General features: G+C 43.9%; 8 protein-coding genes and 1 non-coding gene across 12 annotated transcripts; 3 read left to right on the top strand and 6 right to left on the bottom strand.

Moving 5' to 3' along the window:
- The first annotated feature begins 7971 nt into the window (after positions 1 to 7971).
- UBE2A (ubiquitin conjugating enzyme E2 A) lies at positions 7972 to 19991 on the top strand. The gene is made up of 6 exons (XM_067548161.1): positions 7972 to 8313; positions 8641 to 8721; positions 9320 to 9345; positions 15104 to 15193; positions 16741 to 16829; positions 17432 to 19991. The coding sequence occupies exons 1-6, from the start codon at positions 8270 to 8272 to the stop codon at positions 17558 to 17560; spliced, it is 459 nt and encodes a 152-aa protein (XP_067404262.1). The 5' UTR covers positions 7972 to 8269; the 3' UTR covers positions 17561 to 19991.
- Positions 19992 to 22718: 2727 nt separating this feature from the next.
- On the bottom strand, positions 22719 to 35786 carry NKRF (NFKB repressing factor). Its single transcript, XM_067548160.1, has 3 exons — positions 35281 to 35786; positions 26007 to 26143; positions 22719 to 24785 (listed from the first exon to the last, which is right to left on the bottom strand). The coding sequence occupies exons 1-3, from the start codon at positions 35562 to 35564 to the stop codon at positions 22801 to 22803; spliced, it is 2406 nt and encodes an 801-aa protein (XP_067404261.1). The 5' UTR covers positions 35565 to 35786; the 3' UTR covers positions 22719 to 22800.
- A 4078-nt stretch (positions 35787 to 39864) lies between these two features.
- On the bottom strand, positions 39865 to 87855 carry SEPTIN6 (septin 6). 4 transcript variants are annotated; one of them, XM_067548165.1, is made up of 11 exons: positions 87545 to 87850; positions 78704 to 78818; positions 62538 to 62733; positions 60909 to 61095; positions 60450 to 60611; positions 52057 to 52153; positions 51588 to 51756; positions 50157 to 50289; positions 48907 to 49097; positions 46591 to 46633; positions 43478 to 43998 (listed from the first exon to the last, which is right to left on the bottom strand). In XM_067548165.1, exons 1-10 carry the CDS (start codon positions 87572 to 87574, stop codon positions 46630 to 46632), a joined length of 1284 nt encoding a protein of 427 aa, XP_067404266.1. In that variant the 5' UTR covers positions 87575 to 87850; the 3' UTR covers positions 43478 to 43998; positions 46591 to 46629. The 4 variants fall into 4 exon arrangements, with proteins under 4 accessions (XP_067404265.1, XP_067404266.1, XP_067404264.1 ...); XM_067548164.1 differs by lacking the exons at positions 43478 to 43998; positions 46591 to 46633 and adding an exon at positions 39865 to 40870; XM_067548163.1 differs by lacking the exon at positions 46591 to 46633 and having other exon boundaries at positions 87548 to 87855.
- Positions 87856 to 98433: 10578 nt separating this feature from the next.
- SOWAHD (sosondowah ankyrin repeat domain family member D) lies at positions 98434 to 101930 on the top strand. The gene is made up of 3 exons (XM_067549675.1): positions 98434 to 98481; positions 99938 to 100185; positions 100668 to 101930. Exons 1-3 carry the CDS (start codon positions 98434 to 98436, stop codon positions 101896 to 101898), a joined length of 1527 nt encoding a protein of 508 aa, XP_067405776.1. The 3' UTR covers positions 101899 to 101930.
- A 5901-nt stretch (positions 101931 to 107831) lies between these two features.
- RPL39 (ribosomal protein L39) lies at positions 107832 to 111201 on the bottom strand. Its single transcript, XM_067548166.1, has 3 exons — positions 111061 to 111201; positions 109984 to 110087; positions 107832 to 108273 (listed from the first exon to the last, which is right to left on the bottom strand). The coding sequence occupies exons 1-3, from the start codon at positions 111061 to 111063 to the stop codon at positions 108225 to 108227; spliced, it is 156 nt and encodes a 51-aa protein (XP_067404267.1). The 5' UTR covers positions 111064 to 111201; the 3' UTR covers positions 107832 to 108224.
- On the bottom strand, positions 108848 to 108979 carry LOC137154259 (small nucleolar RNA SNORA69). Its single transcript, XR_010920179.1, has one exon. It is a non-coding gene; the product is annotated as a small nucleolar RNA SNORA69 (small nucleolar RNA).
- A 3472-nt stretch (positions 111202 to 114673) lies between the features above and the next one.
- UPF3B (UPF3B regulator of nonsense mediated mRNA decay) lies at positions 114674 to 123989 on the bottom strand. Its single transcript, XM_067548168.1, is given in 12 exon segments — positions 114674 to 115841; positions 116844 to 117010; positions 117013 to 117155; positions 118046 to 118206; positions 118349 to 118366; positions 118721 to 118909; positions 119755 to 119798; positions 120388 to 120498; positions 121131 to 121229; positions 123059 to 123165; positions 123321 to 123427; positions 123801 to 123989. Coding segments are annotated over 12 exon segments (1422 nt in total). The 5' UTR covers positions 123930 to 123989; the 3' UTR covers positions 114674 to 115694.
- A 390-nt stretch (positions 123990 to 124379) lies between these two features.
- NDUFA1 (NADH:ubiquinone oxidoreductase subunit A1) lies at positions 124380 to 126365 on the top strand. The gene is made up of 3 exons (XM_067548169.1): positions 124380 to 124572; positions 125041 to 125130; positions 126224 to 126365. The coding sequence occupies exons 1-3, from the start codon at positions 124471 to 124473 to the stop codon at positions 126242 to 126244; spliced, it is 213 nt and encodes a 70-aa protein (XP_067404270.1). The 5' UTR covers positions 124380 to 124470; the 3' UTR covers positions 126245 to 126365.
- A 152-nt stretch (positions 126366 to 126517) lies between these two features.
- On the bottom strand, positions 126518 to 134430 carry LOC137153108 (putative defense protein 3). The gene is made up of 5 exons (XM_067548170.1): positions 134052 to 134430; positions 132327 to 132439; positions 131272 to 131387; positions 130572 to 130636; positions 126518 to 127571 (listed from the first exon to the last, which is right to left on the bottom strand). The coding sequence occupies exons 1-5, from the start codon at positions 134257 to 134259 to the stop codon at positions 127471 to 127473; spliced, it is 603 nt and encodes a 200-aa protein (XP_067404271.1). The 5' UTR covers positions 134260 to 134430; the 3' UTR covers positions 126518 to 127470.
- Positions 134431 to 141995: the final 7565 nt, after the last annotated feature.

The raw sequence follows: 141995 nt of genomic DNA on the forward strand, positions 1-141995 counted from the left end.
TTGTATGCTGAACTGGCGTGACATATAATGGGGCGTTTACATGTTGTGACATGCCCCAAGAAGGGAGCACTACATGATGTGTATGAGAGGGGGGACAGACATAAGCATATATTGACAGCAGCTCGCTAGCAGAACGCACAGTATATTAAAGGGGTTGCTCTGACCTAGTAGCACAGCATGTGCATTTGGGGGTTCTCTGGCATGCATTGGCATAGCACATATAGGGAAGGATGCTGCAGCTTCTCTGTTCTATGTTTGTAAAAAAGGAGATTTTCAAAGGCACTGTTAGGCAACCGATTCCGGTTACTTTCATTGGGAAATGGGCACGTGACTCCCTTGGGTGCTTTTGAAAATCCTAAAACTGTCTTGCATAGGAGCAGTTTAACCCAGATTTTAATGTTTGTAAACTACAAGAAGTGTATACTTTAGTGCTGAGAATCACTTTCTCATTTAACACCTTCCCCTGACTATGTCAGTTTCCCCCTCTGTAAAATGGGAATTATGCTACTTGCCTGTCTTCTTCACAGGGGTATTGTGAAGTTAATTAATATTAGTAAAGCACAAAGAAGTTAAGATTAAAAAAGAGATTGGCTATTCATATGGCTATCGAAAACATCCAGTTATCATATTGGAAGCAATATTAAACCTTGTATTTCAGGTTTTAAGCCAATATCGAACTATTAGAGATCAGGATGAGACCTAGGTGGGGAAGGCGGAGCAGATTATCCCATATATGTTTACTGCAGGGTTCTTACGCTATCCTTTGAAGCATACGGTTCTGGCCACTGTCAGAGACAAGATCTTGGATTAGATGGACTGGTGATCAGATCCAGTATGACAATTTCTATGTTTCCTATGAGCCCCAAGTAACAGGCTCTATATACTGCATATGCAAAATGTTCAAGAATCAAAGGGAAATAGTATTTAATTAAAAATGTTAGAAATCCTTATGATGGCTCTAAATGCTATGAAATTAAGATACTGAAATGACAAACTAAGGATATTGAAGCCTGTTTTCTCTGAGGACTGTTGTTTGATTCCAATGTTTACAGAATCTATTTTAGATCCAGAAAATATATACCACTGAAGCAAAATGAAATTACATGCTTGAAAAATAAGGTCCTGACCCTGCAAAGAGCTCCACATCGATGCAAGTGTCTGTTCACACTGAGCTTATTGAATCCTTAGGCCCCAAACCTGCAAGCTGCTCTATGTGGAACCCCATTGAAGTGTGGGGCCTTAATAATTACTGTCAACTCTTTTTATTTTGATTGCCATTCAAGTGTAGAACTGAAATATGTGACATACCAATGTACCATCCTTATAATGTTATCACAGGAAAGCTACCGAAAATCAAATAAACTATAGGGGAAAGTATAACTATTGGCTAGCTTATCTTATCGCAAAAAAGCTAAGTGGGTTTCTTAAGTCACTGTAAAAAGAGCCAAAGCTCATCCACCAATTCAGGTGTTTCTTTTGCATATGGTGGTTACACAATGTCTATCTTCTGTCCCAGAAAATGGCTTTTTGCTTATAAAGACCTAATTTATAAATCCCTGTGAATGTTATTCGTATTTCCAAGCTTGATGTTAGGAAATTGAATCTCCTATTCTATTGTCAAAAACTTTTATTGGGTTTTAAAAGCAAATAGTATATAAACAAGTACAAATAAACCCAGAAAAAAGTTGTAACTACCCACACATTTATTCCAATATGGACAAACCTGCTGTGAGCAACAGAAATTCTGAACACACACAATAGAACAAGCAGTTCTTGGCACTGCCAGTACAACATATTCCCCAAGATATAACTGCAGTGCAAACTGCTGTGTAGTAATGTACGAACAAAACATACAGCAGTACAGTGCAGAGAAAATAAGTCTGAGTTGTCAGGTGAAAATTTAAATTAGTGATTGGCTAGAAAAATCAAGGTATGAAAAGACTTTATAATTTATCCGTTTCACACACATTCTATTCCTCCCCATTGTGGAAATGTTTTCCCATAAGTACTACCTATTGTATAAACTCCTAATTGACATTCTAAATATGGAGCTATTGTAGAATTGAATAATAAACTTCCATGTGGACTCAAGCAAAAGTCAAATCTCTGAGAATCTGGAAATACTAATGAGCCACATCCTGTGAAGAAGAGTGAAGTCAGATGGGAGTCAAGGGGACTCAGCACCTGAAGCAGTTGAGCCCAAACTGTGTGTCAAGAAATGTGACTTATTAAAAGTATCTACTAGGTTAGCTTAGCAGTTTTTACACTTTTTAGTGTTACCAAACAAGATTACTCTAGAAGGAAATGACTTTTCATACATTGTCTCTATTGCTTCAGCTGTTTATCTTTATTGATTGTGATAATTTCTACTGTTATAAATTTGGGAAACACTCAGATACTATTATGATGGGAGTGTATAAGTAACTGTATAGACAGATCCCATTTCTAATGTCAAGAGAACATAATACAATTACATAGATTTTATGTCAAAATGGATTAATAAAAGACCAAATTCATAGTTTGTTTTACTAGGGTGCAAATTCACTAAAATCAATGGAGCCGCACTTGTTTATTCTGGGTCTAAATTTGACCCAAAATGCCAAATTTGGTCCAACTGAAAAAAATTTGGAGCCAAAACCGTTTCCCGCCTGAGTCAATGACAAATAGTTCCATTCAGCTCAGTCTAGGGCTTTTCCCACATCCAGAGAGAGAGAGACGTTGATTACTTGCAGTTGAACTGAGTGTATGAAATGGAGTAGAGTCCCTTTCTGGCATTTATCAGGAGCTGATCTGTTTCTGACAATACAAGCTTGGTAAGGATATGCAAGACCAGACCAAGAGCCAGAAGAGATTATTTAGAGCTAATCATAAGAATGCCTGAAAACATGTAATGAAGGGCTGGGTCTCTGTGTTCCATATCCCTGTTTTTACTTCTATGAACAGTAAATAATGTCTCTTCTCATATACCATTTACCTGACCTATTTTGTGGCTTTTCCTCAGCCACCTCCACACATAGACAAACTAGAATTTGGAACATGTATAAAAAAAGACAGGGCCTGGGCTATTGTAGGCCACAGTAGCAGCAGAATGACTTTCCTGGCTTTTACTTTCAGTGGCAATAGGCAGCTCTGCTTTCTTCCTTATCTTCCTCAGAAAACTCTTTTTGGACTGGAGGAGGCAGCACGCCCACACACACACACACCTGTCAGCCTCCCTGAAGAGTTGAATGGGATTATGGTCCAGCTGTCTAGCAAACACCATTCACATACGAGGAATGGGTGAGGGACTAAAGGTACCCTTCAAATTCCTTTTACTTGCAAGTATTAGATAGTAGATGAAAGCCTGTGCTGTCACATGCGTATGACAGTTGGTACCATCCGTACCCTGTATCTAATTCATTTTCCCTTAGTGTTCTTCTTTTAGTCTCTTTGGGGCCAGTGAGCATGGCTTTCTTTCTTGGCATTGTGTGTGGTCAAAGAAGCTTAGAGTGGTACTGGTGTACCAGCAGGTATGAGAACTGTTTTCACTTGTGCCCAATTCTGTGTGGCTTGGAATCAGATTATTTCAGTATCTGGGGCAAGCCTTCCTTCATACCAGTATGCCTGTGTACTATATCATTGAAACATGCTCACCAAACACCCCAGAAGTAAACGTGCTAGCACAATCCAAAGTGTATTTCTGAACAGGAAATCATATAGAGCAGCAGCAAAGCCACACAGGTAGGTAGTATTTTGGGGCTTTTGTTTCCACGCACTGTGTTGTAGCAAGCAGTGTTGAAGTTTGTACATATTTCCCAAAGTTTATGCAAAAAACTACTCCCTTGGTGGAGGCACCCCCTCCCCCTTTGTTACCCCACATAGCCGTTGTTCCTATCTTTTCTGATCAACTGTCATATGCGAATTACCACAGAATCGTTGGACTACAACAGTCCATCTGGTTCTCAAAGGGCCTAGTGATGATTGGACCTGGTGATATGCTAAGCAAAAAGCTCTCAACCATGCACGTAGCTGTTTCCATCACTTCACACTGACTCAAATAGACATTCCAGGCATCTGAGTGACACACATACAGAGTGACAATCCTGGGAAATTTGTGTTGATTTGTACAGGTGACAAATGAGGGGCATTTGCTGCATGAGGGGCTATGCATGTTTGGGGTGATTGTGTGTGCTGGTTGCGTTGTGGTGTGGGTGGTTTTGAAGAACTGTAGCAGCTGGGCCAAGTAATCCACCATCTGTGCAGTCTCCCACATACAACCAATGAAACTGTTGCATACAAATTGGCTGTAGAGTAAAGTGATTGGTTGAGTTACCTCTGCTATCACAAAGGCTAGGGCTCGGACATGGCACAGATGCATGCCTTACTGCAGCTGTACATTGCACGGGTATAATTCATTAAGTCAAAATGGCTGAGAACTTAAAAATTGATTGTAACAGACTGCAAAATCCAGTGACCATTCAAGCTGGTGAGATTCTGGACAAAAATAGTCTCAATTTATGCTTCTTCTGTTACTTCACAATGAATGTATAGACATCATAGGCTTCAAAGCGATACACAGAGTGAGATTCCTGGAATCTTATTATATAGATGACATTAAACACTTCCAAATACCCCGTACAAGCTACAAAATGATTGTGAATTTTTTTGTGGTGTTGGTTTTTTGTTTTGTTTTGTTTTATTTTTAATGAGGCAAGCACATCATAGACTTTGCCCAACGAAGGGCCACCTTGGCAATTTGCTAGGAGTCCAAGGGACTCACCACATTTATATAAATTGAGCAGATTGCAGCCACACTTCTCTGCAGTGCATATATGGGGCTCTTGAAATCTACAAGCCCCAACATACCATGCACTGTTCTGATCCAGAGGCCATTCAGATCAAAATGGAAGGTGGCACACACTGAGACTTGCAGTCTCCTTAGTATGCCTAGAATATCCCTCTGGTTATAAAAAGTTCAGCAAACAGCCCTTATCATTCTATTTACTCTTCTCTCTCTCTCTCCCTATAGAAGTAACAATTTGTTTTCAGTACATCTTTCCTATTCATCTCTACCATGCATGGCAGCAGAGGAGCACTTTATCAATACAGTTATTGTTGTTATTCCACCTCATGTATTTTCAATGAGCATGGGTCAGTTCATCCCACTAATAGAGATGTATTTATAAAGTCAGGCATTAGCGTAGGGAGCAGTTGTTCTATGTTCCTTTCCACACCCTAAAGGCAGATAAGAAACTCACTGCTCTATCACAAAATGGGCTTAATCTGCAGCAAGAGAGATTTAGGTTAGACATTAAGAAAAACTTTCTAATTATAAGGGTAGTTGAGCTATGGAATAGGCTTCCAAGGGAGATCATGAATCCCCGTCATTGAATGCTTTTAAAAACAAGTTGGACGAATACCTGTCAGGGATGGTCTAGGTCAGGGGTGGGCAAACTTTTTGGCCTGAGGGCCACATCTGCATATAGAAATTGTATGGCGGACCATACAGAGAGGCGGGGAGGAAGGGAAGGGGGTGTGCGGGGGAAGTGGCTGCCATGCGGCGCTGCTTGGGGCCAGGAGTGGCTCCAGTCAGGGCGCCGCTGGGCCAACATGGTGGGAGGGGGAGCAGCTGCCGCTGTGCCGCACAGCTTGTTCCGCAACTTTTTCATGGACCACTGGTTGAGCTGGAGGACCTGATGAAAAGCTCACACGTGGCCCACGAGCCGTAGTTTGCCCACCCCTGGTCTGAATTTTCTTGGTCCCGCCACAGCGCAGGGGTCTGGAACTGATGACTTCTCGAGATCCCTCCCAGCCCTACATTTCTGTGATTCTATGAAAATTACAAGAAACCACTCTTGCCATTTTGAAAGATGAATAAGATCCCTGGACCCCTATAACTAGGTGAAAAAAAATCCTATAAACAATTAAGAAGCCCACTGGTGCTCATATAACCAGGTAAGAAACCTCTTGGACCCAATAAGTTAAGAAGCCATCCTGTCTCTAAGGACTGACTTTCTGTACGCAAATAAGAAGCCACCCATCCCCTTTGTAGAGTTAAGAAGTCTGATACATAATAAGCAGGATAAAACCTCCTTCTGTCCCATAACTCCTTCATTATCCTCCCCCCAAGCACATTTAATCCCCCCTTAACAGAAGGGATGAAATATTGGGGTCAGACAGTGCCATTGCAGTAGGAGACGTATTTCATAACAATAGGGATGGAATGTTGGGATCAGACAATTCAGTGACAGTTGGAACCTGGCAGATGGACCGTCATCAGAATGTTGCGCTCCTGAAATCTTGACCCAAGAGGCAGGAGGAATCTGATTGGCTTGGACAGTATTAGGAAATTCCACTCAACCAATGGGATTGCAGATGGGCCAACAGGAAATTTTAAGGGGCCCTTGTTTTCTATTGCGAAAAAACAAGGGTTGTGGTGGAGTCTCCATCACAGACAACTTTTAAATCACAATTGGATGTTTTTCTAAAAGATCTGCTCTAGGAATTATTTTGGGGGTGTTCTATGGCCTGTGTTATATGGGATGTCAGACAATTTCCCTTCTGACTTGGGAATCTATAAATGACACACCAGATAGTTCTCTCCCATATGCAGCACAGAGCACTTCTTTGATGAGGAACAACAGTAACTAGTAGAAGCCGGGAGTGAATACTAAAAACTGGCAGTAGAAGACGGGTGGATCACTGCATAATTGCCCTGATCTGTACACTCCCCCTGGAAGCTCTGACATAGGCCACTGTAGGTGACAGGACATGGAGCAAGATAGATCATGGTCTGACCTAATAGGCCGCTCTTATGTTCTGTGTTGCAGGAGGTCCTGATGATTAATAGAAGTGATTCTCAGTGTTTTTCTTGACAAGGAATAGTTTAGCTCCAGGGACAAGGACTCCGTGGTGGTAGTGTTCGTGTGTGTGTATGGGGAAAATAAGCTGTCAGGGGAACAGCAGTGGTTCCTGGGTATTTCACTCTAACAGAGACATAAAATAGAAAAGAGTGAAAGAAAAAATATTTAGTCCTGGCAAATGGCAGACAAGTGAGCACTAAGAAAGAATGAGGGACCAACACAGAGAAATGAGGTTTCCCAGATGCAAACCGTTCTGCCAAAAACCAAAGGGAGACAAGAATGTGTCAAAACATGTATAAGACAGCAATTTTTCTGTGGCAAAAGTAATTGCAGTTTTCAAAGAAATACTAGCAGTAGACAACAGTCACACCTCACCTGCAAAGTAGCAACATCTTCCGAAAGGACATCACCAGTAGCGTGGGCTTTCCTTTCAGCTGTCCAGCACTACCGCACAGCTACTTTGCATCCAGCAGTGTAACTATCTAGTGATTTGTTTACAGTGACTTAGGTGTAAGATGACTGCCCCATTGGATAACTGATTTTAAGGTGGAGCATAAGGAAATAAGAGGAATAGTGAGACAGGCAAATCATTATACAAACAGAAAATCGTTTAGAGTGACTCCCAGAATATGGTGTTATGCATAAGGATCAGATTCTTCTATGACACACGCTCACTAGACTCACACAAATGGAACAAAAGGGAGCGAACACTCGTGTCTGTACAATGACTACTTCTGCCTCTCTGATTCAGCAAAGGCTGGCACTTTTCAAGTAACCAGTGCCTGGGATTCCTAGGCGAAGACCCCTCCTTGCGCCTCCTGATCAGGCCATGCCCCGCACCCCCTTTCTTGTTATCCCTGTAAGTAACTGCAGATTTCCCCCTCGGCAAATTAGGAAGCCCCGACGCTGTTTTTGCCCCGCGGCACGGGGAGATCCGCCTGTGCTTCCCCCACTCCAAGCAAACGAGGACCCCGCTGCCCTATTCCCCGCCCAGCAGGCAGAGCTCCCCCCCAGTAACTGCAGGGGAGGATCCGGGGTTGGAGATTTCCCCCGCCCCGGCTCATCAACACGTCCCGCTCCCCTGCCTCCGTGTCAGTGGTACAGTCCAGTTTACCAATACCGCCTCGCTCTCCCACCTCTCCGCCGTAGTGGTAGAGTCTGATTAGGCTCAGCCGCGTCCGGCTCCTCCCCCTTTCCGCGGCGGCAGTGGTGAGTGGTATCGCCCGGCAGCAGCTGAGGTAGGAGGAGTAGCTGCTGCCTCAGCCTCCCCCGCGTCCCTGGCACAGTGGTAGAGGCCGGTTTCGCTTGTCGCCAGCCCCCGCCGCCTCAGTCGGAGCCAGCCGCTGCCTGCTGCCGGGGTGTCTCTGGGCGCATCGTCCCTCCCTCCTTGGGCTAGTGTATGAGTGGTTTGTAACCCTGCGCTCGCCATGTCCACTCCGGCCCGGAGGCGCCTCATGCGGGACTTCAAGAGGTAACGAGCCCGGTGGCTAAGGGGCCCGCGCCTCTACCGGGAAAGGAGGGGGCAGCCTAACATGGCGGCGGGATAGGGAGCGCTACGCTGATTGCGTAACGCAGGGCCACGCTGTCTGGCTGCGGCTTACGCGGCTTGCCCGTGACAGTCGAGCTACCCGCCGGCTTACGGCAGTTGCGCAGCTCGCCGGGGGAGTTACTCGCTGCCTACGCTACTTGCGCCCTTCTCGGAGGGGAAGGCTCTCCGGGGGCGCGCGCGCGCGCGGGCGGGGCAGGGCTGGGCTGGTGACGGGGCGTCCCACGGCAGCTCTGTGTCTCTGCCCCGCAGGTTGCAGGAGGATCCCCCGGCCGGGGTGAGCGGGGCCCCGTCCGAGAACAACATCATGGTGTGGAACGCGGTCATCTTCGGGTGAGGCCGGGCAGGGGAGCTGGCGGGGGGAGACTCTCGTGCCGCCCCCGGGGCGGATGGGGGGCGGAGGTGGAGGTCGAGTGGGTGTAGCGGGGACTCGCACAGCCGGGAGGGGGGATGGCCCCCGCCAGCTGCCCAGACTTTCCCATGCAGGGCAGCCTACGCCAAAAGGGAGTTCTAGCGTCTAGGGGCACCTGTGCCCTGCGGATGTCCAGACCGCCTCCTGCACATAGCCATGGGGTCCCGTACCCAGAGGAGCCCCCCCACCTTGTGAATGTTAAATTGGGGCCTGTGATCCCTTCCCCAATAGCCGTAAGAAAAGGGTACCCTTTCCTACATGCACACATCCCCTGTTCAGGTCTAGGCACCCTTTGGGAATACAAATGGGGAGGGTGCCGGTCCGCTTCTCCCCGTAGTATTGAAAAGCTTTGCACCCATACACGTTTCCCCCTGGCCCTGGTACAGATATAGAAGTAGGGTGTCCATATAGGGCACTTTTGTCTGTAAGTTTGTGAAAAACTTTAAACCCTGTTTCTGTGGTGGGGAGGGACCAAAATCAAGCTGTGTGTGGTGGAATGACTTTTTATTTATTTTCCAGGCCTGAGGGGACCCCTTTTGAAGATGGTAAGTATGGTTAAAATCCTGTTCTTGTCTATTCTTAATATCTGTGTGTGCGTGTAAAGGGTTACACTACAAAAGTTTGACACGGTCTCAAGATGTTATTCTCCTGGGTCCTTCCAACAGGTCTAGACTAAATATTCTACTCTCCTAATGAAAATTCTGTCAGGAGAACATATCATTAGTTGAGATCCACCTGGCAGATCCGAGAGCAGAACGTTGCTCTTAAAATTGATATTTAGTTTTGTTTAACCCCTGATCCTTAGAACATTCCCTCCTTCCCTTCCTGGTTCTAAATTTACAAAAAAGCTAAGACTTTCACTGCACAAAAACAAATGCAGATCAACATGCAGTCTTTAGTTGAATTTTGTCCTTAATCTAGTCATACCACTTTTAGAATCTGTTAGCCATTTCTATCATAACCCTGGATTATTTTTTCAGGTGACTTTCATGCTTGAAATATAAATAGTCAAGCCAGGTATTTAAATAGAATGACATCCAATATGTACCCTCTTCAGCCAAACTGTGGGGCACATCCCCGTAGGGCTGCACAGAAGAACGTGCACCAGCCTACATGGGGAGGGAGCATCACCCCACCCCGCTCTGCCCTGAGCTTTGCTCTGGACCCTGTCCCCAACTGTGGCCCTGCTCCCAGCTGGGAGGAAGGGCGGGGAAGTGGGGGCGCAGACAGCGGTAAGGGGAGCACAGGGTACAAAGGGGTAAAGTTTTGGGGATCACTGTTCTAAGCTATAGGGTGTTTAGGAAAATTCAAACTTGTGTATATCAATATTTCACAGGCTCTTCATCACAATGTCTTTAATAGAGGAAGTGATCTTTAATATCCCATGACATGCAAAAGCTAAGTTCTGCTCATAAAAGGCTACTCTGCCCTTTGCTTTAAATTTCCTTGCTTTAGTCAACTTAAAAGGACACCAACTTGAAATTTAGTCAGTTTTGGGAGTTAAAGGTAGGTTCAGATAATAAACTTATCCCTAAGAACCTCTGCCAATTTCTGTGGCTTTACTATCTCTAAAAATGTTTTCACTCACTGATACTGTATGAAAGACCGGCACACACCAGTGGAAACTCACTAGACATGAAATGCTGTCAAGTAAGCAAACTGAAAACAGTGGTACACTCTTTAACAGTACCATCAGTGCAGGACTCTACTCTTGGGTCTAATGCTGAAAGCCTATGGTGAACTCTAGCTCTTAATGCTTCTGAGGAGCACCTGCAGGCTGTGTTAAAGCATGCTCAGTAAGGCAAAGCTTCAACTTCCAGTAACTTCAGACCCAAGGGCATTTCAGCCACTTCCTTTTTGTTCTTGGTCTGCCAAGAAGTTCACCACAAGAGCTGCCTCAGTTTTAATTTAATGCAACACCAGCTTATATTGTGCCTTATTTTGAAGACTGGGGTTGAGTGGGTTCTGGCATTACTTGGGACTGGTGCTCATTCACTGTGTGCTTTTAAGTGTCTTGCTGATATTCCAGCACTTTATAAGCTCTGCTAAAGCTCCCAGCCTTGGCAAGTTCTCTTCACCTTGATGCCTGCTGGATTGTTCCTTGGACCGACAGTCCTGGGGAAGGTACTCTGGCACTGGTGCCCACTGGGTTTCCCATCTCGTAGTTGAATGATAAGTAACAGCATTTTTAACTTTTCCTGACCATAGCCTATGGGAACTCTTTTTTTCTTTTCTTGGACAGAGCAGAATATATTTACTTCCTACAGCACAGCATCTCCCCACCTAGCATAATTTAGAAGTGTTGGTGCTGATAACTCCAGGTACTACTAGGGTAGCTTAGTGGTGCCTTTAGTCTGTTCTCTGCTTCTCATTAAGGCCAGCATACTGGTGTTTAGTTTCATACACCCATTCTGGCTTAGTGAGACCTGACTCCAAGTATGCTTTCTACTGTAATACTGGACTGTTAATGGTGTGGCAGCTCATTGCAGCACCTCTTTACCAGCAGCAGATAGTGATACATGAGGCCTCAAACCAATCTGAAGATCTTTGCCTTGGCTGGAGTACAAGTGATGCTCTAGGAATAGCTCACAATCATTGGCACTCAAATGGAGCCTTGACACATCATGGTTATTAATTTCCTTGGGCCTCATAGCCTCTGGGAGACCAATGTTTTATTAGATAGTTCTTAAACCCAACTTCTGAGGGGCCCCGTCTGACCAAATCCTCTGGGATGTCTTTTTATGTTCTTTGTAGGACCCATCACCTGCTTCATTCTAAATGTTTTATTTTTGCTTCCCAGGTTTCACAATCTTTTTGTTGTTGTTTGTACATGGTGAGGTAATATATGTACTAATGGGTCAAAAATAGAATTCTGAAGTCTATAGATGTCAGTAAATTTGTCAAATGTTCTGCAGTTCCGAGTAAGCAACTCCACACTATGTGGAGTGGAATAGCAAACCAAATTGTTAGGCTACGTTCTGTAATGTCTCAAATTACAGTGAATGGAGTTATGGAGTTGGTTATCAACAGTATGGGAGTTGGAGTCTTTGATCTTATGACTACAAGTAGCTTCATAGTTTCCCTGGGATGCTTCCATTAGTCTTTGGTCCCCTGTGAAACTGTTCATTTTAGGGATTTTTTTTTTTAATCTATGAGTACATTGCAGCCTCTTTGACCAGGGGACAGGTTACACGGAGGATTTCACATCCAGGGAATGCGTTTTTTCCCAGAGGACAGTTGTTGCTATTACCCAGAATGCTGTCCTTAATTAAGTGCCACAAGAGCCCTAGGGTGAAATACTGCTTCCATTGAAGTCAGTGGGAGTTTTATTATTGACTTCAGTGAAAGGATTTCATTGCCATTATCCATAGGAGGAAAGAGGTGGGAGCATAGTTTCTGGTTTTGTCCTGTGATATAATTATTGGCAAAGAGACCCTGGTCTGGATCTCCTGTGTCTAGAGACTTTTCAGGACAGTGCCTGGTCCCACACCTGCAGACCTTGATCTCCCCTTGCTTGTGAGAGAAGGGAACAGAAAGGAGGATCATCTTGTGATAGATTCTTACAACTGGTGTCTGGGTCATGGAGTACATGTAGATTAGAACTCTCCATTGGGGGACATTAAAGGTGGTGGTCTTCCTCACTAAACTACAGACCCTGGTAATAGCAGGAAAAAATTGCTTGAGCCGGGGACATCTGTTTTCTGGGGAGGGAAGTGTTTAACTCTATGCTTGAGCCTTGCAACAAAAGCCTTTGGCCATGCTTAGGAGAGACAAATGGTTCATCTTGCGCTGGTTCAGAGGGGTACAGTTCTCAACTGTACTACAGCTACCATCAGACTGTCTGGCTAGGAGTGATTACTCAGAACCAGGCCACCTTATTCTGTTCAAATTTAAGCTGCTCCCCCTGAAATTTTGGCTCCTGTCTAGAGGAAGCTTTATAGGCATGAAGTTTCCAACTATATGACCTTCAAGAGGCCAGGATGACCTATTTATAAATAGACAAGATTTCAAGTGTGCAAGTAGGCCCATGTAGACTAGTTTACTTCGCATAAGAGGTGCCTAACATAAAGAAGGTAGTGTCCTGAGTAATTTAACCCCTTGATGTCCATCATAGGGACACCATTTGTGGTGATTGTACCCAGTTTTCAGCCAGATGCTTATCCACTTAAAATTTTTGGGCAGCAAACAAATCAATACAAAGTGTAGCTTGTGGTAGAGTTGCCAATCCAGCTGGATTCTCCTGCTTAAACTTCATATCAAGAGTGTGAGGAATGGAACACAACTTAAAAACCATTGTGTGTTGATGTTGCCATTTAACAAGGTCTGACTTCTACTTGTGGACAAAACTGAGACTTCATTACTTTCCTTTCCTAGGATGAGCAAGATGACTAAGTTTACAGCTAGAGATGGTTATTGGTGGGATTGATTCCATAATGACATGTCAGTTTCTAAGATGATCTTTTAGGATTGAATCTGTAACTTGCCTCCCTCATTTTGAGGGGAGGAGATTCTGGATCAGGGGTATAGACTCCCAGTGATTGTAAAAATGTATAATTCCATACATTAAAAATACATAATATATTAGCAGGAATGCCATATTAACATCTGAGCTTCAGTGCCTTCATAAATGGCTTTGGAAACAATGAAGCTTCTTTTCATAGACAGCTTGTATACAGAAAGTGCCATATTAGGAAATTAGGCCTTCCATCATTACACTCGAAGGTTCTGACGTTTCTGTGAACTTGCCATCTCTATGCTAGAAACATAGTTTGCCACTGCACACAACTAATACTGCCATTTCGGACTTCCTTCTTTTATAGGAACAAAGTACAGACATCCTACCATGCTGGTCCTTGCTGACCTCTGACAGGAGGGAAAGGAGCTGACAAACAAAATACTCCTTGACTCTCCTTTAATGCTTTCTACCAGGGAAGGCTTGAAGATTTTCAGAACAGCTAACGTTTGGCTAAAGACAGTCTTCTCTCTTAGCAAATACCATTTAAATGTGTATAGTTAATACTAACGATAACCAGTATTAACCTTATAATTAATTACAGTAGAGACGTGAATTCTAATATACAAGATATCTGATTTTTGGCTCTCTAGGCTTCAGTTAGGTTGCCATTGGTCTGGGAAGAATACACGTTAGAAGAAAAGTAAAATTGCAGTCAGTTTGCAACTTGGCAATGCTAACTTGACACTGATTAGAAGATACAAGGATATCTCTGTTACAGGAGACCTCCATGTTGTGAAGAGAATCTTTTTAGCTTCATATGTTGTTTGCTGTTAACCTCTAAATAAGGTACACAATGTCTGGCTTTATTTGAACCATACTTTTTTGATTGGTAGATCAAGGACAGTGCTGTAAAAAGGCTCAGTGTATTTACTTCTAAGTGAGTGAAGTTTCTAGAGTTCATCACTCGGTCCCATTTAAATTTTTGCTAGCAGTAGCGATACATGGGACTCTGCTTGTACGCAGCTTAGTTGACACACTTTTTCCCCCAGGTCATCAGAGCTTTAGGAGGACTAAAATAGCCTGTATCAGCAGAAGCTATGTTAAGGTTATTGGGCTCAAAGGATTTAACCATCTCAATTCTTGTGGCTCATGTTAACATATTTCTTAAGGGGCACAAGTTTTGGTAGTCTCAAGCCATGTGGAGTGGCAGATAATTGAATCCCCAAAACTTCTTCAAATTGTCCGATTTATAGAATCCATAGTAATCTGCCTTGAGGAACCAGTGTTGCAGAAAGGTTCTGCACAGCTTGATGTACAAGGGAAGTCTCAAATGCATGAGGCTCCTAGAAATTTGATCTCTTAAAAATACTAGTGGAAGCATCAAGCTTCAAAACAAATTAAGTCCAATTATGTATTGTTTGGAATGGAACACTAGAATCTGTATTAGAGGGGAAAACAAGGTTCTGTACTTGCAGATCTGTTTTCTATGCATTTGGATGTTTGAGGTATTAAGTGAACTGTATCTTTGGGAGGAGGATACTGAGGATGGACTTATTTCCTCATCTAAAATTTCTGAATAGGACAATTCTGCATTAAAAAATACAGTGGTGAATATTATTCTTTCATTGGGAGAAACTGCTTGAAGTCTGAGGCATTGTTGTCTAGGATTTAGAACAGAGGAATGGGGGAGTTGAACAGCTTGGATTCTGTTCCCAACTTTGTGTGTGATGTTGGGATGACACATTGGACCGCTCTATGCCTAATGTATAAATGGAGGATACTTGCCCATCCCTTGTGAAACATATGGATGCCCTTGAACATAAGGTTATTTTCTCTTTCAACTCCAGGAACTTTCAAACTTACGATAGAATTCACAGAAGAATATCCAAATAAGCCACCTACTGTTAGATTTGTCTCTAAAATGTTTCATCCAAATGGTAAGTACCCATATAAGAGGCGATTGCTTTGTGGTTTGTGGCTTATTACAGCACTTAGAGCAAAGGAATACTACTTGCTGATTAGACAGTGCAGTCTTTTTATAGATCTTTGTTTTTATGTAACTAGTGAGCTAGCTCTCTGCCTGGGGGGGGGCGAGAGGGTGGGACTCCCTTTGCTTCAAAACCCTTATGGAGCAGTGTTTACGTGAATCCCTTAGAAATACAGTAGCCAGATAAGATGGGAGCCTGTTTAACATCTTTTGCTCAGAGAATTCTTCTGGCTCGAGGACAAAAAGGCCTTCCACTCAGAGGTGGGGAGGGAAGGCAATCCTGTTCAGTCTGGTTAACTGAATTAACAGTAGTGAGTGGAATCTTATGTGAACATTGTTCTTGTTTTAAAAACAAAAATGCTTGAGGTAACAGCATTCCATTTTATGATGTTGCTACTTATAATCAGATGCAAAATAATCTTTGTAAATACAGGCATAACAATAGAACTCTTAAAGTTTACATTTGTCACTTTTAAGCTTTATTTGATCTTGTTTTCCCTCTTCTCTGTGAAACATACATCTCTATCTTCAGTACCATGGTGGCTTAAATATCAGACACAATGCTCTTACAGTATTTTGTGCAGTTCTCTCTCTCTCTCTCTCAATGTACACACACACCATAGCTGCTTTACACTGCATTCAGAAATGTGGCTTATACAATCAACTTTCCTTTCTAAAGCTAGCTAGATCCTTTTTTTTCTGTCTCAGTGGCTGCCTTTAGGAGTGGATATTTCAATTCCGTGTCAGATTGCATTCCTTGAAATCTCTGATACCATGCTTGCTTCTAGCTGTAGCTGCTGACTAACAATATATGGCATTGTGGCCTGTATAACTCCCTTAATTCCAAAGGCTTTTCATTAAACACTTGCTGGGTACATGTATAAAAGTAGAACTACCATAAAACTTTCATATTTAGTTGCTAAGCATGTATGGATCAAATGCGCTATTAACTGGGGGTTGGGAGTTCCTTAAATTAGTGAGTGGAAAGACCATCTTAAATAAACCCTTGCTTCTCCATTCCTTGTTTAATTAGTAGAGTCACCTGCATGAAAACAATTGTTGCTTCAAAGTAAACTTGTTCCTGTTACTTAATCCTTGCTTGAAATAGCATCCTTTCATAGCCCCTAGTTGTGAGGTCACAAAGAAGCAAGTATTTTTTGAGGGATAAGCAGAAGTGTATAAACATTACATAATTTCTAGGCAACTCTCCTTAGCAACAAGTGTGACTTGGGGAGGAGTGGGTGGGAGGGGCTTATTTTTTTGTTGGTAACAGATCTGTCATTCACTCTGTAAGGCTTGTGATTGTCACTAATTTGCCTAAGGTATGTTTTATTATCTAGGCTTCTGAAGATTGAGTAAAGCTGCCAAAAATTTGGTGTGGCACTTGTCTGGTGTGTTTTTTTTTGTTTGTTTTTTTGTTTTTTTCAAACTCTATACTCAGTGCTATCACATCTTATATTTTTGTTATACAACCATCCTTTTTAACTCCTCTTCTAGTCTACGCAGATGGTAGTATATGTCTGGATATTCTTCAGAATCGTTGGAGTCCAACCTACGATGTGTCCTCCATCTTAACATCCATACAGGTAAAATGACATTCCCAGCACTTATTGTAATCTTATACTTTCATGTAAAGTTGCTGTGACAAATTTCAGTTAGTGGTAAAAATCTAGTTCTGAGCTAAGTAGAAAGTGTCCACAAAACATTATCATTCTGCTTTATTTTTGTTAAGAACAAACAGCAAACTTGAGAATCATTAGACTGCTTATCAATTACAGAGTCTTTTGGTAGAGGGCAGGTGGGGAGAGAGTTAAGTACCCAATGACAGTTACATTCATCAGGTCTTATACCAGCTGCTTGGATATTTTGATTTAATTGGGGCATTTATTCTTCTAGGCTATTAATAGTAAGACCAGTAGAGACAAAGCTATTAGACTTAAAACCTATCCGAATAGTGTCATGGTAATAGAACACTAGTTATATATTTTTAAACTTCACATATGAAAGAGGAATTGCTATCTGTGATAACAAATAACCCAGAAAACACTGCAGTACTTTGTGGTTACACTGCTTGAGTACAGTGAGTGGGAGGAACACTTGACACAATTTTTTTAACTAATTACTGCAAAAAAGTTTTCAAATGTTAAACTGACAGGATTTTTTTTTTTTTTTTTGGTCTATTGAATAGTCTCTACTGGATGAGCCGAATCCCAACAGTCCAGCAAACAGCCAGGCAGCTCAACTATATCAAGAGAATAAGCGGGAATATGAAAAACGGGTTTCTGCAATAGTAGAACAGAGTTGGCGTGATTGTTGACGCAGGATGATGCAAATGAACACTCTGGTGATGAGGAAAATATATATGAAGTGTCTGAGTCATCTTCCTCCTAGCATCATTGCATTTACTTTGACCACAAAATAGCTATTGTGCTGTTGCCACCCTCCCTTGCTGAAGCTTCCCTTCCTTGGACATCAGAAAGCACCCATTTTGAAGTCAAATGTACTGTACTTGGGTTACTTGCAAAAGAATTACTGATGCTGAATTTATTTTCTTGTGGTTCCTCTTCTCCAGTCTTAGGGCAGTATTGTGCATTTCTGTAGTGTACACTAAGCTTTTAATTGTACTTGTGTTATACACAGTGATGCTTATGTGTAGCTGGATAAAAGGGATACCTTTTTTAACTGATATTACTAAAGTGCTGATCTGTCCAGGCTGGTCACTTACCTCTACTGTTGGTTTTAGACCCCACTGCATGAAGAACTAACTTCTTTCTTTTCCCTGGATTGTCAGCTGTTTACCAATAGAAGGAAATACTAGATCTAGAAAACATAACTGAGTTCAGTGCAACTAATCCAATAGTGAAAATGTGGGTTGCTGGTTATTTCTGCACTTCATGTGCAAGATAACGTCTGATTACTGTTATGGTACTTACTAGTTAGGGTGACATGCAAAGTACCTCTTTTTTTATTTACAAAAATAGGGTTTTAAAGGATATGCCTATGAGGATAGTGATGACATAGGTTACTGTAGTCCTCTCAGGGAGGCACTGAATGGACCTACCCAGGTTGAGCTGTTGTACGTAAGTTCAAAATCTTGTTGACTTCAGTATTTTGAGTAAAAAAAAAAAAAAAAAAAAAAAAAAATTTGACAGGAAAAAACAAAATGCTTCACAGTTAAGATCACGTGCATTAGTAATGATTTTCTGTATGCAGCAGTTAAAACATCTCCACAGCACAACTGTGTTTTGGAAAGTGAGGAAGAATTGTAAGATAGTCACTTGAGGCTGTGCAGTTCCTGCTCTTTGTAAATTAGTGGTGGGGTTTGTGTGAACAACAGCTATGGGCTTTTTCGTTTCCACCCAATTGAATGAAACTATCTTTCCAACATTGAAAAGATGTAAGTCCAAACTGACTCTTTTGCAAGGCTGTTTATACTGTTGAAGGCAGTAGTATCTTTTTAAGCAGCAGTGTGGGATGAGACCTATAACTGGTGTCCACTGTCCAAGTGTCTTATGTGCACCTTGATCTGTTAGTTGAGAAGTATAACTTTGCACAAGTAACCCATGTAAGAAACTGTACATTTTTCAAAACTTGTAAATAAAAGTGTAACCTTATATCCTTATTGTATAAAGAGGCAAAAGCTGTACAACTGTGCCTATTTTAAAAGGGTAGCAGAAGCCAACTTTTAGGGGCTTGGTTCCATCGAGATGCTATTTTGTTGTTTAAAGGTGTTTTTAGCATTCAGTTATGCTGAGCATACATAAGTGGTTATGTGAGTGTCACAGCTGCTGTTAGTGCACTGCATTTCAAGTACCCATGAAACAAGTTCCTGGAAAGTAACCACCTTTGTTTGTGCTGTGGGCATGCTCATCCTGGAAAACTTTTATTTGACCAACTTCTGTGGGTGAAAGAGACAAGCTTTCAAAGAGCTCTTCTGGAAGTTTGTTATCCAGGCCTATCTAATCTTGCCTTAACTGTTCATGCTTGTGTAATCAAATATGCAAATCAGGAAGAGTAGGTCAGAGTGGCATAATAGTCTACATTTCAATTCTGTATTAAAAAGTAAGAGTTGAGGACTATCTGTAGTGAAAATGACCAGTTTAAACTAGTGCACAAGCAAGGTGGATATGTACTGCAGTTTCAAGCTTTAAATTGATGGCTAGTCTTAAGATAAACTACTACAAATCCCTCTGAGCATGTATTTTGGTTTAACTAAACCATTACAAATGTCCTCTAGACAATCACTCACTATATTTAAATAATCCAACAGCAGCAAGGAGTTTAGGCATTGTGTACTGGCATTTATTTCACTAAGTGTGAGTACACTTCTTGCTTCATCCCCCCCATGGAATTATCTGCAGGGGACAGTAGTTTCTCTAATACATCCAGTAAAAAGTGAGGGCTGCAAGCAGTTAAGATTTGCTTTGTACTAGTACGATGCTTTAAATGTTAAGGCAGGAAAAATAATGCTAGAGGCTCTTAAAGGAGAATGGTTTAAGGTCTCTCTCAGCATTGTACACAAAACGGAGCTTGTATGTTAGAGGGCAGCTGATGCAATAACTACACTGACAGCATGAAATCTTCCTATTTAAAAGAAATTGAGAAAGGGCCTTGAGGGAAGAATTTAGGCTGTTTTTTATGCTTTCGTGCAATAGTTGCTTGGATACCCACTCGAGGTATTGTTATGAACCTTAGAGGCAGGTGCTAACAAAAAATCTCAACAATCAGATGAACTTTATCATTTTGCTTCTCTGCAATGATGAATGGCTGTGTGGTCTACTTTACAGAAGGTCCCACAGTAGTATTTCCTTCTTTCATGGATAATATCCCTAGTCACATCAGTAAGTTGTCTAGCAGTATTTACTACATAACTCAGTGAGCTATACTGACATGCAGTTTATCATGTCAGACTCCCTAGAGGACACAATGTACCTAAAAATAATTTTTATGTACGTACACTAGTGTAACGTACCAGCTGTTCATATCTAAAATAATAGGTCTTGTGGTTGGCATCTCAGATGTCCATTTACATGGCATCAGCAAGCTCTTCTATATGTAAAAAGGAACTCACAGTAGAGAGTAGCAGGGTAAGTGCATGCACACACTTTTTTTTTTAAGCCACTGACTTTTTCCAACTCTATTTTGTATTGATAAAGACAGACTGATTAGGTCATTCCCTTGAAAAAGGAAAGGGTGGAGGTACTGTTAATCTGCAAGTCATTTTTCATATAGTTTCTTAAATTCATTTTATATCCCCAGAGTTTCCATCACCTAACCATCAGCTAGGCTCTCTCTAGAATAGTTACTGACTACAAGGCAAATACCATCTCCTGCAACCTTACTAACGCCACAACAGAATTTTATTCACATATCAGGCTCATGTAACTCATCAGAAATACCCTGTTCAGTGAATGCTGTAACAAAACTACTCTTCACTGAATTTCTATGCCAAATTCAAGATTCCAGGCCATGTATAGCTCCAGTCTCATCTACCTTTCTGCTCAAATATTATGCTTTAGCAGTAGGAAGTACCTTAATGTTGCTACAGGTCCCTCTTACCTTTCTACCTGAACTGCCCCCCTCCCCCCCCATGCAACTTTTCTCAACTCCAAAAGTACACACACAATTTGACTACTGCATGTAAATGCCTTTGTGAAAACACTATTCCATTTAGCCAGATTCCTCTACCTTCCAGGAACAGGGCTGCTCACTAGTAACTGCAGTTCTTCAAGTGTTGCCCCTGCTATGCTCCCCCAAGTTACTGTGCCTTGGGAACCTGCTGGAAAAACAGTGACTGTTGGAGGATATGCACTAATAATTGAAATGTTATAAAATGCCATGCTGACCACAAACCTTTTATTACCTTTTGCCAAATCCCTAAGTCCTTAAAAGTAGAATTCAGAGGGAGAGGCGACAAGGTGCAGGTAGCATGAATCTAAAGAGAGAACACGCTCACAGAACCACTGCCAAGTTGCCATTCCTCCTTGGAGGGGACCTAGCTAGCAGAACAAGTCCTAGGAAGATGGGCTGAGATGTGCTAATGAAAACAAGGACTACCCATGGGGTATTTGTTCATTCCCAAGTGAATGCTACTCACCTGTAACTGAAGTTCTTCAAGGTGAGCCTCTATGTTCACACCTGTGGGATTCAAACCGCCTGTGCCATAAACCACCAGGATCTTCTGCTGTGCCAGCTGGGACCACTCCCCCTCTCCTCAAAGCCAAGGGTATAAAAGGCAACACAGGAGGATGGACTGACCTAGAGGGCAATGTAAACAGATGGAGAGGCAGATATGGGAGGCAGGAATGATAAACTGAAGCACAGGGACAGACAGGAAGATGAATACCGAGGAATGTCTACCATAGCTGGCTAAGCGAATCACAGAGTCATGCCGGAAAAGACCAGTAGGTCCCATCTGAACAAGCAGCATCTACAGGAGAATTTACACTTGCCTCCCCCACAGGTTGATTTTTATTTCATTTATCTTCCTCACATTTACAAGGCAAGGCTCGGGAATTGCTTTATGGAATGTTCCCAAAAAGTTCAGCAATGGTGGAAGGGCACATCCCAAACATGGTGACTGACAGCAGTCAACTATTTGTTTTTCCGGCACACAGAGGTGCTGGTCTAGTCTTCTAGCCCAGGTGGGCCAGTCCTGGAGACACTCCACACTCAACCACATGATGGAGCAGCACAAGACTTTTACTTGTGAATCTCTCCTTGACATACACAAGCACAGATACATTAATGTAGTGGATAGAAATAATGCAGCACAATTTGATTTTGCTCACGGTTAAGACCTTATAGTCAGAGTAAAATTAGTTTTTACATTCCACCATTGCATTTGCACACGTCAAGCAGTACTTCTTGGTAAAAACCCCTTCCAGAATTAACTAACTTTAATACAGAGTTGATTAGGGTGCATTCATTAATTCTCAGTATAGTAGAAATTTATGAGTTAACTGGAACACTAGTTATAAAGAAAGTTGTATTTTTAAGCTGGTTAAAGACTTTTCCCCACATACACACAAGGTAGAGACATTTTACTTTTCTAGACAAAGTTTCACACAAAATTTAAGATACATACAAAATGTGGCAAATCCTGTTTTTTCTGGAAATAAAATTGTATTTTATTGTAGTTAATACCAACTTTACATATAACTTTCCCTCCAAACTGCATTTCCTCCGCTTTTAAAAAAAGGCTAAATCTCTTTCCTGGGGCAAAAAGAATAAGGGAACTATAATTTTAAATTGTGTCAGTTTTTTTTTTGGACATGTGTTTTTGCTATTACAAAACTATTAAAATGTGAAGGAACAAGTAATGTCAAAGATACATCCAGTAACTGCACTATTGGCTGCTGGGTTGTGCTAATACAATTGGACAGAACTTTGTACGTTCTTACTTTTTCTAATAAAGTTTTAGAAATTAAATGAGCAAAGTAAAACATAAAATTAATAATCCCACAACAAGAAAATGCAGCATCTGTTTCTTTAATTAGGAATCTAGAAAACTCAGTCTCCTAATGCATTCACGAATGAAATTGGACACCATGAAGCTCAATTAGCTTGCGGCATAATAAGTTCATAATGCCCAACATGGCCTTCTTGCTTCAGTTGGTCTAATAAGTCTTCCTTGCGTCTCTTTCTGCTTACCACCAAGAATCTATCATGGCCCTGCCCATGGGATTTACTTTTAAGACCATATTTTTGGGCAATTTGATGTATCTGCTTCCGCTCATCATTGGTAAGTTCTGTAGAGAAAGTCAAGTCAACATGACTATCTGAGCGTGCATAATTTCGGATGATCTGCTCAATATCTCTTTTAGCAATTTTGTTCACCCTTTCCACATCAAGCCCAAGTCCTTCCCTTTTGAACTGTTCCTTCACTGCAATAGGCTCTCGTATCCCTTCACCATCTTTCCCTAACCCACCACCTGTCCAGCCCATTTTTCTTAAAATCTGATTTCCTATGTTGTCTTCTTTAATCTTCTGTTTGAAAGCCTCTTCTGCTGAGCGGCCCCGAATCTCATTTCTTGAGATGACATCTTCAATGGTGCCTTTCTTCAGGTTATTGACGACAGTGGGCTGTGTCTTTTTGAGGATTTTCACAGCTTCCTCCGCCGCCTCATGCTTCACGGATTTCTTAACCCCAACTGCTTCAGCGATGAACTCGTTTTCCAGCATTACCTTACACTTCCACCGCATGCCCGTCATCCTTTCGAAGACATACTCCACTGTCATCTTATTGAACTGAGCAGTGTCATTTAGCGTGCACACAGGATTCTCAGAGTTCTCATAGATAACAAGATCCTTCAGGTCTTTCTTTTTGCCGGTACCCCGGGATGAACAGCCCACTTTCTGAACCTGGGTAGTTTTGATGGGTGCCACATTGGACTGCATCTTTTGAAGAATTTTCAAAGCCTCGTCTGCAGCTGCATGCTTGCTAGTTTTCTTACTGCCGTACCCCTCAGCTAAGCAATGGTCCTGTAAATACACTCTACAGCGCCATGAGCGGTTTGACATTAAGTCATATTTGTATTCAACCGACATTTTATTAAATGAAGCCGAATTGTTAAGTATCCCTATAGCATCGCTAGCATTTTCCGTGAGGACAAAATTAGTCCAGTGTTTGGCTGAACTAGTAGAACCTTGCAAGGGATCAGAACCAGACTGCCCCGAAGAAAAATCTTTGTTGGCAGCTAGAAAGTCATCGAGCTGTTTGAGAGCAGGAGGCAATTCCTGCGGACATGTACCAGACTCACACACTATTAAGTCCTCTCGAAGGGTATGTTTGAATTTCCTCTGAGCAACTTTAACTTCCACAGACTTTTGCAACAGCTTGACTGCCAATTCTGTGGCTCGATCCCTGGATCCATTTTTGCTGCCAGCATAACCAGTGGTCAAGTAGACATTTTGGCATCTCACTTCACAAGCAAAGCCATCTGTTGGAAGCTTTTTACTTTTTGGGAGGTCAGCAGGGGCAATTTCTTTTAGAGGAGCATAAATATATTCAGGATTTGTCTTACAGGCCTGAATCGAACGAGTCAACAGATATGTATAGTTAATTTTATCAGTCCCAGTGTTAGCATCTGGGTTAGCAAGATTCTTCCAGATTGCTGCTGAGAGTTTGTCAATAAAATACTGCTTTGCTGTTATAACTGACTGGGGGAAAGTATCTGATGAAGACTGAAGAACTGAAGAGGAGGCTGAAAGTTGTGTTGCACCACTCAAGGTAGTAGTGTCCATGCTGTTCAAAAGCACACTGGTGGCTGCTGTCTGGCTACTTGCATAACCAAAACCCACCGAGTTGGAGAACTGGGGATCTGCTTCCTGGGTATTGAAACTGTTAAAAACAAAATCCGCATAGTTTTCGACTGGTTGGGCAGTGCTGTTTGTGTTTGCATCCTGATTTGACTCCTGTGTTTGTTTGTCTGAAGGATCTTCTTTTCTTTCATCTTTCTCACTACTGGCTACAAAGTGTACAGGCTCAAAACGAGGTCTCACGCGGAACCTGGGGAGGACTTTTTTGGGAGGCTCTGGATCTACGGAATGAGTGAAATTTATAGCATTAAAAAAATAAGTTCTACAATACGGAGGGAATATGTACAGTACGATCACCAGCAGAAACTAGTAAGCTTTTGAGTACAGGATTCCCACTCCCCACATTCACAGATACCAAGCTTTTCTGTATGAAAATGTATGCCATAGATAAGTGGAATTTTCACCCTTGGGTTACTGCAGAAGCATTTCCACTTCACCTACTGCTATTTGAAAAACTGGTTTTTGTAGTAGTCAGGTTCATAGATTTAAAGACCATCAGATCATTTAGTCTGATCTCCTGTATAACACAGGCTAAAGAATTCCAGTTACTCCTCTAGTGAGCCCTGTAACTTCTGAGACTAAATTTGGGGAGGCAGTGTTTCCTAATGGATAGAACACTGGACTAGAACACACAAGACCTGGGTTCTATTTCCAGCTATATACATTATATCGAAGCATATCCTCCCAAAAGTCTCGATTTGAAGACTGCAACAGATGGAAAATCCATCTCTTTACCCTCACTTTAAAGTTTGTGCCTTATTTCTAATTTGAATTTGTTTGGAATAGAAACAAGACACAAAGTTGTACACAAACAAATACCGTGAAGACGATCACTGTATGACTAATCTGAAGAATTAAATATCTGATGCATAAATACATGAAGTATCAGGACACCCTCGTAGAAGAATTCTGTTCAAACCACAGTCAAAGATTTAACTCTCATGCCCCAAATGCTAGGAATGTGACTTCATCACTGAAGCAGAAGGCCATCTCAAGCCCTTGGAAAGAACAATCTGATCCAGTGCTAACCTGTGGAACTAATATAGGTCCGGCTCCCATGTACATCTAGATACCTCTGTTACAGCATATTTATCATAACCCAGTTCATTTGAGACCACTGGAAAAAAATCTAAATCAGATGACCTTACGCTTTTAAACTTTAGCAAGCTTCCCAAATGCCACAACTCTGTTTATTTCTACCACAAGCCAGCCACCAGCTGGGGTGAGGGAGAAATCCAGCCTACTTGTGATGTAACTGTGCACTAAGTTGTCCATTGCTTATTTGGCCTGCTGCCATTTCCCCCCTGAAGCATCCTCTAATGGCTCCAGTCAGAGGCAGATCTGGGTCTGTTCTGCAGTTGCAGTTCCTGTGTCCCAAAAACCGTATCTGAAGCACCAACAGAGAATGACATTTCCTTTCACAGGCAAGCAAATGTACTCACTGGCATAGGGAGAGCAAGGTGGAGAGCAGGGCCTTTTTGGTGGTTTAGCACGAGGTACCAACTCAAACGACGGCATCTCCCCAATATCGATGCCTTCAGCCATCTTGAGGACTTTCTCCATAACTTGTGAGCCATACCTGTGTTTAATTCAATGACATAGAGCATTAGAACCGCTACGCGAAAAATCCATGCCGCCAGGCTTTTACCAGACCACTCCCGCTTCCAGTACCACACACCTGGTGTCCTTACAACCAAGATTTCAGTATTTGCAACCATGCAGACAACAAGATCTTAACCAGCCCACGCAAAGAAAAATATAGACTCACAGGGCTGGAAGGGACCTCGGGAGTCATCTAGACCAGTCCCCTGCACTCATGGAAGGACTAAGTAATATCTAGACCATCCCTGACATGTGTTTGTCTAACCTGCTCTTAAAAATCTCCAATGAAATTCCACAACCTCCGTAGGCAATTTATTCCAGTGATTAACCACCCTGACAGCTAGCAAGTTTTTCCTAATGTCCAACCTAGACCTCCCTTGCTGCAGTTTAAGCCCATTGCTTCTTGTCCTGTCTTGTATGAAATCTGTACAATACAGTGTATCTTGTTGATACTTCCTAATTAAGTAAAATTAGGACTAAAAAGTTGACATTGCTTGTGACATTACAAGCAAAACCCTGGTCAAATGCTGCCTGATCCAATGCCGATTAAAGTCCAGGGGAGTTTTTCCAATGTCTTTACCGGCAGGCTCTAATAAATGGTGGTGAAAGTTAATGCTGAACCTATAATCAATTCCAGGCAGGCAGACTGCTGCAGCTGTGTGCAACCAAAGAAATCCCTGTTTAGCTCTCCTTGCAGGATTGGAGTCTCACAGAAGAAATCTATAATAAGGCAACACGTCCCTAGTTTTCATACAGAGTCTGAACGAACTCACATATCTGGGTGTCAAACATTCTGTCAATCGTTCATTAGAAGTCATCAAAAGAATATAATTTTGAATCAAGTAAAGCCCTCTTTAAAAGTATTTGTTATTGAAATGTATCAATACAGTGATGGGGAAAATTTAAGTGGCAGTAGAAAAGAAACATAGGAGAATTTACCAGGTTTTAATTTAGTAGAATAAGAATGGAACTGAAACAGTGACTCATTGCCGTTAGCCTAGTCAAAAAGTGTAATGACAATCTGTGACACGTCACCAGATGTTTGGCATCACTGATGTCAGACAGCAGCCAAGAAACTCTGCAGTTTTTACTGCAGGAACTCATCTGTTTTTGACTAAAAATTACTACTTTAAACAGCAGTTTTATTTTTAAGTTAGCATCAATGTCACTGCAACATTTTAAATTCCACTACCACAAAAACGACGATGTGATCGTGCTATTTCAGAAGCCTACTTGAAGCCTGGTTCCTGCTGCAAAAAAATGTTGTATTAGAACCTCCAAGATCATCTGCAGTTCCAATCAAGCAGAATTCATCAGTGTTACAGAATTCCAGCACCCTTAGCTTTATAAAATTTCATGACCCTCAAAATCTTCCACTGCTCCTGGAATTTACTAAATCTTTTCAGTGCGTTTGGATGGCAAAAGCTGAACTGAAAGATCTCTAACAAAAGGTAGCCTGAAAACACTGCATAAAGCCAAGTGCTGTCGATTTTCCATTACAGTATAGAAAGGATACACTGTTCTACCACAGGGCTGGTATTTAAATTAAGCAGAGGATCAGGTCAGCATCTTATGTCTACCAAGGCAGACAAAGAGTAAGGTTGTCGTTAGGCTCTAAGCACAAAAGCTAGAGATACTACGACAAGTGAATGGCCTTTATTAGCTTTTCAATACTGATGCTACACGTGCTACTCACTGGTAGCACGCAAGAAACTCCCTGCAATGCCTGGAGACCTAACCAGAATTTAAGCTTACGCTTAAATAAATATTATGAGAGCTCTCTGAATGTAAACTGCTGCAGTGCTTTCTGCCTGCGTCTGCACAGACACTCCAGTACCTACACTGCTGCTCATCACTCTTCCAAGCAGCTACTATTCAGAACCCTGTGAGCAGCAATTAAATCTGTCAAGAAACAGGTCAATTTCATGCTGCTGCTTGGGAAAATTAGAAGCAGGCTCAGCAGCAATGGCAGGGACTAGAATTATTCATGGAAGAGAGGGACCCAAAAAATGGCAGCAGGGGGAGACAGAGCAGCGGAAGCCATCCCCGGCACACAACAGCCAGCAGGTGGGGAAATGGAAGCCCTTTCTCTCTACCATCAATCAGAGGGAGGGTTGGAACTTAAACTTTATTCCCTTGCAGCTAGCCAGAGGATGATACAAAAGACGGCAGCCTCCCAAAAGGGTCCAGGAACTACTTCCGGCTAGTAGGTCGATCATCCCACTAGCAGATGTCTGGGAGACATTCACAACCAAGGCTTGAAAAAATGATTAGCTAATATAATTTAAACAGCAGACTTCCCCCGCCACTTCTTCCCTGATAGCAAAGACTATTTTAAACTAGATGGGTTCCCCCCCACCAAACACTTATAAATACAGCTGTATTTCATAACCGATTCACACGTCATCCTCCTCCTCTGGCCATTCTACCGCTGTATGGCATGTTAATTTTGCACCTCACTACAGCATCTTTTGGGAAGTCTTCCTGCACAAGTCTCTTGATTGACAGTGTCTGCACCATCTCATAGCTGACCTATTCCCTTATGCATCATCCGTGAATTTGTAAGTTCTTCAGGGAAAGTAACTCTGTTTTTCTGTGGGTTCCGTGCAGCACTGGTTACACATTTAGAGAGTTCAGTAATATCGTTATTCAAGATCTCACAGCCTTCCTAATTCCTGTATCAGACCCAAGTCGAAGAGATGAATAAAGGAATCTCCAGTGCAGACAGAGGACATTTTAGTCTTATGTACTGGATTTAGATATGCTTACCCCGCTTTGAAAGATGGCAGTACAAATTCTGAAAAAATAAGTGGTTGCCCATTCTGTAATCCACACGTGATTCCTCAGTAACTGAGTCTTCCTTGGCACCAGTCACATGACATACGGCTGGGTCCTGCACCCAGATGCGTGCAGGCAGCAGCCTGCATCCGTACCAGCAGCATCGCCATCAGTGGGGGTTCCATACAGGTGTAGGAATCAGTCTGCATGCATCTCCTTAATAAAGGTCATCAGTACCCTAGCTCTATCAGCAACTTTGGGCCTTGAGTTTTAGGCCTGGCAGTTTTTAAAGAGATGGTGAACATCCAACCTGCTTGAAAATGGGTTAATAGGGCACTGTCAGATTAAATATCTTTTTAAAAAAAATATATTAAGTGCTTCTTACATCTGCTGTCAACACCACATGAGGATATGATTATCTGTGCTGCAGTAGTGACCCCAGTAGTCAAGGATCAGGGCCACATTTGTGCTAGGTGCCGTACAAACACAGAACAAAAAGTATCTGCCCCAAAGAGCTTACAGTCTATTAAATATTAATAAGTAAGGGCGAAGGCGAGGGCGAAGATTAGGGTGAGGGCGAAGGCGAGGGCGAAGATTAGAGTAAGGGCGAAGGCGAGGGCAAGGTTCAAGGTGAGGGAGAAGGCGAGGGCCAGGATCAGGGTGAGGGCGAAGGCGAGGGCCAGGATCAGGGTGAGGGCGAAGGCGAGGGTGAAGATTAGGGTGAGGGCGAGGGGTTAGGGCGAGGATTAGGGTTTAGGGACAATGAAGAGATGATTACTTTTAACTCTGAAGTACCATCTGCTATGTCCTAAGCACATCGGTAACTAGTTATATTAGCAGAAGATAATTGGCCATTTACAACCATTCACAGGTATTTACTACTTAAATTTCAAACAAGCACTACAAACAAAAGTATTCTTACATTCAAAGTTCCATCAAAACGTTCATATGCTCCTTTTGAACTCTTAATCAATAGAATAGGGTAAGGGTTTAGGATTAGGGTTAGGATGAGGGCGAGGGTGAGCGTTAGGGTGAGGGCGAGGATTAGGGCGAGGTTTAGGGTTAGGGCGAAGGCGAGGGCGAAGATTAGAGTGAGGGCGAAGGTGAGGGCGAAGATTAGAGTGAGGGCGAGGGCGAAGATTGGAGTGAGGGCGAAAATTAGAGTGAGGGCGAAGATTGGAGTGAGGGCGAAAATTAGAGTGTGGGCGAAGGCGAGGGCGAAATTAGGGTGTGGGCGAAGGCAAAGATTAGAGTGTGTGCGAAGGCAAGGGCGAAAATCAGAGTAAGGGCGAAGGCGAGGGCAAAAATTAGGGTGTGGGCGAAGGCGAGGGCGAAAATTAAAGTAAGGGCGAAGGCGAGGGCGAAAAATGGTGTAAGGGTGAAGGCGAGGGCAAAAATTAGAGTAAGGGCGAAGGCGAGGCCAAAGATTGCAGTAAGGGCGAAGGCGAGGGCGAAAATTAAAGTAAGGGCGAAGGCGAGGGCGAAAAATGGTGTAAGGGTGAAGGCGAGGGCAAAAATTAGAGTAAGGGCGAAGGCGAGGGCGAAAATCAGGGTGTGGGCGAAGGCGAGGGCGAAAATTAAAGTGAGGTCGAAGGCGAGGGCGAAGACTGGAGTAAGGGCGAAGGCGAGGGCAAAAATTAGGGTGTGGGCGAAGGCGAGGGCGAAGAATGGTGTAAGGGCGAAGGCGAGGGCAAAGATTGGAGTAAGGGCGAAGGCGAGGGCAAAGATTGGAGTCAGGGCGAAGGCGAGGGCAAAGACTGGAGTAAGGGCGAAGGCGAGGGCAAAGACTGGAGTAAGGGCGAAGGCAAGGGCGAAGAATGGTGTAAGGGCGAAGGCGAGGGCAAAAATTAGAGTAAGGGCGAAGGCGAGGGCAAAGATTGCAGTAAGGGCGAAGGCGAGGGCAAAAATTAGGGTGTGGGCGAAGGTGAGGGCAAAGATTGGAGTAAGGGCGAAGGCGAGGGCAAAAATTAGAGTAAGGGCGAAGGCGAAGGCAAAAATCAGAGTAAGGGCGAAGGCGAAGGCAAAAATTAGAGTAAGGGCGAAGGCGAGGGCGAAGAATGGAGTAAGGGCGAAGGCGAGGGCGAAAATTAGAGTAAGGGCGAAGGCGAGGGCGAAAATTAGAGTAAGGGCGAAGGCGAGGGCAAAAATTAGGGTGTGGGCGAAGGCGAGGGCGAAGAATGGAGTAAGGGCGAAGGCGAGGGCGAAGAATGGAGTAAGGGCGAAGGCGAGGGCGAAGAATGGAGTAAGGGCGAAGGCAAGGGTGCAGAATGGAGTAAGGGCGAAGGCGAGGGCGAAAATTAGGGTGTGGGCGAAGGCGAGGGCGAAAATTAGGGTGTGGGCGAAGGCGAGGGCGAAGATTGGAGTAAGGGCGAAGGCGAGGGCGAAGAATGGAGTAAGGGCGAAGGCGAGGGCGAAGAATGGAGTAAGGGCGAAGGCGAGGGCGAAAATTAGGGTGTGGGCGAAGGCGAGGGAGGGCGAAGAATGGAGTAAGGGCGAAGGCGAGGGCGAAGAATGGAGTAAGGGCAAAGGCGAGGGCGAAAATTAGAGTAAGGGTGGAGGCGAGGGCGAAAATTAGGGTGTGGGCGAAGGCGAGGGCGAAAATTGGGTGTGGGCGAAGGCGAGGGCGAAGATTGGAGTAAGGGCGAAGGCGAGGGCGAAGAATGGAGTAAGGGCGAAGGCGAGGGCGAAGAATGGAGTAAGGGCGAAGGCGAGGGCGAAGAATGGAGTAAGGGCGAAGGCGAGGGTGAAAATTGGTGTGTGGGCGAAGGCGAGGGCGAAGAATGGAGTAAGGGCGAAGGCGAGGGAGAAAATTAGAGTAAGGGCGAAGGCGAAGAATGGAGTAAGGGCAAAGGTGAGGGCGAAAATTAGGGTTTGGGCGAGGGCGAAAATTAGAGTAAGGGCGAGGGCGAGGGTGAAAATTAGGGTGTGGGCGAAGGCGAGGGAGAAAATTAGAGTAAGAGCGAAGGCGAGGGCGAAGAATGGAGTAAGGGCGGAGGCGAGGGCGAGGTTCAAGGTGAGGGCGAAGGCGAGGGCGAGGTTCAAGGTGAGGGCGAAGGCGAGGGCTAGGATTAGGGTGAGGGCAAAGGCGAAGTTTAGGGTGAGGGCGAAGGCGAGGACAAGGGATAGGGTGAGGGCATGTGAGAGCCAGAAAATGAAACTGTTTATGGTTTCTATTGTTTAAGCCATATGCAAGTAACAGATGAATGGCCCATTGAGTTTTAATATTTAATTTCATACCTTTGAATGATTGTAAATGGCCAATTATCTTCTGCTAATATAACTAGTTACCGATGTGCTTAGGACATAGCAGATGGTACTTCAGAGTTAAAAGTAATCATCTATTCATTGTCCCTAAATCCTAATCCTCGCTCTAACCCCTCGCCCTCACCCTAATCCTGGCCCTCGCCTACGCCCTCATTCTAATCTTCGCCCTCACCCTAATCTTTGCCCTCGCCTACGCCCTCACCCTATCCCTTGTCCTCGCCCTCACCCTAACTCTTGTCCTCGCCCTCGACCTAACCCTAAACCTCGCCCTCACCCTAACGCTCGTCCTAACCTTCGCCCTAACCCTAATCCTAGCCCTCGCCCTCACCCTAAACCCTCACACTCACCCTAAACCCAACCCCAACCCTTACCCAAACCCTAATCCTAAACCCTCACCCTATTCTATTGATTAAGAGCTCAAAAGGAGCATATGAACATTTTGATGGAACTGTGAATGTAAGAATACTTTTGTTTGTAGTGCTCGTTGAAGTTTAAGTAGTAAATACCTGTGAATGGTTGTAAATGGCTAATTATCTTCTGCTAATATAATTAGTTACCGATGTGCTTAGGACATAGCAGATGGTACTTCAGAGTTAAAGGTAATCATCTATTCATTGTCCCTAAATCCTAATCCTCGCTCTAACCCCTCGCCCTCACCCTAATCCTGGCCCTCGCCTTCGCCCTAACCTTAAACCTCACTATGATGAAATGTTTGGATTGGGAACTCTGCAGCAGAATGCTTAGATCCAAACCAAAACAGTTAATTGAAATTCAGGCAAATTATGAGAAGTGTCTATTAAAGACAGATTTTGTAAGAAGACTAACAAATCTTAAATTCTGAGCCTAAATTACCTTTAAGTGTAACAGAGCTTTGCTTAAGTACTACCTGACTCACTGAAGCTAGTCACTATGCTATTTAAGTTATCGGCAAGTACTTGTTTTTCTTTCATTTCTAGAAATTTCACTCTAAGTGCACAGGGAAAGCAACCTTTTCATTCTGACTAGCAGGGATGTGGAAATCTAAAACAGTACCCTACTTCCTGGATTGTGGATAGCTGTGTGTCTAGGGAAAGTAACTACATAACTTTTCCATTATCCGAATCTGTTCTAACAGCCAGAAAATTCAGTTTTAAGGTGCTTTATAACAGGTAACAAGTGTTTTCTTCTTTAAGTAATGCTAAATACATAATTAAAGACAAAATTATTCACACAACCAGCTTTTTAAAATCCCCTAATATTATGAAGACCACAAAGTTTATTTCTATTTATACAGCTTGCTTTTTGAATTTTTCTCATCTTGAATAAGAGAAACTGACCAGTAAATTTCACTTTCATTTTCTGGTCAGATTCAGGTTCTCCGCCATCCTTCTGTGGATAGGCACCAGTCCCTGAGATCTCCCTGACACAATTTAGGATAGCAACAAGCCAGTCCCTGGTATGAGAAAAATTGAGAAACACTATCTACACTACTGTCTGAGTTCCTAACGTTTTGGGAGGTAATTTGTTAAAAAAAACTATTCTGTTTAGTATTTAACAAAAGACACCAAGGAAACATTTCATTTGGTCTTAGCATTTACATCTCAAGTACCCAGCATGGGGCCCAGAAAGTGGGATGCACCAAAAGGAACAACTAAAGAAGAGAGCATCTTTAGATTAATGTTCAAATGAGGAATATTCAGACTTCAGAATCAACTGATATTCCCTCCCTCTTATGTTCTACTTCAGTTTCTCTTCCTTGCTTTCAACACCCTTCCTTATGCAGCACCCCCCACTTTTCTGACCTGATTTCCTTTTGCATTTCCCACATCCTTTCTGCTCTGCATATGATGCTCATCTTGATGACACTTTCACAAATGTCTCCATGCCTTCTTCTGTGCTGCCCTTTATGGCTTTGGATGCCCTCCCAAAATCTATTCCTGAGGGCTCCACACTCATCTCATTCAAGTCACTCCTAAAAACTTTCCTGCAGTACCAATTACAAAAAGTGAATGTGTTTACACTAATTATATAACTCCACCATGGAAACACCAAGTCTGCCTAAAGAGAGTAACTGCATAACTATCTTTCTATAATCCATGCCCTTTCCTCAGCCCTTAGGTGTAGGTTAAATCCTCACTATCTATCAAGTCCACTCATCCTGCTATGCTCTGCCCAGGTGGGGATCTGGACCCATGCAGAGCTCATAGTAAGAAAGAGGCTTTAGATTATGACAGCTCTTTAGGGCAGGGACCTGTCTCCGCTGCGTTTTCTGTCTGAGTGCCTTACTCTTTTCCTTTTCTTTATTTCCCCGTACCCCCATATGTACAGAGCCTCCACCAGCTTCCATCATTTATTTCAGTCTTGTACCGGTCTATTCAGGCTTCTGGGTATCACCTTCATGGATTTCACGTCTTTCTCTACTTTTCGGTGTCATGTTTCTCTAGGTCGCCCTTTGTTCCCCTTTCCAGGCGCTGCCCATGTTATCACTTGCCGTAGAAGTCATGTTGGTGACATCCTTGAAGCGTGTCCTAGATGTGTCCATCATCATCTTCTTACCATATTTGATGCATTCGCTCGGTTTGCTCTACTCAGAATTTCTGATGTTGGAAGAAACTTCCCAGTGGACTCTGAAGATCTTCAGGGGCAGTGACTTTGGGAGGGTGCTATAAAATACTGACATCGCCATTCTCCTTCTTTCCCACTGCTGTCCAGGAGGATACCTGTAACTCCTTTTTCTGAAGCAGGGTTTTTAGGCGCGGCATGAGGGAGGTGAGTGGAAATCGTTATTGAAGGGGTGGGTTTCCAAGCAACATGGGGGCAGCTTGGGAGAAGGCACTGAGCGGAAAGATGGAACACGGAGGGGAGTGGAGGGGAGGGGATGGGGAGGGTCGCACCGGGAAATCGGAGCGGAGATGCAGGTGGGAGCCAGGCTGCGAGTCTGACCAGGAGGGAAGTGAAGGGACGGACCCGTGGGCTGGCCGCTTCCTCCTGTCACCTGCCCACGCGTCTGCCAACGGGACAAAGCTCCAGCGAGGGACAAACCGGCCCCGCTGCCCCACCACCGGCCCCCTCCCGCTAGGCCCAGCCCCTCACCTGCAGCCCATGAAGACGTGGTTGGTCCAAAGCACGGAGAGCGAGAGCAGCTGGTCGATGGCGGCGCCCGGGTAGGCGGCCAGGTGGCGGAGGATGAAGCGGCGGCGCAGCGCCCAGTGCCGGTCGCTCTCCTGGTACTGGCGCCACTGCTCCAGCACGGGCTCGGGCACCGCCTCGGGCTCCGGGGGGGGCGGCGGCGGCGGCTCCGGGGGCGGCACGGGGGGCAGCGGCGGCGGCTGCGGGCCCAGGAAATCCCCGCCCAGGAGCATCCAGCCGCCGGCCATCGGCTCGGCCAGCCTGCCCTGCCCGCGCGCGCGGGCGGCCCGAGCCCGGCTCCCGGCGCTGTGCCCCGGCCTGGGCGGAGAGGCAGGGCCACGCGCCGGCCCCACGTGCGGCCCGAGCCGGGGATGGCGGGCTGGGCCCCGCGCGCGCGCAAGCTCCGCGCTCCCCCACGTGCGGCCGCGACTCTCGCGCCGGGCCCGCGCGCCGCCCCGCACCCCGTTACTGGAACCTTTTTTTTTTTTTTGGTAGGTGTGTGTGTGTGTGACACGCTCGTCACGTGGGCGTGACACCAGGAGACCGCGAGACTCCGCGAGAGGTGCCGGCCGGGCCCCGGCCCACAGTCACAGCGCCACCTAGCGGCCGCCGCCGGATCCTGCTGGGACCCGCCTGCAGACGGGATCTCTCCTTCCCCGCCCGGAGCGCCCGCTGCCCAGCTAGGGACCAGCTGGGGGGGAGGGGGGGGGGAAGAGGGAGCCCACGGGGTCAGCCCCAGGCCGGCGGAGCAGCGCTGGGGGCTGCATTGGCTGAGCTGAGAGCACGTGGTGCGCTGCATCCCCCGCCACCGGCTACTGCTAAAGGGGCTGCGGCTCTTACACCCCACCCGTGAACCCAGCTGTGCACGGCCCCTACCCCCCGGGGTCACTGTCCGGGTCTATCCTGCCTGCCTCACTCCTTTCCTTCATCTTTTTCCTCCTCCGCCCCTTGCTCCAGGTTCACCCCGTCCCCTCTGACCGCAGCCGCTGTGCCAGTACCCCCCACTTACTGTGCCTGGGGCAGCCCACCCAGGGGGGTTCTGGGCACCCACGCTTAGGCCCACATCACTGGGTTGGTCTTTAAGGCGCCCCAGGACTCTGGCTGGTCTCCTGGTCGGTCAGTGCTGCCTTCCATCCAGGGCAAGCCAGGCAGAGACTCAGAGCAGGGTCTTGGCTCCGCTACTGCAGAGCCAGGAGTGAGAAACCTACATCAGACCAGGGCGCACCTGCCTGGAGTCCTGCAGAGCCAGGTGACCGTGCTGTGCTGTGATTTCTGCCACACCTCCCCTCCCCTCTTATACCGCTTCCCTTATTAATAAAGGCCCAGCCCACCTGCCATAGACCCGTCTCATCCCAGCATTGTCTCCTCCTGTGAAAGGGACATTAAACAAAAACATCCAGCGGGCTGTTTGAACAGGAGAAAGGAAAGAGGGTCACACCCTGGCTTACACCCACAGCAGTTTCTTTGGCCCCCCTGTGTCCAAATCCAGCGGGCAGGAAAGAGCTGCTGTTCCCCATTGCACAACAGTCAATCTTGTATAAGTCCTGGCAGTGCCACACCATGCCATGCTCACTAGGCCCTGGCTGTTCTAACACACTCTACTGGCAACTGGGGCCTACACGATAGCTACTAATCCCAGTCCAACCCATTCGCTATATATTACAACTCATAAGCCGCCCAGTGCAGTAAAATCAACATTACCACCTTTCTTCTTTTAACTGAATAGATCTTAGCCAGAGCAGTCAAGATCAGTAGTGCAGGGAGAGGCTCAGACTATATGAATATAGCCCATGTACTTTTTTAGAGCACACAAGGAAGTACAAATGAGAATCCATCTCCTGGCCACTATTAGACTTGCAGATCTATTTTGTTTGACCATCACTACAAGTTTGACCTCTTTGTCCTATTGATAGATATTGCAGATGCATATGCACAAGCGTAACTTTCTGCACAGAAGCGGTCAGTGGTATTAACGTGCATAGCTGGAGGCTGAATTACCTCTTTGTCTGCATACGCAGTAGCCTGCACCCCCTACTTCTAAGTTATTGGACAATATTTTTTAAATGTAAAATCTAAACTAGCAGGGAAAATGCTTTTCCCAACTGTCAAACTTTCTCAGTTCAAACATTGCAGTGTTGTGCTAGGGCACGAGAATCAGAAAGTGACACAAAGTAGAAACAAAATTAACCCTGGAGAGAAGAGAGGGGACAGCAAGAAGTGAAGAGTTCTAGTTGCTTTGGGAAAAAACCCTACTTTTATATTCGAAAACCAGGAGTCATTTGTTTCTGCACTTACCTTTGACTGGTGCTGGACAGTTCTAGGGCACTAAACCATGGTAATAGTGGCAAAGGGAGAGTTAACTCCAGGCACAGACCTAACGATCAGCACTCTTGCACCTCCTTCCTCTTGGCCGCCACATCTCAGGGAGATCACGGCCATGCAATGAGCAACAGTCATCTCTGAAAAAGATAAAATATGAAGCATCCCAAGAGCCTGGGGAGAGACGGTGGTAGCAGAAATTCCATCTCTGTAGAGCTGTGGGTTGAAGACAGTGATGGACATTGACATAGTGGAGAGGGGGTAAGAGTCAGTGGCCCAAACATTGATTAAAAACCAGGTTGTGGGGAAGACGAAAGACCTGAAAACCTAGAGTCTCAAATTTGCCATAGGAGCAAACTTCAGGGATTCGAGAATAAGCAGGTGACTGATGCTGCCCCGTCCATGAAAGAGTCAACGCCCACATTATTACTATACATGGCCATCAAATTGGATCCCAGACATACAGGACAGGGAACAGCACCTCCGTAAGAGATACAGGCAACTGGTAAAACAATAAGGACCAGGCCTCCTCCTGCAATAAATCCCATTGATATAACTGGGAATAGGTGCTTAAATAATGCCACTTGCTCATGTGACTGATTGCAGGATCAGGCCCCTGTGTGTGACACTCAAGGGTTATTATAGACAATACAGGGCAGGAAAAGCATGCATGAGGCATCTTTGGCCCCTTTCCTCTGTGACCCCAAGGCCAACTCTCCAAGCCAGGAGGCCTGGATATAGTTCAGTAAAGCGGTGTGAAGTCCGTTGCAATGAAATTATACAACCCCAGAGGCCTTCCTGCAGCAAAGCAATTCCCAAGGCCGGTGAAACCAGGGAGCATCAAGGGAAATGGACATTTTAGTCTGACTAGAAACAGAGCTGCTCTGCTACATGCTGCAAGTTTGAAAATGAACCCCGCATTGTAACACTAGGCCCACTCATGGTCTGTCTACCCTGCAACCAAACATTCAGGGCTGGCCCAGGTCAGCTGACTCAGAGTTGGGGGCTCAGGCTGGAGGGCTATAAAACTGCAGTGTAGACGTCTGGGCTCAGGGATCCCACTCCAAAATTAGAGAGCACTGAGTACCATTCTGCTCCAACGGTATCAAAAGCCACCTCTTAAGCAACCAGTTTGTTAACCCCTTGAGAAGTCGCTGAGGAGAGATTTCACTGCACTTCTACATTCCAGTTTACAGAGCTCACCTACAGTGTCATAACTGACAGAAAGTCTTTCCCCAGCATCTCCTAGTTTGAACCATTTGTTTTCCATTTGATATTAGTGCTGTAGTTAGCTGTATATAAAAGCAGACAAACGAATTGTGTTATAAAGATGAAATACTTAAGTCCCTGACAGGTTGTTCTGGACACTTTCAATACAGTATTTTATTGTGTTCTGGATCTTGAAATACAGTCTTTCATTGCTCATTTTGGGCAAGAGTTTTATCAGGTTGGGTCACACAAGCCCAAACAAAAAACGCTTTTTAAGGGTCAGACCAGTCTACTGTAGCCAGCCAACCTCAAAGTGCAAAAATCAAACACATCCAATAAAAGGCAAAGAGCAAATTAAATGTTTACATTTTTATAATCTGCAGTGTTACTAACCCACGAGGAAATGTAACTACTAGCCTGACACTGCCTTCTTTAAAAAAAAAAAAGCAGCTAAACAATTCTTTACCTTAAAGTGCAACAGGTTAAGAGAAAATCCATATTGAATTTATACAGCTTTCATCCACAATATATTTTGGCATGTAAGGTTTTTCTGTATTTTCACCTGCAGTCATAATATCTCAGGCTATGATCTCCTAAATTAAGCAGAGACAGGCTTGGGAAAGAATTGTGTGGAAGATCTCCAAAGTCAACCAGAAGCGTGCTGCAGGAAGTGGTGCTGACAATTTAGTAGGGGGCGCTTTTCCATCCAAGTCAGGACTGCTCCAAAAGCATCCACAGAGTTAAGGGTGTTGTGCTAGAAATGAAGCATTTGGGCTGAGAGGTAAAAACCACAAAACCTCCCCCACACCACCATCACACCTCACCTCACAACCCTCACCCTATGTTTTCCACTAAAGTACCTGTGATACTTTTGACAAATGTGTTAATCCTAGTATCTTGGCTATGTTTCAAAATGACTTACTTACTGAGTTGCACACGTCCTTCGACGAGAACATGTGACCAAAAGGATTGACTGATTTTGGGGAAACCCTCAGCACAAACAATAATACAACACAGCCGGACTTTTGCATTTTTTTTTAATTGAAAATTTACATTAAAGTTAGAAAGGTATCAAGCTAAACAGTGATGGCTCTTTAATGTTTGTCATGTAAATATATATTCAGTGCTGTTATTCACACTTCCATTTGTAAAAAGGAAACAAAAAAAATAAAGAAAAGAGACGGTAGAATACAGTTTGGAAAAACATGCAGTGAATGTTCCAAGGGAGAATGAGACAAGCAAAAAGTTTTAGGACAGGCATCCAATGCGTTTTAAAGGACACTGCACTCTACTCACATGGTATTTGGATGGGGTATTACCAGCCACGGACAGCTCCAAGTGTCCATGTGTAAAATCATTCTCTAACTGAAGTGCAAAGGGTGAGGTCAGAGACTATTTGGAGGATTTTACGCAATAAAATGATTTCACATTAAAAAGAATCTCACTCAACCTGTGTCAATCAGGTGATGCAGTTTAATAAGGAAGTGGAGGCACAAAAGACACCAAAGGAAACATTTCATTTTGCTTTACTTCCTTGTTAATATTAAGTATTTCGTGGCTGTCAATGTAACAAATCACACCTTGTTTATATCTCCTTCGACATCGAATGCAAGAGTTTTCAGAACAAACCAAACAAACTCACATACTGAAACACCCCCTCAGGCTTTCACAGATCCTTAGGGGAGTCCATGACTTTTCGATTAGGCCAAATTAGAGGAAAAACATGGTTGTAACCTAATGTTTTGAAAATTTATTTGGCTACTCATTAATATAAACATCACATTTCTGTTGCTCCTCAAAGCTTTTTGTACATAATCAGCTTTCTCCAATATTATGCTGTCTTGTTACACAAAATACAAGACACTTCAATTTTAAATACCATGCAAGTCAGAAAAGAGCTTCTTTCCATGACACTAACACTGAAGATTTGTTTCCCCCCAGACATTATAGGATCCCTAAACTCTTCTACAAATGGCAGTCTTCTCCCTCAGACACAGTGCAGCTGGCGAAGACAGATTAAAAAAAGCTACAGAAAGAGAGAAAAACAGGAGATTATCAAAAAGAAGAAGGACATTCAAAAAAGCAAGAAAGAGAGCCTCAACATGAAAACAATAGAAGAGAGATGGGCACATGCATCATTTCTAGGCAATTAAGGATCCTGCTGAGGCTACTCAAAGTGCTTTAAGAAAACCACACAAGTTAAAACTTTTTTTAGAAAATACTTTTAATAGCATTATAAAAAAAAGTCAAATGATCTAAAAGGACCCACGAAGCAGTAAGTGAAAGCAAGATTCAAAGCCTTTGTCAGCTAATCCCTGGAACAAAGTGAGACTGACCCATTTAAAAAAACACGCTTACATTTGACAGAGCTGAAAGGAGCAAAAGCTCAAAATATTTCCACTTCTAAAAAAAGGAACCAAAGCTTTTTTTGGGGGAAAAAAATTGTCTTTACAGTGAAACAGGATACCTGAGAAAATATAAATAAATTGCAATCAAGAGTTTTAATAGTCTTGATTTCTAAAACGAGGCCACACCTTAGTATGAGTTATGGATTACTGCACAAGGTTAACTGAGTGACCACTTGAGTGACTATGTGGATGTAGTGGAACTAAATACACACATCACTCCAGTGCTTTCAACTCAACTCCCCATTAGCATCAACGTGCATCACAGAGAACAGGTTATATGCCAGCCTCAGAATGATACTATTTGGAACACCTTGTATCAGGGTGTGCTAACTACGTCGGAATGAAGGATTATACAGCTCTTGAGACAGAAGTTTGCCAGAAAATTTGGGGTAGTATGTGGTCCAAAAGTCTGTCCCTGAATATAAAAAAAACCACGCTATTCAGTAGAAACAATGACAAGTTTACCTGAGTGGTTATCGATCAGTGTCTATCAATACTCATTTTTAAGATGAGCATATGCAGGAAACTGATGAATGTTCTGGCAATAGCAAAGCTGTCAAATGCATGGAGGTAACCAGCTACCATTTAACCACAAAGGTGTTTGGGTGGGGAAGCGGAGAGGGTAGAAGGGAAGAGGGAGGTTCGTTTCAAACTTTGTAAGACATGCACACTTCATATCTTTCTAGGTAACATTACCTCTCGGCATGTAACTCTGCACCGAAAGATCACTTTGTATCCAGAATGATAGATGTGAGTGTGCTTATTTTACACAGAGTTTTGAAGTTTAAATGTGTTATAAAGGCAACATTTGCCGATACAGATTCTGCAATGGGATCTGTGCCTGCAGATCTCTGCATCCAGGCAGAGCCCAGCACACACAGATCCGACTGCAGGATCAGGTCCAGTAGGAATTTCAAATGAGTATTAAAAGGCCCATTTTTAGGCAATGTGATTTGAGAAATATCAGAAAGAATTAATATTTTACAACAGTTGTATCAAAACAAATCATCTGAGATACAAGGAAAGTTCTTAACCTCTCAGTCATGCCATAATTAAACCAAGGTGCTGTTGTCTTCTTAAACTCACTAATAAATATATTTTAATCTGTACTGTTGTTTTGCCAGCACAGAATTCACTTCTACATCCCTTAATTACTGTGGGGGGTGGGGAAATCCATTAAATGTAGGGAAAAAAATTAGAGATTTAAAGTTACAATGTCCAAAAACCTCATTACTAACTTATTTTACATTGTTTCATAAAAGCAATAACCACCAGTACACAGTAAAGACAGACTCATGATGAAAATATCTAAGAGACAGCAGCTTTGCATAAGTAACACCATAGCAAGGCCAGGACTGAAATATTATGAAGCTGTCAGTTTATATTAGAACCTCCAATTTAACAAGTAAATGAAGGTCCATTCCAGCCCATTGCATTCAGGGATTACTATTCAGTACAGAGCCAGGGGTTACTGTAAAAGAAGGGCAAAAAATGTAACGTTAACCAGAATTCATTGTCTGAGGAAGACTATTTTAAACATTTCCCCATCAAGAAATATACAAGACACTTACATGCAGACTGCAGTAAGATGTATGTTTAGGGGTCAAAGTGTACCTAGCCACTGGGTGAAATACTGGCCCCACTGAAGTCAATGGCAAGACGACTTCTTTCCGTGCAAATCTCGCATTAAAAAAAGGCTTTTGCTGAACAGAAAACTTAAGATGCAACTTGGCAGCATCTGCTTAGGAATGCACATGCTGATCTTTTCTAGGCAATACTTTGTGTATTAAAAACAAAAAATTGACAGGTCCTGAAAAGAAAGTCACATGGAAATATTGCAACGTATCTTTCTTCATAAACACCAGTTTGTTCTAAGAAGTAAATATGGGCTCTCACCATCAGTGTTCCCTGAGTTTGGATCCAGATTTTGTTTCAACCCATTGTAGCGATAGGGTGAGAGAATTAAGAGGGCAGCCTAGACTGAATCAGATCTGAACCGCACAGAGTGGGGAAGTGCTTGGACCTAGCATGTTGGTTCAGTCCATCATAGGGAAAGGGAAGAAACCATAGGAATTTGCTGCATAGATTAGATCCTGATTTGAATTTTCCCAAAGTTTGGAGCAGAGGATTGTTTCATCCTCTGGGTTTTGGCTCAGGCCCATCCATGCTAGCATGGCAGGTTTTGTAACAGTCACTTAAAATTAATCAAATAAAACAACAGCAAATCTAAATAATGATGGGTTAGTTTATGCATAAAATGAAAACAAAAAAAAGCGTCTATCTATAAGCAGCCACGTTTCACCAAAATACATGACTACTGCATTCACAGGCAATCTGTAATAGGGCTCAGGAATCATGGTGCTAAATGCAACCAACAAGCAGCCATGCTCTCTTACCATGCAGCCGTGAAACAAACATGATAGAGAAATAGTTGTAACAATTTAATACAGAGAACACTAGTCCTGAAAGCTCTTGGCAAACGTGCTACTGATCCAGGGAACAGATAGCAGCGTTTAGCATCTCTTGTCAGTTCCACACAGGTTATTGCTGGGTTCTTCACCAAAAGACAGTCAAGGATGCAGATTCTTTTGCTTTTTTAAGAATGATGAGAAGAGGAAGGGAGTGCGGGGGGAGGGATGGGGGGGGGGAAGACAGGCAAACAGGCACAGTGGCGTAATTGCATGTTAACTGAATGTGGGGGTATTCGGTTCTGGTGCGAAGGGAAAGGTTCTACAGGAAACCCGAACTGAAAATGAAAGAGAAAGGCAGGTTAATGATTTTATGGATTAATTTAAAAATAAAAAAATAATAAGGTTCCTAATGTACAAAACAAATGAAAATGTTGCTATGTGTTAATGAAGTTTAATTTGACTGATTACAAGGCATGCTTTCCACACAGGCACACAAAGCAGTGGGATGAACCAAGTTTCTTTTTAAAACAATCCTTTTGGATCTCTGCAGATTGCAGGAGCTATCATGTGTGGATCATTTATACCCTTGCAAAACAGTGACACCCGATAGTACTCTAAGGATCAGTAAGCATTGCAAATATTGTTTTGAACTGTAAAAGTACCAGATATACATACGTATTAAGCTCAGGAAGGACAAATACCCATTCAAAAGGCACTGTCTGCAATTGTGTATTTTGAACAAAAGAACTTTACTGGATTCAGAGCCCAGCACACAACAGCGTCCAGTTACAAGGACTGCCAAAAGCAATCCAAAACCAACAAGAATCAGTAACATTCACTCCAACTGCATTTTAGCACTGGTTGTGTACTCAGAATGAACATTGCTGTTCTTTGAGTTTATTTTTCATGTTCAGATTGTGAAAAGCAAGAATTGTTCTTTTCTTTATTTTACACTGTTCTTGTCGGAGGCAAGAACACTCATCCTATCAGACATCTTGAGAAGATTTCTTTGGTTTATTTCAATCAGTATATGATGCTTCTGGAGATCTTATCATTAAGTGGTGCTTGATAAACATGTTAAATTCAATTCAAATGCTCACTTACACTTTAACATTTGCTTGCTATTCTAATTAGGATTGTTTCCTTCCTCTCAGAATAAAATTAGAACTAGCTTTTATTTCCCTGTTTAAGAACAGACTGTGGGTTTGTTAATAGCTAGATCCTAAAGAAAGAACTTCTTTTAAATAGGTTTTAGTTGGGGTTTGTGCACATGCATGTGTGTGCGCAATGTTCCAAATTGGTGTGACCCGGATTCTCTTTATAAAAAGTGAGTAAATATTATGATTTAAGGGTATGTTCTTACAGCAGTGCATGCGACCTTGATTAATGTTGATAGGGCAGATGTCCCACTAACACTTGGATAAATAGTACTGTTGATCTGCAAAAAGCTAAATGTTTTAGTATCAGTTTATCTAGTAGAAAATTGAAAAGCTCACATATGCTTATTCATTCGAGCTCTAAGAAAAGCAAATAGACAGCTGTAAACATCCATTTATTCTTCATCCATCCCATAGGGGTGTAGGTGGCTTTCCTCATCTCCTTCAGCCAGACAAGTGCATTTCTCAAAAGTTGTTGGTCTTTCTTTAAGTTATCCTTCCCCTTACAACACAGAGACGCTGACTGCAAGTTACATTAACCCTGTTAGGGCTTTGGAGGACATGCATCTTGAGGTGGAAAATGAAGCTTCCCGAACACTATGCAACCCACAACATTTCCATGCTATGCATGTGGTAAGAATATTTAGGATGAGCTCACAGTAGTCAGAGATGGAAGAGATCCCCGACCTAATGATATTGCAGTCAAGACAAACCTGCTTCTACAGGGTGAATAGTTTTGCAAGGCTGGTTAAAATTCCTTGAAGATTAAAGTATTGGAGAAAACACTTTTGTGGCCTCTCTCTAGGAGCATGCTCTTCCATAAAGCTGTAACAACTACCTTAATCCTGATTGTGCCTGGCATGGCCCAGAGGGGCATGTGTCATTGGATATTTACAGGGGATGGTTTTAGAAGATGGAATGTATCTGGGGTGGTAATCTTTTTTTACCAAAAATCCCAAATTTAATTTTAAAGAATACTGCCATCTGTTGCTCAATATACAAAGCATAAATAATGTTTCTGATCTCTTAATCTGAATTATTAAGTCTGCCGCTTGTGGTCCTGGATCGCTTTAGATAATCAACCTGATCTGGATTTTGTCTTATTTGACAATAACGGTTTTAAAAAATAATTAACTCTGTGATTATATGGTGCCTTGAGAGGAATGGAGACTCAGAGAAGTCAAATGGTAAACCAGTCGGGTCACACGGTAAACCAGTGGCAGAGGCAAGAATACAACTCAGTCTTGAAACCAAAGTTCTGCACGCTAACCACTAGATAATACTATATCCCAGATAAAACAGAGACAATTTTCACCAGCTAGCTTGATTCTATTATCACCATATGCATTTCTATAGCAACTATTACCATAGTATTGGAGAGGCCTACAAGCTTAAAGATTTGTATTTATCACTACGGGGCTAAAAGAAAAGAACACAATTTTTTTTAAACTAGTTACGCAAACTAAATGGCTGTGAAGCTCAAAGGGAAATGCCCCTCATCCTTATTTGGTCCTGTCTTTTAGTATTACAAATTAAACAGTTCTATATGAATAATCATGCATATTTTACTTTGCAACATCTACAAAAAACACACACTTCACCTGGGCACATTCATTTTATAATGGTGTATGTACCACAACCGACTGGTAATACATCCACAATGCGGAAAGGGGGCAAGAAAATGTACTGGCTTTAGGTTTGTGTGGTTTTTGTTTTTTAAGAACTGTAATTGATCCCACTGCAAGGTCTATTTTAGTTAATTAAGCTTACCAGGACATTGTACCTCATGCACCATGCAGCAAACAGCAGCTAACTGTAAAACAGCACACAATTAAGAACTAATGATGATGGGATGATAATAAAAAAGAAATCAAGTCATGAATTAGCACAATTAATGGCGTTTGAAATAAAAAGAACAAAGCAAAAAGTGCCAAGTCATCTCCAAATGCAAGTAACATGAGAAAGAGAAGGGCTAGTCTATCCAGCCACTATGTAACAAAACAGAGTCAAAATACTGTGAATATAATCCATGGCTTGTTATGGAGATTTCCGATCTAAATACTGTAACGGAACATATAGGACAATATCAACTGTAAGATTTAAGGTAGACAGCAAAACACATCACATTTTATAAGACAGCTATTTTACTTGAGAGCAGAGAACCCTCTTACTAAATTACTCTGATCCCAAAGTTGGCTTCAGTGCTCAATACCAACTCTTGATGGTGTTTTCTGGGCCCTTAAACTTTTCAGTGAAGGCAGTACCAAACCTTTTTGGCCTAATCATCCTGAATTCTAAGAATGATACATAGAGGTGGCGTCTGAGTTCAGATACACAGAGCACGCCTGGGTGCTTCTAGAGCTGTTTATACCGTATAGAGACATCATGTCATGGAATAAGTTAATATCTCTTTCTATACAGCTCAGGCAAGATCAGCCTTAGGGCAAAAAGTCTTCAGTCCACAGTGCAAATAACTGTGCATGTTCTTTATGGATGTCAGTGAGTTCTAAATGTGGAACATGTGCAGAATATACAGCAAGGCACGAGACAAGGTGGAGGACAGATCACTGAAATCAGCCCCAGCCACCTCAGTAACTAAGTGCAGGGAACTTAAAACAGAAATAAAAATGACTAGGAGGCTGAAGGAACCAACATATGGGGAAAGGGCAGAAAAGCTAATTAGTCAGCAGCTAGAGCCTTACAAGATTTATGCAGCCCAGAGAAATACGGAGACTGTAGCAGTTTAAAAGAACTGAGCTGAAACCTAAAATGGTATCTTAAATGCTGGACCTGATTCTTAACTGCTGAACAAGGGATGAAACCACTACAAAATAATCCCAACACAGAGGGGCTATCCTGTTGTGACCAACATTTTCATCCGGCTCCTCGGGCATCTCCTGTACTCTTCACATTAATAGGACTAATTGGTTTTGTTAGGACAGCTGACCGCATGCAATATTTACTCTGCATTTGCACAGATGGTGTAGACTGGTGTCAAACATGAAAACTGTAAATATAACTAATGGGATCTATATGCACAATGCTGCTAGTACAGACACAAGATGGCAGTGGAACTCTGTCTCAGGTAACGTACTGTCACAGCCAAGAAATTATAACTGTCCACTTCTGGGTGGAATGACAGGCTGTTTAAATATGCATGACTCTCTAGTTGCTCTCCAGTGGTTGTAATGGACCCAATTCTCCACTCTGTTACACTAGTTTTCCCACCAAAGTAATACCACTGAAAGCCTCCTTTCAATCTTAATCTCTTCACCTCGTTCCAATCACACATCAGCTTCTCACATTTTCCAATGGGAAACTATTACCTGAGTTATGTTGTTCTGAAGCAGCTAGAATTCATTAAGTAACAAATAAAAGTCCTAGGATCTGCATGTATCTAAAGTGATTCGCTCCAATGGAAAATTTCCACAATGTATCCAGGAGCTATAGAAAGAGCTCCAGGCAAGGAAAAACCTTCACTTACACAAACAGGTTAATGACGGAAGAGAAGCTCCTCTGTTCATCTTTTGATACATCCACTGCCCAAACCGATGACACCTCCAAGTGGCTACAGGGCTCTCCTTGCTTTTATATATTCTAACTATGACAAACTGAGCTCGGTCTGGCCCCCATCCTCTTGCATCTCTCTAAACCCCATGAGACTCATGTGCATTAACTCTCATGGTGCTCGCATATTGTCAACAGGAAAGCATGGGAGGCCCCTGAACAAGTACCACACCAGGTTGGTTTTATGTGAATGACATGGCATAGAAAGGGGGAAAGAAAGCTGAATCCTACCAAAAATGGGAATCACAACATTATGTCACCTAATTAGCACTGCAGTTCTTTGCTCTTCGAGATGAAACGTGACGGTCAACAGCTTCAAGCTATTATTCAGCCTGAGCCTGAATTATTCAGAGGCTGAAGGTTTATCTCACTGAAAAGTCGGCCCTTCGGGATGACGGGTTCCACTGAGTGAGAAATGGTACTGAGAGAGGTTGAAATGAGAAGAATCCAGTTCACCTCTAGAAACTAATAAAGGAAAATCATTACCAGGACACACATACCACCAGATTAACCACTTACTTTTTTCTCTCCTTATCCCTTTTAAGAGTCTGTGATCCTCCAGCCTGCTGGGCCTGAGACTGGAGCAATTCGGCTGCCGTCTTCCTCTGTTTAAATGCATTTACTTCATCGTCCAGAGATTTCTTCTTGTCCTCCAGCTTTTTTTTCTCATCCTGATGCAACTTCTTGAGACGATCAAACTTCTCATGCAGCTAGAGTGAATAAACAGGGGCAGGTCATCAAAGCAGAACAAGGCATTAGCAGCATTCTATTCCAGAGAACATCGAGACACCGGACTGATTCTTCCTCCATCTGACTCTCCTCGGAGGAGTTCATAAGGATCCCATGAGACTGCCATCACAGGTTCATAACATGATATACAGCCCATGGAAATTACATGCTTATTACAGTAGTGCCGCAGGCCCCCCATTGTGCTAGGTATTGTATAAACAGAGTAGCATACAGTCCTTACCCCAAAATATTTACAATCTAGGTAATATTTTATGAATATATGTCACTGAGGATGGGAAGGATGGGACGGGACAAGTGGTAGATGCTGTTTACTTAAAGTAGCAGTCAACTTTTGTTTTTTAATTTATTTTAATTCATTTATTTTATTTTCTAATGGGATATTTGGGTTATTTCTTAAATTCTTCTTAATTATCTAATTAACTGAAGAGTTTAGTAAATTATTGGCTTTATGCTCCAACAGCCAGAAATGGATTATAGCTATTTCATGCCATAAACTTTATTCTCACAATCCATCACACTACAGAATTTATTCCCCTTCTGAGGCTCAGGAAATTGTGTGTTTAAATTCCCTGCATATTGAGAAAACAGACTGAGGATTAATCTTCTTTCAAGGACCTAGTTTCATTCCTTGCATCTTGGCACACACTTGGGAGGGGAGTTTAATCAAGCAAATGGGAAGAAAACAGACCAGGGATCACAACTGGACAAGGAGATCCCAGTTTTCCCTAGGCCATGCACACTGACATAGCACAGTGGAAGTGATGCATTTATTTAAGGTACTGTGATATTGTCTTCCATTGTGATGGCTACCAGAATCTTGCATCCCCGCCCCTCGGAAACAGACAACACCACACTCCGTTCCTTAGCCAAATTTGGCCCTTTTTCTCTTTACGGAACGTCTCCATGAAGCTGGGCCACGTTCTCTACACATAATGGCAATTTCAGCACCAACTTTTTTGAGGTGAATGTAATGCTCACAACAGTGGATGGACTGGAGACAGACAGAGAGCTGTCTTTACCTCTTTTTCGGCTTCCTTAAGTTCAGCTTCTTTCTCCTTGACTCTCTGGACGAACATTTGCCTCATCTCCTCCTCCTTTTTCTGCAGTTCCCCCAGAAACTCATTCCTCTTGGCCTCATAAGTCTCTTGTAAGCTAAGGAGGGAAGAAACGCCCCACTAATAATCAGTGGTCTAAGTTCTGCTCCCATTTCGTGCATCTCCACTAACATTCATGAGGATGATGGCTGGAGTGAATGCACTGGACAGAGCAGAATTTGACCATGTTGCTCAAATGCCACCAATGATCAGAAGAGAAGAGGCCAAATCAAACCCCACATCCCAACACCCTCAGGACTCTGGGGAAGTTTGACTCCAGATCCAAACTTGGCAGGTTAGATCAGTCCTGTTTTGCAATCCATTTGAGTGACTGCTAAAGAACAATTAGTTATGTGCCAATCAATGAACATCCCAAGTACCACACCCTCCTCAAACCTAACACGGACTTTGCTTCAGAGAAGATGGAGTACCACAAAACACTCCAAGTCTATGAGATTCTCACATCCCCATTACAAAATCGATTTTTTTTCCTTGCACTGCTTCCTCCCACCTCCCTCTCCCCCTCCTCTCCCCCCCCCCCCCACACACACACACACACACACACACACTCCCAGCCCCACATTCCTCTTCACCCAGGCTCATTTTCCTTTCCCGCTCTTCCATGTCCACAGCTCTTTGAGGTCAATGGGAGGCTTTCAATTTATTTCAGTGGGCTTTAGATCAGACCTTCCCCATCAAACCCCTTCATCCATACATAACACACACATTGCTCACTAATCCATACGTCTCCAAGGGCCTTTCCTTGATTAGCTCTGTGCATCATCACACCACTGCCATACATTAAAATGGATAGGCTCCCCGGCCTCACGGTTTAGCTAACAAACCCTCTACCTCCAACCACCACCACCTGCCAGCACTGTGCTAGCCTTTCCCCGGGTCTCTGCTGCTTCTGCAGCCATGGCTGGGTGGAAGAGAATAGCAGAGATCACCTCTGGATACTGGCAGGAGCAGACTGGGTAGTCAGTCAGCCACAGTGTTTATAGATGGATGTTTGTTCAAAGGGAAACCACCCCATTGATGAGGCAGGAGGCGCCTCAGCTTTACAAAGACATTATTTCCCTCCCTTCTCTCTGCTTCTAGAATTCCCCTCCCCCCCTCATTCATGCACCACCTTCCCTTCATTTCTCCTTCTCCCCTTCTCTCTCTCACCTTGGTTGGGCCCCTGCCAAGGGGTTAACGAGCTGTGGGAGCTGCTCTCCCACTTCAGGAGGCAGGATTTTTCTGCAGAACCAGGTCACGGTACACCAGCATGTGCTGTACAGGACCCAGGCCCCCTGCCAGGGCCAACACACGTCTCCCTCAAGCTCCCTGCTCTCAGTGCTCCAGGGATCGTACCTGAATGGTTTGCTGTCTGGGTCGGTGTCTTTAAATCCCATCTCCTCCAGTTTGCATCGCCGGTACAGCTCGTAGTGACGCGTGTGGGTCTGCTCGCGAAGATCCTCCATGTTCACGCGGATCAGCATCTCTCTCAGCTTCACGAAGTCGCAGTGAGCTTCATTCTCAACTGCACAGAGTTGTGACAAGGGGTTACACGGGGAGAGACACACAGGTCTTCTACAGCTACCCCTCAGCTCCACCCAACCCCACGAAGAGACTTCCGTAACTCTTTCTAGCACAGAAAGCTGCTTCCCTTAGGAGACGCACCACACAGTGATGCGTTAAAGGAGATGGAGGTAATCCCTAATGGAGATGCCCAAATCAGCAGCAGAGCTAAAGCAGGGGACTGACCGGGACTCAGTTCTGCATCCAACTATGAGATCACACTTCCTCTGGGGAGAATGGTCCCAGCGCACCCAGCACTCACCCTGCACCGTGCCCCACGGATACTGACGGGCCTTCATCATTTTGTTTCCAATTTTCAGTTCCTCTGTGCTGCCAATCACTGCAAATGGCAAGTGGGCCTGAAACATTTGCAACAAGTCTGTATTAGTCCCTTTGCTTATGGCTACTTAAACAGTCTCCGCCCCATAAACCCACGCACTGAAATGGGGCACGGCCATGGCCCTGGGGCGAGACAAAAAAGGGCTTTTGGGATTAACTCTGTAGCTAACGTTGCTGTTCTCTAGTCATTACCTTGCCAGGCACACCCCCAAGTCTGGAGCAAGCCGAGCTACCCAGCGTCAGAGCATAGACAGACAACTCTGTGCATCATGACCGGCTTTGCTTTTGTCCTCGCAGGCTTGGTCTGACTCAGGAGCTGGTCCTGGGTGGGAGTGGAAGCAGCACAAGACCTCTCAGAGCCTCCTTTGCTTTCTTCAGCTATCGCAGGTTTCCCCTCTTTAAGACATGCACATGAGTGAAGTGTGAGACACAATCACGAATGTGGCCATCTTGAAAGTCCTGGAGGCTGTTCCGTGGAGCTTTAGCCATAGAACAGAAGCAGCCTTCCCTGCCTACATGCCTCAGCCCTCACCAGAAGGGACCCTCATGTCTATGGGGGTAGGTCAGTCTCCAGTCCCATTCATACATTGGCCTCTGCACCGTGCCTGCCCCAAGATGCCAGTCGTGGTGGTTTGTCTCAATGTAGGGAAGTGGTTAATGGGAGCTGACATAAAACCAGCAAGATGGCAACAAGCTGCAATTACCAGGGCCTGCTCTGCATTTGAACCTGCAACCAAGAAATAAAAGGCTCTGCCTACCACCAACCCTCAGACAGGTCCAGTCTCACACAAGAGCCTTCAGATCAAACGGGATTCTCTAATCGTTTTCGCTCTGTTGACTCAGCCTTGGACTGCTTCACAAACACACCTCGTGAACCCTTTGCCAATGGCAGCAACTGACTCACTCCACAACAGAGGCAAGGGGTGATTCCCAGGTCAAGTTAGGGGGACAAATCCAGGAGATACGTTTTGGAATAGCATAGAAATGGAGAACGGAAGTGATGCTCTGACTAGCTGAGATATGTTAACTTAGTTTTCCTACAAGCACATGGACTCTAGGACTTGTCTTGGGAAAGGACAGGGATTAGTCCAGCTAAAAATAATCCTGACTGCATCACAGCTCCAGTTTGCCTGCTAATCCTTCAAGGAATGCACATTTTTCACTGCCCTTGCACATCTTGTAAACTTTAGAGCGATCCTCTCTGCGTGACCATTTGTCTTTGCAGTGCCGGTTTCCAGGCTTTGGAGCATGGTCTTGCTCTCACTGCCAGGTGTACAAAAAGGTTAATGGAGGCTGCTCTCCAACTCAAGGCAGTCGCAGCCTGAGAGATCTGAGAACATCACCCGTCTTTTCATTTTGGGATATTGGCATCCCACGAGTAGTGGAACGCAGCAAGGCCTACTAAACTGAGTGTAGGGTTTGAAGCCAGACACTTCCAGGGTCTATTCCCAGCTCTGCTACCAATTCTTTCTGTGACCTTGGTCATGCCACATAACCTCCGAGTCTCAGCTGCCCATTCAGTAAAATAGGGACCACACTCAGCACCTTCAAAGGGACATTGTGCAGGTTCAAGCTTGAAAAACGTAAAAAGGGCTCTATAAACGTTAGGTTGCTGCTACTAGTCAACTGCCAGGGGCTTGTGGGTACACTCTAAAACCTGCCAGAAAAACTGCAGAAGCTGAACTAAAAATGTTACAGTGTCTGCTGTGTGATAAACTAGATCTGAAGGGTGGGTGGGCAGAGGATTATAGCGCTCTTGAAACGCTCTGGGTTTCATCGTTTACAATAAGCAGCCAGCTCCGCTGCCCCCTCTTCCCTCCCCAGCGCCATATGCTGGATAACAGGCAGTGACATTTGCTAGTAAGAGTCATTAAGCTGCACTGAATTCTGAGTAATTAATGTAGCCTTAGGACACCAATTATACCAGTAAGATCAATAACGTTGGCTTTGCTCACAGGAATAAAGGAGGAGGATTTAAGATCACAAACAGTTGAAAATGTGCTGGATTAGTGACCAGAGTCAATAGGAGCATGAAGCACTTGGACAGGGGAACGTGGGGAGATTTGTTTTTAAGTTGAAAGGGCTATATGACAGCCGGTTCAGACCACTCACTGAAAGACAGTGGTTCAGAGTCAGATACCAGAGATCTGCCCTTAACCCTGGAGCTGATGCAGGATACTGGCATCATGGGGGAGCAGCAGGCTGAGTCCTAGGAAAGGGGAGGAAGCATCAGCCCCCCATTCTGTAATCACCATGCTTGAGTCGAGTATCAATCCCAAAGGGAACCAGAGCCAGCCGCAGTCGGCCTGAAGGACGGTCAGACATGACCTCAGAGCTTTTGGAAGTTAGTAGGGAAGAAAAGGGTGTGTGTGTGTGAATCTCTGGGCCTCAAGGATCAAAAGGAAAGGTGGGGGTGGACTCAGTGGTGCATTGAGAACAGCTAGTATGTTAGTAGTCACTGATCCTGCCATGCGAGTTCTCCTGTTGACTTGTGTAGAGCAGGATTAAGTTCCTAGTAATTTTAATGATGTGAGCTTCAACCAAAGGATTAGAAGCTATTCTCCACCTGCACATATCAGTGACATAAAAATACAATACTTGGGTTTAAATCAGGCTACGAACTACAACTAACTAACTAACAGACACTATGAAACTGTCTGTGAGCACTGACAGACCAGGAGGAGCCATGTGGCTTTCTCCTGGGCCACACTGCTGTCATCCTGTGGTCGGCGTAAAGACGTGAATATATTGTGTGTAAAAAAAAAAAAAAAAAAAAAAAGACTGAGTGCTGAGATCGGCTCTCAGTTCTGCTGGACCATGCAGTTGTTCAATACCCTGAGGACATCCTGGGCTACCTTCTGTAGGGACACGCACCTCTACACTCCCACCAAAAACAATGGGATTGGAGGGGCGTAGGCCTATGTCAGCACAGATTTGGGCCTATTATGTTCAGGTTTAACTCCCTCTCCATGATGGAACAAAGAGCTTCAGGAGGAAAAGCAGCCAAAGGGAAGACTCCAGCCTCTCAGCTGGAAAGCAGACATCTGCGGGAAATCAGCTAACTGGGAAGGGCTGGGAATACAGCATTGTACATTTAAAGAAATAACTAAACAGTTATTGAATTGGAGTCATTTTGTGTCCTCGTTTAAATGTATTTGGTTTTTCAGCCAGAAGAATTACAAGCACCCCCCACAAACACAGTTCAGAGACCTAAAAGGGAAACTTCTACACAGGGAAGTGGAATGAATCTACTTCAGGAACAGCCCAGAAAAACAGGATATTACCACCTCCAGGGTTATGAATGGGAAATTTGTTTCCCACAGAACTATGTAGGAGCAGCCAAACACAGCATCCAGAAAACAAATATAAAACAGATAAAAACGTAACCAGACTAAAAGAGACGAACCAGTGAGATCAAGGGCCAAATTCCACCCTCAGTTACACTGGCGTAAGTCAGGAAAAACCGACGCTGTTACTGAAGGTGTGTAAGTGGGGTAACTAAGAACCGAATGTGGTCTTTAGCCTATCCAGGCATTTACGCTGTGTTTGTCACCATGACACGGGTCACCATTAGTCTACACTGATGAACAACTGTTAGAAACTGTCCAAGAAAATTCATGTACTTAAAGGGAGAAAGTACAGGCTTCTTTCCAAGACTATAAAATGCTTTTTCCAGAGAGCGCGATACCATCTCTGCGGCAGTTGAGAACCTTCCACTGGCAGCTGGCCTGAGTTTGGTCATGAAGACATGGTGGGATTTCATGTTGGTGTCTATGTCTGAGCATAAGAGTATGTATGTACATATTACAGCTGACGTGCTTCCTACTGGTGACCCTTGGCTTTCCATTACCCACCAGTCATTTTAGGTTGCAGCTGCCCATTGGCACCCATCTCGAGTTCTTCATTGTTCCCAGCCTGGCGGATGACACACAAAAATTCCTGGACCTGTACTTCTGGTTCTTTAGGAGCCTCATAACCAGCATTCATTTCACCTCTTTTCACCCCTTTGTTTTTGCCATTGGTTTGCTTGCAGTTCAGGTATCAAGCAGGTCTGGCTGGGCACCACACAGGACCAGTTTACAGTCCATGGGTTGTATTGCTGGATGTTGGTCACCCTTTCTGAACGAGTTCAATCTTCAGATGACCAGTTGGTTTGTTTTATTGTTTTTACAACAGTCTCCTGATGTTTTGAGAATCTTGCTTGGGAGCGCCAGCATTGCCTAGGGTCTCTCTGAATTCCTACGCTTCCGGGGCATAGACTGTGTAAAGCTGTATTAGATCTGTGGCTTCCAATTGAATAGTTGATCAAAAGCTTAATCTCAGTGCTCAGTGCTTGCAGAGACTTGGATAACTGAAGGGGGCCAGTTTGGCTAATACAACAGTTCTATTAATATCTCACAATGAATGGGTTCTTCCCAGGGCTAGCGCAGGCTATGGTGATTAATTTTGCTCTAATGTGACTTTGACCTCCAGGAATTCCCCAAGTCCCGTTTAAAACTTGCCAGTCACATAAGCAACAGCACACGGTTCTAGTGAGATCCAGGGCAAGCAGAGCATGCCGTGCAGTACCCGGCTGAGGAATAAGCGCCATCAGCCACCTGAGAAGTGTGGTTCTCTCAAGCTGTAGATGCTGGAGGTACATTACTGCCTTCAGGAAGTGTTTTGGGTACCAATTCATGCAATTATGCTGCAAACACAGACCACCAGTCAGAACCATCCTTTCACAATGCCCAGTTTATAAACTGCAGTTATTGCACAGTACTAGCACTTTACGAGCCTAGAAAGTCTCTCTGGAAAGTCTCAGAGCTGGCTCCCAGATTTCCACCGAGCTTCTTGGAAAGTCAATTCAGAAAGATTGGAATATTCGCTGAAATGAGTCTGCAGATTCTCTTTATAGTGACATTCTTATGATATCCTGGCTCTTTCAGATCTAATGTTCTCTCATCACAGTAGGGCTTTACATTTAACTTATTGGCTCTTTGCTTTCTGATAACAAACCCGGAGGTTTTATAAGTTTGCCTATTACCAAATCTGGATGCTTATGCCCTCACTATGCCTTTGAACTTCTAGCTAATATTTCATGCGAGTAATCCAAAGCACTTTACAATCAATCAAGCCTCACAACATCCCTGTGAAATACGCAAGCGTCATCCCCATTTTACACATGAGTAAACTAAAGTAGCTTTCCTAAGGTCATGAAACAAGTGTGTGATGGAAGGAGGAATACAACCCAAGCATTCTGGCTCAAAATCCCATGCTCTGCCCACAAGACAACACGCCATCTGTCTGAATTATTTTATCATCGGGCTGTTATTTTAGTTTCCTTTGCTATTCTAATTTTAGTTCATTTGGATTTTTACAAGCTATCATGAAAGAACGGCCCATGCAACGCTCCTTGCACTCTTGACACAACCTTTTAAAAAATGCACTAAACAAGCAAACAGCCCCGCCAATTCCTCCAGATCAAATCAAGTAACCGAGCAATAGCATCAATGTAATAGGAATTAACTGATCCTCCTAATTCAGGCATGTTTTGATTTGCACAGATACAAATGATCTGATATTTTAAGAGAAACTCAATTCTGCCCTTGGTATGTAGATCTGAGAAGAAGTGAGAAAAGGAATGGGGAAGTCTTTTAGGGAAGTCTTTCAAATAGGCTAATCCCATCTTCTGCACTAAATTTAAATTTAGAAAGTAAAGAATCTCTCTGCTTTTGCCTTATTTACTATTATTATTAGTTTCAATCACTCTGCCAGGTTCTCTCTCCCACCTGAAGTCTAAGCAGATTTGTTTCATGCAATTAATAAAACAGATTATTAGAATGCATCTTCCCCAGGCTTGATAAATTGCCTGGATCAAATTTGGATTCCTTTCTGTATAATCATTAGTCCTCATAAACCTGACAATTATGTTTCAAAGCAGTTTAATCTGAGGATTTAAATGGAATTCTCTCTCTCTCTCTCTGTTTCAGCTGCTGGCAATTTACAGTATATTTATAATATGTGATGGCAACTCCCATTCAAGAGAAACTGAAATTACCAAGGGATGGATGGATGGATATTTACCATGGACCTTTGGATTACTAAGGAAGTAGTGTCTATTCCTCTGTCATTCACCAGATTCTCAGAGAGTCTACATTTTGCAATATTATCTACAATTATTTTAAATCTTATATGGCAAGAGGATTCATGCACACAGTGAGATCTAACAGCAAAACCATTCAAATGGTAAGATCAAACCACAACAGAAAATACAGAAAGCATCCACACTAGTTAGCATGGCCATCTCATAAAGATTCTTAGCACTTCACATCCATTTTTTTCCAGGTAGGCGTTACCCAGATGGGAAACTGAGGCAGAGGTTAAGTGATACACCCAATATAATGGAGCAGCCAGTGTCAGAGCCTGGCCACAACCCTGGTTTCCCCAACTTCTTGTCCTTAGCAGAGCTGGCTCCCTTTTATATGCTCTCATTCAATAAAGCCAGAGAAAACACTGTCCAAATACTTTTAGAGAGTAGCTGCCTTTTCCATCAAAAGTCTGCAGAAAATGACCGAGATGTGAGGAGACCGGAACATGAAGGGGTCAGTTTTCAAGAGGGACAAGGCATTTACATCCACGATCAAACAGAGGGACACGGGGACTCTCATCTGAGCCACAATTCAACTGCAAGCACAAAAGCTGCTAACACCAGCTTCGTGGGTGCAAGAGGTGCCCACAGAAGGGGGAGTACAGCTGCTTTTTTGAAAGTCTGCCCCCTCTCCGCATTATGGTGTTTTACACTGAAAAGGCAGACCAGCATAGGAGAATTTCTCTGAGCCAGAGGGAAAGAGCTACTACTTGGACAAAGCTTATGTGCTGCACGCCCTTTTGGGAAGGGGAACCATTGTGACTGTTAGTCCCAGCAACAGTATGTCTGCCTGTGTGTTATGGCCAAAAACATGCCACATTCATCAAAGTGCCTCCACTGCAGGATATTTAGACCACCCAGCCAGGTGAGCTTCTGGTTGTGAAAGCACCAAACCATAGCACAGAGCGAGCCGAGCCAGCAAGGGGAGTTACTGCTGTGCAAACACGTGGCTATGTGAGAAGGACGAGCCAAAGCAATATATGACTCCGTGTGAAACAAGAATGCAGAAGTACCCAACCACTTGCTCGTAAGAGCCGGGGGAGAACAGCAGACAGGTATGAATGCATCACTGCGTCTAACACAGACAACCCTGCTCTGAATAAGGCATATCCCAGAGCTGCACTCACGTAGCCTGGCCAGGCTCACCCATCTGCCCCGATCTTCCATTTGTTCGTCAGCGGCTGCAGCACATGCACGTCAAGGCAGCAGCGAAGGGGCTAAAAGGTGGGACAGGCCAGTCAGAGAGGTGGTAAATAAAGCATGGGACTCGGCTGGCCTGGGATGAGTTTACGTAAGTGAAGGGAGGAGCTCTTTTGAAAAGACTGAGGATGGACCCCTCTGATCCAACAACCAGCAACACACTCTTTGCACACCCTGCTTCATCCTGCAAAGCCGCCCTCGGTGAATCAGCTGCCTGACGCCAACAATGCCCCTGATCGCATCTCTGGGGAGCATCTACCCATTCAGCCACCCTTGTTAGCAGAGTGCAGGGACAGATGACTAGAGTCAGAGGGCCACAGGCGAGGGATAGAGTTTAACATCCTCCTTGCCAGAATTTATAAGAGTCTTTCAGCCCATCACACTCTGAATTTGGATCAACCAGACTACCGAGTCCTTTTTTGAGGGGTGTGGAGAGGAAGAGGCACTTAATTGACCCCGATGAGTTACACTGAGTCAATGGAATTTCCCCCACAAATTAATTTGGTCCAAACGGTCACTTTAAAAACAAAAGAAACTCCCTTTCCCCACCTCTAGAACAGCTCATCTCTTAAAATGACAACAGGCAGAATCAGCACCTTTTAAACTATTGTAAGACATTAAAGGTGACCTGGAAAGGTGGGAGGCAGTGGAAGGTTGTTCCTTTTTTTTTTGCTTCTTTAGGAAGGTATGAAGTTGGACTTAAAGGATATGTCGAGGGAAGAGAGGATTCTTTTTGTTTTTTAATATTAGAAATTCAAGTTGTGTCTACCTTGCAACTCTTGGGACAACTGGGAGAACTAGAGGGATTATAACAGCACGAGAGACTCTCAGCGGAGTTGGTTGTTTAACACACTTTGGATTGAATTGAACTATAAATATAAAATTGCAGCAAAATCCTCTTATTGCTCTTTAAAGTGAAATAAATCAAAAAATGAAGATCAAAATCAACCTTGTGTTGAGCAAATCACAGCTGCCCTCTTACTTACATTCATCGTCCCGTTGATCTCCGCCACCGATTCGTCATCGGTCGGGAACTGGTAGATCTGCACCCCATTGCTGACCAGTTCACTCGTGATTTTAATTTTGAATTTTGTCAGCTCGCTCTTGGAAATGGCATCGGATTTGGCAATGATAGGGATGATATTGACCTGAAAGGAATGCAGTAATAAAAAGGGGATTGGGTCTTCACTCAGTTACAATAATGAAATGAGCAATTTCCCTGGGTCGCGACAAAACACAGGTACACAGGAAGCATTCAAGTGTGTGCTCTGCAGCCTTCTCAACAATGCTGCAGGATATTATGGTGGACCCTGCTCACCTGCACTAGAAAGAAGGATGAGAGAAGTGGGGAGGAGCCTTGTGACCGATCAGTGAGGTTTCACACAGTTTAAGAAGAGTAACCAGATGACAGGAATTAGATGCTTATGGCGATCGGCCCCCCCTACCTTACTGTCGAGCTTCTTCATCGTCACCAAGTCTAGGGATTTCAGGGAATGGCCTGTGGGCGCAATGAAGTACAAGCAGGCATGGATACGGGAGTCGTGGAAGCTGTGCAAGATTCTCTTTATCTTCAGTTCCTCTTGCAAGAAGGCTTCAAACTGGGCATCAATGAACTCAACGATGGGCTTATAGCTGTATGGAGAGGAGAAAAGAACTGTGCATCTCGCAATACAGAGCGCTGTCCATTTATCACACTCCCACTATTAGGAAAGCTGTCCACTGGTTACTAACACAGTGCAGCACCTGGTCTCCTGTGAAACCTGCCCGTTTGTAAGCAGCTTATAGCTGTATGGAGAGGAGAAAAGAACTGTGCATCTCGCAATACAGAGCGCTGTCCATTTATCACACTCCCATTATTAGTAACCAGTGGACAACTTTCCTAACACACAGTGCAGCACCTAGTCTCCTGTGAAACCTGCCCGTTTGTAAGCAGCTTGCACTGTGCTAAAACACTGGAACTCCCATACCAGGCCAACCAAATGGTCCTCTTAGTCCAGCACCCTGTCTGGCAGAGACCCCTACCAGCTGCTTCAGAGAAAAGTGCATGAAACCCCATGGAAGGGCAGTTAGTGATCTGTTGACTTGTGCTTTGAAGCACAAGGGTTTATATCCTTACCTACATAACTCTGGATATTATTCTCATTCATATAAATGTCTAATCCTTTCTGGAATCCCGAGACGCTCTTGGCATCATTACTATCATGTGTCCAGGAGTTTAACTGCATTTCTATTCTCTTGGGGTGGCTTTCAACACCACTCATTCAGTCCTCCTGGAGCAACAAGTGCATTTTCTGCAAAATGTTCTCATTTAGTTTCCCTGTAAAGTGATTTGAAATAGCGAGTGTCAGACACGCTCCACAGAGAACGTGACTCTCACTTAACTACCAAGCTGGGGGAAAGGTGTATTTAAAACACAAAACAACAACAAAAAAAACCATCCAGAGAGCCTCTGCACAAAGCTATACTCTAGGAGGAGGGTATTTCTGTGATCAGCAAACTGCTCGAATGCTCTTAAATCCCAAGAGTGGATGTACACTGGTACCACTCTGTTTAGAAGCCAGCTGCCAAGGACCAGACCAAGTCTTTCATTGAGGACACGTCGCATACCCTTATTTGAAAAACCACTGCCAGCAAGCAGCAAGGACAAGCAGCCACTGGACTGTAATTGGTGGTGTGCATTGCTGGAGCACAAGAGAGCAAGGAAGGAAATGCCCCAGCTCTCTCTGCTCTTTAGAGGGGTGGAGCTCAGGCATCGAATGGACAGGAGGTGCCAAGGAGGGTAGACAGCTTGCAGTAAACGAGCCCCATCTCCTGGCTAAGGCTCTGTGCAGCACAGACATTGTGCAGGCTTCTGAGAAGGCCAACTGCCTGCCCTCCCCATCGCAGGTCTTAAAATGTGGTAGAGAGGGGTTTTAAAATGTGGTTCTTAAAGACGTGAGAGGTCACCTCCTTTTCAAAGCCACCTGGACCAACCTGGGACGAGCCACACTAGGGAGCAGATGGGGAACCCCTGTCCGGTTCAGTCAGAGACTAAAACACCCCCTTACAAACAAACCTCGACCCCTTTTTCTCACCTGTCTTCTTTGTTGATCTGGTCCCCAAAGCCCACGGTGCCTACAATGGTCAGTTTCAGATTAACGTTGCTCTCCTGAAGGTCATAGGTACTGGATTTCAACTGGACTCCGGGCTGCGAATGAGACGCTGGCTCGCCTTCAAATTTAGTATTGAAAAGCGTGTCCATCAGCGTGGACTTTCCAAGGCCAGTTTCCCCTTTAAAGAAAAGAGAACAAGTGGCAGAACATCTTACCAATGGTGATATTTCAGTCCATCGATGTCAGAAAAGTTAACAGGGTGAAATTTCAATCGATGGAAACAATGCCCCAAGTGAACTTGGAACCCATGTTCCAAGTGCACTGTCCAGTGAACAGAAAGTCTCATACCCTGGGAAACCTGTATTCACTGGCCACCGGCCTGCACAGCGTCATTTAGATCCTTAAAACCTGGAGATGAAAGAGGTGAAAAGGCAAAGGGGAAGCAGCATTCAGATCTGGCACACGTCACAGCGCTGCGCCTTGAACTGAGCTCTTCTGGAGCACAGAGAGGGCTGCCGTTATCGGACAGAGTGTTCGTTAGAAACTTCGCTTCCGAAACAGAGGAAGAATGCTCTCCAGTCAGCAGACTCCTCTCCGGCATGCAGCTAGCTGCTCTGCTCACTTCCCCATGGAGGTCTCTGCAGAATCTACAATTGAAGTAGGGAAACCCACCACTTGTAGAATTAAAGTCCACATGTGATCTACATACTCAGAGTCATGCACCCACCCAGATCCAGTGGCAGGATCAGGGAGCTAGCTCGGCCAGGGACCTTGCCTGCTGCATTTGGTTCCTAACACACTAGAGGCCGTACAAGTTACAAAAATAATACTTTGAAACTTGCTTCCACGCTTCTTGGAGGAGCTACTTGGATCCAGTCTCCCATGACCTGAGTGCACGTCCTTACCTGGATAGCATAGACAACTCCCAATACCTAAGTTTTGGGTTACACTCTGCAGTTCAGCCAACCTATCCACCACACGTTCTAGCAAGAGAATTCAGTGCATTCATTTCCAAGGGTAGCCTACACTTCCACTGCAGCCTCTCCTGGTGGTAAAACTGCTTACCCCACTCCCGCTGGTTTTTAGATACTCACTGCTTTCTGGCCAGAGTGGTTTCCCTCCCTGCTCCATACCCCCACATTTCTTAGACGTTGCATCTTGCCAACGGTAGATTGGAAGCTAAACCGAAAATCAGAAGAGAAAGAAAAACTACGCACTATTTCCAACTCTGACTACATTTTTAAATGCAGTTAGCTTTCAAAGTTAGCGAGATGCTGGTGAGCTGGTGCTAAAACCTGTGTTTCTTCCTGCGGACTGGTGACTAGATTTTAGGGCAAGGAAGCTGAAAAGTCATTGAGCCTGCACAGCTGGCATCGAACTGACCCCACCCACCATGGCAAATGCTCACTGCCCAGCCTGCCAGGCTCAGGCTCTGCTGCTGGTGCATCTGCCATGAGGGAAGACGGAAGGGAGGCAGGCAGGCACACACACACTCACTCCAACCAGGAAACTAACTTCAAGAGAAGGAGAAGTGTTTGGACTGCTTCCTAATGACCACAAATTCAATTTTAAAAAGCCACGATGGATTTGGAAGGTAAGCGTGCTGAGGCCCTGTTGTCCAGACTTGCATTTAATGTTATTTGTCTGCTTTTTCCTTGTTAAAGAACCTCTGTAAGTCACCCCCTATTAAGGGCCTGCAATTATCTTCTCAGCCCTGAAAGCAACACCGCCAGAACACAGTTGAAGTATACTACCAAGGTAACACAGGAAAATCCTGCACTGCTATGAACACACGGACCTGTTCTGGGGACCGAGTGGCCTTTGCTCTCCAGGGTTATAGCGCTAGCATATTTCCATGAGCACCAGAATTCACTACAACTTTAAAATTAAAAGAGTGTGGGTATAAATATTACTGGAGAGAAAGAGGTAACAGCAGCTTCCTTCATACACCTGCCTACCTACCAGTAAATGCAAAGGTAAGTGTCAGGATTACCCATGGCTTATGGATTTGATTGCTGTTCACACTCTAACCTTAGACAAGAATTAGTGCAAAAATCAAAAGGAAAAAACAGGCGAAAACGCAACATCCCTGTTATAGCCACCCGCATTTTTATTAGTACTATCCGTTGTGCTACGTTAATGCATTGACGCAGTTTGCTGAACTGCAGATCAAAGAACATTTGCCCTAAAGCAAATGCAGGAGCGCCATTTGGGGGAGCGGCGAGGGCAGGAGTCACCCTCCTCCCCCCTGTGTTTTGTACAGAAAGTCTGATTGCAGCACACGTCCTAGCCCCAGGCAACCTGAGTGTGGAATGTGAGTTCCAGAAGAGAGGGGCTGCTCCCGGCTTGTACCCCCCCTGGAGCAGGGAGTCAGTATTTTGTTTACACACAGAGGCAGGGTGATTAAGATAAGAAAGGGCGGATGATTAGATTAAGGATCTGGAAGTTTAGATGAGCCTGTAGGCAGGAATCCCTCTGTGGGAGGTGGGTCTGTGTGTTGAAGAGAGGACACAAGGGCTCAGATGAAATACAGCCAAGCCGCGCCGCCCCCCCCCCCAGCCAAGGTTACACTCCAAAAAGAGGGAGATGTGAGATATCTGAGAATGGAGACCCTGACGGCAATAGAAGCTTTATCTCATTAAGGGCTGGAGGACGTGACCCTCCAACTTTTTTCCAAGAGGAACTGCTGCCCAGAGCTTCTGTAACTGTTTATTTTCTTTTCTTACCTGTAGTGGCCTTGATATACCTCAGAAGACTCAATTTTTTTTCTCAACTTTAAAATGTGGAATTTTCTAGGTGTTTGGTTTTAAATATTCTCTTATGAGCACCGCAATTCAGTCACTGCAGTGCTGTGTTTAAGAGCTTTCTGGAAAATAGCAGTGTTGCCAGCTCTCATGGTTTGGTCATGAGTCTCATGATGATGATTATTTTCCTTAAAGCCCCAGCTCCTGGAGTCAAGTGGATATGTCATGATGTCAGCCTTCATTCTTAAAGGAAAAGTAAGTTTCTATTTCTCTTGGCTGTGGAGAAAGCTTCAAAATGTGACCCCAGTACACCCTAAAGGTTCAAAAAGCAGAAGACAAATAAAAAGAACCCCAAATCTATTATTTTATATATAATCTCATGATTTTTAAGACAGTCTTATCTTTTGGTGAGTCTGACTCATGATTTTGATTATTTCCTGTTGGCAATACTCTGAAAGTGACTTGAAAGCGTCAGTTTCATTCCTGTTTAAAGTCAATTTCTAGTCTATTATTGGTAGTATGGTAACAGGCCTCCAGGCAGGTGCAGTATAAACTCACAGGGCCTTGCCCTGGTAGGATGCTTCCAAAAGTTAAATGATCTAGTCCAAGCTTGGTGAACTGTAAAAAGTAAGTAGCCTAAATGATAGAAAGTAATCCATTGTTTCAATTGCTGCATTCAAGAGTTTGTACCAAAGTAAGAATACACCTTAAAATTTTAACCCTAACCAGTGTCCCTTAAGTGACTGGACACAAGATGTCAGAACACGTTAGCATTAGAGGTGAGTGGGTCTAATATTTCATTTTCTTTCTTTCTCTCTGTAGGAATTAGATACAGTGCTCCTGGCAGCTAATTTCTAAGTTATTCTTTGCAAAAAACCCTAGAATTTTCAGGTGCCTAACCAGCTCCTGGAATCACAGTTAAAGTTGCCGTGCCTCCCCCCACTCCCCCAAATCTGAAATGGTGCCTCAGAGAACCCACTGTACAACCAAGGCACTACAACTGAATGTACTGCAGCTGCCTCCCCCCCACCCCCCAGTTGCTTGGTGGACAATCAAATCAGCCCGAGGACAGAGTGGGAGCGCCCAAAAGAAAGTCTAAGGGCTGATCACATGGCGTATAAACAGATAGGAGATCTTGACTAAGGCTGCCATAGAATGTTTTCTCTCTGGGCCCCTGCCTGCCCATCCCCAATATATGAGCCAAACCGAGAGCAAGTATGTAAAGCTGAACTGAGCACTGCAGCTATTCCCACAATTTAGATCAGGATTTCAAAACATCCACTGAGAGCGAACAGACAGCAGGAAGCACAAATAGACGCCTGTTATGACCCCATGAGACCTTTCTCAAGGATTCGAAGAAGATGGTAGTTTAAAAAAAGAAATTCTAAACAGATTTTGAGAGGGCTGCAATATTTCCAGGAATTCCTGCCAATTCCAGTATAGCGTATACTGGAGGGATAAGTAGCAGCATGACATTCATATGGATGCCAGGCTCCATGAGAAGTCTAGGGGTCAGGAAGTACAATGAAAGGGAATTTTGCCACTGATTTCACTCGGAACATGCTCGACCAGACAATTCAGGGACAGGAGAGTAGAAGAACTAGACAGATCCTGTGCCTGGTTAACAGAGTGTATGAAAAATAAGGAAAAACATACACTTTCCTACTATGCATTTACCCATTCGTGTACCATCCCAGGAGACTGCAGCAGTGGTCATGCCTAAAATTCTGTAAACTTTAAACAGCTGACAGTGCCCCTAGAAAACTATTTAGAAATCATTCTGATGTTAAGTCATCTCTTTTTTGCCATCTCCCTTCCCCTACTCTTTAGCAGAAAGGGCTTTTGCACAAAAACAAGATCTTTGCTTCTAAAGAGCCTGCACCTGCTAATTACCGCTCACAGAAAATCAATATAATCTGGTTGCAACACAGCAGTTAGATGACTGCAATGTCAGTGCGACTTCAAGTGGGAGAAGTAGGTGACCCCTTAAGAAAGGGCGTGTTTTCATGGCAATGTCTTCAGTAATAAAGAACAAGAGAAAAGAAACACCGGGCCTGATCCTGAATGGGAAAACTCAATGGTGCATCATAAAATCACGTTTCAGTTGCTTTAAACAGGGACAATATATGTGAATTTAGATCCAAACAAATTTAGGTTTTGTAAAAACAAGATCTTATAAATCTGAAAGTGAATAAATCTGTTTCCACAGGTTTTTTTTTCAAATGCCAAATAAGACAATTTTTTGTATTTTGATTGAAGAGGGATACCTGCCAAATAAAACTTCTCTCAAATTTATAATAAAACTAAGACCAATGGAAATGCTGCCACCAAAAACACATGCGTGCGTGCGAAAATGAAGATTTAACTTTTTAAAATAATGAATATTTCCCTGCCATGAAACCCAAACACTGTAGCACTAAGAACCTGAAAGTAAAACTGACTGTGAAACAAGAAAGAAATGAATTTCTTGGTCTAAACCAAGATAAATACAAAAGATAAGCCGAGGGGCCAGCATTAGTGTAAAAAATAACATGAGATTTCACATCACTTTCAGTTTTTAATAATCTCTGCCATTTGACTGAAACGAGGGAATAACGCCACTTTAAAAGGAACAAGGGATAAAGTGAAGAATTATTACTGGATCCCTCAGGAGTTGCTGCCTGGCACGGAGGGAAATTTTAGCTTGCAAGACGATGTGAATGGTGCCAACTGCTTCTTATATAGATAGAGAAGTCCAGTTGGAATAGATGGTATGGTAAAAAGGACAAGAGGCAAAGTAATTTAGACTCATTCCATCTGATAGCATTAGAATCTTCTCCAGAAAACAAATGATGAGTGGGGATTAAGGGAGGTGGTATTACTGTGAGCGTTACAGTGGGAAAGTGCCAACGTGCTCAACCTAATGAGAGGATCCCTATTGGGGAAGTTGCTGCCTGCTGTCAAGGTTGCAAACACCCAGAGTTCAGTACCGGAAGTTGTATCTAAGGATCATGCAATACCATAGCAGTCTTTGTTACCCCAAATGGGTGGCTGGGAATTTGTTTAGGGAAAGAAAAAAGGGAGGTAGTGGTGACCTGCCGTTTTTATAATTCACTGTATCAGGAAGCTCGGAGAGACTGCCCACCTATTGAAAAGCAAAAGCAACACAACTTTGAATATACTGCAGGTATCACTTAGCAGCAGCCAGTATGGCTGAATTGTAATATTTTCTGCAAAAAAACAAAACAAAAACAAAACAAAAACCACACACACAAACCCAAGCAGTTTAACGGACCCGCTGTTGTATAAAACAATACTCTGCACTTCCACAGCAACCTTCACAAAAGGATTCCAAAGCGCTCTTTAAGTGCATAATTCCTTTTTACAGATGAGTAAACTGAGGCACAGAGAGGGGAAATGATTTGCTCAAGGTTACACAATGTGTGAGTGGCATCATTTGGCACAGAACCAATCCCTAGTCTCAAGCTCTAGTCATTGGACCATGCTGTGGATAATATTTTGCTTTGCAAATTATTTCAGATATTTCTGCTTTATTAAGCAGTTTCTCCTAACAAACCATCTTCTCTTTGATCCTGCAACACACAGGCCTGTGCCTGTGACTTCCTAGTATAAGGTTTCAGTAAAATCACTGTTTCACAAATTCAGCTTCAGCAGAAGACCCTGTATGCTAATTATCAGGGGTACCTGTGTTCACACATAGCATAAAGAAGCATGAGAAACACACGAAAGGTGAATGAATTTTTGCTTTCAAGTCAAAGCATTTTTAGAAACTGAAAAATAAACCAATCCAAGACCTGGGACCTACTAGATTCAATCCTAGACCGGTACCAAAGTACTGCCTGACTGATAGGCTAGTGACGGTTTTTAGATCTGATAATGCACATCCTGGCATTCCTTTTGCCCCACCAGAACAGAAGTTTTAAAGGCCAGGATGCACTTTTCCAAGCTGTGATCTGCAACAAGCGATAAGAAAGGAAAAAAGCCCCATCAATTACTGGGTTTGAGAGTTCCCCCTCCAATAAGAAAATGCCTTTTAAAGCAAAAAGCAGGCATTTCTTTGCTTCCTTCCTTCCCTCCCTCTCCCTCCCCCCAACACACACACACACACACACACACACACACACACACACACCAGTATGCTAGGGAAGTAGACTACAATCTCTAAACACACACACTACCAGTTAAAGAGATTAGGTTACATCAGGGTTCACGGAGGCAATTCCACATGATAAAATCATCCCCTGCGGAGAAGGGAACAATAGTTCCCCTAGGACTTGTCTGCTTGGGGAAGTTTCCCAGCATAACTACCAGTACAATGATTTTGCTATAGCTATGCAAGTATAAAGCTCCCTGGCTGGCCACTATTCGGGAATAAAAATGATTTTTTTCCAGAACATTTACTCCACTTCCAAAGTTCCATGGGAATTTATACGGATATAATCACAACAAAATAATTATATCAGTATAGCTATGCTGGGAAATCACCCACATGGACAAGCCGTATACCGGCCAGATGGTGTAGGGAGACCCCTTGTCATTTGTGTAGGGTTTTGGTTTTGCTTCCTTAAGGAGAATGAGGACAAAGGAGGGACAAAGTATCATTTCAAAAGAGGTACTTTGAAGCCATGGGGAGCTAAACAGTCTTTCAATCTATTATTAAGTGCCAGGCATTCCCAGCTGCCATTCCCAGGCAAGTGAAACAATAATGAAAAACAAACTATCAGAAGATTTCCAGACTTAAGGAGACAAAGAGTGCACTCCTACTGGCTTGAAAGCTAATTTATATTCAATGAGACAAATTCTCCTGTGAGTTACTTATGACCACACAACCCTACTGAAGTCAACAGGAACTGCATATGTGCATATGAAGGCAGAATATGACTCCAAATCCAGAAAATGCCATACAACATACTTCCCTCTCCCCTTCTCAAGAGCACTTTTGTATTCCAAGCACTCTACTTATTTTGAACCCATTCTGATCAAGACCACAGATCTACAGTTATTACAGTTTTACAATGGCCCCTTCAAAGTCACAGATCACAAACATTAACTCTATTGTTATCAAACACTGAACGCATCCAGAGTGATTCCAGTCTCTTGGCACCATAGATTGACATGTCAGCCAGGGTAATCAAACACAGCTGAACACAGGGAGGGTTGAGTGGGCCTTAGGGGCAGTGGATGAGTTGTGTGTCTGTTTTGTTTTGGGGGTTCCCTTCTGCCCCTTCAGTCTGCAGGAGCTGGTACCCTACTTAAGGGGCGGGGCTTCCCTTAGTAGGGGGCCTATAAAGGCAGCCACTCAATCAGGTAGGGGCACAGGAGCCAGCAATCAGAGCTGAAAACAGGGGAGTTTGGGGAGGTAGTGTGTGGTGTTCTGGTATTGTTGGGGTGCTCGTTGGGGGTTGTTTTGGTGGGTTTTTTTGTTTCTCTCACTGACAGGAACTAGGGGGAAAGGCTGTGACAGATACAGAGGCGGTAGTGGTAGTCACTCAAGCAGTGGAAGAGACAATGAAGATGACTGGATGTGGAAGCTGCAGGATGTACATGATCCTGGAGGGGGCACCTCAAAAGAGCTTTGTTTGTATGAAGTGCCGCCTCATAGAGCTGATGGAAGAGAAGATTCGAGGGTTGGAGATGCAGGTGGAAACTCTGGTTAAGTTTAGAAGGGGGTTCGAGCAGATGATGGAGCAAAGGAATGAGGAGGCTGAAGGGAAAAACCCAGACCTGCAGCTGGAAGCAGGACCAATGAACGCTGAGGAGAGAATGCTGGGTGAGCAAAGTGGCCAGTGGAAGCTTGTGGGAAGCAGTGGGAGAACCCAGCAGAGGAAAAAACAGGCTAGTGAAGGAGAAACAGAGCTCAGAAACAGGTTTGCGGAGTTGGAAAATGAAGAAGGGGCACAGCAGGTGGTTACTGAAGGTGGGAGGACAAGAAGGAAGAGAAGAGCAGCTAGTCCTATACAAAGAGTGGATGAGCCAATGCAGATACCACCAAATAAGAGCCCCTGGAGGATACAGGAATGGTTGCAGAGGATTGCAAAGGAGAATAGTAGACGAGATGACTTACAGCCAGAAAGAACAGGGGTAGACTGGAGATTCGCACCATCACAGGAAAAGGCAGGTCCATGTGATTGGGGACTCCCTGCTGAGAAAACTAGACAGGCCTGTAACCAGAGCTGATCCAGAGAACAGAAAGGTGTGCTGTCTGCCGGGTGCTAAGATACGGGATGTGGACCTGGGGCTGAAGAGGATCCGAACGGGAGCGGGAAAGAATCCACAGATTGTCCTTCATGTGGGTACAGATGATATAGCTAGATTCTCGCTGGAACGTATCCAAGGAGACTGTGCCAGGCTGGGGAAGACTCTTAAGGAAATGGAGGCTGAGGTGATGGTCAGTGGGATTCTGCCTGTCCCTAGAGGAGAACAACAAAGATGTGACAAGATTCTGCTGATCAACAGATGGCTCAGGCAGTGGTGCCATAAGGAAGGTGTTGGGATGTATGGTCACTGGGAGGCATTCATGGACAGCGGACTGTTCTCTTGGGATGGACTTCACCTGAGTAGGGAGGGAAATTCATTTCTGGGATGGAGGCTGGCACAACTGCTCAAGAGAGCTATAAACTAGGGCGCTGGGGGGGAGATGGTTGGGAGATGCCCAGGTAATCTCCATGCCTGATTTTAGCATTGAGAGGGAGGAAAATGAAGTAAGAAAGGACACAGCAGTGGGGAGCAGAATGGACATTAGGAGGAAGGGTAGCGTAGATACCAGTCTAATAGGTGATATAGGCAGTAGAATGACTGTGCCAAATCAGGTAAGGAACATGAGCGAAGCCAAACAGCAAAAATTAAGATGTTTGTATAGCAATACGAGGTGCCTGGGTAACAAAATGGAGGAACTAGAGCTACTGGTAGAGGAAGTAAAGCCAGATATTACAGGGATAACAGAAACATGGTGGAATAGTAGTCACGACTGGAATACAAGTATTGAAGAGTATGTGCTGTTTAGGAAAGACAGATATTAAGGCAAAGGTGGTGGAGTAGCATTGTATATCAATGATGAGGTAGCGTGTAAAGAAATTAGAAGTGATGGAATTGATAAGACAGAGTCTGTCTGGGTAAAAATCACATTGGGGAAGAAAACGACTAGCGTTTCCCCTGGGATAGTGCTTGGGGTGTGCTACAGACTACCAGGATCTCATTTGGACATGGATAGAGACCTCTTTAAGGCTTTTAATGAAGTAAATATTACTGGGAAGTGTGTGATTATGGGAGACTTTAATTTCCCAGATATAGACTGGAGAACAAGTGCTAGTAATAATAACAGGACCCAGATTTTCCTGGATGTGATAGCTGACAGATTCCTTCACCAAATACTTACTGAACCAACAAGAAGGGATGCCATTTTAGATTTGGTATTGGTGAGTAGTGAGGACCTCATAGAAGAACTGGTTGTAGGGGACAACTTTGGTTTGAGCAACCATGAGCTAATTCAGTTCAAACTAAATGGAAGGATAAACAAAAATAGATCTGTGACTAGGGTCTTTGACTTCAAAAGGGCTAACTATAAAAAATTAAGGGAATTAGTTGGGGAAGTGGACTGGACTGAAGAACTCATGGATCTAAAGGTGGAGGAGACTTGGAATTACTTCAAATCAAAGTTGCAGGAACTATCTGAAACCTGCATCTCACGGAAGAGGAAAAAATCCATAGGTAAGAGTTGTAGACCAAGCTGGATGAGTAAGCAGCTCAGACAAGTGATTAAGAGAAAGCTTTCCTTGCTGATCCCTCCCATCTTCCACTCCTTGTAGGCTCTCTCGGAGGGCAGAACGTATAAAGATAAAGTGAGAAAGGCCAAAAGCCTGGTAGAGTTGGGCCTTGCAAAGGGAATTAAAACCAATAGTAAAAGGTTCTATAGCCATATAAATAGGAAGAAAACAAAAAAAGTGGGACCGCTAAGCACTAAGGATGGGATGGAGGTCAAGTATAATCTAGACATGGCTGAATATCAAAACAAATACTTCGCCTCTGTTTTTAATGAGGCTAATGATGAGCCTGGGGATAGTGGCAGGGTGGCTAATGGGAATGAGGATACGGAGGTAGAAATTACAAACATCTGAGGTAGAATCCAAACTCAAACAGCTTAATGGGACTAAATCAGGGGGGCCGGATAATCTCCATTCAAGAATATTAAAGGAAGTAGCACATGAAATTGCAAACCCATTAGCAAGGATTTTTAATGAATCTGTAAACTCAAGGGCTGTACCATATGACTAGAGAATTGCTAACCTAGTTCTTATTTTTAAGAGAGGGGAAAAAAAGTGATGCAGGTAACTACAGGCCTGTTAGTTTGACCTCAGAAGTATGCAAGGCCTTGGAAAGAATGTTGAAAGAGAAAGTAGTTAAGGACATTGAGGTTAACGGTAATTGGTATAAAATATAACATGGCTTTACAAAAGGTAGATCATGCCAGACCAACCTGATCTCCTTTCTTGAGAAGATAACAGATTTTTTAAACCAAGAATGCAGTGGATCTAATTCACCTAGATCTCAGTGAAGGTTTGATATGGTTCCACATGGGGAATTATGAGTTACATTGGAAAAGATGGGGATTAATATGAAAATTGGAAGGTGGATAAGGTGGGTAAGATGGTTAAAAGGGAGACTACAATGGGTCATACTGAAAGGGGAACTGTCAGGCTGGAGGGAGGTTATTAGTGGAGTTCTTCAGGGATCGGTCTTGGGACCAATCTTATTTCACCTTTTTATTACTGACCTTGGCACAAAAAGTGGGAATGTGCTAAAAAAGTTTGCGGATAACACAAAGTTGGGAGGTATTGCCAAGACAGAAGGATCGGGATATCATATAGGAAGATCTGGATGACCTTGTAAAGTGGAGTAATAGAAATAGGATGTAATTTAATAGTGGAAAGTGCAAGGTTCTTCATTTAGGGACTAATAAGAATTTCTGCTATAAACTGGGGTCGCATCAGTTGGAAGTGACAAAGGAGAAGGACCTGGGTGTATTGGTTGATCACAGGATGACTGAGTCACCAATGTGATGTGGCCATGAAAAAAGCTAATGTGATCCTTGAATGCATCAGATGAGGTATTCCCAGTAGAGATAGGAAGGTGTTAGTACCGTTATACAGGCGCTGGTGAGACCTCATCTGGAATACTGTGTGCAGTTCTGGTCCCTCAGGTTTAAGAAAGATGAACTCAAACTGGAACAGGGGCAGAGAAGGGCTACTAGGATGATCTGCGGAATGGAAAACCTGCCTTATGAGAGGAGACTCAAACAGCTTGGCTTGTTTAGCCTAACCAAAAGGAGGTTGAGGGGAGATATGATTACTCTCTATAAATACATCAGAGGGATAAATAGCAGGGAGGGAGAGGTATTATTTAAGTTCAGCACCAATGTGGACACAAGAACTAATGGATATAAACTGGCCATCAGGAAGTTTAGACTTGAAATTAGATGCAGGTTTCTAACCATCGGAGGAGTGAAGTTCTGGAATAGCCTTCCAAGGGGAGCAGTGGGGGCAAAAAACCTAGGTGGCTTTAAAACTGAGCTTGATACATTTAGAGAGGGGATGGTATGATGAGCAATTGACTGAGCTTTGACTACTGGTGGTAGATATGCCAATGGCCTGTGAAGGGACTTTACATGGGGGGGTTCTGAGTTATTACAGAGAATTCTTTGAGTGTCTGGCTGGTGAGTTTTGCCCACATGCTCAGGGTTTAACGGATTGCCATATTTGGGGTCAGGAAGGAATTTCCCCAGAGGGCAGATTGGCAAAGGCTCTGTGGGTTTTTCGCCCTCCTCTGTAGCATGGAGCACAGCTCACTTGCTGGTGGATTCTCTGTACCTTAAAGTCTTTAATCATGATTTGAGAACTTTAAATAACTCAGTCATAGGTCAGGGGTCTATTACAGGAGAGGGTGGGTGAGGTTCTGTGGCCTGCGTTGTGCAGGAGCTCAGACTAGATGATCATATTGGTCCCTTCTGACCTTTGAGTCTATGAATCCACTCAATTTTGTTTCCAGATCTGCTTCAGACAAGTAAAGTGTTCTCTTTGGGGAAAGTGTCATTGAGAATTGTAATCATCGCATCATCCCAAAAGCATTAGAGGATGAACCAACTTCAGTCCCGGCATCCAACAGCACAGCTATTAATGGTATCTAGACTAGAACCTCCAACACCAGGATTCAATTTAGGCTACGAACATGAATAAAATTGCACTTCTTAGTATAAAGCTGTCAAATAGTGAGACGGACATGACTACAGCTACACGGCATGCAAATAACGAGAAGCGCAGGGTTGTGAAACTGAGAAATACAGGTTGTGAAGAAATGAGAGACCATTCTGTGTTATTTGCTGGAACTGGTTCTCTTCTCAGAGTGGCTGTGTCACAAGCTATGAGATCAAGTACCAGTGTGAGGCTGTCAATTTCTCATTGCTCCACATGCAAGAGGAGCAGACATTTTCATTTTGAAAATTCCCTCAGGCGGAGGAACCACTTGTGTACAGTGGAACACCAGTCTAATATGACCATCATCTGCACTGGCCTATACTGAAAAAACTCACTGCAGCTCAGGAGCCACCCAATGTTTCGACTCTCTCTCCATTCCACTAAATAATGTAGACAGCACAAAGGAAACAGACTGAGGCACCAAAACATTTATCCAAGTAATGCACTGAAGTGGAAGACAACCAGCACTTAGCATTACAGCTACAGAAGGGAAATGGTTACAATGAGTGACAATGATCAGGGATTCTGTTTGTGAACCTCGTAGCTTCTAGTACATTGCTCAGTTATTTTTCACTCCCCATATTTAGCTCTAGTCTCAAATCAAAGATCAATTTCAACAGAAGACATCTGAAAATTGCCCTTAATCTGAATTCTTCATTAAAAGTCACTTCCAAATTGTTCTTTAATAAAATGTAAACACATTAAGGGGCTAGAGAGCCAGCAGAATTAACAGGCTTACAACCACTGGGGGGATCTATTAAAATAGCTATGTAGTCTCCTTTTTCCAACAAAGGTAACTTGTGCTTGAAGTGTTTAAAATATTATTCTTTTATATTTAACTTCCTTGCTATGGAATTTGTTATAAACTAGTTGAATAACAGTTTCCTGTTTAAATAATTATACCTCTGTAAGTACTGTGTATAAAAGAAGATAGCAAAAAAAAAAAAAAAAAAAAAGGAGGGACTAGGGGAGGAAAATCAGTTTGTACCTTTTTTAATGTTTTAAGATGCACCAAAGTGGCACAAAAGTAAGTGCTTTCCCTTCTTGTGTTTTTGCATTAAAATTTGATGTCTTTACTACTTTCCTGGAAGACTTTCTGGATGAGAAGAACTGATGACGACGTTATGTAAGTTAAACATGACCAATGGAGAGGAGAAAGTTATTTTTTCAGAATGTTTAAGAGTTTGATTTTGTTAACATGAATTTAACCCAAACACTTCTAAGAAAAAACAAACATGTAACAAAATGAACCATTCAGATAAGGCCTAAGAAAGTTTTTATTCTGCCCTATGCCAGGCCATTTGTATGATTTTTCCTAGTAAAGTTCATTAAAAATATGTTAATTACAGAAAATGAAGCTAAGATAGTAGAAGTGTCTATTCTGTAATGATTTATACAAGTGGTGTTATTAATACCTGTAACATTTACTGCAATATTATTAATCTTGATGAGCCCTTGTTATTCATATTGATTAACATTTGATTGGTGTATTAAAGTTCTGTCCTGCACACAGGAAAGAAACAAGCAGCGGTACTCAACTGCTGTCCACATATCAAGGAAGATACATATATAATCTAAAGAGGAACCTGCAGTTGCACATATCTTAGAGGAAATACTGCACCTTAACAAGTGCAAAAGAAAGAAGACTAAAACAACACAACAGCAAAAGAAAATGCTGTTAAGAGTTGCAACTTTGAGAACAGTGTTCTATCTATGATGTCAACAAGATGGATCAAACACATGCAGTGGAATTACCTAGCAGCTGAGGCAGACTACGACCTCCATTAGTTAATGAAGTTTATCTTCTCACAGGAATTCCATTGTAAGGGAAAGTTTTCCTCCGAGCTCCGTTTGGCAGACCTCAACTCTCGCCATTCTGCTTCTTCCTGTCTGAATTTCTCATGAACTCCAGAGCATAAGTGCCACACTCTGCACTGCATGCATGGATCTTTCACAGACATGGAGGGAATGTCTATACTGCATTAAGACACCCGCGGCGGGCCAATATCAGCCATCATGGGCTCATAGAACTCAGGGCTATAAAACTGCAGTGTAGACATTCAAACTCGGGCTAGAGATGCACGAGCATCTACGCTGTGATTTTATAGCCTGGCGAGCCCCAGTCATCTGACACAAGCCAGCCGCAAGCATTTTATTGCAGTGTAAACATATCTGGAGAGAACTTCATACAGAAGGAGTGCCAGCTGTCAGAGTCAAGACGTGTCATTAGGATTTGAGGGGGAAATGTTGCTTTTATTAAGCATTAGAATCACCTCTTCCTCTGCCCTGCCATTGTCTATTAACAGTACCTTGAAACCAGAGACCTGAAAGTGCGGTCTACCTGGAACAGCGGCAGCAGCTAACACACTTATTTCACCTCTGGAGGCTGGGCTTAGATCACAGTCAGCAGAAGTTTGGTAGTCTTGTTCCACTAGGCATTAAAGAGCGTTTATCCACACTGTGAAACCAGTACCTAATTTTGTACCGTTTTCACCCTGTGCTAAGAAAGGGCCACTTGGCGCTGTAATCCCATGAAAGATGGTATGGACTCCATCAGATACTATGGTGATAAGATATAAAATCATACCGTAACCGCATACCATGACTGAGGTACCCTGACAGAGCTGTATGAGAGTAGCTTGGGCAATGATCAGATACACAAAACATGGTCCAGACATGAAACTTACCTCCCCTGCAAACACACCCATGTGCACAGACAAAAGCACAGAAGAAAAGTGAATAGGGGAAGAAAAAACAACAAAAGAACATTCTTAAATAATGGCAATCCAGTGTGTGATCAAAGAAGGCTTCATATCAAATTATTTGATGTGAGCAGCTTATTTCCTACTAAAAAAGTTGCATTAAAATAATTTTTTTTAAAAAGTCACCCCCCCCCAAAAAAAAGCCAGGGATCTTAGAAATAATTTCCAGTTTATTGCTCAGTAGAATTCCACATTACATTTCCCCATGACTTCTGCAGCAGACTTCTCAGAGTGCCAGTAAATCTCATTTAGTTACTGTAAATGGATCACATGACTAAAAAAATTGCTTTCTGAATAAATCAAAGCTACCTTGCTAACCTGATTACCTACATGTGACTTCAGGCTGCGGAGCAGCCTTGTTCAGCAATAGAATCTCCCAAAATGGAAATACTCACCCACACACAGGATGTTGAAACAGAAGCCATGGTTAACTGACTTATTAACCAGCTGGTCAGGCAAACTGTCAAATCCTACATGTCCAGAAAGAGGGACTGTACGGCAGCCTTCACCCTGGAACAATTTAAAACACATTTTGAAAGGTTACTTCTAAGTACAACACTCTAAAATGACACACGCTTTTTAAGACCTCCCAAGATAAATGCGTCACTTCTTCCTTCTGCTGAACAGTCCAAAAACAGATCTGTATATATTGTAAATCTTTGGTTCTTGTCAGTATATTTCCCCCACTGATTAATAAATGTCTGCAGATAATGCAAACAAAATACCTGATTCTTACTTGCATGGCAAAGTTGCTTTGCCACAGAAATATATTACAGAACTATGTATAAACAGCTGCAGTTGTGTGTGTATACAGTTTATTTATAATTATTAAATATTTGATGCACAGAATACTCAAGACTTTCCTTATATTAGAAGCAACACACATGCCCTCCTCTGGAAAACAGAAGTTAATCATCAGTAATTATGGCTATTTTGTAATACCATGTCAATAGAACTTGATGGCTAGAAAGAATTAGTAACAAAGTTGTAACCATACCCAATAATCAGAAAACTGAAAACACAATGTAACTGTAAAGTAAATATCGTAACAGCTGCAGCCAACACAACCTAAACCGGGAGCTGTTGAACATGGCAACGTTTTCTGTATTGTTGCAAAATGCAAACATCCTAGTTAACAGACTGGAGCTCAGTAAAACCCTAATAATGACAATTAGCGATAGGAAAACACACGTTTGCCATCATGGCAAGGACCAATAAGAAATAAACCCACATGGCAGGTAGATGGACTAGGTGACCGAACAGATCTTTTCCATCTCTACATATTATGTTTCTGGGATTGCTATCGTCCAAGCCACAGCCGATACCATACAGAATCAGTGTTTGTTGGCAGACCATGTACCCTCCAGCATGTTTATCCACAAGATGCAACTGACTGTCCAGGAAAATTCCATGAGTTGAACACGTTTCTAAATGCTACTAGTCCTCTCAGATGGAAGAGGTTTTGAGACATGCGCGGTGCTGCATGTCAATCATGGGGATCTGTGGAGAAGGAAAATCTCAAACCCTAGATGCAGAGACCCCTACGTTGACAGTGGCTCCTCACCTCCCCCGTACATCTGGCAGTAATTAAATCCCCGCATGGCTGCTCTGGGTCAAACCCAGATGAGACCTTCAAACAGCAGCAACTCCAAGTTATCCACTGGGTCAGCTGGTTACAATGCGGGAGCAAGGCTGCCCAAAGGTTCTATCTGCTCCTGGGCCACAAACGCACTGCCGCAATACAAACGAACAACAGCAACGCAAGAGCTCAGGCGCGTCAGCAGAGGGCCTTTAGGAGTGCAAAAGAAAGGACGCAGCTCCTTACTCCGACTCCTGCCCATAAGAGAGAGAAATGGGGCTGTGGTCCCCCTTCCACTGCTGGGAACAAAAAGGATTACCCATCCCCATCTCATCCCAGGTACACAGAGCTGCAAACAGGAGGTTTACTCCTCGCTGCCAGCTTTTTAGAAACGTTCACCTGGCTAGAGCACAAAGGTTAACTTATGACTGGTCGTTGTGGAGACAAGCTAGAAATCTGCACAAAGATACCCAAAGTATATGCAAAGGTTCATATTCACAGTATGACTCATCCAGAATTGTATTTCAGTGCTAATCTCATCTGTCTGCATGCAAATGTGAGAGCAAGAGCAGTTTTTCACCCACGATGACATTTCCCTCATTCAAGGCACCTCTCTAAATAAGGCATTTCCATCTCCAGTGCAAAGAAATTCACATTCGACATTTTAAAATGCATCATTAGTTTGTTGGAAGTATTACAGTAAACAGGAGGCCAATACCAGTGTGTAAGAGTGCATCAATGTCACTTGTTTTTAGCCTTCTAGATTTATATCTTTTCATATCTAAAATCCTTCTTTAAAAGGCCATAAAAATTGTTTTCATTGAACTAAAATATATTTTAGAACAGGGAAGATGCTATCAAGAAATGCATTTGGAATAGACTACAACCTGGATGTTATTACTTTTTTTTTAATCTGAGGCTCCACATACACTCCAGCCATTAGCCATATTTACAGCCTTGTTATGTGTAAATATGCTCCCCCAGCCATATTTTGTGTGCGAGTCTGCTTCCTCCTGCCAACATGTTCACCAAATATGGTGCCTGATGTATTCCAAAGCACCTGGCCTCCAAATCACATGTTTATAAGAGGAATGCATTCTAGTCACCCAAGGGATTTTATTTTATTTTATTGTTTATCTCAAAGGCCTTCTGAGTATGCAGCGCTGCATTCTAATAATTCAGAAAGAGCAACAATTAGATGATATTGTACACAGAAGGAAGAAGAGGTGAATCAGGCTGCAATATACACAGTCTTTGCAAGCATAAATTAAAACATGCTAAGATAAAAACCAACAGAATATTCTCTGGCATTGATTTGTCTCCAATAAGTGTGCATCACTACCTCAGTACCCTAGTAGAAACATCTCACTGATGAACACTAACATAAGCAACAGAAAAGGAATCAGACACAGTATTCTAACTAGAGACAGGGAGACATATCAAGTGTCTTTTCAGTACCAAGTCTTAAATCTGCAGTGCTGGAATATTACCTAAAACACTGAAACTTTAAAAATCCAACCTGATTTGCTACAGGAAATGTGGGAGGAAGTGTGGGCTCTCATTCAGAACATATTTTCTCTCTTCACCCCTAAATATAAATGGGTGGCAGATGGAACAAAATTTTAAGTTTGTCCAAAAGAAACAAGAGGCAAAGCATATTTCACCAAGTAGAACTCTACCTACAATTCACTTCCTGTTCTCTCTTCTCTAGTCACCTGTGGTTTTAAAATGCTGTTAAACCACACTGCACATCCGTTACAGACAATGCAGCAAATACTGTGGAAATAACTGATTTTTAATCACACTACGTTAATCTCCACAATAAAGCACACAGACTATGTAAAAATAACTTGGCCTATCAAGCTGCTATACGCTGCTAAAGAAGGACAGTCAAAGATAAACAGCCCTGAAATATGGAAATAGAACAGTCATACAATGAAGACCATCACTATGAAATACAGTGAAGTTCACCTAAGCAAGCTCCACTAATTTTCCTCAGCACTTTAGTCCACAAGTTGAGAGATAAGAAGCAGTGAAATGTATTGGAAAGGAATGGTTTAGAGTCAGGCTGCTTGGGGCATATCAGAAAATCATCAGCAACGAGAAAATCCAGGGGAAGAGGAGACTCATGGGCCAAAAATGTTCTGCCGGCCCACAGCCCACTTATGCACATGCACATTTTCAGAACCAGGACCTCAATGTACAAAAAGGTGGCTCAATATTCTGAATTTTGCTCTATGTAATGTCTACATCATAAACAGCATATGTGTGAGGGTGACGAATCACACTGAGTGCTTAAATGCAGCTCTGAATTCCTTCAGTTTCAAACAAAATTAAAATATTTCAATCTGTGCAGTATTTTGTGCTGCATTTGCTTGGATGTGCGACAAAGACGTCCGTACTCAAGAGCTGTCTGCCCTGGACTGCCCTTTTGTAAGAATTTTAAGGTAGAGTCTGGGATGTAAAACCCGGGGTACACATTTTCCAGTGTTTCTCAACAAAGAAGTTACCCAAAAACTTCAGGTACAAATAAGAGCTTATTTGGGTAAGGTCACTATCTGACTGTTTCTTCTAAGAAGTTCTTCCTTTATTAACTGTGGCTAGAAAGTGTCTTAACTTGCAAGTACACACAGAAGTCCCAACAAGGTAGATTAAATTTAGTGAGCTATTCAGAGTTCAATAATGTTATGCCCTGGGGGGGAAAAAGAGTCTACAATGAGCATCCCATGTTTTAAAGTTAGTACTTTGTGTGCTGAAGAAAAATCTGTTCGCCCACATATCCAAAAAGTCAGTGAGAGTACTGACACTATACCAGATTGCCTTTTTCCATATTTATATAGGATAGGATGCTGTCTGATCTCTAGAAGGAGCAAAATGTCTTTGCCATAAGTCAGATTTAAATTAATGAAAGGAGAGAAATATGCCTTGCTATGTGGGACTGTTTAAGAGTTTCTGTAAAATGTAACTACTTGTAAACATATTAGATTACAGCTATCCAGTTAGAGAATTTCCAGTTGGGGAAGTTAATACTTTTTGTTTTCTGTCTTTGGAACCTATACTGGAGAAAGCCTCCAGCTGACAGCTGTTCAGACACAGGAATGCACTTGACTTGAAGAACTGTGGAACAATTTGATGGAAGTTTAAACTGATGTCCAAAATTAAATTTCTTATGTGCTACAAAAAGATAATTCTAGGGAATCCTATAAAATACCTTCTCTGCATCTACTGTTAGAAGAAGGCTAGTTTTCTTTGTTTATTGATGTTTAGTGCTTGCAACATGGTGGGTTTTTTTCCAGTGAGAATTTTTATTTCAGATTCCAATCATTAACAGAATCCCTCTAGTGACTTTTAAATGATAAGTTTGTTTAGACACAAAAATTGCAGAGGAAGTTGCAAATGTTATGAGCTGGGTGAAACCTTGTTATGGGTTGAGTTAAAACCTCATTGAGATTGATAGGTGTGAACATGCCATTTAATTAACATAACTGTAAGGATAAGCCCTCACCTAAATCAAAAGGAGTATGTGAATCAGATCAGGAGCTTTTATGGGGTATTGTTTTGGATAGGTGCATGTGTGAGGGAAAGCAGAACACAGAGGATCAGAGAGTCCCCGAGACAGCCTGAAGGAGCAGCAGAAAACACAGTGTATGACCCTACAAGATATCTAGGGAGAGATTTTTTGAGTTGGGGTACAGATTGAAAAGAATGTTCTCGGTGCTGTTAAGTAAAAGCAGCTCTTTCCTGCTCTTTGATTCCTTCTGTGTTCAGAGACACATGACTCTGTAAATTCTTTGTAAATAAAAAAACTGCATCAAAGAAATACCTAATTATCACTAACTTCTACTTACAACAAGAACAACCTACTACACCCCAAATTTTTGGCTAGCCGCTCGGGTCAAATGGAGGTAACAACCTACGTTGTGTTCACAGAAAATTGGACTAGACTAACATTCTTATCACTTTAAGTGGCTGGTGGGGAAAAAAAACAACCAAGATCAAGACACAAATCAAGGGTTCCCTGTTCTTCCTACAACAACTGTTCTGTCCCCTGAACTGCTTTAGGAGTCAGACTTAAAGCTGCAGAACACACAGTACCCAGAATTCAGGGTTTAACAGATAAAAAGATTTTCACTTCATCTTTAAGCTTGAAGAATGCTGAAGCAACTTCACTTCCTGGAGACAAGATTCTGTTGGCTCTGATCAGAAGACAGACTAAAATAATACTTTTACTGACTACTTATGACCTGTACAAGTGTGTGGTTCTTGTTTGCAATGACAGAAATCCCCCGTGGATAGTGTAAATATCTCTACTTCAGATCCCTGCATTACACTTGTGGAGGAAAAGGGCTTCATGTTTCTTTTTCTTTCCCAGTTTTTACTTAATAAATCAGTAGGTTGATATAAAAAAAAGGTGGTTTTGAATTCACCAAGAAGAAACGATGGCAGTCTCCTCTTTAAACTGATTGCACTGATCATCCAGTCAACATCCAAGAACAGTCAAGTGCTTCTGGAATTTCAGACTCTGACAGCTTCATTGCTAACGCTTCTTGATGCCTTTGCCAAGGGCTGCAGAGATGTCAGGCTATTTGGATATTTTCCCAGGAAAAATTCCCTCAACCAAAAAAAAAAAAAAAAAGAATAAGAATAACATTCAGCTCCCCTCCTCCCAATACTTTCAATCTTACTATATAAATTACATATAGAGAGCTTTCTACGCAACTCTAGACCCTGATCCTGTAAGCTGACCTCCCCCACCCCAGCCATGAACCCTTTCATCCAAACAGAGCCCCACCAATTTCAGATGGGCCCCATGTGGGCATTAGGCTTTTGCCCATGATGATCAACTTGCAGGATCAGGACTTTACTGCTCACGAAAGATGCCAGAAGCACAACAGCTGAGACTTGCACCCTATTCATCTACAGAGAACGTAGCAGAATCTTTTCTGCCCTGCACTGCCCTGCTAATATGCCTCAACTATGAGCAGAAAGAACTGCCCTCCAGAGGTAAAGGAGGAGTTCATTCCCTGCATCTCAGCAGAGGCTGACAACAACAGCTATCATTTTTGTGCTGTGGATACATGTTCCCTGGAAAACTGTTCGATACCACACTCACTTCCTATAGACCACTCAACAGCCATTAAAAATGGTAATCATTTTCCATTACTACTGACCAGGGCTGATATCCAAGTGACAACATAGGGATATAAAAGGTTATGTATCCCCACAACAAATCCCTGGTGCCATGCAGCCCCTGCCTGTCTTATACAATTTAAGCTGCTCTCAACAAAGATAACAATGCTCTCCACCGTGCTACGACTGACTGCACAACAAACCACCACCTCAACTCAGTGCCTAAAGCAACATGAGTCATCTATCAGGATAAAGACATGTTCAGTTTGTGGTGCACTCATTTTTGTCTGTCTAAAATAACTTCTTTTATTTTTAATTACACGATGTAAATAGCTAGCTGTCTACCTTGCCATGCCATATGACAGTTCTCATTGAGTTAATAATGCAGATTTAATAGTCCTGGACAGCATCAAGGTATGAGAATTCAATGCTGAATTTATTTTCAAAGGCAAAGAAATACAAGAAGTGTGGCAATTTTCATACCATAACAATATGCCAAGGGGAAAGTCCAGAAGGAAATAACATCACCAACTGGCAAGGTAGCAGCCGTAATCATTAGTTTAACCAAGATTTGGTCATCGAAAATGGACAGCTTAGAAACCATGCTATGGATATTCAACTCAAATGTTATTTCCACCTTAACATATGGATACAAAAGCTGGAAATCTGCCAAAAGTACGGATAAATGTCTAAATACCTTCAAAAGTAAATACCACAGAAAAATACTAGGTATTAAATGGAATTAATTTGTAACAAATGCAGAGATTCATCGGTTTTCCACAACCCCTGGTATCTAGAGTTATCCAGAAAAGGAGATGGAAATATTTGGGACACGTGCTATGAATGAAGCCAGAGCAGAGCAGGTGTGCCATGAGCAGCTGGAGGAACATGCAAAAGAAGTTAAACAAAGGAACCCTTCCATTGAACACTACTCAGAAAGGGAAAATGTATGGAACTTAACAACACAGGGTCACGCCAAGAGCAGCCCAGGATAGACTAGGACGGAAGAGCCTTATTTGTGTCCTAATGTCTGCAATACAGGAAAGATTCAGAACTCTATTAACAAAGTGAGCAGTTAAGAAGCAAAGAACAAAAATGATACATGATGGCTCTTTACAGATGAGAAATAATACCAAGTAAGCAAGAATTTACAGCAATAGAAGCTGCACAAGACTCTCATTATTATTAGATGTAAACAAAAAAACTTGTTAACGTCCCTAATCCTCCAAGTGTTAAGGTTAATTCCTACTGCATTTATGATGGATTTAGCACCAGTCAATTTTCTGGGAGGCCTTTTGATCCAGGATTAGATAAATGCAGCATCTAGTCATGACAGGGTGAGTTAGGGACAGTGCAACTCTACGAACGCCAAGTTTTAGACATAAAACGACAGAGGTTTTTTTTAAATAACCACAGAATGGACCAAGGATATTCCTTGTTTGTAATATACTACACTAACCTTCCAGATGGCCTCATAGGCCTTGCCTGTCTAACCCTAAGAGATGTCCACACAGTGTTTTGGAGCCTGTGGGAACGAACCTCCCGGCCCAGGGCAACAGACGTGGGCTAGTGGGGCTTGTGATAGAAACAGCCATACAGACAGCACTCTGAAGATACCGTGTGGGCTCTACAGGCCATCTCCCTCCCTAGGCGCCACAGCCCAAGCCACAACCTCACAGCGCTGCATGCACGGCTATGGCTATTTCTAGAGCGCTAACACAAGCCTCCGTAGCCCAAGTGGGTTGCCGGGCCCCAAAGTGGTGTGCAGGCACAGCCTGAAGCCATAGGATGTACTAGCTGCATCAGCCTCCCTCACTCTCATGGTCAGCAGCGGGTGGGTTTACAAGGACCCTTCCCCCGCCTCCATCTCTCTGTTGCACGCACTTGGAGGACCTTACACAGCATCGTAGGTAACGTCACCCTCCCTCTGTACGGCAGGGAGGTGCGATCAGCATCTTTGCAAAGGGGGAAGTGAAGCCCAGTGACTTATCCAGGCTCTGCGGCCATGCACGGATCTGCACCCAGGGCTCCCCAGCACCCGGGGAGCACCCTCACCATGGACCCCCGCTGTCCTAGCTGGGGTACGAGTCCCTTTGGCTGTCGCAGGGACACAGCGAACGGCTTACGGCAGAAGCAGATGAGCTGCGAAAAGCAGCAGAGCCCCGCACCCCCGGAAAGCCCGAGCGGGCGGGCGGGCGGGGGAGGCGATGCGAGCTACCCAGCGCTTGCCTGCAAACTTTGCGCCTGCGGCAGCGGGGACGTGCGGGCCCCGCGGGGCCAGGGAGGGAGCCGCACCGTTTCCAGCACCGCGCCTCGGCCGCCGGGCAGCCCGGGCTCCGGGGCCGCCATTCATTCGGCAACGCCCCAGCATCGCTCCACCGGGCGGGCGGCTCCCTCCCTCCCTCCCGCGCCGCCAGCCGAGCCCCCGCCCTGCATCCCCGGGGCCCGGCCCGGCCGGAGCCCCACCCCGCCAGCCCCAAACCCGGCCGGGCAGCCGGAGCAGCCCGGCCCCGCGCTCGCCGCTCACCACCTGCCGCGCGATCTCGGTCGCCGCCATGGCCCCGCCGCCGCCAGCAGCCAAACAGGAAACTCCCCCTCGCGCGCCGGGGAGCCTGTGTTACACCGGGACCGCGCCACTGCGGCCGGGGGGGAGAGAGGAGGGGGAGCCGCGGCGCCGCGCCCCGCACCTGCCGCCCCCGGCAGCGCGACCGCGGCCCCCCTGCCTGGCTGGCCCCCCGCGCGGTCACGGCCCGGCTCTGGCCCAGCTCCTCCCCGCTGCGCGCCCCGAAGGGGCAGCTGCTGAACCTCGCCCCCCCCCGGGCCACGGAATGGTGCGGTCCGAGCCGTGTGCGAGCGCTCGGCTACAATGTATCTGGGCGGCTGAGCTGCCCGCGCGAGCCTGGGGTGGGGGGTTCGAGCCCCGCATCGCCCTGGGGGGGGGGGGGGAGAGGAAGGCACCTCGCAGCCGCACCTTGCATACACCCAGCCAGCTTCAGCCGTGCACGGGGGGGGGATGCACCCCCCCGACACTGCCCCAGGCCGCACCACCCCCCTCTGCAGCGCTACCCACCCTCCCAGCGGGAGGGGTGCATGCCTCCTTCACCACCCACTTGCCCGGAGGTGGGTGCACACTGCCCCTGGCAGTCCTGCGTGGCCCTGGGCCATGCAGCCCCCTTCTCAGCCCTGCACTGCTGCTGGGAGCCGGGTACGCGCACCCCGCTCACGGCTGACCCTGCCGCACGGCCCGGATTGCTGGAGCCCTGCAAATGTTGTATCCACATCCTATCCGCAAGAATGAGCCGCAAATATCGGCACCCGCACATGCGGATATCTGTGGATATCGACGGCTTTGCAGGGCTCTACCGATTTCCTCCTCCATCATGCTACTTTGCACGTCTTGTTCCGTCTGAACTTCATCCCGTCACTCCCATGGACATCGCTAAATCACTCCTGCCTCCGCTTGGTGTCGTCAGCCGCTCTTCTTAGCTGCCAGCCTGCAACATTCAGACCCCTGTGCAAAGAGGTTGATGCTTTCCATGAAATGGTATTTTCAGGACCATCAAAGGAGCCAGTGGGAGCCACCCCTCTGCTCAGTCTGGGAACTAGGGCCAACATTTTCAAATGTGGGTGGCTAACTTTAGGCACCAAAATCCATTTTTAGGCACCTAAATGAGGCTCCATTTCTGCATTGAGATTCTCTGTCTCAGCCTGTGGCTGTATAGAATCCCAGTGACTTCAGTGAGACTCCACATGGGCATAGGAGACTCTGCAGGGTTGCCTGTGTTGGTTGGAGGTATTCCTGGAGGTTCATCACATGACCTAAGCTTTAGTTAAAGATAATAGTTAATTCCTGGAGACTCCAGGACAATCCTTCAGGGTTGGCAACCCTATAAATTAACAGATCCCAGTGCAGGACTGGGCCTAAGTGTGACCTGATTTTGTAGGTGCTGAGTATCCACAGACTTCAGTAGTACAGGATCAAGCCCAATTCTGTAACATGCTGAATATCCTCAACTCCCATCGAGTCTGATGCAACGTGAACGTATCCATCTCCTTGTGGGAATAACTCAACTCATAACACCATAGGGTCCTTTAGCAATGCAATCAGCTGTTTAAAATATTTTGGGGGATAGCACAACCTTCCCTACTCCTGACTTGCCCATCATGTGACTAGTTCCATTAGAAAAGATGCAGTCTGGATTCCATTAGAAAAGATGCTGTCTGGATTACCTGTGGCAGGAGATATTCATTTTCCACCTCCTTTTTCAAAACTTTGTGGCTGATCTATTACAATGAGACTGAATTCTCAGTATTTCTGAATGCAGAAGGGCAACACACACGAGTAAGGATTGGCACCATCAGGCCCATGAGAATCTGCAAGTGACCCACATTGCACGAGTTCTATTACATTTTGTGCTGTCTATTTAACCTAAGCTCTGGGGGGACTGAAGTCAATGGCAAAACTTCCAGTGACTTCACTGGAGCCAGGATTTCACCCCATGTTTTGTTCTGTGTCTTATCCATGACTGAGCTCATGGCTAGACGTTAACAAGCACCACCAATATTTGATTTATACCTCTAAATACAAATCCAAGTCCACCCCTTTTTGGAAGTTTAATCAAATGCATATTAAGCTGAGAGTGGACTATTGCTACCCACAGTGGAGCGCAAGACTAATAGAATGCACACACAATAAGAAACTATGGACTTTGCAGAAAAAAAAAAAAATTATTGGTTAAAAGCATATTCTTACATTTATAATCTGGATAACACATGGCATCCCGTGCTAATGCAGAATTGTTTGTAAGCACATCTCAGGGGCTGGATCATGGTTGGATGTCTTGAATTTAAGGTTCTTACATCTGTGAGTCTCAGTAAATTCTTTGTTATTCAAAAGAAACTATTTACATATTTGTATATTTGTCTGGGATTTATCAGAATGATTTGATCTTTCCCAGGCATTGGATGAATGGCTCTCTCACGGTTTAAATATAGTCTGATATAAATGATTACATCTAGAATTTTCAAAAGGGCCTAGGGGGATTAGGCACCTAACTCCAACATAAAGGATGAATTCAACATCTAGCGCCCTTAGGCACCTTTGAAAATACAAACCGAAAACATTCAGTCTATAAATCTCATAGCCAGTGACACCAGACATTGAATCTTCAATGCAGTCAGCATCGAAACCTTTCGTTTCACTACTTGTCATGTTTCTCGTTAATTGGAGTGAAAAAGTAAAATGTGCCTGGCTTGTTAGGAGACATCTGAGAAATCTTTTATTTTCCCCAGTTTAGCTAGTAGCAGTTTTATTATTTACTTCCAATTTTCAGGACTGCACTACAATGGAAGTGTATCATAAAACAGACCAGGAAAAAGCTTTTTTTTTTTTTGGAAATTTATTGATCCTTGGGGGCTGGACTAAAGGCCTGATCTAATACTTATTAAATCAATGGAGATACCCTATTAATTTCAATAGGCAACAGTTCCATATAACCAAAAAGACCTTCTCCCATCTCAGTAAATTCTATGAGCCACGTTCTTCACCATAAGAGCACAGCTCTTACTGACTTCAACAGGCATGCTTATCTGAAGGCAGGATTTGGACCTTCATATTTATCATGGGGGACTTCAATCTGGGTGATATATGCTGCAGGTCTCATGCTGCCAATACGAAAGCATGCTCAGAATGTCTACAAATTATAGATGACAGTTTCCTAATTCAAAAAGTGTTGCATCCAATAGAAGAATTCTATATTAGACCTCGTCTTGACAGATTAATTCATCTTTATCACAGAACTAAAAATTAGTGGTTACTTAGCTGCCAGTGATCATGACTTGGTTACATTTGTAATGTGCAAATGGAATAAAGTCCAAACCAGTAATATATATATACTTGGTATTTTACAAAGAGCCAATTTCACAAACCTGAAAACAATTATGAGCCAACTCAGCTGGGAGAAAGACTTTAAACAGAAAAATGTGAATGCTAATTGGAAACTGTTTAAGAATATTTTATGAGGTGCTCGAAAAGCCGCAATTCCACAACTGACAAAGAGGCTACATTGGTTTAAAAAAACAAACAAACAGAAAACCTCACAAAAAACAAACAACCCCCCCCACACACACACAAAACAAAACAAAACCAACACAAAACCACAAACAAAACTGCTTTTGAGGGGAAGGGAAAACAGCTATGATAAGTTTTATAGACAAATGTAAAACAGGGGAGGCTGAAAGCATTGAATACAAATGAAAAGCTATAAAGTGTAGAAAACTGATAAGGAAAGCAAGAAGACAGATGAAAAGGACAATAAAAAGGAGGGCTTTAAGTATATTAGTAACAAAGTGAATCCTAACAATGGTATTGGTCCATTACTAAATGGAAATGGTAAGATTGTCAATAATGCAGAAAAGACCAAAGTGGTCAAAAATATTTCTGTTTTGTATTTTGGGAGAAGTCCGATAATGTATTCATATCAGATGTCGATGAAATACTTTCCATTCCAACAGTAACTTTGGAGGATGTTAAACTGCCACCACTGGAGTCAGACATCGCTAAATCAGCAGGTTCAGCTAATTTGCATCTGAGAGTGTTAAAGAGCTGGCCTCGGAGCTCTCTGGACCATCAGCGTTGATGGGTTTATGGAAAATAGATCTGTCAAACTAACTTGATGGCTTTTTTATGAGATTACCTGTGTGGTTGATAAAGGTCATAGTGTTGATGTAATATACTTAGTCTCTGCCTTAGTACCATGTGACATTTAGATTAAAAAAATAGAGTGATACAAAATCAACAAGGCATATATTAAATGGATTGAAAACTAGCTCAACATGTAATTGTGAATGGGGAATGTTAGTGAATGGGCGTATTTCTAGTGATTCCAATATAGATGAGAGTCAGAAGAGCCACAAGAACCATTAAAAGATTAGAAAGCAGGCCTTATACTGAAAGACTCAAGGAGCTCAACCTATTTAGCTTATCAGAGAGAAGGTTATAGGGTGACTTGATCGCAGGCTGGAATTACCTACAAGAGGGACAGACATTTGATAAGAAGGCTCTTCAGTGTAGCCCATAGAGCTAGTTTAGTATTTAATTTAACAGAAACACAAGGAACCTAAAAGCCTACAATCTGCAAGGCATTTACGTAAGCAGTTAGCATAAGGCTTTGAGGCCTATGAACTTTAGCATGAATAAGTGGCCCAACAGTGACCCTGAGTTTTGGTGAATGGGGAAATTTTGCACTTGGAGGGGCAGGGAGAAGGAGGGAAGTCTGCACAAAATGATACCAGGGAACAGAGCTGTAACTAGGCATTTTAGCACCTGTAGCAAACAAGCAGATTTCCCCCCCCACACACTTTTTTCCATCATTTTTCCTCCCCATTTTTCCATCCCTGTGGCTTTGCACTTTGGGTGGCTGCCCCGCTCGCCCCGCCCTGGTTACGGCCCTGCCCGGTACCCATAGGAACATTGAACTGATACTAGTCTTGGATATTTTAAGATAGAAATGTTGGCAGATGTTTAACCATGAACTTACCTTGGCAACGAATTGATGTATATGATAATAGGTCACAATTATTACTATATTGACCTATAAGATAAGGACATCTCAACATTATTAGGGTGAGGAAGTTAGATATGGACAAAAGAGGCTGGGTGTTTGTATGAATATTCATAACAGCCCCTAGACCCATAATAGGTCAGATCACCATGAAAGGAGAGGTCTGTACCATCAGACTTGTTTGGCATGCCAGAGACAGAGCAGAATATTGTCTCTTACCACCAGACACCTAAGGAAGGGGGGGCAGTAGATGTAAAGAGTGGTACAAAATATTAGCTTAATATTATATTACTGCTATCTTTTTATGCAGCGTGGAGCATTTGTGTCTTTACTAATTGTGCTAATGAAATCGCTTGACACTTCGCTTTGCCCCCAGTGCATCTTCATTGTGCACAACCAGATACTGAACTTGATCATTTTGATTCTGGGACTAGACCACTAGTATCCCCAGCTCTTTAAATTAGTAATTAGGAAATCAATAATAATCAGTAACCACTAAAGAACTAGTGGGCACCAGCAGACAAAGGCATCATGAGATCCAATGGCTGGAAGTTGAAGCTAAACAAATTCAGACTGGAAATGAGGTGCAAATTTATACTAATGAAGGTGATTAAACACTGGAACAACCCACCAAGGGCTGGGATAGACTCTCCACCACTGGAAGCTTTTACATCAAGACTGCATGTTCTTCTAAGAGACTTGTTCTAGTTCAAACAGAAATTTATTCAGGGAAATTTTGTGGGGACTATGTGAGGCAGGTCAGATTAGATTATCACAGTGGTCCCTTCTGGCTTTATAATCTATGAATAAAGCCGAGTACACCAGGAGGCATTCAGCACCTCACAAGATTGCATCTCAGTCTCATTTCCCCTCAGACACCAGTGTAAATCAGGAGTAATTCAGCAGAAGTCACTCGAATGATGCTGGTGTGAGACGTGTGAAAGGAGGAGCAAACCCATAATTCACATGCAGAATAAACTAAGCTTCCTGGGATTTAAAGGGTACAGCGACTAATAACCAAGTGTAAACATGATTTAATATTCAGGTGGCCTCAGAGGAAGCTTATTAGTTTGATGATCTTTCAGAGATCACAGATGGCAAAAGCTCATTCTCTACCCATTCAGCTTTCCCATCTCACACTCTGCTGGCAAGTGGTAGGCATAGCATGGAATCAAACGATTCGCTGTTCTGGGGTAATATTCTGCAGACAGTAATTAGAGGACAGGAAACAGGAATGAGCTGCTGGAAGTGGAGTTCTGCGTATCACTCATTTCTCTTCTCTTGGGATCCCTTTGGGCAGTGCCATATCTCTGACTAGGATCTCGGCGATAGTGATTAAGCAGATCTGCTGCTCTCAGGAAGTAGAATTGCTATTTAGCCATCATACTGGAAAGGGCAGTGAACTCCCACCCTCACTGAAGGCTAAACTCCCTTTGAAGCCCATGAGACTCTTGTGTGAGTAAAGAACTAAAGACTGGGCTCAGCGTAACAGTGGAGCTCAACAGGCCTGGAGCACCTGGCTCATTCTCTGAGGTAAGGAGCTAAAGCCACCTCCGAAAGGTTTGATACCAAACAGATTTTTCTAGCATGATGGGAGTTAAAGCAGCCTGTTTCCTTCTTGCAGCAGCTAGAAACCTGTGTCTGCCCATGACAGAGCGATAATAATAATTAATAACACTCTGCCCCTTCTGGTGGAAGATCTCCAAGAGTGTTACAAAGAGGGGGCTTAAATACCCCTGTTTTACTGCAGGGAAAAACGGAGACACAGAGAAGTTAAGCGACATGGCCAAGTTCCCACAGCTCTGAGAGTCACCCGCAGCCTCAGTTTTCCTGACTCCCCATGTCCTCTCTGGCCACTAAAAGCAACAGACATAAGCGGAAGCAAATGGACATTATGTTTTTAACCTTCACTAGCTTTGGCTTCCTGAAGTGATTCAGGCTTCATAGAATCACAGAAATGTAGGGCTGGAGGGATCTCAAGAGGTCATCTAGTCCAGTCCCCTGCACTCAGGCAGGACCAATTAAACCAGAGGTAGTCAATTATTTTTTGTCCCAGTCCACATTTCTTGGTCAAGGTATAGTCAAGGTCCAGACCCCAAAGAAAACAATTTAAAAAACCCAAAAATACTAAGAATAAGATGATGCTATTGAGGTCCATTCAAAAGCATTTGGCTGTCCGGCAAATTTGGCTCACAGTCCACGTATTGACTACCCCTGAACTAAACCTTGACCATCCCTAATAGCTGTTTGTCTAACCGGTTCTTAAAAACCTCCAAAGATAGCCTCTTCTCCACTAAATGGGTGCACCGTATGGCTCAACCAAAATAAGTAGCTGAGGTTGTCTAAGAAAGGGCGGCCTCCCTCAGTGGAAGCAGGGTAATGGCAGAGTACCACCTTTCTGAACTAGTTTACAGCCGCACTGTACATCTTTCACTCTGCCTCAGCATCCAGGACGGGCACCGTTTTACTTCAGTTTGTACCAAGTCTGGTTTCTTTTTTAACTGTCTTTGGAGCTACGGCACCTGGAAACAGAAGCCAAAAACCAGACTGTCCGGGTAGAACTCAGACGAGTGGCAACCCTAAGCGGCTATGGTTTAAGCTTATTCTGCAAAAAGGTTTTCTCAGCTGCCCAGTCTCCATGGGGTTCCAGCGCCAGTATTCCAGATACAAACCCTCCTTTTTTTACCAAGCCCTTTAATGGGTGCCCAGCTGCAAAAGAAAACTGCTTATGCGGCTGATTCAGTTCAGCAGCCTGCGAGCCAAACAGAAGCTAAGAGGCAATTCTTCCCAGGACACACACTTGTGGAGCAGAGTGTGTTTTGATCAGAATTGGCTGCGATTCTTCAAGTTGCACTACACTTGTGTGCCTCCTGCACTCTCAGACCATCATGTTTGCCTACCTATCCGCGCAGTCTGTGCTGTGTAGGGGTAGTGTGTTTTGATGTGCAGCAGATTCCTTCCCCAGATCTGAGCCCACTGGGACAAGTGACAGATCGGTGCTCCCCTACCCCAGCTCGCCTGGGTCTCTAGGCAGCAGCTCCCTTCTGCAGCCAGGGGGACAGGAGATCAGTGCTCCCCTCCCTCTGGCTCCAGCAGGGACCCGGCACATAGGGACCCAGGCGAGCACTTTGCTCTCTGCTGGAGCTGGGGTAGGGGAGCACTGATCTCCCGTCCCCTTGGCTGAAGTAAGGTGCCTGCACCGGCAATGCACTCTGCCTGGGTACTTAGACAGCAGTTCCTTTCTGTAGCCAGCGGGAGGGAAACCGTGGGCCACTCCGAAAGATCCCAGGTCTCCGAAAGGCCACGGGTTGGAACCACAAACCTAGTACATTATTAATAATAAAGATCTGTGGAAAAACAGGAGTGGTGACATCATGTCAAAGACAATGGAATTCTGGCTTATCTTTGCTCCCATAGAAGTAAAGGGCAAAAACGTCTATTGACTTCCCTGGAAGCAAGAATGAGCCCTTTCATGTGCAAACGTCGGGATTGTGATGATCCTTCTGATTTGTTAAGCGCCCAGAGCATGCTCAGTCCTGTACAAAATATAGAGAACAACTCTGGGTCTGCCCCAAGGAGTTTGCAAGCAAAAGAGGCAGACCAGAGGGTTCAAACTGGATGAGTCAGAGTGTGGGCCCAGTCCTGGGCTCCAAAGACAGCCAGCACCTCACAGGATTGGGCCCTGCCAGCATAGCCGGTTCCTTTTTAGAATGCTACATTTGCATACAAAGACAGCCTGTCTACTGTGCTGAACCAGCCACTCAGTCACACTGTCAAACACATGAGCCAGGTTTACTTCACGCAACGTGGAGCAGCAAGAGCAGCCCCTCATGTCCGCTCTGCTGATCTCACCAGGGCTACAGCAAGGGCCGCTGGAAATAAAAGCCAGCCCAGATTACTTGCATGTACATGTCACCTCCGCTTAGCATTCCACAGGAGCCCTCACGATTTTTACTATTTCTTAGTAGAACAACAATGGAAGGAAAGACTCGGGTCCTAGCCTTTCCTTGAAACAGCCATGCTTAATGTTAGAGTAATTTCCTCTTTCAATAGACCAAATATTATGACCCTGGGACATGTGGAAGGGGAGATTATGGAGGCAAGGGAACAGCAATGCAAAGCCTGCTGCATGGGTTCCCATGGAGGGGCTTCTGCAAGGTCTAGGGTCACAGAGATGGCAGAGCTCCCTCCCTTTGGAGCGTCCCGTCCCTTTTCGCTCCACACCACATTGCAGAGCAGAGGAGCCCATAGGCCCCATTCGGTCCAAACAGATGTCCGTAAATGGAGTTACCGATGAGGTTTCTAATGGCTGCATACCGACGGCCACAACAGAATGATCGGGGTGGTGCAGCAGGACAGAGCTGCTGCAGAGACTCATTAGAACAACATATGGGACCCAGCAAGCGCATCAGGGGATTCGTTCTGAAAACACGAATGCTTCCCAATGAAGCAGGGAGTTCCCTCCGAGCTATGCTGATCTTTAATACAAGATCACTTGCTGTATTTCCCTTTGCTACTAGCTGCTTGCCATCCCCGGCACATACAGCATGCTATCAGCTGCCTGCATTTCGCTTGCCTCTTATGAGAGAGATCATCCTAATGGCACAGGGAAGACAGTCGTCTGCTCGTAATGTCCTCAGGTTTTGGACCTCCCGTTTCTTTTGTCTAAAACACAAGTTGTCATTTTCATCAGGCTTCTCCAGAGGACAGAGATTAAAACCCAGAGACCAAAGTCATCAGCCAGACGACAGCACAAACTCTCAGCGCAGCGCTCTCTGCCCAGGAGGAGTCAGAGGAAAACAGAAGGCAAAAGAGAGGCTCATTATTTGCCGCTCCTTGTGTGCCAATTTCTGCCATTGTTTACAAGCACGTACCGACCAGCGACTTCAATGGCAGTGCTGGGTGTGTGCTGGGACGTGCAGTCTGGCTCTGTGGCTAAAAATACTCATTCAAATCACCTGGCTTTTGGGGAGTCACTTACTGGAGATAGAAGAAAAGACAGAAGCGGTCAGGGCCTGTTTCAAATCCCAATTCTAGGTACCTCTGTTCCTGCCCTTGGACAGTGGCTTTAAGCTACCTTTGTGCTGCCTGTGGTGCATGTTAGTGCATCTCCTATGGCCCCCTTTGAGCTTCGTACATTCCAGCCATACCCCCTTTCTTGCTCGCAGCCCTGCCATGCCAGGACCCCATTGCCAGAGGCTGCCAGCAGGGCTAGCCCGGAGTCCTTACACCAGTTCTACCTGGTCTGGGGAGCACGTCTCCCAGGGGCATGGTAGAGCAGCACAGAAGGGCCTCAGAGTAACTGAGAATCAGGCAGGGGTGCAGCCGCAGCAGTAGCAGTAGTGAGGTATCTGCCCCCGACTGCAGGGTGGGGATGGGAGGATTCACACGACTCACTGCGCCGAGCAGAGTTTGGTCTAGAGAAGCTCTTCGCAACGCAGGGCTGTGTGCGAGCTATGCAGCTCTAAGCTGCTAGATCGTTGCAGTCACCAAAGAATCAGCCCTTCGGAGGCCTCTTGGTGCTGTTCTGCTCATCTCCTGATTGCCGGCCCGATCTCTTACCAAAGACGAAGCACCATCTTTGAAGGAATGAAAAGCAATTCAAATAGCAAGTGTCCTGGCTGGCATCTCTTCTGCTGTGTATAGCTCGCGCCCTGAGCGTGTTTCTCGGCAAACCCTCCTCGCCACCACCAAAAGAGAGAGAGTCTTTAATAGGCAATCTTGACTCAGAGGTTTCCAGTTCTAATCCTGTCCAGAACAGGGCTAGCTGCTTCCCAGCCCTCTGATCCTTAAAGGTGTACACTGCCATGTTACAGACCATCCTTTTGTCTGTCTTTGTACAGCACCTAGCAGGATGGGGTCTTGGTCCACGACTAGGTTCTTAGGTGCAACCACCATACAAGTAAGTTATAACAGCTACCATGGCTGTTTGGTGGCCTCCGTGAAGTGAGCTGGGTCCATTTCCCAGTGGACATGTCTCTATAGCACACAACCTCCAGTACAGTTATTGGGCCCCTGGACTGCAGTCTCAGTAGAGTTGCAGGGCTGGACACATCCCTCCAGCCAGGCTGTCCCTCCTTCTCAGGGTTGAGCTACACCATTGGTGCAATGTGTAGGGAAGCATGCATCCTACCCACTGCTTTCCAGCTACCACATTTCTGAGAACTAGAAGTAAAGGCCAATAGAAGGAGTGACCAAATAAGGGCTTATTTGTTAGGCTTGCCCATGATTTCACCTGCCTGGGGCACTGGAGAGTGGCTTCCCCTGTTCCCCCGTTAGCTTTTACCCTCCAGAAGTCGGCTGACTCTTGAACTGTCTGAGAGCAGCACGAGTGTGCCACAGCCTGGTCTCCTTCTGTATGGCAGGCTCTGAGTCAAGGGCCAGCAACCTGACCCTCTCTGTGTTACTACGCAATTAAGAGGGGAAGCGACAGCTCTCTGGAGCTGGCATGGTTATTGGCACTTCTAGCCCTTTGGGTAAGATGGGAGGTTATTGCCAATGGGACACTGTTTGCCACATTCTAGATCTGCTTAATAAGAAGGCAAATTAACTGACCCACACATTAGACATTTGGAATTGCTGAGTGATTTAAAATGAAAGCAGCAGCCTTCCATGTTTCCTGTGATCTTTGTGCGTGTGTGTTTATAGCTGGAGGTGTCACTTTGCTACACAGAGCAGCTGCTCAGAACTTCAAGACAATGAAAGAAATAGGGCCCAGGTCCGGCTGCTTCAAAAGCACAGGTCTCTAGTACTTGAGTTAGGAGAATCTCCCTTAGTTGTTATCAATATAGAGCCTATGACATACAGTTAAGCTGCTCCAATTCCATCCAGCAGATGGCAGTCAGTCTCTCTCTCTCTCTCTCACTCACAGAGCAAGCCACAGGTGGTCACAGGGAACTTCCAAGGGAGGGGAATAACTGCCTCACACTGATCTTTTGAGCCTCTTTGAATTGAAAAACAGGGACATGCCCGTTTAGAAGCTGTTCAGCAGCTCCTAGAAATATTCAACCTGTAGATTAGCCCAGCCCCTTATGACCTACAGTTAGTTACTTCCATCTCGTGCAAACACAGGCTTCTCTCACTTTCCTTCTTGTGCCTTGCTGTCTTCAGGGGTGCTGCACCATCAGGCTGTTTGTGCTCCAGGGGAATCCCTTAAAGTGCCTGGCCCAACTGGTTTTACCTGCATGCCTCCTTTTGGGCCCACAGTTGTGACTTTAAGGCTTTAGGGCGGTGGCCAGCATGTATTCTTCTGCTCTCTAGGAAGTGGGTGCATTTGGTTTCCCATCACCAACAGCTGAGGTTAGTGCCAGGCCTGCAGCAGAAAAGAAAGTCACGTGCAGCAGCTTAATCTGTCTCAGTCGAAAGTGAGGACAAAGGTCCCACCACAGTTTTTACTGTGCAGCAAAACTTACCCGTGGCAACCTGCACACAAAGGAACTTGGCAAGGAGCAGGCTGGTGTGTCTGGGGAGAACCCACACTCAGAGGAGGAACCCGGCTTCTGGCAGCAGGCTCGAGCTGCCCAGAGAAAGGCAGGTTGGGAACACTGCCCGGCAGGAGTAAATCAGACTCTTCTATTCCCCCCCCAGCACAGGAGCAATTGGAAAGGTAAGCAGCAGCCCTTCCAGGGAAAAGTCACTGCTTGCTTTCAGCTTGAATGGACTGAGCTCCTTTTTATCTTTGGCTGCTGTTACCATTGCTTTGTGTGGAGGAAGGAGGAAGTCAAATGGGCCCCGGATCTGCAGATCCAGCTGGACAGTTTGTTGTTATGTAGTTCTGTTATCATATAAACTACCAAAATCTAGAGAGAAGGAAAGAAAACACAGTCCCTGTCGGGGAACTATTGAATATTAAGAACCAGGGAGCAGGTAGTTTGGAGAGGGGGGACTGGGAGCAGGGGACAGATTGCTCTGGCATCCCCTCTGCAAATAAATGGCAAACTCTGAGGTCTTTGAAAATTAGTGATCAACAGAAGGGTGTGCTGCTAGCAGCCCAGAATCTGCTGCTGCTTGTAACTTATTTCACAACAAGTGCGTCTTGCCCCTGAGCACAGAAACTAACCGCTGGTTCCTCTTTGCAACATTTCTAAGGCAGAATCAGGAAGCTCTGCAGCTGGAGAGCTCTGGAGGGAAGACAGGAGTCAGAGTCTCATCGGGACAGGGAACCACATCTCCGTACTCCAGCACAGAGAGCCCCCACACCCAACCATGCCTTAAAGGGAGACAGATACCTCTGGGGGAGCCACAGGAGCAGCTCTTGGGGATGGTGGAGCCTGCAGGAGGAGATATCATGGCTGGGATGCAGAAGGAAGAGAGTCTGGAGGCATCAAAGGGCACTGAGCCACGGGTGTTGCCAGTGGCCTCTCAGTCTCAAGTAGAGGCACTTACTGGCAGCCAGGCACCCAACCCCAGAGTCCAGGCGTTATCATCATCCGCAGCAGCAGCAGCAGCAGCAGTGAGGAATGTGAATCTCCACCAGCCACAGAAGAGGGACCTGATCAGAAGCCTGGGCAGGGGTAGCAGAGGTTCAGGTAACTGGGAAGTGAGCTCTGACACAGCCAGGCTCTCCATAGGCCGGGGCAGCACGCGTAGGAGAGGTCTGAAGGAGATCCTACTGCAAAGCAGTGGAGCCGAGGGAGCCATGTGGCTTGTGACTGCTCAGAAGATCGCCAGCAGCAGCAGCCTGGCTGTGGAGATGCACCAAGAGCTGGAGCAGCGGTCGGAACAGAGCCCTGATGACTTGTCCTTAGCCCTAGATCCCCTCGAGCACGAGTGGATGCTGACTGTGGCCCAGGGGGACACTGAGAGCCTCCTGAGGTTGCTAGACATAGATCCCAGCCTGCTGGGCAGGAGAGATTTTGTGACAGGCTTCACTGCCCTCCACTGGCTGGCCAAGCACGGCTTCCACGAGGCTCTGATCGAGGTGATGACCTGTGCAGAGAAGAAGGGCTGCCATGTGGATGTCAACATTCCCACGGCCAGTGGTGGACTGACCCCCCTGCACCTGGCTGCCCTGCAAGGACATGAGATGGTCATCAAGGTGTTGGTGGGAGCCTACAGTGCCAACACGAGCCTGCGGGACCACAGCGGCCGCAAGGCCTGGCAGTACCTGCGCGAAGATGCCTCCAGGGAGCTGAAGGAGCTGTCAGGGGCTTTGGAGGAAGACCTGGCCCAGCTAGGGGCATGGAACATCAACAACAACTGCAAGCCGTCCAGACAGGCCGGGGGCTCTGATGCTGACCGGACAAGCCAAGTGTTCAGAAGATTGCCATCCTTCAGGAACATGTTCAGACAGGCACTTGCCTTCTTCCAAGAGCTTTAAATTGTCCTTTGTGGCTGAGACTCAGTTTGTTGTTGCCCATGAACTCGTTTTAAAGAGCAGCTTGTCTGGGGGGGGGGGGAAGGAGATGGAGCGGGGAGGGAAGCAATGGGGTGGCAAGGGTTGGTACACGAGACTGTTGCTGAGCCAGAACTAACCAATGGCAGCTGGGGCACTGAGATTACCCATGAGCCACTGGCTACAGCTTCTGCAAACCTGCACAGGCTAGGATTGTGTGCACACATGAGTGCACACCACTCCCCTTGTACCATGTGCTTAGGGCTTGTGCACGTGTCCGGGGGGCCGGGGGGAGGATATGGCCCTCGGTAACTGTTCTGCATCTATAACGGAAGCCTCTTCCAGTGACATTTCTTCTTCTGCGGAACCTCCTCAGCACAAATGGAGACCCAGAAGTGCAACCTGCCAACCTCATCCCTCATGCTAGTGCCTCTCACAGGCCCGTTTACTCAGGTTTTGCACAGCTAGCCAGGGCATGGTCCTATAAGCAGAGCATCCAGATCTTAGAGGGCCTTATAAGCAGGATCCTCTGCATGGTTTACATTGTTTCCCTTCCTGCTCCAGTGCTGTAACTCAGAACAGGAGTATGGAAAGAGGCGCTATTTTACCTTTCGTTCTGCTGTCACTCCTCATAGTAGCTCTCTGCCCAAAGGCGCAAGTCACAGGATAGCATGGCGGAGGAAGCGCAGTCTTGTGGTTAAGGAACAGGATGGGATGGCAGGAGCCCTGCGAGTCTATTTCTGGCTCAGCAAGAGGCTTTTCATGTGACTTTAGAGAAGTCACTTCAGTGCTCCATGCCTGTGTTTCCTCTTTTCCAGCTGAGGATAATGACACATTACCTACTTCACATTACCTACCACATCCCTACTTCACAGTGAGGCTCTGAGATGAGGTTGATTATTGTCTGTAGGGGCTCAGAGGACCTTGGACAGAGGGAGCTAGCAGAGTGTCATTAAACATGCTACAGTGACCCACTGAGATGTCACAGAGGATTTGGCCTTCAGGTGGGGAATAAGCAGCAGCTGAAACTCCAAAAACAAAAATCCTCTTTTCATGCACGTCTCTGTTAAGGAAGAGCACAGAAGAAAAAACACAGAAAACAGGTAATACCACTAAACTCAGTGTGCTTTCAAAATGCCCTGGGAAGGAAATATCAGCTGCGGTAGGTAGCCTGCCCTTATATCATGCGCATTTCTTTTTTCTAGAAGCTATTTGCTGTGTCAGATAAAAAGCTTAAGTCCTCAATTTGATTCTGGTGGCAGAGCACAGAGAAAACGGTGGAGTGAGGAGGGAAGCAGCTTATTTAAAAGTGTCAGTCTGCTGGTACACCCAGAGGATGGAGAAAAGGAAGGGAGCTAGGAACACTCAAGACTACTTCTGAACACCTGGGTTTAAAGATTTTAAATGAATAAACAGAGGCCTAGGTAGGAGGGAAAGGGGGACAGATTAGGGGGAAATGAGTGTAGGTGGGTTCTTCTGTGCAGAGGAATGGAACTTGGATCACATTCCTAGGGTAAGGAGAAGTTGGTGACATTGTTCTGAGAAATGTACATAGATAAGGTATATAAAGAAAAGGTATATAGATAAGAACAACAAACATACCAATGCACAGCGGTCATGCTGCGAAGTGACACTCCAGAGAAACAAAGGAGAGGTTGCTAATCTCTCTTTCTAATGTATCACTGCTCATATTTGTAAGTATTAAAAGGGTAAATCCTACCAGTCACCTGTCTGAATTGTATGTTATTCATCAGAAAAATGGAACTTTGTTCAACTTGCTTTAAGTTTTGGGGCTGCCTCAGAATGTCCTAAAACAAACTGCCACACCCTTAGTTTCACACAAAATGAGTTAATTTTTAACTGCCTCCTTTATTTATAGTATGGTTCTCCTTTGAAAAGTGATTGTAAAATGGTCTTCTGAAGTTCCATGCTCATCCACTCCATTTATAAGGGAAAATGATGGTTTTTTCCTCTAATTGCCAGCCCTGGAAATATAAGATGGGCTCTGAGACTCAAGCTAGTTTCTTTCCTCCCTGTGCATCATCACCACTAATAAAGATCCTGCAGGCCAAATTAGGCCCTGAGTAACATCTGTGCAATTCTAGAGGCTTCAGTGAGATTGCACAGATGTAACTGACCAGGACTATGTAAACAACAATTAATGATGTGAGATAGAATCCAGCTGACTCCCAGTTGTGTTGGTCTGCAGGGTTAATAGAAATAAAGATTTATTTTATCAGCTAGGATACATAATGCACAGTGAAAATGGAGCTATTTAGGTAACACCTGCTTTATTCTGTGGGTTTTTTTTTTTTTGTATTGCTTTAACTCTATGCGTTTAGAAACAAAGATATAGTATAGGGGAATAAGTTATTCCAGTATAAATGCCTTTATATCAGTATAACTGTAACTGTGTCCACACTAGGGGGCTGCACTGATCTAACTAGATCTGCTTCTAAACTGATTGGGTTAGCTCGGGATGAACACTGGCTGGGGACCAGCTCTGAGAAGGTGCCACTTTTCCATAATCTCTTCTCACAGCAGAACTAGACTTTAATTCTATGAAATACTAAAACTCAAATGACAACTGCAAAGTTAGTCCAAAACTAATTGAAAATCAAAGTAAATGGTTTCTAGCATGAGGTCTAGCTCCTGCAGCTAACAGAAAAACCTAACAGCATTTTTTGTCCCATTTTTCCACTGCTCTGAGCTTCCATTCTGCTCCCCAAGAGTCTAGCCATTGGTTTCAAAGGGAGCACGAACACAGACCTATTTACTATCAGTGATATTATTACATGCTCATCACAGGTAAGCCTTTGAACTCGTATGCTATAGTTACAAGTTCCTGAGAAGAAGGAACTCATTCAATTTAAATTCCCCCGCATTCCCATTGTTTACTCTGCTTAGGCAGAATCCCGTGTCATAGCTAGTGATCCCATGCTGTCTTTCCTCCACGGCACATTTTTATACCTACAGAGGAACAATCACACTAAACATATTTATAAAACAAAATAGCCTCATTTATTTTATCAACAGCGTTTTTTTAACTGACCAGTCCAATTTACTCTGCATTTCACTCAGCACAGATAATGAAAACAGACTGGTCAGTTCCTAGTCCACTTAGGCAAAGATTTTCAAAGTTGCCTTGGGAATTTGGACACCTGATTTCCATTGCAATTAGTGGGACCTGGGCATATTCCAAATCCTTGTGCAGCCTTCAAAACCTCAGCTCTGATTTCCTGGTTCTTGTGCATTAGCACAATTTTGCAAAGTCTGGGTTCCAAAGACTGCAGAGGAACACTTATTGAACTGAACTATGCATAAGTGCCTCAGTCCTGACCAAAGCCTCATTGTGTTAGGCTCTTTATAAACAACCAGTCCCTGTCCCTAAGCGTTTACAATCTAAGTAAACTGAGAAAAAACAAGCTGCCACTAGAATAATAATTTAAAATACAGAAATAGCTCTTTTGGCCAAGATGCTATAAAAGCTTGTTTTCACCAAACCCCAGTTTGGGGCTAAATATGTCTGGACATTGTTCCTTTAAGTTAGAATCTGAATCAAAAGAAAGATTCAGTGGGGAAATGTTTTAAAAACAATTATAAGGAGTTATTTTCCTGAGAAAAAAGCAGATCCTTGCTGGAAATTGCCATTGTCTGATAAAACAGCATAACAACAGTAGTAATAGTTATATAACAAAGAGTAACCAATTCAGTTTCTTATTGCCTGGACCAGCACTGCCACAAATACCTTCTAAAACAAGATTGTCTAGTTCTACTCTCAGGACTGTAAAATAACTGGTTTCATCCAAGCCCTGATCCTCATGACAGGGAGAAACTATCAGCAGCCTATCCTGGTTGGTATAATTGCTTTGATCGCTCCTGCCCTGCTTTAAGAAAGCAAACAAACAAGAATGGTAGGAGATGGGATTGATGGATCTAAAGTGTTGGTTTTCAGCCTTCCTCAGTGATGCCAGCTGCCTCAAACAGCAGGTCCCTTCCTCAGTGGTTGTACACATGGAGAAAGAAGAAATTCAGGATCCCACAAAACTTTTTATCCACAAAAGCTTTTGGATAAACAATAAAAAACATGCGGAAAGCTTTTAAGAGAGTGGGTCAAGCTTTCAGACACAGACTTCTGGAAGACCTCTGAACATGAGGAAGCTCCTCTAAAAAAAATTGGGAGCGAATACTTGCAGCATGTGGTCTCCCATTAGATTTGAAGCATCTTTATTAATGATTCCTGCTCATCTCCTGTTGCAGTGACTTATTTCCCAGTGATGCAGAAATTAGGCATCTATCACACATCCCCAGGAAGGGGTGCTGGAAGATCAGATATTACTGATGTGTCCTGTGGCTGATACAGAACACTAACCTCCCTTGCTTTTGATAATTAGGATTTCCAAAATGGCTTTGAAGAGAGGGGCAGTTGTGTAAGGCGCAACGACTGCCTTAAGCAAAATCCGTGATCTAGCTCAGCGTAAGCTGCACCTTAGCATTGCCAGTAACTCCACCTATTTATTACCTTAAATATTGAAAGCAGCTCTGCTGATCCCACAGGGTGTGGTGATAAAGGCATAAAGCTTCCCTGGGATGTCATGTGCTGCCACCAGGTGACTGAGTTTCAACTAAATTCCCCCAGCAGGGACAGCAATTGCAGCTCACTCCTCTGCTCCATTCAGCACCCAGCTAGCGTGGTCTCAGTCAACTCATCACATAGACATAAAACCATAGCTATGGTAACCAGAATGTATATACTGGACCCAACATGACACAGAGCAGGGGACCAAGTCAGGGCTGTTCCAAACTGACACAGATGCAGTGTGACCTTGCTGTTTCAGTTTCCCCCACTTGAAAAATCTTTGTAGAACTTCCATTTTTGCATGTAAGGTGCTATGTAATTGCAAGTGAAGGGTCATTACTGAAGAGTGCAGGCATAAACAGTTCCATGGTATTGAAGACTCAACCAGTTATATTCCCAATCTCTATTCCTTCCCCTTTTTTAAAAATATAGTTGCTCCCACCCACTGAACAACCTCCTCCACTCTCACTAAACAATCATTCATTTTTTGATGTTGTAACATTAAGCATTCAATTGTGCTGATGGCCGGTCAAAGTGGGGAGATAGCCTTCAGTGTTTAAATGACATTTAAACACAGGCCTAACTAGAAAGATTAGTTTCATGCCCAATCAATCCGCAAAATCTCACTGTTGACTTTTTATATCCCTTTGAAATCTTGTGTGGATTAAAGTGAATATCCAAATGCACGTTTCCAAAATTAAATCTGGCTATTTGACAATAAAAAAAATTGACTGGAAGTAGTTTTCCTAATGCAGCACTCTTGGATCTGCAACAAAGAACTGTTTACAACTGATTGTCCAAGAAGCAGCCAATGCACATGGATCGCTCTATGCCTCATTTTCTCAATATATGTTGCTTTCTATTCTGTGCAGTTTGGAGAATATACAACATCCCAATCACTGCATAAGGATGTGGGGCCAGATCATAAACACTAAGACAATATAGGGTAGAATGTCCTAGTAACTGGAGATTTTCCAGTTTGCTTTAAAAGGGTTTGATTATTTTACTTATTCATGTAGAGTTGCTTGCATATTCTACATGAGTGTGACCCTCACAAGTTCAGCCACCCCTCTTTCTAAATAGATATTTAGATTTTCTTTTAAGAACAAGTTCATAATTCTAAATTGCATCACTAGTTTGGTTTTTAATGTACGAGTATGGCAAAAGAGTACAACAGGGAGATACTAGTTTTGTCTGCTCGTTTCAAACAAGATAAAGACTGAGATGGCAGAAAACTTTTCTCACAGTGATAACGCTCATGTTAATTTCAGTCTTTATTCTTCAGATTAATCCACCCATTTCACACAATGCATGTAATAAATTCAGCCAGAATCATTAATTCAAAGGACCAATAATGCTCATATTTATTAATAAACCTGTAAACTAGCAATACAAATTAAGTCAATACATCTGAGCACAAAAATAAGGAACACTAACCGAACATGGTCTTAATTTTTCAGTTATTATTTCAAATAGCCTATTAAAGTTATCTTTCAAGACTGGGTTAGTTGGATTTTTTGTTTGGGGTTTTTTGGGGGTAGGGTGGGTGGAGGGGGAGATGGAGGAGGGGACACGACAAGATTCAAACACTCCAATAAAGGTCAGTGCTGGTTTTTGTAGCAATTAATATTTCAGGTTTTGGTTCAGAAGAGATTTGTTCAGATTTGTTCAGAGATTTGGTTCAGGAGAGATTTGTGTGCCATTCGAGTTCCCATTAGAGCAGCTTTTCTCTTTACAAGCCCAGCTTGGTCCTTCTCCAATGTCTCCTTTTGGAGTTGTACCTAGAACAAAAGCAGCACACTTAGTAAGCAAGGCACACTTGAGCATATGTTACAGACTACAATCACATTCAGAATTAGCCCACCAGTAAGGAGCTAGAATCTCTTGTAAAAGGGTTAGCTGGCAATTTGTCAATTAATTTTGTTAACAGCAAATTACTTCATATTCACTTTTAAAACAATTTTCCATATGCACTTGCTTTCCTTTTTCACTAGGCATGAACCCATGTTGGTGTAATAATATCAGCAGCTTTAAAAAAAGGTGAACATTCCCACAGAGCCAAACTTACCGAGAGACAGTAGCACTGAGCATGTACATACACTGTGCCCCTTTTAGGAGAGAAGACAGTCACAAATAGCCTAGAATTCATCAGTTCAATGCTGGCAGTAAAGAACTGGTTAGCTCTTAAAATATCACCACTAGTATCACTTTAACCAAAACAAAACTCATTCCCATTCCCAACAGAAGTGGCTTCGGAGAACTCAAGGGCAGTGCACTGCAGCATGGAGAAAGCACTTTTGCAAGGAAATCCACTAAATTATTCATTCAAAACCTGCATAAGGTTATAAGTGTCATACCTGTACATGTTAATGGTTAGCGGTTTCACCAATGCATAGGTGAAATCAAAGGCAATATTAACAGAGTTACTCTCAGCAGGAAAATGGCAGTACTCCCACAGAATGAAGCACTGTAATTGCAGCCTGCTTTATCAAATATTTTTGGGCAGAAAACTGAAGGTTTTGGTGCATTAAGTGCTGGAAGAAAAAAACAACTAAAATTATGCACTTTAGTAATAATAATGTTCAACATGCTTGCAACATAGCTAGACAGATACTATGCCCCTTGTACAAACAGGTAAGTCGAGGAGCAAATGGACTTTTCCTAACAGAGGGAAAATTAGCAGTAGTGACAGCAAAAGAACCAAGCAATCCTGATTCCCAGTCTCCTAATTTAACCACTAGCTACACTCACTCAAAGAGAAAAAAAGAACTCAGCAGTGGGGAAAAAATAAGCTACAGAAATATACACATACTGATGAACAGAAGGAGTTTTTCCTGCAAAGAGCTGTGTATTTCGCCTGCACTAGTTGAGGATATGAAAAAACATAAGGCACTTTAAGAAACACAACCCTTCCTCTGCTTTACAACATTGAGTGTTGCAGACACCAAATAAAAGAGAAATACATTGTGATTGTTTTGTCTGAAGTGTTGCTGTAGTTTAAGTTTTTCTTAAAGTTTAGCACAAGCAAGTACCAACAAGCAATACATCTTAGAATAGCAGCAGACAAATGCAAGTATTTCGGTCTACACATGCATTCTAGTAATGATTTGTGGTTACAAATCCTCCAAACTTTATAGATTAGTCCATCACCAGCAGCAGACCTTCAGTGAAGCAAATTCTTTAGTAGTAAGGTTCCCCAGACACTGTATTCCAGGAATAGGGGGATGGACACTATCAGGGAAATTGCATGATTTTTCCTCACAACACATCCATGACTTCAAGGCTCTTCCACCCTCCTACCACTACTTATAGTGCAGATGGTGTTTGTATAACTAGGGGCTTTGGCCAGCACAGCTGTGTCGATCATTGACCTTCACAATCCCAACCAACATACGCCAGCAGACGCATGTAATGTAGACATGGCCCATATGTATTTTTGATCAGGTGTGGCAGCCAGCTGTGCACTCTCAGAAAGCCATAGCTGTTTTTACCTGATCTTATTGCCGGTTTTCATGCGAATCCACTGTGGGATGGGTCGGTTCTGTTTTTGCTTCTTGGCAAGGAATCGCTTGATCTTGAATGTTTTGTGGGACGACTGAAAATGAAGAGACAAAGGGAAGACACTGAAGGCACGCTCCCCTGTAACAAGTTGCATTCAGACACCTCCCTCCAGATGCAGCCTGAGCCTGTGAGGACTTGCCTACACACTGAGATATCAATGGTTTAACTAAAGGGATGAAGTTAAACAGATTCAAGTAAACTGGTGCAACTGTGGGGACACTCTGCATCAATGTAAACCCCTTCAAAGCAGCACAGGCTTAAGTTAAAAAGATTTCACCTCATAGTTAAACTGGTGCAACCCGGCCTGAGGAACATGGCCCTGACCATGACCTCAGAGGGAGCAGCATGACCTAAGTGGGATTCAATGGACACCAGCAGATCTCAATGGGTACCACAATCACAAGAAGTAGGGACCACAAATCCTGCCCTAACGCGATCACAAGCGTCTCCCATCCCACGTCGGGGGGGAGGGGGGGAGAGAGAGGAAGAGACGCTCTCTGCCCGGGTCAGGGGAGCACTCAACCCCCCGCCCCCATGGAATCAAAGCCACATGTATTGGCCTAGCGCCTCGCCGCCAGTCGGCCTCCGTCCCTTACAGGCCTGGCTGGGAGAGGCAGAGGGCTGCCGCCTCCCACCGGGGGGGGGGGAGGGTAAGGAGAGCGGGGACGGATCTGCACCGCCCGGGGACGGGCCCCACTCCCGCGGCCCCACGGGGCGCTGCTGGGCACCGAGGGACGGGAGCGCCCAGGACGTGGATGGGCAGCCCTGGGCCCCAGAGCCGGGACACTGCGGGCGAGCCCCACCCTCATGTCCTGCGCGGCCTCGCTCGCGGCAAAGAGCTGAGCCAGGCAGGGGGCGGCCCCAGGGCCGGGCCCCCGAAGCCCGGCTCACCCTCTCCTCCCCGCCATTCCACGCCGGCGGGGATCCCCCCACCCCCCGCAAGCTCGGGCCCCGGGGCCGGGCGCGGATGAGCCCGCGCAGCGGCGGATGGGGCTGGATTGTCTCACCATGGTGCGGAGCGAGCAGCCGGCTCCAGTAACGGCGTTATGGCGGCGCAGGAAAAGAAAGGACTAAGGAGCGGGCGGCGCAACAGGCAGGGACGGGGAGGCGGCTGTCGCAGGAACAGCGACACCCCGCGGCTCCCGGGGCCCATTGCAGGGCAGGCTCGCCTCGCCGCCGCACCGTGTTAAAGGGACAGTGTGTAAGGGGCAGGATCCCAGGCTCTCTGAGCAGCCGAAGCCGCTGACAGCCGCTGTCACCCGCCTCAGAGCCAATTTAAGAGTTAATTTTGAATGTTGTTCAAAACCCGAAGCCACCGACTCGCAATGCTGTTTTTGTAGGACCTACCAGCACCAAGGGGACAAGGTCTTAAGGCATGCTTGTTGTTTCTTGAATATATCTTTTGTTTTCTTAAAATAAAACCGAATAAGTCCAAAAAAAAAAAAAACAAACAAAAAAAACCCCCAACTCATTACACCGCTTTTGTGGAAATAAAAAAACGGTATGTTAGCAGTTTTTTCAAAAGTTCGCCTTACACAGTTGTCATTCCATTGTGGGCTGCTCAGGGCAGGGGCTGTGGCTTTGCTGCTGGCCCAGGACTTGTGTGGGATCAAGCAAGGTCAGTCCAGGATCTGGATGGGCAAACTTAAGGAAACACTAGAGGCAGGTGCAAGAAAGCCGTGGTAAAGTCAGTAGCTCACACTCTCCCTCCTCTGAATCTGTACTAAACCAATTCCTACTACAGCAGTGGGGATAGTTTGCTGCTAGAAATGCCACTTTTATCTCAGACATACAAAGCAGAAGGTGTGACGTGCCAACGTTTGCAGTAATTAAATATCCTTTACTACTTTGTGTAGAATATTGGTGCAGTTACTCTTCTTCAGTAGACAACTCCAGTAGTTAACATTCTGTTTTCCTAAACTCCTGGGCTTTACCTTCCAAACCTAAACCACTAATGCAGTGTTGACCTGTGCTTTGAGATAAGCTGATGCTGCACTCCTTAGCTAGCTGCTTTGCAAGAAGTGATCTCTGTGTAATTTGGAGATAAGTTTGTCAAGTATATGAAATGCTTTGAGATTGTAGTGGATGAAAGGAGCTATATAAATGTAAGATATTATTTGCTGCTGTCTTGAGTAACCTACAGTTTGCTATGTGTCATATTTAATTTGCAGAGAAATATCACTGTCCTAATTGTGGTTCAGAAAAGATGAACTCGTCACTACAACCTCTACAGCAGTAGTCAAGTTACTGTCCACCTTCACAGGGAATAGATCACTAATCACAGCCTTAGCATTAGAGGAGTCAAAAGGAATAAATGACATTTCAAGTTATACTAATATTTAAAAGCTTAAAGGTAAACAATGTCCACAACCCCCCACCCCCAAAAAAACCAACCAAACAAACAAAAAAACCTAACAGAATTCAGGGCCTATTCCCATTTTTTACCAATTATATAGCCAATCTGAAGTCAATGTTAGGAACACAGGAATAACCACTTTGAGTGATAGATTGAAAAAAATCTATTTAGTTTACCAAAGAGAAGGTTAAGGGTTGAGTTGATTACAGGTGATAAGTATCTTAACAGGGAACAAGTATAGCAGAGAAAAGTATAACACAAACCTATGGTGGGAAGCAGAAGCTAGTCATAGACTGGAAATAAGGCATAATTTTCTGACAGTGAGAGTAATTAGCCACTGGAACAAGGGTAATGATGGATTCCCCTTCACTTACAATTTTTAAATCAAGATTGGATGTTTTTTCTAAAAGATTGGCTATAGGAATTATTTTGGGGAAGTTTTGTGGCCTCTGTTATACAGGTCAGACTAAATCACAAGGGTCACTTTTAACTTTGGAACCTACTGTGTCAGATCAGTGGTCCAGCTAGTTCAGTTTCCTGTCTGCCAGTAACAGTACCAGATAGTTCACAGGAAGTTGAAAGAAAGTGTGTGATGAACAATTATAGGATAGCCTGGGCGTGGCTGTGCTGAACATCTGGCTCTCATAAAATGAGACCAAGCAGAGGTAATATAAGCAGTAGCTTAGGAAGCAAGGAAAGAAAGTGTTATTCTTTAGACTTTTTATCTTCAATAGTTAAACAAATACCCAAATACAATTTACAATGAAAATTGGTTACTTGAAAGATTCCAACTCTTACTGCATTATGTTACCTCAGAAACAGAGAATATTATGCTTTTTCAAAGTAGTTTTACTAGGGTCTGTGTAATTCAAAGATCTGTAATATAGCTGTCTGAAAGAAAAGCACGTACATTCAGTTTAAGGGACTAGCATTAAATGATGTGTGATTATATGGGTGCAGCAACTGGAATTTGGAGAGCAAACTTCTCCAAACTTTCTTATTCCAATGAACTAATTATTACAACAAATTACTCTGGACTCCGAGAAAATATCACTAGTGGTCCCAGACATCTTGCTGTATCATCTTTGGATAAGTTCTACCAGCCAGCAAAGAGATAGAGACCATTGTGGCTCTTCACTAGCTGCTAAATGATTTTTCCTGTCAGTCAACAGAGAGAAATGGGCCAAGAGGCTTGGTGATTGAAAATCAGTCCAATGTATAGGAGGGTGAACTCATTCCAGAATCAGAATGAAACTTCTACTTGTTGCATGGATGTACGCTGAAGTAGAAGGAGGATGCTACTGAAAGGTAGACTGTATAGTTCATAGGCCTGGAATTGGGAGGTATTGCAAGAAGCTGCCTCTGCTGTACATGTTGGTCTGTGAATCTAAACTTTTTAACTTGTAGGAGCTGGTGCTGCTTGCAGCGGTATAAGTTTTTTTTAATGCTAGATCAGCTTCCTAGAAGGTAAGGGAAAGGTGAGGTTATTAATAGCAGTAAAGGAAGGACTCATTTCTGCATTTGGGAAGTTTCTCTCTACTTACAGTATTTTTTTTTAAATTAAGTATCATTATGCACTGTAATTTAGCTGCAGTGATGTATTAGTTTAGTATTCTCTGCTGTTCTTAGCAGAGTCCAAGGATTTTTTTAAATTGAGTAAGGCCACTTAGTTTCACCCTTATCTCTTTATTGAGCTCAGTAACTTGTGTTTGTCTAAAGCATCTCTTCCACAAAGGCAACCAATCCAGATGTGAAGACATCAAGGAGGAGAATCTATCACTTACATTAGGAGTTGGCTGCAGTGGTTAATGACTAAATACTATTATAAATCTGTGCCTATTTTTATCAGTGAAGCATGGGCAGAGTTGTGATGAGTGATAACAGTGTTCCACGGCTTTTATGCATGGCATACTTTGATGGTAAATCAATTCTGTTCCTTTTAATCTCTATGGCTACAGTTAGGAACATAACACAAGTGACTCCCCTGCACTCCATTTTGTCACAGTACAGCGTAATTGAATGCACGATAAAGCAACACGGCAGCTAGACAGGCTCCCTCACCTGGGCTTGGCCCATTTCAACATTTTGTCAGGCCATTGAGCAGAGAGAAGTAGAGGTGGTTTATAAATGGGAATTCAGAGGAGCACTAAGGGCAATTTGACAATGTTAAATAATGTGTAATATTGGTAACAGGATAAATACAGTTCATGAAATAAAGCTAGCTATGTTATGTGCCCAAATAGAAAAGTCATATTGAAGACAAATACTTTAAATTACCTTTAATATATTTTCAGATATTTTATTGGTTTTAGTACAAAATAGCTAAGGCTAAAACTTGCTAGCTTAAAGAGGAGTTATTATTGGTGAAGTTTCTTCTGGGCCATGAAATAACTCTCCAACGGATCAGGAAAGATGAAGCAGAGACTGAAATGGCAAGTTTCCTATTTTTAAGACACGGAAAACAAGAGGGAATGCTTGAAAAGAATCAGACGCTCTACACAGCTATACTGAATTTAAAAAAATGGTTTCAGTGTAGGTAGGTAGACATTACATAATGTCAAAAAAGAGAAAAATATCCAGTATATAAACAAAACTTCCTACACTGCAACCTTTTAGTTCAACTATTTAATTCAGTAATCCACTTCCCACATAAAGATTCCTTATAAGGCCTCTTCCCCCTCTTTCTGAACTTCCTGTTGCTTGTATCTCAAAAAAGTTTGTTCTGCAGACCACCAGGAAAAGCTCCACCAGACCACTGATGACCCAGCTAGCATAGTCTGAGAATTTCTGTTTTAGTGCTAAAATTACACTGTTTCTTTGTAACTACTGTAGTCTCAGGCCCGAACACCACACAGCATAGCAATATAAGATGTTAGCTTTTGAGCAAAACTGCAGTGTTAAGTTGGTGCACTTAAGAAGAAGAGCAAAACACTGGTTCAGGATTGCTTTTAAAAAAAAAAAACAAAAAAAACTCTGGTTTTAGATCTAGGTGTCATCCTCCTGATCACATGACTCACATTTCTCATACATAAAGGCCACAAAAATCTTTTCTACTTTGCATACTGAAAACCTTTTCTTCTGCATTGTAGTCTGATAATATGAAAATAAATTCCAATAACAATGAGAATACATTTCAAATTCTGAGGTGCTTTAACCAGAAACGTCCAACAACACAATGTCCCCTTTTCTTCCTTTGTTCCCTTCTCTTTGAAGGCACTTCTGGATTGCGTAGTACATGCTCTTTGGCTGCTTGGATAATCAGAACACGTAAGGCCTGCATGCTAATCACTCCTCCTCTTTTGTATTACTGGTCTCACTCTCTTGCTTTTTATCTGCTCCTTGGTCCATAGACTTTGTAGCAATGTCTTCATATGAACAGAGTCTACTTCGGCTTCGAGCGCCTGGCTGGTATAGCTGCATAGCTGGACGATCCTGAAACAAATCAGAAAGTATTAGATAGCATATCATACTCATTCCTATCATTTCTAAAGGGATGATATAAAAAAAACACATAAAACCCCCCACACATCACTTCAGACATTCCCAAAATACTATTAATTATTCAGGGACACCCAGAACACAAATTCAATGACAAATAGAACTGCTCAAATAGCACAGATGAGAAAGTTGCTTTAGAGATTATGTACCCAAATGTTTCCAAGCATTCACAAGGATAATATTTTAAGGAGCAATTCAGTGTGTCCTCTTCAAGAACACAAGCCAATTTCAAAGCTTCTCCTTCTGTAATTAAATTTTCACTTTTCCTAAGGAAAAATTTCTAACACGAACACAACACCATAGATGCTGAAAATGCAGAATTAAAGCACATTTAATTTAGGTGTGTTCTTATCAATGGAAGGGATACATATTTTGGGGGTATTTTGAATGTAGAAAGATCATATATACTAATGTGACTGTGCTATGCCTCTCATATCTGATGCAGCAGTCTCTGCAGTGTATTGGAGAAGTTATAATGGGTGTGACTGCCTGCTATATCATTCTCACATACAGATATGTACTTTCTGGCATTAACACACATGCAGCATCTGCAAGAATCTGGCCCTACCATATCAATTCTCTGGTGACACAAGCACTGTGTTGGTTTTTTTTACCTTTATCTGCTGGCAGAACTAGGACAGACATTTATTCACTTTTGTTCAGAACTTGCCAGTAACAGCTAGATTTATCCGTAATTTCCATAAGGCAACAAGAAATTTGCCAAGACTAAAAGTTCAGCTTAGTAGCGGCAAGCTTACAAAATCTGCCTATTTTTTCCTCATACTTGATGGCAAAGTTTACAGTTAAATTATTCTATGAGGGAGGAAAAATTTCAAAAGGCAAGAAATAGCACGATCCTCCCCATAACTAACATTTACCATAAAAACTGTAAGTTAGGCCTCATAGACTGTGTGTGACTTTAAAGAGACCCAGCACCTTGTTTCTGATGCGATCTCTCTTAGCTGCATCCTCTTTTTTGTCATCTTTGGTTACTTTCTCTGATTTATCTGTGTTGCCTGTAAAATCTGTAAGATCACTTTTCCTTCCTTTCTCTCTGAATGAGTCTCTCTCCTTTTTCACCTCCTCCTCCTTTCTTCTAAAACTTTTTCTTTTTCAAAGCGTTCCTTCTGCCTACGACGCTCTTCATCTTGGCGTCTCAGTCTCTCCCGCTGCAGTCTCTCATAGTCTCTCTCTCTTTCAAAGTCTCTCTCCCGGTCCCTGTACTCTTTTCCACATTCATCTTCAGATCTGCTTTAAGAAAATAAGTTTAGAAGATTGGATAATCAAAATCACAAATTTATGTAATCAATATTACAGCTCCAAATTTGCAACAATATTGCCAGACACTGATCTGTAGATTTTAGACAAGAGTTAAAATATCCTAGAAGCCTACAGTCATATTTGACTACAGATACAGAAATAACTGAAGTGAGGATGTAATTCTTGAAAATGAGAGAGCGCGCTACAGACAGTCAGCTATGCAACTAGAACGGTGGGACTTCCTAACTCCCTCCATGGCCTTGGAAATTACTTAAATCTCTGCCTCATTCCTCTGACACATGTGGGAAATCCACACCCACATGGATGTTGTGTGGATTACTTATTGCAATACATAGCCATCATTCTGGACTATATTCTGGCCTCTCTGGTGGCACCAAAGGATTGGAACCAGGGAAGTTACTTTCACTCCATCCACCAAACTAGTAGCTCCTTAAGTGCAGGCAGCCCTTATGCAGTTTTCCTTCCTGCCAGGACCTCTGAAGGGATATGCACTATGACTACTGTGGACCTTAGAGTGACCCCTATACTCTTCAAAGCTGCTATAAGTGCAGTCTATGGAGCTGTTCTCTTTTATGCTAGAGACTATGCAAGCCCAAAGCCAGACCCAGAATTTGAGGGCACAGAGGTGGCTTAAAGCCATCTTTGCCCGAGAGCTTTGCCTCCTGAGCTGGGCTCCATTTGTAAAGTTCTTCAATTGAAAGTCCAAGGTTTATTGTTAGACAAATGTTTAATGTTTTATTAAATGAACCAATATGAAATAGTTTTAAGTCCACTCCCTCCTCTCCTCCCTCCAATCATGAGTAATATAAAGTAGTAATTTTTGGTATGTCATATATACTAAGTACTGGAAGACTAACTTTTTTGCCTTCTCCTCTTTAGCTTCCCCATCAGATCGTTTGGCTGACATACTGCTTAGTGCACCAGCAGCCTTTTCCTCCCTCACATTCTCTTTTTCCAGTTTCTTGGACTTTTCCTTTTTCTCCAAGTCTCTTTCCTCTTTTTCTGGTTTCTTAAGTAGCTGTGAAGAAAAAAGTTTTATTTAAACAAAAAAGCTCACCTTAATTCTACTCTGCAACACAGTACAATTCAGTTAGTCTAGGCTGAAGAGACTTCTGTGTCATGTGAGAAATACATATGTATGTAATTATTTCCATACTCACTGTGCTCAGAGGTAGTGTCTATAAATAAAATAAAGATCCAAACCTCAGAATATGATTTATTTCCCCTTACCATATGAGAACAAGATCAAATATATCATTACCCAGATTATATTAAATTCATATGTTCTGGGGACCAAAAGCATATACACAAGTATTACAATGAAAACTGTTTAATAAAGATAAACTAAAGCAATTAATCAGGGTTCAAATCCTCACTGTATTTTAACAAAAGCATGAACATTATGAAATAGCTCCAGTTTACTCCTATCAGATCATGAATTATTCTTTGAGAAGTATTCAATGCATACACTCTCTCAAAATGTATGCAACTTTTACAGGAAAGGGGGAGGAAAACAATGACTTGTATTGTACCTTAATCTTTGGTTCGTCCTTTGATTTGTCCCTTTCTTTCTCTGGGCATCTGTCCACCTTCTTTAGTTTTTCTGCTTCTTTTCTCTTCCTTCTTTCTTCTTCTTTCCATTTCCTCCTTTCTTCTTCTCTTTGTCTTTTTCTTTCCAATTCCCTTCTTCTCCTCTCCTCTCTCTTTTCCTCTCTCAGTCTCTGGCAGAAGGAAGGGGAGGAAAATCATACATTTTCCACATTAGAAAAAGTTCATTTAAAAAGTTCCGTAAGATACCATGTCCTGAGATGGACAGAACATTTCCCAACATATACAACTTTTATAAAACATTTCTGTTTCCCTTTGTATTTTACTTTTAAGCAACTTATTGAAAACTTCAGAATTCACTGGAGCAGCATTACTATGTATATTTCAGAAATCATTAGCCCCACATTTTAATTGAAGTTAAAATGAAAACACACACCAGGACCCACTATCAAAAGATAACCACATCTGGAAGAACATTAGGTTCATAGGAGACAAATCACCTTAAGCCCTGCTAGCTACAACTTTATTCAAAGTTCATATGTTAAATAGAATATGGCTTGCCTATCACACAGTTGCAGCTCACATGGCTTAGTGTTCCACTGTAACAAGGACTGCTATTAACCACCATGTTAAGCAAAATATAGCTTGATACCAATCCTGCTAAATATACTTGGCATAACCTGGGTTCATGCTTCAAGCATTTGGGATAAGGAGTCAGTTTGGCAGCAGCACGCAGTCCAATAGGAGAAGAAACAGTTGTAGGGCATTTCTTCCCCACCCCCCCTTTTTTAGTTCCACAACTTTCTTCTGAGGAGGTAAGGGAGCAGGAAATGTTCCCACCTACCTGAACATTTCTGTAGCTCTAGGAGAGTTATTTAAAACAAGATCTTTAGATCCATTTACCACAATAAAAAAAATCTTATTATGCAGACATCACTGTACACAAGTTGTTTAAGAGCAAATTATCAAAAACTGTAAGCAAAAAAGAGTCTACATAGATTATACAGAGAAATCATACCTGTTTGTTTTTCAAGAAGTTCAGAAGGGGAGTTGTCTTTTTAGCTAAACAAATATTAAGAATATAAATATTTTTGCCTTTACAAATAAAGATATGTTTTCATGGTTAGATGGGAAAGACTTATCTTCTCGGTTTATATTATGCTTTGCTCAATTTCAGTCTTACCTCTACCACAACTTCTCTCTTGAAATATATACCCTTCATATGCTTTTAAATGGCTATATCATCTCATGTAATATTTTAGCTAAACTAAATGAGTCATAACTTACAATTACATAACTTTTTACATCCCATAGTTCTAGTATTAAATGAGCCATTACACCCATCATTGAAATGCAGCCACCACAGCAACAGAACACATCTGCTTAACAGCACATAACACAACGGTTTAGGATGGGCAGAGGGGAAGCTTACTATATCCAATTTAAATTAAATAGAGGAACTAAAGTAGGGAAGAATTAAGTAGACCTTCACTAGCATTATTAGTCTAAAGATTTAATTATATCATATAACCTCAAAAGGAATGTAAAGTCCCCAAAGATCAAAAGTCCTAAACCTACAAAATATTGTACATTATAGGTTTTCCTATACTGTGAGAAGAGGCTCATATATATAAGATATCAGTTTTCATACCTATTAACTCTTTGTTTCTTGCCTCTATTTCCTCTAGTAGTGTTTCAGGAGTAGATGTTAACTTTTCATCATCCGCACTGTAACTTTCCAAAAACTTCTTATATTCTGGGTCTGTAAAGAAAGATCAAGTTGTGCCGCAGAATACACATACACTGACCCCTCTGCTGGGAGTTTCAAGTCACTCAGCATTTTTAACTTATGAATGAACAAGAATGAGTTACACAAGCCTCAATGAGCTCCTGTCCCATGTCTGTCTTTAGCCAAGTTAAATCTTAAACTGAGGCAGGGACCATGTCTGGTTATATTTTGTAAAGTACATAATTAATAGTAATAACGCAAGATTGTAACAACTTTTTTCCACAGTGTGCTTATTAAGCTATTTTACTGGTTTTGCAGTTGTCTGTTTTTCTGCTAGTGTACTAAGCCTGCAAAAGTTATTTGGGACAAGGATCATCTTTTCATTGCATGTGCGTGCAGTACCTAGTACAACAGGATCTGATCCCCTGCCTGGGGCCCACTAGGTACTATCATAATATCAATAACACTATAAGTCAGTTTGTTAAAGTGCAGTAAGCAAGTTCTTTTGAAAAAAAACAAAAACAAATATAATTGTTGCATGTTAAGTGTTTAGTATCAAATTGTTACACTATGACATCACACAGTCAAAATAAGTTCAAATTTCTGTTATCAGATTGCATGCACCATGTATGCATGCATACTACAAACAACACTAGTAGTTATACCATCATCAATAGTCCCCGTTTTGGCATCTTTTTTCTTATTCTTCTTTTTTGCAGATTTTTGGAAAGGTGCAAATTCTACTATGGCAGCATACTCCTGACCTGTTAAATGTAAAATGTTAAACTGTTTAAGCACCAAGGGTAAAAACAAACACTAAATTCTTGACACAGTATTATATATATATTTTTTTTTGCAGGGGGAGGGGGGGCTGGTAGAGAAACAGTGGGTCATTTATAACAGATAAATAGATGGCGGTTATGAAATGCATCATGTAGTCAGCCATAAATATATAATAATATTATTTATAGCCTTTTCATCACATGAAGGTCTCAAAGCACTTTCCAGACCACACACAAAATACATACAAAACTACATTAAAAGAAAGTTAAAGTTGCAAAATGTAGCACTCAAAAGCCAGAAAATGCCAGAGCTAAGGTTGCCCAGGCAATCTTAATTCAGCACCCTGATATTTATTCATTAAGATCACATACTGTTTTTTCCACACAACCCCTACTATATTCATTGGGGGTGGGGAGGGGAGGGAGAGGAGGAGAGAAGGGGATATTTTAAACCAGGAACAAGGGGCTGGAGGAAATCTCTGTTCTTCACAAATCCAATAGGACTGACAAAAAAGTCCATGCAGAATAGACAAGAACGTGGTTTTCAACGTTTTCTCTGAAAGACCCCCAAGGCAGTAAGTTGCATGGATTCCATAAGATAGATGCAGTGAATTACCATGTTTCAAAAAAACGTAATTTCAGGGAATCCAGCTAGTTTACATTGATGCTTGGAACATGAAGCTGGCCATTCAACAACTTTTGAATAACCTCATGTCACAAAAAGCAGCTGATTGGTGGAAGATGAAGAGTCAAAAATTTTTTAAAATACGTATGTATAAATACCCAAATAAAACAAGAGTTTAAGAGTAAAATTCTGGCCCCACTGAAGTCAATTGGAACCAATAGCAAGACACCCATAAAGCCAGAATTTCACCCACAATATACATTTGTTAGAGAATATCAGCAAAAACACAAATAAGCTTTAGTATTAGGTGCTGAATACACCCAATAAACCATACAAGTGGCATTTCAGTATATCGTTAGATAAACATACATTACACAAATTAAATTACTAATGGATTGGCAAGCCTCCTATGCAGTCTGTTTAGAAAATTTAGCACTAATGCTACTTTAGAACAGGTTTTTTATTGTTATTATTTTAAGCTGTATTTAAAATCTGTTACAAAAAGGAATTATGAAGTTTATTGAAAAGACTACATGCATTTAGAAAACAATGACATAAGTGGAGATCAAATATTTAGATACTTAACCAATGAGTTAACTGAAACATCTAGTCACTCCAATCACAAAGACTAAGCACAGGCATCTAACAAAACAAACGCCACATAATCTATAATGCCTGCACTCATCTATAATCTGGAAGAGACACACTATCAGGTAAAGAATTATTTTTTCTTTACATATTATTGTGATGGGGTAACAGCTGAAATTATACTGAAAAGTGATATTTTGTAAATTCCTATGTTTAAAGTTCATAGTAAAGTTCAAGCCATTTGATCAATGAAAAATACTAGTCAGGTTCACTTTTGGCTCACACACTAATTCAATGGTACAAAATATGTGGTACAAACAGTGCAGGATAACATTAAATCCAGGTGAAAGAGTTGCTCATTTAGTTATTTTTATTTACTGAAATATTTTTATCCCTATTAGGTTTTATAGCATTTAACAGAAAAACTGAATTTTAATGTATAAACTGTGGGGGCATGCACCCTCTCTTTGATCTCAGTATACAATGCCAAGTATAATTATGGCACTAAAAACAAGGGGAAAAAAGGGAATAAATTACCTGACAATCTCCAAAAAGTCATCTAATACAAAGAATTTTGTATATAACCAAATTTACTCGCCTTTGTGATCAACAAAAACATAACCATCAAAGCGATCCCTGAACAGTACTATGTCTTCTTGGTTTTTAAAGTTGATGTATGCTCTGGAAAACATGTGAGGATACAAACTGCAGAAGGACAAAAAATAGCAATGTGTAAGGAAATGAAGCTGGCTAGTTGCTGATGATTTTAACAATACGCACTACAGACCAATGTCAATTAAAAGACAGCTCTGACAGATTACAATTCCACAACAAACAACTGAAACCTGAAGGGTTTGTACCTGGAATCGTTAGCAAAGAATTCGAAATAGTCGTGCTCGGGCAAAGGCTGAAGATGTTCTTCAAGTTGCTCCTTGGTCAAACTGGGCGGCAGACGTCGAATTATCACCTGAACACAAATGGGTTTGTTTTTTTAAAGTGTAACATGACCGCCCGCCCCTGACTTCATTTCAGATGTATTACTTGAAACTTCCTGAGCCTGCTCCCGCTCCACTCAAAGACAAGACGCCCTGCGCACGGCCCCACGGGAGCAGGCTCAGGGCCAGGCTCAGGCACGGGGCTGAGTGACGCGACCAAGGCATTCAGAGGCAATGAAGGCTGCGTTCCAGCCCCATGGCCCGAGTGGTTCCGGTGCCGCCCCGCCCGCGCTGACACATTCCCCGGGAAGCTCTACCGGGGGGGGAGGGGCCGCTCTACCAGTGCCAGCCGCGGGGCCCAGCCAGGCGGAACGGCCCCGGCCTGTCATACCGCCCCGCCCCCACCTTGCTGAGCGTCTCCTTCTTGTCCTTCGGCCGCTCAAGCCTCTCGGGCTCCCCGCCCCCTCTGGTGTCCAGGGGGCCCCCCGGCGCCCACTTCTCCCGCGGCCTAGTGTTCTCCTTATCCTCCTTCATCCCGGCCTGCGCTGCGGCCCCGCCGAACCACACCCCCGCTTCCCCATTGGCCGCTGCGCCTCTCGCGGGATTACAGCCTTAAAGGGCCACGAACCGCCACCAAGGGCACGCCAGACAGCGCCGTGGGGGGAGGGGGCCGGACTCCGCTCCCGGCATGCACTGCGGCTGAAGGAGGTGTCGGACTCCGCTCCCGGCATGCCCCGGAGGTTACTAGCGGTTCAGGTCATCGGGGCCATGGGACGCTCTCGCCGCCCGTGCTTTGGCCTAGCGGGGCGGTGAGCGTGCGTCAGATGCCGAGTCAGGAAGGATAGAGGGGACCTAGCCCCGCCCTATCGCCCTTGACACTCCCAGCAGCCTTTGCCTCGGCAGCAATGGCGGGGGCACCGCCGTGGCGGTGCATGACGGGTAGGCTGTGCTGCGGGCCAAGTGCGCACGCGCACAAATGGTTGTGCGCGTGCGCACTGCGGCTCTGAGTCTGGGCTGCTGCTCTCTCGCGCAGCAGCAACCGTCGGCGGCGGTAGCAGCAGCAAACGCCGCAGGGATGTGGTACGAGATCCTGCCCGGCGTGGCCATCATGGGCCTGTTCCTGACCATCCCCGGCGTGTCCCTCACCCACATCCACAGATACTGGAACGGGGGCAAGGTCAGGGCCGGGGGCGGGGCCAGGAGAGAAGGGGCGGGGCCTGGGCCTGGGGGGGGGGGGCGACAGTGGGGCGGGGGGGGGAATCCTGCCTGCACCGCGCTTGCAGTGAATAAGCGGGGCCCGCCCGCCTCGTAGCCTGGCGGCAGCAGCGTCGGTCACCCAGCGGCCTGACGTGGGGCTGGCTCCGCTGTGAAGCACTGGCTGGGTCCGTGATCGCTCGTGCTGCCTCCTTCCCGCTCGTCCCCTGGGTGCTGGAGCTGAGTGAGGCGCTGGAGGCCAGCAGCGCCGCTCCTCCGCTCACCCGCGGGCCTAGGAGCTCCCCGGGACCTTGTCTCTGAGCACAAGCTCGTGTCCCGGCCAGCTGGCACGAGCCTGTCTCCTGGGCGGCCCCCCTCCTGCTCCCTTCTCTGTCGTGGCCACGCCCCCTTTTCCCACTGCGCTGAGGTATTGCTCTGTGTCTGTGTGCAGGAGAAGAGAACTGCACGTTACCCCTACCAGTGGCACCTGATGGAAAGAGACAGGCGGGTGTCTGGCGTTAATGAATACTTCCGGTCCAAGGTACACTTCTTCAAACCTAGCACTGAGCAGATCTAGAAATACAAGGCAGCTGAACTCTGCAAAATCCAACCCCCTCAGTAAACAGGGGTTGAAAACTCCCATTGAACTCTCTGCATTGAGCCCTGGCTATTGGCTGGGTTCTGCTCTCTGTTAATTCAGTATAAAGTCACCAGTCTTAAAAGGGAACTGAGGGTAGAACGTAGCCTGCCATCTGGAGCAGAAAACAAGTCCTTATTTGTAATGCATTGTCTTGCAACTAATCAATGGACTGACTTGCTTTGTTTGGTTCAAATCTGGATGCTTTCTTCTTTGCAAACCCTAAGCTTGACTCTTTTAGCTTTAGTGTTTTTTCATCCTCACTTGATCTTTTCAGTGCAGACTTGCTACTGCTAGTACTTAAAGATTGAAAAATGACCTTATTTATTGCTTATTTATACCATACAAAGAAAGCCTGGAATGTTTTATTAGAAATGGCCTTGTCTGTTTTTTTCTAGGTGTCTCTGGGATGTTTCTAAGCACATGTATTATGAGCTGTTACATTAGCAGAAGGGGGCAAATGTTTAATTTATGTCCTTTCTCCGAACCTTATTTAGTCATTGAAGTGAAATAGGGGTTAATAAAAACAAGTTTTAAATAGCAACAAAATTCCTCTCTTTCTGAATTGCTCAGCTTTTCACTCTCCACTAAAGTGATGTCATTTCACTGGTTCTGCAGTTAGCATAGAGTTCCTGGGCAGACAAGACCTAAATGTCTAATATAAAGAATAAGGGGTGTGTGTGTGTACATTCCTTTTGAAAAACCTTTTCAGATCTCCTTTAGCCATAATAGGAAGGAATAGTATAACTTGCCAGGGGGTAGCCTTGATATAGTGGGTCTCTTTCCTTTGTAATTTCTGTGATGCTACCAGTACCGTTTGCCTAGTGCTACCACCTCATCCTTATTTGTGTTTTAGTGATTCTCTTTTCTCCCATTTTTTAATCATTTAGAAAAAGAGTAGCAAATTGTTATGTGCACTTTCTGAGAAATCCAAACGGGGTGAGATTGGTATAAGTTCTGTATGGATAGTTAGGAGTTTCACTTTTTTATTTTTCAGGGATTGGACAACATTGACTAAGAAGAAACTCATTGAGTGAAGAGTCCTAGTTCCTGTACAAAGCAGTTTAGCTCCAGTGATGATGCATTTTATTTGATGCAATGTGTTATATATTGCACATAAACCTGAAAATGAAAGTTGATCTCTGCACTTATTTTATTGGTATAATTTTAAAAAGTGTATATGCGAAATAATACAGCCAACTATAACCATTCTGAAACATACAAAAAGGAATACACAGCAGAAGCAGGCAATTATCCTAAAGTTATAAATGTGCTTCCAGCTAAGAAACTTGCAACAGAAGTTAAATCTAACTCTCCCCTGCACTCTATCTTATTTATATACCTGTTATTTTCAGTAAGCTGTGTAACCTCTACACATATACTAATAGACTACTAAGCTTCTATAAATAGCAAAAATAACCATTTATTGAGGTGTTCCCTCATGAAATTGATGTGCAACAAGTAACATTAAACCTTAACTTATTTGTAACAAAGCTGTTAAAACCATCAACTCCCGCTCTCACATGATCTAGTGCAGGTTACCCTTCTCTAAATGGAGAGGTTGAAAGAATTTATATAATATCAGTACAGTCATTACTTAATGAAATGACCAACCTTTTAAGAAATTACTTCTGGAGTGTACTGTTGCTTACTAGTGTTAATGTACCACTAGCTTGAACCAGAAATGAATACAATGCCTGTTTAATGCCTGTTAAAATAACTGAGGTTTAATTATATTATTGCAGCAAGCCATTGTTTGTTGATTCTGTATGATGTTTTGTACCACTTAAATAGTAATGAAAAGGTATACAGATAGTGTAGTGATATCCTCATGTGTACCCTTCCTTATACAAATCAAACGTGGTCTTATATATGTTGTTCTAATCTAGAATGGAGTTGAAGTAATTAATTTTGTTTCTCAGATCAGTCCTAGATTTCACTATGTCTTTGTGCTAAACTTTAACCTTAGGCCTCATCTGCACACAGATCATGTAAAATTAAAATTACATTGGTTAGTACTGTGAGGGTACTAGCAATAGAGAGAACATTGTTATCCTGGTATAACATTCCTGTAGGGAATAAGCTGTATCAGTATTATTTTAACTATTTGGTATAGTTCAAAACAGTGTAGACAAACACTTGGGCTTCCAGAATCCACTTCATGGCAGAAGCAAATGCAGTGATTGTATACAGGGCCTGTATTTGTTCCTTAGCCATTGAATAGATCCTCTTAAACTCCAACACTTAATAAAAGTAGCCAGGCAAAAGCAGTAAGTGGAAAGGCATCACTGTCACAGCAGTAACTGTCCATGTAAACTTCTTAGCACCACATGTAGCTTTAGAATCTAGTTTGGAAAACAAACTGGATATTATCTTTGATTTAGAATTAGTTTTTCATTACACAGTTGAGGAAACATTGATACAGAAATTAGTGCGGTCCTCAGTTTTTCCTTCCCTTTAATTCTGTTTTAACTACAGGGAGAAGGCAATGCAGTAGTTTCCCCTTGTTCACTTCCCATTCACAATCAGTAGCAATACCTACTAATCACTGTAATTTTTCAGGCAATTATCTATGTATTTACAAAGTCTAAGCAGAGCTGATGTGCGGAAACTATGAACAGAGCAATAATGAACTACTTAGAAACATTTCAAACTGTACTTTGCATTTACAGCGTATTTTATACAAAGGTAGATATGTATGTATTGTACCTAGACTAGATGGAAAAACCAAAGCACAGAGAGATTGTGACATGCCCCAATTCCCACAGTAAGGTGGTTGTAAAGTGGGAAATGGAGCATAGGGAGACAAGTGCCTAGTCTCCTGCTCTAGCCATTTTATACTGCTACTGAGCATTAATAACCTGATGTTAAATGACAGGCTCACTGCTTCCTCACTCCTTGTTCTGAGTAATTGCAGGCTTTCAAAGGATATACAGTTGCCTTGTTTCTTTAGTGCTAACATGAGACATTTTGTCTCTTGATTTTGAATATGTTTCTGACTAATGGGATTCCTCTATCATTTATTATGTTGGTTTTAAAATATACTGTTCCTGTCTCAGGGAAGTCATTCCATAAGTCAGACTAGATCAGATAAATTACATTTCAAAAGCATTCTTGCTGTTAAACCCAGCATCTACAAGAAGAAATGAATACCACTAAAGACAGTTGACAGCTGATTTGGGATGAGAGAGACTCAATGTAAAATTCGGATATAACCTATGCTATCTTTGTCAAAGCACATCAACTGACTGGTGAATTACTTAGGCTTGATGCTTAGCTAGCACAGTGGTGTTAGTTCCAAATCTCCTTCACTCTAGACATATCTTAGGTATGTTTTGTGGGTTCAGAGCTTGTCCTTTCCACTTAAAATGAGTCTTCATACTATCCTTCAAACTCTTATGCAATTTCCATGTACAGTCAGAGTTTAAGAGCTGAAGGGAACACCAGATCATCTAATCTGATGTCCTGTATATCACTTGCATGCTAACCCAAATTAATGAACTATGTGGAGGTTTTAATTATGAATTTCTCCCTAAAATAAACCCATTATTATGTTAAGCCCTTACATTGGACTTAGCACTGTATAGCAAACTAGACAAGATGCTATGTTTGTCTCTTACAACATGAATTGCATTGGAAAACCCAAAGGAAAGTTCTGTCTTAATGCATCGTCTTTCTCCTCGTTTTGCATAAAGGCTGAGTGATTGTATTTTCAGTACAGTATGTTAATACTTGTGGGCCTCATGGCAGATACACTTTAGGAAAAGAAGTGGGAAAGTACCTCATGCAATGTGGCATGGAGAAGGAGTTACAGGGCTAGAGAGCAATATTGAAAAAGCCATGATGATGAGAAGAAGTAAGAGGGGACCAATCGTGGAAGAGATGAGAAATGAGGACAGGTGCAGAATGATAGTTATTACTACGATTTATCTTACGTAAGACCAGAACAACACTTGGCTACACCCTAAAGCCCTGGAATAATGATCCTTAAGCAAGGTGCAGTGACAGTCTCTAAAATAATGGCTATAAAATTGTTCTTCCTAATGAGAAATCAGCTTAAAAATGAGCTTTTGTTTTTGTATTAAGGGGGAGGTGACAGTATTTTGCTTCCTTTTCTTATTTAGTCAAGAACTGAAGCACTTTACAAATGTTAATGAATTAAGCCCCAGTAGCTGAGGGGGCATGGCCTATCCTTGTTTTACTGATGGTGAAATTGAGGCACAGTTTGTATAAATTGCCCATGATCACACACTGAGTCAGCAATAGAACCAGAAACAGAATCTATGAGGCCTGACTCCCCCTCCCTGCCTCAAAAATTCTCAACTGGCCACCTACTTAATTATGTTGGAGCCACTTTAACAGACATCTGTTCCTGCATTGAACAGGCCTTGAGACTAGGATGCTATATACCAACACAGCACTGAGGTACTTTTGCAAGAGGCAATCCTAATACTAGCTGGAAGAACAACATATGAAAATTGTGTGATTTATGATTTAGATGAGTAGCTGGATTTAGGAAATTAATGTAGAACTAATTCTATCTAAGAGCCCAGGCAATATGTTGAACATGGTTCTACCTTCAGATGTGAGCAGGTGCAGCTATTAAGTCTTGATATAATTAACACAGATAAAGTGGCTCATTTTTTCATAAGCTGTGCAACAGCAGGTGTGGCAACTTTTATGGTAGGGTTACGTGGGTATGCATCATTTGGCCCTCAACATTGTTATAAAGGTTTTCTGATTAGCTGAATTGAGAGAAAGACAGTCATGCCCTAGAAGAACCAGAAACAAACCAGTGGTCTGCCCTTCTGATGACCTGGATATTTGCATACACTAATTCATACTGTTGCTAGTTACTCTTCTACCCCTTTCCAGAGGGATTGGAGAGTCAGCTGTTACGGTAACTAGTTATTTTTTTCTTCTATGTGCAAGACTCCCATTAGTTTAGTAGCAGTGGCTGACAGTTTAATCCATAACACTTGAGTCATATCTTTCTAGGAGATGTGGGCTATTTTATTTAGTTTTGTGCACCATATTAACAGAAATAGATTGTCAGACTGGAAGGAGTTCAGAGAAGAGCAACGAAGATGATAGGGGTGTGGAGTGAATGATTTAAAAGGAGAGATTAAGAGCTACATATATAAATTCCAGTTTCATGAACTGAGCTGAACCCTTGTATGGTGAAGAAAAATAATTTCAAAACTAAGTGCACACAGAAGAGCACCCTTTGCATTTCTGATACATCAGTGGCTCTTCTTTTGATGCATCTATAATTCCCATTTGTGTTAATGGCAGTTGGATACACAATCTACTGCCTTTAATTAGTAAATTCACTAATTACTCACCTCTCCAAATCACTTTGGATTTGACACTGAGCCAATAAATTTCACGAGACTGTGCTACAGTTGCCCTGTTCAAAAGGAAAAAACAGTGTAACGGTTATAAAATGTGAAGACTGCCTCCTCACACCCCCATGAAGATATCCCAATAACTTATTGTAGCTGTTCTGTGATGGCACTGCTGGCTTGCTTATAAATTCATTAGCATATGGTAATATAGCCTAACACGGAAAAGTGAATCCACCCTTTCCTTGCACATAAAAGGGTGAGCTGTGTCTGGTTGATGGGTTTCCACTCCCAGAAAGGATCAAAATACTATTCCTGCAGGATCTTGGTAGTATCCTCTAGTAGTATAGCAACATTCTTCTGCTTTAATATAATTTGTAACCCTAATGGTGTCAATCAATGCTCATTAGTTATGTGCAGCTTTCACATGTCTGGGAGGACCCTGCTTCTGATCGATCCCCTAGGTATTATAGGTGTTTTTGAACATTTCACCCAAGTGACTTAGGAGCAAAAGACCATGAAAGCCAATGGGTCTTATGCTCTAGAATCACTTAGGTGCTTTTGAAAATCCTGCCCTATATTAACAACTGAAACTTTTAAGGCTCCATTAATGGATAGGTGAAGAAAATATGCTGGAGATGACCATTGCAGGGGGAAGGGATGTCATTTAAAATGGAAATCGCTCATAAAAGCTGCTTACATGAATGTAATAACTGGGGGGCAGCCAGAGTTTGGGGGCAGCCAGGTATAAGTGGTCAGGCTTGTTTTTAACTCAGTGTTAGAATGAGTAATTGCACCTTTTGGGTTTCCAGAGCACTGCAAAGAAAAGAATATCAATCCATGTATTAGTTGTTTAGTTAGTTGTAGGTGCATGTATCATCACTTTGTAAACAAACAAAAAAATCCCCCCCAGTTTCCTTAACAATAACACCCCTCCTCACCCCGCCATCCATCCCCTCACCAAAATCCTGGGCAATAGACATCCCATGCAACATGTCCTGATCAATCCAAATTCTCCCACGCCGCTCAAGGTGTGTGGAGGGGAACACATTAATGCCACAATGCTGCAGCTCCATTGCAGTTACAGGGCACAAGCACTGGCCCCACCGTCCCCTATTCTGTGGTATCCAGAGAGCTGTGATGTGAAAAGGGAGTAGTGGAGGACAAAATCCAAGCCCTGCAAACCTGTGGATTCTGCCCAGCTGCATGGAGGGAATCCCTTCTGTACCTCTCCAAGCCATAGTAGCACAGCAGGGCCAATAGGTGGGCTGTATTGACGGAAGGTTGCACTCAGTTGCAGTGCGCACTTGGAGAATTAGTGGTTACTCAGGTTGCATCACATCTGTGTGCATTCTTCTACAACTCACTCTCAGCGTACAGGGGCCAAGCATTCTGCTTTACTGGGGATCCAGCTTGGCTGTTCTACTGCTGAGATCCCAGTATATCTCATTAAAAACAACAAGAGTCCTGTAGCACTTTAAAGACTAACAAATGTCTGCAGGCATAAGCTTTCGTGGGCTGGTTGCAGCTTATGCCTGCAGACATTTGTTAGTTTTTAAAGTGCTACAGGACTCTCGTTGTTTTTGCTGTATACAGACTAACACGGCTACCCCTCTGGAACTTACATCTCATCGTGTCTCCTACTTCCCAGCTGCCTTTGCTTTTGTATGTTGTTTCCTCATGATGTTTTATTTCACAGTATTTATTAAGCCACCAGGGGCACATAGGGATAGAAATAAGGAGCTCCCGGCTTACCTGTAAGAATTTTGTATTATTGGCAGGATTCTGCCAAGTGCCAAGGGCAGCAGTGGAGCCAAAGGTGCGAGCTTCCAGCAATAGGCCTCTGTATCCCGGCCCTACAATCTGAACTGGCGATAAATGCATATACCATGATCATGTTATCACCCGTAGCGGTGGCTTCTCAAATGGCCACTAGCTGCTATTACCTACAACAATACACCAGATGCATCCTGGCACATCAGTTGTGTCTGCCAAAATAGCCCAGCGATTAGTGTGCCAGCCTGGGACTCAGGAGAGCCTGGTTCAATTTGCTGTTTTGCCACTGACTTCTTGGGGTACCCTGGGCTGGTCACTAAGTCTCTCTGTGCCTCGGTTTCCCCATCCCCGAAATGGAGATGATAGCAACTCTCTATCTCACCAGGGCCTATGAGAAGGGTGAGTTGCTCCTTTACTATGGTACTGGGGGCAAAATAAGTATCACAGAGACTGACTGTGAAAAAGACTTTAGACAAATTTCTGCCCTGGGGTAACCAGGTGCAGCTCCCATTGCGGTTATAAGCAGGGTGGGACAGTGAGCAAGTTTTCCTCTTCAGCTTGTTCTCCCTGCTCCTAAGTGCTACTCCTGCTGGGGCTTCTAAGTAGGCACCTAAGGCTTCCTCCTCCTTTCCTGACCGTGAACAGCAGCACATTCCACCTCCAGGAGGCAGCCAGGGTCTACAAGGGGACAGGGCCTGAATTCTGTGTGCAGTTATGGTCACCACATCTCAAAAAAGATATATTAGAATTGGAAAAAGTACAGAGCAGAGAATGCCCTAGGCGGAGAAGTGAGGAGAGGGAAACTGGGTCCTTGCAAAAGGAGGGCAGAAAGGACCAAATGGTAGCCACAGACAGAGGAGAAGAAGAAAGACGTGAGACATATTGGGTCTGAAAGGAAAGGAAGAAGACACTGCACTGGATGCTAGGCAAGTAACCCAGCATGAGTCAGCAGGGGGAAGGATGGTCTTGTTACTAGTGCACAGGACAGGGAGTCAGGACTCCTGGCTTCCATTCCCAACTCCACCACGGACTCACTGTAGGACCTGGGAAAATCACATCTCTTCTCTAGCCTCGGTTACCCATCTGACCACCACGTCATTTCACAATGGCCACCAAAGAGCTAACAGATGTTAATTTCGAATTACTGACTTGGTACAGATACAATCACTGACCTACCAGTGATAGCCCTGCACCAGTTAAGAATTCCCTGAGCTATCTGGTGCCTGTTAAAATCATAGACTGATTTAATAGCATTGTCCCAATGCTGGCAGATGTCGGATTCATCCTATGAGAGGCTAACATCTGTCTGATTCATCACTAGATTATCAGCAGCACTATAACAGAATGCAGTTTGCTCTCCTGAAACCAGCCATGGCATGGTTACGTGCCTGGCACACAGACCTGGCAGGCTTTAAAATAACTTACATAGTGTTTGTAGTGGCAACTTTCATCTACATGTAGTTCTCTGATTTTTTTTTTCTACTCATCTTGTCCTAGTGAGCTGCTCACAGTGGTTTTAATTCATCTCGCTAAAAAACGTTTTACTAAACACATTTTAGAGAGAAAACACAGTGAAAAAGAGAAGCCCACTAAATAATACTTACCCTTTTACACAGAAATCATGCCAAATGCAAACAACTATGAAGAAATCATGGATTTTAAGTGAATCTTAACAATCCAATTAAGAAGTTGGAACTTAATTACCATTTATCGGCTGCCTGTTCATGAAGGAAGGTGCATCCACCTGGAACTCATAGGGGGCTGGACTTGGCTGGGGCTCGACCCCCATATGCACAGGCATCATATTCTCACAGGCTGATGCTGGGGCTCCTGTTGGAAAAGAAACACATGGACACATAATGGTCCAAAAGACGATGTAGCCAAGGAGAAGTGAAGGACTCCAGTGAGCCATGACTGGGGAGCAAGGGGCTGCCTCTCCTTCGAATCAAGAATAAATTCTCTTTGATTGCAGAAATGTTTAAGACAGAGGAAAGAGGAGGAGGGTTCTGCTGAGTCATTTACCCTCGACAAATTGATTTCTAGCCTGGGGTTTTGAATGCTTTTTGCACACATGTCCTCTGAATAAGTACTGCATTCAGAGATTTCTAGCTTTTTGCTATCCGCATAAGGAATCTTTCAGAAAACCTAAGGGCATTTTGCTTTCACTTCCCTCCTTACAACCCACTTCTTCCTCCATGCTTTCCTATGTTAATCACCTTGCCAAGAGGTCTCCAAGCCTCCCTGTGCTGGAGTTGTTCCTGGTTTTCTGTTTGTCTCAGTGAGCAGTTCAGGACAGGGACCTTGTCCTTCAGGTGTTGTGTAAAGCCCAAATGCTGTAGGGATAAGGTGACCCGTCTGCATTTTGCTGGAAATGGGCCTGAACCAAACCTTGAGATCTGAGCCCCCCGATCCAAGCTTCACACTGTTGGATTCTCTCAATATACTGAGCATTAGTTGGGAAAGGAGGGCAGTTCCCTTCTGAATACTGGTGCTCTATAGAAACGCAAATAATAAATGTAACCCATCCTTCTCTGCTGCCTTTGTCTGCCTGCCCACTTCCCTTTCATGTATTCAGAACTGCTGGCCCCTCAGACTCCCCCACTCTTCTGGTATTTTTGCTGTAATAGGCCACTGAACAGCTATCAGACTCTAGTAATTTTTGGCTACTACCAGCCTGGGCTATAAACAAATCTGTTCTAGGGAGTAAAGATTTTATATCCTTGTTATCAGTCCCCTGAACCATCCATTCCCCCACCCGACATTTTGTGTCCTAACAGCTCTCTCCTTTGCATTAATCTTTCATGGGTAAGTGATGCCAGAACAAACACGTGGCCTGGAGATGTGAAGGGTTTATGCCTTTCTTTTTACATAATCACAGTTAAACTACCTACAACTGAAAGCAAATTCACTGATCGCAATCTACACATTTAGAAGTGACATTTTCTACTGAATTGCTATTGCTCTGTTTAGACTCACTGACATTAAAAAAAAAGAATGTTTTCCAGCCAAATGGGAGTTAGCACTAGAAAATGCAAGGGAGGTGCTGAAAATGCATGGGTCAGAATTCCTGAACATTATCATAAGAAAGATTAAAGGGCTTATCAACTTTCTCTTCAAAGTCTTTGCTTGTATGGCAAATGTCAAGGCTGGCCAAGTTCTCTCTGTACCCTAACAAGAATAAATGGACATTTGTTCACATTGCTGGTGAGAAATTTACAGAAACCTTCACAAGGTTAAGCAAGGAGAGATTAAAGGAAGATTAAAGAGCCGTGAAAGGGGAAGGGAGTTTGTAGGCAGAGGCAAGGAAAGAGGAAAACAGCTTTGACCCCTTTGTGGGACACCAAGAGTGCAAAACAAGGAACAAAAGACATAAAACAACAGAACATTTGATCTACTCTGCTCACACTGATGGAAATCAGGAGGCAAAAGACTGGGGTAGAACCAGTGTGAATGGAGAATCAGGCCTTCATCTACACACATTCCTCACCAATGGAAGAGCCTGATTGTCTGAAACACTAAGCATTTCTAGACCCCACTGAAGTCAATGGTAGTTAAGGGTGCTCAGCACTTCTGAAAATCGGGTCTTTTATGATTAACATATGCATGATGGGGAAGCTGCCTATGGCCTTCTCATGTTATAACGACAACGACGCTAATCCATTTTACTGATGTCTTGGTAATAGAACCATCTAAAAATTAGATTTCACCCAGATATTTTTAAAAAATGAAATAAAGTGTACATGTACTGAAGTAAATGAAACTTCCTTGGTTCTACAGCAGTATAAAAAAGAATGCAATCTGGCTCAAATTAGACCCAAAATTTGGGCCTGAATTTCCCCACATTTGGAGGGGGCTCCCATTGGACCCATCTCTTGTCTGAGCCTTAAAATACTATTTGTGTTGATGAGCACTGAGAGACCTAGTACTTTTCTGAGGACACCCTGTGTGGTAGCTCTAAGGACACAGTGTTATAAGTTAGCTGGGGTGGCAGCTAATACAGATCATGTGGCTTTGTTTTCAGTCAGTGACCAACTCATCATGCTTCCTGCCTCAGCCTATCTTTTGAATGACGGAGACAACTTGGGAATCAATTAAACACAAAGCCCAAATATCCTGTCACAAGCCAGTCAGGAGAGTGGGAGGGGACAGAACAGATGATGAAAAAAGGGAGATTGTGTGTGAAGATCAGAGAGAGAAAATGGAGAAGGAAGAGGGGGTCAGAAAGGAGGGAAAGAAAGGATGCCAAGTCCCCTGCTGCTGACGCTGTGAAGCTCACTGGCATCCCAGCGTAAACTGTATGGCTGGTGAAAGGGCCACTTTGAGTCTGATTATCCTCAGTCTTCCAGAAAATCAACATGCCACCTGTTTGGTACCCATAGACTTCCCTTCTGCCCCACCTCAGGCACTGGGACTTTAGATGCTATGAAATGGAGTGAAAAGGAACAGATAACAGTGGCTATCCGGAAGGAATTCTCTACAAGGCCGATGCCTATCTCCTGGTTCCCTTTCCCAGTGCAAAGCACAGCAGCACCAATGTGCTGGGTGAGAGATCACTACCTGGGTGGAAGCGTGTCTGCCCCTGAGTGTGTTTGCAAAGATCCTTTTAGCTCCCTGTCACAGACCTGGTCAAGCGACCCTGTTGGCCACTCACCAGATTGCTGAGAGAGGAATCCAAACCTCTGGCTCCCCAGGTCCTGTAAGCTTCCCTGGGGCTCAGCTGGCTGTAGCATATTTCCTGGGCACCAACTCTTTGCCAGTTACCCCTTCACAGAAAGGGAGCCCCTCAGCCCACTGCCTTACATCCCCAGAGCCAGCACGGACCCCCCCAGATACCCCTCCATAATTTATCCCACTGACGGTGTGAGGCTTCTGGGTTACAGTTTAACTCTCTCAGGACGTGCATGAGAAGTGTGGCATATAACACACACAGTCACTTTGTACAGGGCTTTACACTGCTGTTGCTCTTTACTTAATCACAAGAGATATATGTAGATCCACACAAAAATAATAAAAATCTATGTGCACTTCTTCTCACTGTGGCTCAGTCCTTCCCCCGGGACTCCTTGGAGGACCATCTGTGCTCAGGCAGGCAGGGTTCCCCCACCTCATAGGGCACCTGCAGCAGCTTCCCTTATCTTAAACAGGTGAAAGATGGCTGGCGAGAGAATGACTGCATGCAAACAGTAGCTTCTGCCCTTTGTATCCTACCAGCCCCTTCAGAGGTAACTCCCTGGTCAGCCTCAACAGGTGACAACAGAATCCTACCAGCTAACTTCATAGTTAGGCAACCTCTCCCTGACAAACTAGGTCTCTGGACTGGGAGTCAGGCTTTGGTCTAGAGCTATTACATTTCGATGGTCAAGCACTTAAGCTAACAACCCTCTTCTGTTACCCTTTTGCCACCCACCTTTGGAATTCCAGTCCAATAGGGAGACATAGGGACAGCGAAGGGCTGCATGTTAAAAATGGAGTTTGCAGCTTGGTAAAGATACATACAGAGCGTTCATAATCTCATAAGCTCATAAATTGTACAGGCCAATTCCCCAGATCAACAGAGCATGCCTGAGAGGGCAGATTTAGAGCCAGTGTCTGGACCCTGCCCAGACCCAGGAAGCATGTGGGATGCAAAGGTTGGGTCCAATACAGCAGCTGGGTGACTGTCCACAAGGGGGGGAACCCAGCCACATTCCATAGGGTTGCCATATCTGAGGTTTAAAAAAGGGACATCTGGGTTGATCCTGAGCCCATAGAACTGGACAGCTGGCAGTGTGTACTGAGCATGTGTACAGATTTCCCAGGGCAGCTACCTCAAAAAATGGATGATCATGGGAAAACCTGGACACATGGCAACCCATAATACTCTCACTTGGGCCAAATGGAGCTATTTCCTATGGAAGTCCAGTGGCAGGACTCTTCTCACCTTATGAAGCACAACTTGATAGACAAATGGAAGAAATTCCCTCTCTGATCTTCCTCTTTGAATGGCTGATATAGAGCAACAACTATCATTTTACATTCAGATGGTTAAGCCAGATAATTGCATCTGGAGTAGCAGAGAGTATTGCTGTGATGCCTCCTTTGTATTTCTGAATTGGCCATTGAGCTGTTATATGTTCCCTGGTCTGTTCTGAATGACCACAGTCGCACACTGGAGAGTCTTTAATTTTCCATTTGTGCAGCAAGTATCCGCATTTTCCATGGTTTGTGCCCATGCGGTTTAGGGCTGCCCATGAGCTTCATGGGAGATCGAAGCCAGGATTCTTCTGTGTCTGATCTTTCACAAGGTATTTATTTGTACCTTCTTGTGAACTCCATTCGGCTTTCCAAGCTTCCTCAGGGTTGAAGTTGCATTGCTGGAGGTTAAACAAGTGGGTCCAAAAGTACGTACGTGACTTCAAGCAATGGTGAGGGACGTTGTTAAGATCCTGGTGGATGGGAAGACATTCATTTTCCATGATCCTCTGGAATTCCCAAAGGGTTGTAACATCATGGTGCATGGATGGGGGAGCAATGTGCAACAGACCAGCAGCCAAGGTGTTGGGGTTGACTTGAGGGTTCCAGTGATGCATCGCATTGCAGTATTCAGTTGGACAGCAGCAAGTTGAGCGTGGCTACTTCTGGTCCACACGGGTGCACAGTACTCAGCTACGGAGCACACAAGGGCCATTGCTGATGTCTGCAACACAGATACTGATCCCCCTCCCAGCTTGCGCTTGCCATGATTGATGCTGGTCTTCGTCTTTGCAGCTACCTTCTTCAGATGGTTGCGGAAGGTTAGCGTGCGATTCAGCTTCACTGCAGCGTGTTGCTGCAGAAGGTCACTTTCAGGGGGTGCTTAGTGTTCTTGGTATCCACCAGTGTTCCCAGTATCCCCCTCTGATGATTACCCTGGATACATTAGAGCATGTGTCTGGACAGCAACACGAACAAGGACTGCCTCTTGCCAGACAGACAGTAAGTTCTTCTGGGTTGCCTATCTCAAATCCTATCCCCCTCTTTGGGTCTGGTGTGATCTATCCTGCTGCTCTTGGGCAGTTTTGCAGCATGTGTCAAAACGGCACCTTGCACCTGGTTCCCTTTGGCCCAGCTTCCATATTTCTGGCTCATGAGACTTGTCCTGTCAGAGTCTCCCCTACCTTCAGTGAAGGACTCCCTGCTTTAGCAAACCCCCTGCCCAGTGTTTTGAAGGGGCTAGAATTCTTGTCGCTGGTGAATCAAAACAAAAAAAATCACTCTGCACTCAAGGTTTACTGGCAGGGGTCTGGCCTGAGGCTTGGTCCAGGGTCGCTCGTCCCCTCCATAATGCTGCCCAGCATCAAGAAGCTTTGGGAAGCCAGGGTCATCCATCTGGCCTTTTAATCCAAGGAGCGCTAAGCAGGGTTAAATGATGTATTGGTAAAATTCAATGGCCCCATTGCCTATGCTTCTGCTATTGCTTCCACCAGTGGGGAAATTACAAGTCCTGTTTTTGCAGCTGGGACCTTTAAATACAATTTCCCAGGGAAGAACACAGATGGGGCTGTTACATTCCTGAACAATCTACACAAAGAAATAACAATTATTGCAAAGTGTTGAGCACAGCCACCCGAGGCACAAACCTGTGTGATCAATCAGGTGAATTGAATGAGGGGCAGGAGGTAAAACACCATTTAAGAACAACAAGCCAGAGAGCACTAATGATCAAAGCAGGGTTTCATTGATTGCTCTCTGGTGTCTAGGTAATTTTCTTGTTTCCCAAAAGTAAACCAACTTCCCCTGGGTCCCTCTTTCTTCTTACTCATGACTTGGCAGAGCTTCCAACTTCTCTCCAAACCCCACAATTAGTTAATTCTAATGAGTTAATTCTGTCTCCCCAGCCCAGCAACCAGTTCTGCCCTCTCCACTCATCCCCAGAACTCACAACTGCTCATCTCCCAGCCTTGTTTCTGTTCTTCCAAGGGTTCTTCATCTTCCTCACCCTTTTCCCAGGCCTGGTATTTCTGGGAGGGAGAAAGGAGGGGGAAGTAGAGTGATCCATTTTTCACAGGAGAGGAGGGATTTGTGCCACATTGAGCTGGTGGGCTCTGTCTGCTCTCACATCAAGTGGAGAAGGCAACCAATCAAAGAGGATTTTCTCCAGGGGGAGGGAGGGGATGAAATATCTGAGAGGGCCCTGTGCGAGTTACATGCCTAAAAACCTTTGAGGATCTGGGCCCAAGAGGCTGATCTTCAGCGATGCCCAGCAGCTGTAGCTCCCAGAGATCCCAAGTAGAAGGATGGGGCCTCAACACCTCTGAAGAGCAGGCCTTGCATATCTAAAGCTGGACCCCCTACAAACTGATCTGCCCAAAATCAGAGGGGACTTTTCAAAAGTTGGCCTTGAGGCCTTGTTCAAGGACATACATTGAATCAGCATCAGAGCCAGAACTGCAATGCGCTCTCCTGAGTCCCTATCCTGTGGTCTGATCACTAAATCATGCTGTAACCCACTGCATAATTACTTCCCTTTATTTTCCCCTGCACGTGCTCTGAGTTATACTTTCCTTCCCAAGCACCATTTCTCATTCAGACCTACGTGCTAACAGCTTTGGTTTGTCACACAGCCACATTCCCTTTCCCCAGAGCTAGGTCTCGGAGGCAAGCCTTGACTTGTTCCAATTTACTTTTGCTTGCACCATGATGAATTCCTGGGGTGATATGGACAAATCCAATAGGACTGTCACGTGTTTCAATGTGGAGCCAGCCAACCAGTGAAAACTGACTGAAGAGCAAAGTTTCTGGGTTGAGAAATTATGTGGGATGAAATTATGATTTTGGGGGGGGGGGGGGGGGGGCCGGGGGAAAGTTTGCCAAAAAGAAGCCCAGTGTCTGAGTTCAGGCCTGGCCTGAATGATGTGGAGGACCCACACACAGCGAGAGCATAGGGCAGTTTGTGGCTGGTGGCAGATACAAGGGAATGGAAATACGACTGCAGACAGTGTTGTCCCACTGTGCCATCCCCTTGGGGGCTCATGAGAGTGCAGAGCACCAGACCTAATAAATGGTGAAGAACTCAAGCAAGTCCCCTTTCTGTTCACCAGCAGACACCCAGGGAAGATTTGACTCCCTGCAAGCTTCCTCTGCTGAATTCAGGGTAAGGCTATGCACAGGGAACCTAGGAAATCCTACGCAGGATAACCAGGGATAGAACAATCTCTCCTCACCCCTTGCAGGTGTTCCCCACCATGAAACTGTAAATGTCACAGCCATAGGAGGTGGTGATGAAAAAAGTCTACTGGATCCCGCAATCCCTCTTCCGGCTAACGCTGGCCCCGTTCCCTAGCAGGACTCTTCCATGAAGTTCAGCCCAAGGCCTCGTTAGGATAATTACTGCATGCTTGGTGCAGCACAGACATAGACGAAGACAGAATTTGCTCCCTGGAGCTCCAGTCTGAGGGCCTGATCTTGTTGAATGGGAGCAGGACCGGGACCCTCTTGTCACTGTTAATATTGGCACAGTCATGATGCCGACACTGAAAGGCCAAACTTTGAGCACTTCTTTTTCTTTTCTTAAAACACAATGGAATGCCTGCACATCGACTCTGTTTCTCTATTGGCTGGCACCAGCGTTGCCTGGGTGACGGCTGTGTGCAAACACTCTTCTAAGGAACCCTGCGAGCCAGCTGCTTA

This window comes from Emydura macquarii, unplaced genomic scaffold (genome assembly GCF_026122565.2).
Source record: "Emydura macquarii macquarii isolate MOO-44397 ecotype Brisbane River unplaced genomic scaffold, CSIRO-AGI_Emac_v2 contig_1253, whole genome shotgun sequence".
Classification (NCBI taxonomy): domain Eukaryota; kingdom Metazoa; phylum Chordata; order Testudines; family Chelidae; genus Emydura; species Emydura macquarii.

Excerpts from the sequence above, each read along its gene's own strand:
- LOC137153108 (XM_067548170.1), bottom strand. The coding sequence starts at position 134,259 with ATGGCTCACTGGAGTCCTTCACTTCTCCTTGGCTACATCGTCTTTTGG. Across the intron at positions 131,388-132,326 it reads ATAATACAAAATTCTTACAG|TGCTCTGGAAACCCAAAAGG; the intron begins GTAAGCCGGGAG and ends TTTTCTTTGCAG. Across the intron at positions 127,572-130,571 it reads ATCCAAAGTGATTTGGAGAG|ATTCTAAAGCTACATGTGGT; the intron begins GTGAGTAATTAG and ends TTTCCAAACTAG.
- NDUFA1 (XM_067548169.1), top strand. The coding sequence starts at position 124,471 with ATGTGGTACGAGATCCTGCCCGGCGTGGCCATCATGGGCCTGTTCCTG. Across the intron at positions 124,573-125,040 it reads GATACTGGAACGGGGGCAAG|GAGAAGAGAACTGCACGTTA; the intron begins GTCAGGGCCGGG and ends GTCTGTGTGCAG. Across the intron at positions 125,131-126,223 it reads ATGAATACTTCCGGTCCAAG|GGATTGGACAACATTGACTA; the intron begins GTACACTTCTTC and ends TTTATTTTTCAG.
- RPL39 (XM_067548166.1), bottom strand. Across the intron at positions 108,274-109,983 it reads AAAACCGGCAATAAGATCAG|GTACAACTCCAAAAGGAGAC; the intron begins GTAAAAACAGCT and ends CTTTTGTTCTAG.
- SOWAHD (XM_067549675.1), top strand. The coding sequence starts at position 98,434 with ATGGGGTCTTGGTCCACGACTAGGTTCTTAGGTGCAACCACCATACAA. Across the intron at positions 98,482-99,937 it reads TAGGTGCAACCACCATACAA|TCGAAAGTGAGGACAAAGGT; the intron begins GTAAGTTATAAC and ends AATCTGTCTCAG. Across the intron at positions 100,186-100,667 it reads GCACAGGAGCAATTGGAAAG|GCAGAATCAGGAAGCTCTGC; the intron begins GTAAGCAGCAGC and ends AACATTTCTAAG.
- SEPTIN6 (XM_067548162.1), bottom strand. The coding sequence starts at position 87,574 with ATGGCGGCGACCGAGATCGCGCGGCAGGTG. Across the intron at positions 62,734-78,703 it reads TTTCAACATCCTGTGTGTGG|GGGAAACTGGCCTTGGAAAG; the intron begins GTGAGTATTTCC and ends TTTTCTTTAAAG. Across the intron at positions 60,612-60,908 it reads TGAAGAAGCTCGACAGTAAG|GTCAATATCATCCCTATCAT; the intron begins GTAGGGGGGGCC and ends CATTCCTTTCAG.
- NKRF (XM_067548160.1), bottom strand. The coding sequence starts at position 35,564 with ATGGCCGGCGGCTGGATGCTCCTGGGCGGGGATTTCCTGGGCCCGCAG. Across the intron at positions 26,144-35,280 it reads CACGTCTTCATGGGCTGCAG|GTATGGCTCACAAGTTATGG; the intron begins GTGAGGGGCTGG and ends AATTAAACACAG. Across the intron at positions 24,786-26,006 it reads ACCTTGCTCTCCCTATGCCA|ATCCAGAGCCTCCCAAAAAA; the intron begins GTGAGTACATTT and ends CTCATTCCGTAG.
- UBE2A (XM_067548161.1), top strand. The coding sequence starts at position 8,270 with ATGTCCACTCCGGCCCGGAGGCGCCTCATGCGGGACTTCAAGAG. Across the intron at positions 9,346-15,103 it reads GGGGACCCCTTTTGAAGATG|GAACTTTCAAACTTACGATA; the intron begins GTAAGTATGGTT and ends TTTCAACTCCAG. Across the intron at positions 16,830-17,431 it reads CCATCTTAACATCCATACAG|TCTCTACTGGATGAGCCGAA; the intron begins GTAAAATGACAT and ends TCTATTGAATAG.